The sequence below is a fragment of the Aplidium turbinatum genome, chromosome 10, assembly GCF_918807975.1.
Source record: "Aplidium turbinatum chromosome 10, kaAplTurb1.1, whole genome shotgun sequence".
Taxonomy (NCBI): Eukaryota; Metazoa; Chordata; class Ascidiacea; order Aplousobranchia; family Polyclinidae; genus Aplidium; species Aplidium turbinatum.
Genome location: NC_137481.1, coordinates 24,029,324 through 24,173,502, shown reverse-complemented (window position 1 = coordinate 24,173,502; position 144,179 = coordinate 24,029,324). Strand labels below are relative to the sequence as shown.

The 144,179-nt window shown below is 38.5% G+C and overlaps 3 protein-coding genes across 3 annotated transcripts; 1 reads left to right on the top strand and 2 right to left on the bottom strand.

Annotated features, from left to right (window-relative positions):
• Positions 1–28,215: 28,215 nt before the first annotated feature.
• Positions 28,216–31,725, bottom strand: LOC145778630 (uncharacterized). Its single transcript, XM_082590161.1, has 4 exons — positions 30,634–31,725; positions 30,202–30,325; positions 29,928–30,075; positions 28,216–29,618 (listed from the first exon to the last, which is right to left on the bottom strand). Exons 1-4 carry the CDS (start codon positions 30,710–30,712, stop codon positions 29,304–29,306), a joined length of 666 nt encoding a protein of 221 aa, XP_082446287.1. The 5' UTR covers positions 30,713–31,725; the 3' UTR covers positions 28,216–29,303.
• A 3,588-nt stretch (positions 31,726–35,313) lies between these two features.
• Positions 35,314–54,505, top strand: LOC145778641 (TLC domain-containing protein 4-A-like). Its single transcript, XM_082590175.1, has 6 exons — positions 35,314–35,414; positions 35,969–36,058; positions 41,507–41,607; positions 47,016–47,089; positions 47,676–47,828; positions 53,308–54,505. The coding sequence occupies exons 2-6, from the start codon at positions 36,037–36,039 to the stop codon at positions 53,438–53,440; spliced, it is 483 nt and encodes a 160-aa protein (XP_082446301.1). The 5' UTR covers positions 35,314–35,414; positions 35,969–36,036; the 3' UTR covers positions 53,441–54,505.
• Positions 54,506–59,404: 4,899 nt separating this feature from the next.
• LOC145777911 (DNA excision repair protein ERCC-8-like) lies at positions 59,405–92,078 on the bottom strand. The gene is made up of 11 exons (XM_082589269.1): positions 91,883–92,078; positions 91,219–91,302; positions 90,232–90,321; positions 89,565–89,688; positions 88,875–88,956; positions 82,372–82,437; positions 74,238–74,304; positions 61,578–61,681; positions 61,083–61,193; positions 59,923–60,140; positions 59,405–59,796 (listed from the first exon to the last, which is right to left on the bottom strand). The coding sequence occupies exons 1-11, from the start codon at positions 91,966–91,968 to the stop codon at positions 59,653–59,655; spliced, it is 1,176 nt and encodes a 391-aa protein (XP_082445395.1). The 5' UTR covers positions 91,969–92,078; the 3' UTR covers positions 59,405–59,652.
• Between the last annotated feature and the right edge of the window lie 52,101 nt (positions 92,079–144,179).

Genomic DNA, 144,179 nt, shown 5'->3' with positions numbered 1-144,179 from the left:
TTGATCTACTTGATTTAAATAAGTTATTCTTTATTAACAAGACCTGCTACTTTAAAAAACAACCATTATATAGGCTTTCGTAGGCCTTCACGCTATCTGCTGTCAAAAAATGAGAAAAGCGCAAAACACCCCCCTTGAATAAGAACTCCAGCCAATGATCTTTCCCATGTCCATCCCGCTGCAGAAGCTTCGCCGCACACAAGAGCCTCAATAGTCATCCTTGCACCCAAGCACGCCAACCACATATTAAATTTTCATTTATTGCTTTGCTGTCAAAGGGGATTTCTGTATTAGTTTTTCTGTATCAAATTACCTTCCGGGTCAGGCGCGGATTTATGGGGGGGGCCCAGGGGGCCCGGGCCCCCCCCGAAATTTTGTGAGGAATTGTTGAAATTGTATGTTTCCGCATCAAATGGTTTGATATGCTTCTAAACAGCTGATGTTAGTCCCACGGCGGACTTAACTTACCACGGGGGGGACAGGTTTTTTTTTATTATGGTTGAAATTACCCATCGATCAGACTCCGTTATTTTATTTCATACAACTTCAAATACATTTTAATAGTAACATTTGTTGGAGCTGAAACCAACGCTGAACCAAATGGCGTCAGTTGCAACAATCTGAAACCCCTGAATGGCTCAGTGGCGTAGCCAGGGGGGGGGTTGAGGGTTTCAACCCCCCCCCCCTTTGGCACGCGTGTGACGTCACGATATTGAGAATGATGCTTTCTGTCTCTTTATGTCTCTAAAACAAAGTTTACTTAACTTTAAATGAAACTGCATTAAATGAGCGAGTTTTGCCAATACCAAACATTCAAATATCTCAGCCAGGAATTAGCAACAAGAAAACATAGAGACTTAGCTTTATTTCCGAAAAATGCCGAAGAAAACATGATCTTATCCTTTTGTTATGCCACCGGACAGCACCATTTTATAGGAATATTCATACCTACATTTTTGTTGAAAATGCTCTCAGAATGCACAAAATTTAAAGTAAATTTTCAAAATTTTCAGGGGGAGGCCCCCCAGACCTCCGCTGCGGGGTGTCGTCTTAGGCGAACACGCAGGCGGGCTTTGCCCGCCCGACGTCATAAAAAAAAAACTTTCAAAATTTCTAGCCACGCCACTGGAATGCCTGTTTTATAGTTTTTAGTCTTCTTTATAATTTCCATCAATTACGTATATGCCTGCAAACATAAAATATATCCAATTGGTCATGGATACTCCATGCAGGGTTTTAAACCAGATTTCAAGTTTACTTTGCATGCTTAGCAATTTTTATTGAAGCAACATTTATTTTTTAAACATTCACAATTGATGAAAATGGTTGTTTTAATGTCTATTTTATATCATATCTAGGCTATATGTCGTAGTATCATTATTGTTCATATGTGCTTTATCTTTTTCTTTCTTTTTAATTGATTTTCAAATTTTCTGGCCCCCCCCGAAAAAAACTCCTAGATCCGCGCCTGTTCCGGGTGTATCAATTTATCTTCCGTGAAAGGTAAATTGATACATTTGAGTGACGTTTTTAAAATTTCAATTAAAAAAAAAATAACAAAATAGAAAAGTGAAAATGTTTTTAAAAAGTGTGTAAGTGTGTATCAGACTTTCATTTCAGTTTAAAATCAATAGTTTGTGTCACGTAATTTTCAGTTAACAGGCAAAATTTTTAAAAGTGTATCAAATTACCTTCCCTTCTCCTACGGAGGGTAGGCTACGGCGTAACATCATCTATAAAACAACATTGTCAACAACCTCATCTATAAAACAACATTGTTAATTGCTTTGACAGTGCAATCCAAAGCATATTAAAGGCCTTCATCTACGTCGTTTACTACTAAAACATTTTTAGGGGGGGGGGGGGCATGGCCCAATGCCCCCTCCCCCTACGTACACTAGTGCCTACACGTCAACATAGCAAAGGTCGAGAAAAAGGTATAAGCGACAAAACGCAAACCATAAAACGTGCTTGTGACCGAAATAAGTTATTAAATTGAAAGAAATTTGGCACGGTCGCAGCACCTTCAAAAAAATTTAAGATAGAAAGGGAAATAAAAAAAGAAAAGTTACAAACAAAAATAAAAAGCAATAACAAAAAGTACCGTAGCTTATTCAGGCAATAGCTCTATTAGCCCATACAGTTTTAGCTGATATTTTTAAGATTTGTATAAATAGACACTTGCTATAAAGATCGGCCATGGTGCCTTATCAAAAGTGCTGATGGTCGTGAGGGGAACACATCTTTATACGTTCAGCTCATAGCAAAGAAGAGCAAGGCAGGCAAACCCAACAAAGAAATCCTACTTATTATAAAAAAAAGAAGAAAAAAAAAAGAAGAAAGGGGCGATTACTTTAAACCCGTATCAACGTAATAGTCAATCGGGGATCCGCGTAAAGCAGATACAAAAGCAGCAATAAAGTTGAGAAAAATGTGAATACTGTACTATAATATTAACGACGACCTTTTAGAGTACATGTTAATTCAAAAAGAAAACGATTGGTAGTGGCTTTTAAGCCAGGACCTTTGAAATTCTTCTGTTGCATATCACGAATATTCTTCTGTCGCGATATGCAACAGAAGAATTTCAAAGGTTTCAAAAGTCCTGACTTAACACTAACAGCCACTACTAATCATTCAGTATTCACATTTTTCTCAAAAGAAATCCTACCACCCGCAAAGTCAAAAATAAGAAAATAGGAAAAAAATTTGTGAAACTCTTGGCTATAATTCAGATAATATGATCAGATATGGCTATAAGTTGTGCAAAATAGTTGCATAATGCATATTCTAAGCATTAAGGTGGTACTTCATATTGTGAGTATCAAGCTATGTTATCATGTACCGTAAAATAGTTCAAGTTTGCTCAGTCAAAACTTATGAATTTAAAGACGAACCACAATATGGTCTTTATGTTTTATTGGATTGGTCTAAAGGTCTAATGCATAATATTCAACAATAATATATAGCCTATAGTTCGCGGCTTTATGTTGAAATATTTGCACTGGTGAGTCATGAAATTATAAACAGCGTCACTGTCTACAATTTATCTACAGCAGATACATACAAAAAGCAGTGGCAGTAGAAGTGTCTTTTCTTTTTGATGATGCAAATATGGCAGCTCTAATCAGACTTGTGCATTGTGCAACCTGCGGCGGCCAGCCACGAGTGCAACCTAGTTCGTACCCTGAACAGTTCGTACCCTGAACAGTTCGTACCCTCAGTTCGTACCCTGAAAATATCAAGAGAAAAAATTCAAAAAAGCCGAAGTTGCTTCTTCGTCGTATGAGCTGTTCTTCTGGACTATATGTTTGGGCATGATGTCATCAGCCACTCGACAGTCTCGTCATCCAGGGCCTTCAGTCCAAGCGTTCCATGTGGTGGTTGATGGATTGGGCAGTCATGGACGACATGATCTACTGTCTGGTCTGTGGCGCCACACTCGCATCCCGGTGAGGGAGCCAGGCCCCATTTGCACATGTCTGAACGAAAGCGACCGACGCCGGTTCGTAGGCGGTTAAGCCGGACCCACGCAAGTCTTGCGAGGGACATTCCCGGAGGGTGGGGATCGACGTCGGGTAGGAAATCACGGAGTCGGGAGGTGTTGTTTTGCCACTCCATGTTCCATGTGTAGTTCGTTCAGTGTGCCGCACTTATTCCAAGATCTTCAACGTTGTTCAGAAGCTGTCGTGCGGCAGGCACAAATGGGCGTCTTGATTTCAGTCGCTGCTGTCCTCCAGGTAGGCGCTGGAATGTACTGTGGAGGAGGTGGTCGGGGTCCAGTGCGCGGCGAGCAAGGGAAATCATGGCTCCTTTACGGTGAAGCTCAGCAGGTTGGATGCCTGCAAGGATGGGAAGGCAGTCCGTTGGAGTGGGACGCAGGCATCCAGTCACAGTGCGTAGTGCGTCATTGATGGCGGTGTCAATGTGGCGGGTGTGAGAGCTGCGGCACCACACTGGTGCGCAGTACTCAGCAGTAGTATGGACGAGGGCCAAGATAGCTGTGCGAAGGGTTTTCGCATCAGCTCCCCAGCCGGAATCCGCCAGCCGCCTTAAAAGTGCAACGCGCGCAGATAGTTTTTTGCGCAGTGACTCCAGGTGTCGTCAGTACGTGAGTGACCTGTCCAGGGTTACGCCGAGGTAGGTGGGTTCGGCGCAGTAGGGGAGGTGCTCGTCATCGGTGGAAATGTTGATCTCACGTTTTGCTTCCTTGTTGTTTAGGTGGAAGGCCGCCGACACTGTCTTTGCCTTGCTGAGCTGTAGCTTCCATTTCTGAAGATATGTTGATATAGTTGACATGTCCTGGCTTAGGTTCCTCTCCATTGACTGCCAATCTCCGGCTGGATGCAGAAGAGCCAGATCGTCTGCGTAAGCATACTTCCTGGAGATGGTGTCAGGCAGGTCATAGATGTAAGTGTTAAAGAGGAGGGGAGCCAGGACAGAGCCCTGTGTGACGCCGTTCCTGAGTCGACGTAGTCTACTTCGTCGACCGCTACCGGTGGAAAGGGTAAAGCTGCGGTTTTGCACAAGTTCCATAATCATATGGACCATGTGCCTGTCAGGAAGGAGACGGAGTAGTTTGCAGGTAAGGCCGCTGTGCCATACAGTGTCGTAGGCAGCCGTAAGATCGACAAACACGGCGCCAGCCTTCTTTTTTGCCGAGAAGTTGTCCTCAATGTCTTGGGTCATCAGAGTGACCTGGTCTACAGTTGATCTTCCGTGGCGAAAGCCGGCTTGTTCCGAAGTTGCTGTTTGGAGTTTTCAGTTTTGTGAATTTCTTATAGGGGTTTCCAAAATATTTGTGTTTGCACACCCCTTGAACATTGCAATTGATAGGCCTATTACAATGGTTCCCAACGCATAGGTCGCGGCCCAAATGTGGGTCGCTTGTTTTTCAGGCATATTGTATCTTGGGCGAACAAATAACAATAAAAAAATTTAAAACATAAAGAAATCCATCACAAAACTGGAAAATATTAACACAAGTCATGAAGTGTTTCATATCGAGACATCGGAAAGCTTTGTAGCACGTTCCAAGAACTTTTAACAGTTTTCATTTTTATTATTGTTATTATTTATATTAGTATTTTTAAGTGTAAACCCAACAAAAATTTCAGTCTCAGATTATTAACTTTTAGATTATTATTGAAATCAATAAAATTTTGAGTGTGATGTTAGTTTGGAACTTTTCGGAAAAAATCTGATGCTTTGGAGACTCGAGTCAATGGGAACACTGGGCTTGAGTGGTGGCACTCAATACTGAAAGTGTGTACTGTACTGTAAACTAGCCATCACACAATATATGTACCTGTATCTCATTGTCTCTAGTCTTGATGATAGAATCGGATTGAGGGAGACGAGCAATGAATCATAACAACCTTATAATAATAATAATATTGTATTCTGGTCCAGTACACATGGTACTACAGAGAAAAACATTAACATACTCGCAAATAACAATTGATAAGAAAACATAAATAAATAAAAATAAGAAATTTTTAAAGAGAAAACAAAAATCACAAGGAACAGAAAAGATAAGACACAATCATAAATAGTTTTCGACACGTCGCTTAAATATCGCAATAGACATACTATTGACTACAGCATATGGTAAATTATTCCAAGTGTCGACTACTCTATTAGCAAAGGAAAATTTACGGCAGTTCAGTGGAGCAAACTGTTTATGCAATTTAAAATTATGACCTCTGGTTGAATTAGAGTTAAAAAGGAAATATTTGGAAGATGGTGAATGGTGATACCGAAACATTGTGTACTAATTTAAAAACTTCTGTCAAATCAAAAATTAATCTCTGTTTTTCCAACGAGAGAAGGTCTAGTTCAAACAGTCTTTGTTCATAAGTTAGGTTTTTCAGTCCATGAATGCATTTTGTTGCTCGTTGTTGCACCCTCTCCAGCAAATCAATGTCCCGAACAGAACTGGGGATTCCAAGCCGCCACTGCAAATTCCAAGTGGGGCCTGATCAACTGTTTATATAATCTTAAAAAGACATGCTTGTCCCTGCTGACCAGTGTCCGTTTTAAAACACCCAGGACCATCTCCGCCTTTTTAACTGCATATGAGACATGGGTGGATGTTTTAAGATCAGTCGTTATCATGACGCCCAAGTCTTTTTCACTCTTTTTAGGGGCGATTGGCATGTCACCTAGAACATACTGATGCTCTAAGTTGCCATGACCAAAGTGCAGAGTGGAGCACTTGTCAACATTAAACTGTAGTTGCCAGGATTCAGACCAGTCCATTAACAATTTCAAGTCTGTTTGTAGCAGGGATGAGGCAAGATCGGGATCATCCCTGCTCAATTCTGTGTAGATTTTCATGTCATTCGCGTATTTCAACAAGGTGCTGTGACTAATGTAGTCATCAGCGTCATTGACATAGGCAATAAACAGCAAAGGCCCAAGGCAACTTCCCTGAGGCACACCGGATATCATGGGTTTCGGATCACTTTTCTCTCCATCCACCACAACGACTTCACTCCTACCAGAAAGGAAGGAACGTATCCACGAATAAACATTGCCTTCTATACACAAAGCCGACAGTTTCCTCATTAGTCTTTCGTGTGGAACCGAATTAAAGGCTTTGGAAAAGTCCAAATACACAACATCAACGCATTGACCTTTATCAACAATAGATGTGATATTCTCCAGAAATTCAAGAAGTTGGGTTGTGCATGAGGATTGTGGGATAAATCCAAATTGAGATGATTTAATAAGGTCACGCTCATCCCAGAAGTGCCAGATGACTTCTCTTAGGCATGACTCCATTAACTTACAGACACAACTTGTAAGGCTCACTGGACGATAGTTTGCAGGAGTTCTTCGGTTTCCCTTTTTAAAGATTGGGGTTACATGGGCAACCTTCCACTGTGCTGGAGTGTCACCATAATCGAGACACAGCTGAAAAAGTCGACACAACTGACATAAAAGAGTAAAATCACCAGCTTTAAGTGCAATGAATGGAATACCATCAGGCCCAGTTGAGGCGAAATTTCTTGTCTTGGTCAGGTTCCTCGATACTAGCTCAGTCGTGAAGGACTAGTTCTTCTTTGGTTTTTGGTGGAGCAAAAGGTATGTGGTTGGTATTCTCATAGGTAAAGCAGTCTTCGAAATTAGCATATTTTTACTTCGGCAAAAACGTTGCCGAGGCCAAACGGCAAAAGTTGAAATTGCCTCGACAATTGCTGTGAACGTTTATTACGAAAAAATTGTAGGCTACCACAACATGTAAAACGAGAAGCGAAAAATATAATAAAGTAGTCAATCAAGACCGCTTTGTTTGATTTGTTGTGATGTAAAAATACCAAAAGTAGCGATAAAGCGAGCAACGCGATACGCACGCTGTTACGATAATTCATGTTAAATAACTCACGGGGGGGGGGGGGGGAGAAGTATGTTAGTTTAATTCAACGTTCGAGTCAGCACAAATCGATTTAATTTTCCCGACTGGTTGTATTGCGTAACAACAATGCCCAATACAAAATTTACATTTGTTTTACATTAATTCGACATCTAGCGACGTTGAATTATCATAAAATAGCGTTAATTGCTCAACCAGGTACCGGTAACAAATTAATAGGTCCCTGCGAAAAGATTGCCACGATTTAGGTTTACACTAACATAATTTCGGCACAATTGGAATACTGCGAGCAACACAAATATTATACTGTTTGATAAAGAACTAGTCAGAATCGGAATCATCAGATGCTGCATCGGAGGATGAGGTTGTCTCGTCATCACTGGAATCAGACACATCAAGAGGCTCAACGGTTGGCTGTAAATCTACACTGTCTTCGTCATTTGAAATGAAGCGTCCACGTTTTGCGGCTTTTGTGCTTTGATACCCATCAACACGCCTCTTTCTCTTTCGCAAAACTCCATTAGGGTGTTGACTAAGGAACAAATCTATGGCTGTAGCATATCGACTGGGAGGAATGTCTCTTCCTGCACATCGCACTCGCATTAGTGCTCTTTGGCTATCATTGTTGAGACGTATTATAGAGAAAAGAATAACACAGTTTCAACAACACAGCCTAACTATTTTTTATACATTTATTCTTGATTTAATACAGTGTAAACCAAAAAGTAATAAATAAATTACATTTCATTGGTAAATCTTTATACATATAGATTATCAATTTATCATACGTAATTTTATTACTCCATATACCTGTCTTCGCTGAGCATTCTTGCAAATGAAGAAAACACACGCTCAACTTCCGCATTGGAAAGAGGCAAAACGACGCATATCTCAATTAATTGCAGAACTTTGTGGAGTCGCAGCTTGTCTCGTAGCATAAACAGTTGCTTCCATACTTTCATTGGCTCGGAAGAAGGGAAGAAACGTGTTTCCGTCATAAAATTCTTTACCAATTTTGCAAAATACAACTCTAACTTTTCCTTCTGTCCCCTCTGTTTCATAACCTATAGCAGGTAAATTCCACTTTTTAACTGTATCTTCCTTTACCATGATTTACATTGGCAATGACATTGGTAAAGAACAAGTATTCGATGAAAGAATAACTTTTGCGTAACAAGCCAGAAGCCAGTATTTATAAGGTTGCAAACTTTTTTATAGTTCACATGAGCATTGTCAGCGCATAAAATTGCACCTGTTGTTGTTACGCAACCAGACATCTATCACAAACCGCAATTAACAAAGCTCACTCTAAAGGTTAACGCGTTAACCTATTACTTACATGTATTCGACGTCTGTTGATGTTGTGTGGTTCGTTGTGAAAGCGGCGCGATCGTTTCTGATACAGCTGGACGAGATAACGGAAGGCGAAGCGCGATACGGAGTAAATGCTTACAATAATTTGACGTCTACTGGCGTTGAATCAATGCAAATAGGGTGATATTTCTATAAAAGATTCAATTCTCCCAGCTGGGCACACGTGTCTAAGCGCCGGCGAAGTAGAAAGTAACCCAAATAAAAACATCAAGCAATAGTAAGATTGAATCAACCTCCTAGTCTGGTGTGGTCTTAGAAAACTAAGGTTATTTTTGTAATCTTGTGGTCCTTACAAGCGCTCGTGTGGCCTCGGCATTTTTATTGCCGAGGCTAATGTGCCATTCATGCATCTGCCGCGGCAATCACCTCGGCAATTGCCGAGGCTAATTTCGAAGACTGGTTAGTGGTAAAGACAGTGGAGTAAAAGTTACTCAGGGCTTGTGCACACTCAGTTGCATTGTTTGTTAAATCACCATCGCTGTTCTTGACCAAAGAACCAATGAAAACTTTTGATTTTTGCTGAGAACGCACATAGTGCCAGAACGGTTTGGCATCAGTACTTTCAACTAGTCTGCATTAAAAGTTTTTGATGGCATACCGAACTTCTGATTTAAGGTTCTTTGCCGTAATATTTCGCATTCTCCTGTTTTCAATAGTCTTATTTGCGAGAAACTGTCTTTCTGCTTTGTTGCGTTGTTTTCGAGCATTACGGACCTTTTGAGTTTCCCACAAAGGAGATGTCGTAGTTATTTGTGTTGTTGATGGGACTGTAACTTCCAAGATACAATCCAGGGTTGATACAAAATTTTCCCAGATTGAATTGACCTCTACGGTGGAAAAAACATTTTCCCGGTTAGCAGCATTCACAAGATCTTGAAACAGAACCCAGTCTGCCCTCCTAAAATTACGACGCAATCTAGAGCTTTTATTGCTGCGAATGCTTAACAGCGCAACTTCTGCTAAGACCATGTTATGGTCTGAGTTAGCTAAGGGTTCCAAAATATTGACGTTGGTAATAAGCTCTGGATTAGAGGTGAACAGCAGATCCAAAGTTGCTTCTTCTCTTGTTGGGCTTAATACACACTGCACTAAGTTATTGTCCAGAATTACCTCCATAAAATCATCATTGCTTGGCTTGTAACAGAGGTTAGCCCAATCAATTGAAGGAAAATTGAAATCACCAGCAATAAGTCGAAAAGTTGATTTTTCCTGGCAGGCTTTGCACAGAAGCTCATTGAGATGTTCGTTGTCCAATGAGGAATTATTCGGAGGGCGGTAGACAATGCCGATCAGCACTGTTACATCTGATGGAAAGTTGGCTTTGCACCACATAGTTTCTTCATACACATCACAAGTTAATACAATTTTGGTAAAGAGGTCACTTTCTTCAACCACAGACATATACAACCAAGCAACCACACGGCATTTAACATAATCCATTAAAATTGAACATAAACTATAAGCTACAAACGTTTTCGGCCATACACACGTTAGCCCGTTGTCTACGCGGCATTTGGCCACGAGAGTGAGGGAGCACTTGGATTTAACTAATTTGAACAAGCAAAGTGCCATTAAAGATCACATATTCGATTGTCAAACATGTTCTAATAACAAACCATCCTTGGAGTCGTTTGGAATTATGCGTAAATGTTCCACCGAATTCGACACTAAAATCCACGAGGCTTTGCTAATAAAATCATACAATCCTCGCCTCAATACACAGTTGTTTGCCTCAGGTGCTTCTTATTTACTCAACGTCTTTTCTTGATAGCCTACGTCATATGATGCGTCTTTGCCTCGTGTAATTTAAACGTCATGTGATGTGCCTTTCTCCTATGCTATGCCGTTTCATTTTGCATTTCGTTTTTTCAATTCAGTGTTTAGATCAGTTATTCATTTTCAGTGTAAATATGATAAGCAGTTATTTTTTTTTGTTACTTGATAAGGGCTAACGTGTGTATGGCCGAAAACGTTTGTAGCTTATAGTTTATGTTCAATTTTAATGGATTATGTTAAATCACAAGTTAGGATTTCAACAAGTGTACATTCGATCTGTTTATCTACATACAACAAAACTCCCCCCCCCCAGCACGATTCCTCCTGTCATTTCTGAACCTGTTGTACCCACTTAGTTGAAAAACGGCATTTGATATATCTTTGTTTGCCCATGTTTCTGTTATGCCAATAAACAGGGTCTGCTACTATTCGGTGAGTCCGATTCGATGAGTTCCTAACCTCTAACCCCTAATAACCCCTAACCTCAAAACGGCAATGATAATTAGGCTACGGTACCCGATAATTTAAAAAAAAAATTGAAAAAATCCCCCATTAAGGGATCGGACTCACTGAATCGGACTCACCGAAACGGGCCATTCCGCAATAAACATGGGTGTATATTGAGCAGCATATAGTTGCACCATGTGAATTTTGTTAGGTAAACTCCTCGCATTGATTATAAGGAAGTAAGGGATGGTCCTTACTTTTACTCGTCGTTTTTTTGCCTCCTTGTTAGACTCGTTCCAAGTGTTGTCCCTCTTCCAGCTGCCATCAGTTTGCTTTACATACTTCCATATTTTACCATTGTCCCTTAGGCTGTAGCTGACTGTGCTGACACCACTTTCCATGGCAGCCTTGTTCATATTGAAAACAGATTTCTTGTTGTAAATTTGCCGAGACTCTAGATCCATGTTCGGGCATACTTTAACGTGTTGGAAATTAGTGCCCCTCTTGTGCTGAGTAAACTTCATTCTAAAGTTTCTTGCATCAAGCTTAGTGGGAAAGCTCACCTTTACAAGTCGAGTTGAGGTTGAGTCACCGGATTTTAGGCCTAGCCTTTGGACATTTAGTGGTTCCACTTGCACACCAATCTTCTTTCCAATTTCTTTGATTTGCTGTTGATCAGTTTTGGAAGAGGACTCCTCCATGCGTGATATGATAAGTTCGGACTTTATTTTTTCACACTGCAGCACTGACTTGACAGCGTTTCGGACAACTTTATCTAGACCACCAGTAACTCCGTTAGCAACTCTCTCTGCCCATGTTTTTTGTTGTTGAGGTTCGGCCATGTTGGGTGTTGACACTGTTGATTGCTGCTCTAAAGAGGCCACCTTGCTGGATAAGTCGGTAACTACCTCGGTTAGCTTCTGTAGCTGGGACTGAATTTGGTGTGGGTTGTTGCTTTGTTCTTGCACTTTGGACAGATGCACCATGAGCTTCTTAGCTCCACGGTTGCAACCGGGACAGATCCAAAGAAGAGATCCGCATTTTGCACAATCCTTGTCATCACCATTGGCCAGCATAGTTAGGGTGCCCTCTGGCATGTTTACACACCTTGCATGGTACCAATATTCACATAAGTCACATGCAACTGCTTTGTTAGCCACTGCTTTAGTACATGTAGGACATTTTTCTTTTGCTTTGTCCAGCATAGTTGCTCTTTTCAACAGGTCAAATTGGATCAATATCAGCACAAATTACTTTTTCATTTATCAACTATTCAACTTATTCAATTCACTTATTATTCAAATAGAATCCTTATTCAAATAGAATAGTCTTTCACTGCTTCCTGTCTTGTTCAAATAGAAATGTCTTATTCAAATATTCAAACCTTGTGAATAGTTATTAGTTAGGAAGTGGCTACATTTACGACGCCGTAAATACAGCCTTTCCATGCCTTTTTTTTAATCTTTACGTCGCTTTTACTGCGCATGCGCGCTGGTGCGTATTTTTTCTTCTTTCTCGAAAGAACAAATGAAAAAAAGTGCATATATATAACAATACAAAGTGCATATATATATATAACAATATATATATAACATAGCTCACAAGGGTTAACGTGTTTGTGGTCCGTGGGTCGCTGCAGCGGATGGAGTGTTATGACCACAGACACTTTGAAAATTAGGCTTTTTTTTCTTGTAAACCAGTTGACTGCAGGTCAACCAGTTGACTGCAAATGACTCTTCTGGCATTTGGCCATAGAGTTGATTCTTACTTTAAACTTAGATAATTCAAAAAGAGAAAAAGTGGTGATGAGAGTGAATTGATCTCACGTTGTCGAGGTTGCTGCCTCCTTAACTCTGGACCGCTGGGCTACACTAACGACGACTAAACGTTCTCTTAATTTAGTTTCTGTCTGATGTTTCAAGAGCGCTACAATATTACATGCATGTAGCACTCCATCTCCTGCAGCGGCCTACGGGTTGCATAGCCTATAACTTACGATTACGACTAAGCGGGACGCAATTAACTGACTACCAGTAGGCTATTATCTACGTGACTTTAAAAAAAAAAAAAAAAACCTTCAACAAATTGTTTATATTTCTATGCTGTTTCAATATTATCTACTGTATCGTTTTTTTGTTAGTCTTACGAGGCCTGGTGCGTTGCGTTCTGAAATGGCTTTGCCCGTGGTAGGATTTCTTTCAGGGGTTTTCTTTGCCTACCTTGCTTTACGTGATGAGCTAACGCATCAAGAGTGTTCCCCTTAAGACCATCAACACTTTTGATAACCCACCAAGGTCGATCAACATAGCAACTGTCTTTTTGTTTTTCCTTTTACATATTTTTTTTTTTACTTATAAATCGTTAAAAAAAAAAAAATTATTAGCCTTTTTCTCTTTCTTTTTTCTAAATCTACAAAATAAAAAGTTATTAAGGTGTTGCGACCGTGCCATATTTCAAACTGATTGTCCTGCTTTGGTATCATGCACGTTTTAACGTCCGCGTTTTGTCGCTTCTACCTTTTTCTAGACCTCTGCTATGTTTGTCATATATTGTTTTTTCGTTGTGATGGTCAGAAATAAAAACAAACTGAACTGATATATATTATAACTTCTAAATTCAACCGCTTTTGACAAGTGAATCTGTGGCGCGTGCGATCTTTGTCTGGCTCGTACTCCCAAGGATATGAGTTCGATACCACCGAGAGGTGTTTCTTTTTTTAAACTAAATTCGAACCCGAAGTGACTCAATCGTTAGGCTACGCATTTTTGTGGCCGTTCAGTTTAGTTTGTTTATAGTTCTGACCATCACAACGAAAAAACAGTATATGACAAACATAGCAGAGGTCTAGAAAAAAGTAGAAGCGACAAAACGCGGACGTTATAACGTGCATGATAACAAAACTGGACAATCAGTTTAAAATATGGCACGGTCGCAACACCTTTAATAAAAATTGAGAACAAAGAGAAAAAAAGGCTAGTGAGTTTTTTTCTTTAACAATTAATATAAGTAAAAAAAAAATTCTAAATTCATAAAATTTCCTGTGGAGATGTACTAATATCAAGAGCAGTAGAGCGTTGTCTCGCACCTCATCTCCACACGCGCATTAACAAAACATGTTTTTCTGTTCAATATAACATTTTGTGTGAAAAGAATTGCTCTACCTGCCAAGCTGATACAGTCTGCAGACTTTACTAGAAATAGCACCTAAATGCATGGGTGCCACAGTGCTCCGCACCTAAATATCCAGACGCCACAGTGTGCGTGCCTATTTGACCGGCGCCTAACTGTCTGCGCCTAAAAGACGTGGACCCGAAAATAGTAGCGTTAGTGTAGAATTTTTTCGACTCATGCCCAGAGCATTGTGACGCATGAAGCTACACGACCTCGTTCGGTGGAAGTTAATCAGATATGGGGCATATCAAGCAGCTACACGGCGCTTTGACTCTTCAAGCGTGTTTATTATGTCTCTAGCTTTATTGCGAACGTTGTTGATACAAAGCACTTCATTAACAGAATGAATGTGTGTCACAATCATGGCGGTAACGGATTAGCTCACGTGGTCATAGAATAGAAAAAGGCGAAGGGACTGATCTCTGGACAGGTATTGTGTTGCGTAATGATATGACGTCATCAACATCCCCCTTTCAATGAAAGGCGTTATGCATAGGATCGCAGGTTTACTATAGTATGAAGGAGAGATCATTTGGGGGTTAGGTTACATAATGTAAAACGTATGGCAACACATATGATTACGACATGGCTACACAATGCAAAACGTATGGCAACACATATGATTACGATATGGCTACACAATGCAAACCGTATGGCAACACATATGATTACGATATGGTTACACAATGCAAAACGTATGGTAACACATGTGAATACGATATGGTAATTATATTTACAGCGAAAGGGTAAATGCTCAAGAGGTGAAGATGCAAACATAATGCTAGAAGTTTTCAGTGATATCTGGGCTAATGCAGTTAAAATATATCACATATAACTCCATACACACATGCAGAATGTCATCAGGCTGTAGGTTGTTGAGGAAATTACGTAGTATGGTAATCACTCAACCACACAGGGGCTCTACGCATCCGTCTTGGTCGTTCTGAAGAGCTACTTCTGGGGTAGCTTTCAGAGGGTGCGTCATGGTTGTCAAGTGGGGTTATACTGTTTGGTATATCTAAGAGCAGGTCGCTTTTGTCGATACGAAGGTGGACCCTGTTCCTTTTATACCTTGTGCCAGAAGCGGACTCGATTATGTAGGTGCGCGAAGAAGGTATTGCGGTCACTCTCCCTCGTTCCCAGCTTGTACTGGGTGGGCTTTGAAAATAAATTCGTTGTCCAATTGGAAATGGACTCATATCACGAGCGTTTTTATCATAATTCCTTTTTGTGGCATTTCTGCGATTAAGCCTTTTTTCGGTGTGCATGGTGTTGCTAGGTTTGGTGATTATAGGTATCACTGATCTAAGTTTTCTGCCAAAGAGGATCTCTGCCGGGCTGATGTTTACGTCTTGGCGCGGCGTGTTCCTGATTTCAAGCAGGGCTTGGTATTGGTCGGTTTGGTTGAGAAATGTACGCTTAAGCATGGTTTTTACACATTTAACCGCTGACTCTGCTTTCCCGTTTTCTCGTTGATGGCCTGGGCTGGAAGTTATATGGATGACCTGCCATTTTTTGCAAAATGCGTTAAAGCCATCAGACATAAACTGTGGACCGCAGTCTGATACCACACATTTGGGAATGCCGTATCGTGCAAAATGCTTTTTTAAGCAGCTTATAACTTGTCTGGTGGTGGTTGACGTCATCACGTCGATTTCAATGAAATTAGAGTAGTAGTCGACCGTTATTAAATAACTCTTTCCTTGAAACTCACACAGATCAATACCAATTTTCTCCCATGGCGCCGTTCCTTCGTTGTGTTGTTTGAGTGTCTCTTTCTGGTTGCTTGGTTTTGTTTGTTGACAGATTATACAATTTTCTGTCATTTGTTTTAGTTCTTTTGGTAATCCTATCCAAAACACGGTCTCGCGTGCTCGCCGCATCATGCTGTCATAACCTAAATGCGCAAGGTGTAAATTGTCTTTGATCTCGCGGCGCAAATTTTTTGGGATAAATATGCGCTCTCCCTTTAGTATTAAATTCTTTTCTTGCGTCAGGCATTCTCGAAGCGAAAAATAAGGTTTGATGTTTTCAGGAAGATCATTTTTGGTAGCTGGCCAACCTTCTGTTATGATCCTCAACAGTGTTTTTGCTTCGTCATCGCTTTGCATGGCCTGTTTTACTGCAATTAGACGTTCGTCTGGTATGTCCTCTAAGACGTTTAGGTTCATTATGTGATTCGGTTGATTCTCTGAGTCGTTAAGTTCAGGGAAGGCTCTACTTAGAGCGTCGGCAATGACAAGGCTGGCTCCAGGCATGTATTTGAAATCAACATCGTATCTATTCATGCGCATCAGCAGGCTCTGTATCCGTTTGGGGGCCTGGCTTAGTGGTTTTTTAAGTATGGTTTCGATAGGTTTGTGGTCGTTGTGTATTGTGATTTGTCGGCCATAGGTGTATTGGTCAAATCGCTCCAGACCAAATACGACTGCTAATGTCTCTTTCTCTATTTGTGCCCAATTTCGCTCAGATTTTGTGAGGGCGCGAGATGCATATTCGACAGGTTGATCGTCCTGCAAGAGAACAGCACCAAGTCCATCCTTGCTGCTGTCCACCTGTAGAATCACTGGCTTTTGCGCGTCAAAATAGGCCAGTATTGGGGGTTGCTCGATTTTCTTTTTAACCTTTTGTATTGCCTGCTCACACTCCTCACTCCATTCCCACTCTACGTTTTTTCGGGTCAGTCTTCGTACGGGCTCGAGGTCGTTTGCCAGATTTGGCATGAACCTCGATAGATACTGAATCATGCCGCAGAATCGTTTTACGCCAGATATATCTGTGGGTGAGGGCATGTTTCTTATTGCTTCTATCTTTGATGGATCGGCTTGGATCCCGTTTTTCGTTACCTTGTGGCCCATAAACGTGATTTCCGTTTTCTTAATGATCGCCTTTTGATCATTGAGCAAAATTGGTATATTTTTGCAGCGCTGTCGCAAAGCTCTCAGGTTATCGTCATGGTTATTGATGGCCTGGTTTTCATTTGACCCACAACCAACAACAATGATGTCATCTGCGACAGCGAAGACACCGTTTAGGTTTTGCAACGCCTCTATTAGTCTTTTTTGAAAAATTTCGCTGCTTACTTTGAGACCGAATGGAAGTCTATTCCACCGATAGCGACCATGCGGCGTGATCATTGTTGTTAGTTTGCTCGCTTCTTCATCTAGTTCGATATGCCAATAGGCGTGTTTTACATCGACCTTTGAGAATATTTTGGCATTTGTTAAGGAAGGTAAGATGTCGTCAAGCGTTGGCAATTTGTAGTGTTCTCTTTTTAATGCTGTGTTTAGTGGCTGGGGATCGATGCAAATACGTAAATCTCCATTCGGTTTTTTTACTATTGCCATTTGACTAACCCAGTCTGTTGGTTCATCAACGGGGGATAGTACGCCTTGCTCTACCAGCGATTCGAGTTCGAGTTTGACTTTCTCTTTGAGCGCGACTGGCACATTGCGACAGGGTAGGGTTCTAGGTTTTACCCTTGGGTCTACTGTTAAAGATGCACAACCGATGTAACCCAGTTTTGTGTTATTTACATTGGCGATAAAAGCATCATCATTAATCGAAATCAAATTCAAGTTTTTAACTGTGGATAATCCTAGAAGACAGTTCAAGTTATTATCTACAACAGTGAATTTAACACAGTAGGTTTCCTTAGTTCTCGGATTGATAACATCGAGTAGGGCCGTACCTGCTGGTTTGACTGTCGTTCTATTCCACATCGTCAATGTTTGTGTAGTCGGAGTTATCTGACTTCTTTTTACAAAGCGCTTGCATATGGTGTTGACGTCAGCTCCGGTGTCTAGTTGGAAACGGACTTCCTGTTCATTTATATTGAGTAGTGCGGTTAGTCCTCGTTTCTCACTTCCTTGTATAGCACACAAATATGCGTCTTCTTCTTCAGAGTGCACGCTTGGTTCCATGTTGTGGACCTGGTGTAGGCGGCTTCGGCATTTTGCTGAAAAATGATTTCTTTTCCCGCAAGTGGAACACGTTTTTCCATACGCTGGGCACATGCTTCTGTTGCGGGGATGGCTTTGGCCACAAAACTCACATTCAGCGCTTTTCTCATAGCGTGAAAAGCGTCTCGGTGTTGCCTTGTTGGAATGGTGTTGTACAACTTTGTGTATGGACTCAGCAGGCTTTGTTTGCAATTCTTGCAATTGTTTGTGCGATGCTTCACGGGCTCGGCAGATTTGTATTGTTTTGTCAAGCGTGAGTGTCGCTTCGCATGAAAGCTTCTCTTGCAGCGCCGTCGGGACAGACAGTATGATTTTGTCTCGCAAAGCCCTGTTTCTGTCTGGAAACTTGCAGTGTTCGGCTTTTGCTTTCAATTCCGTCAAGAATGCGTCGAAGGGTTCTTTATATTCTACTTTGTAAAACCTCAATGTGGAGATAACATCGTTCTGTTTTGGGCTGCAATATTTTTCAAGTTTTTCCAGCAATATTTTCGGATCGTCTTTGCTCTCTTCTGCGGTATATTCAAAATGTCTCATTTCCTGGATCATGCTCCAGCCTGCGCATTCTTTAATGATTGCTGTCTGCACCTTGTTGTCATCGTTATATGCTTTGGTCGTCAGCAAATAGATATCCACCATTTCACGCCATTGGTGATAGGACTCGGCAAGGTTGCTGTCCAGTGGATCAAGTGGTGGGGGCAGTCTATGTTGGCGATCTGACATCTTGTCTGTCTATGACGCTGGTTCAATTTAACCTTAGTGCCACTTCTATCTGTATGTCTTCGATTTGCTGACGCTACGGCTGAGTTCAAGAATCTTACGCTGCCACCATGTTTATTATGTCTCTAGCTTTATTGCGAACGTTGTTGATACAAAGCACTTCATTAACAGAATGAATGTGTGTCACAATCATGGCGGTAACGGATTAGCTCACGTGGTCATAGAATAGAAAAAGGCGAAGGGACTGATCTCTGGACAGGTATTGTGTTGCGTAATGATATGACGTCATCAACAAAGCGCACGTCGTTGGTTTTCTCAAATGGCAAAGAATTATCAAGACAAACTGATTAAGCATGACGATCGACACTAAAACTAGTGTGTCCGCGGTGAGACCAGGGATATCTAGAGAAGGGGATATGAAGGCTTTTATTACGTCTGACAATAGAAGGGCTTCTATTCATCTTAAATAATCTCTGTTTATGGTAAAATAACAACTGGCACCTATAGTAATTTAATAAACTTTGTTATGACAATCTGCATTGCACTATTATCACCAGGTATGGATATTCAATGAATGCTCATAATTACTTGTTAATTCAACTACCCGTATACTTGCTTTACACCTAGCCAACTGCAAAGGTTTTGTCAAAAAAACAGCTAAACTGGTAACCTTTCAACTGTCTTTTCAAACAAGTATTCTTTGAATATGTTCTACATAACACTTGCTAACAGTCTTGTGTAGCTGAGTGTACCAGCTGCACAAAAAACTTTCTGCAATTTTAAAAAGAAACGCATGTTTAACGCAGTACCAACTACCGCCCTTCTAGTGTCATGAGAATAAAGCAATTACTTTGAGCCTTCGTATCCCCTTCTTTAGATATCCCTGGGTGAGACTTAATTTGTCCTCCGAAATAGCTGCTCAGACCGGACACGTTTGTCTGCCGTCAACAAAAACGAATTTCAAGGCCTGTAACCCTAAGTCCCTAACCCTTGCTGATCGCAGTTTCCGCAAACATTTTTTTTGCACTTTTCGCCCGGCTTTCCGCAAACCCTAACTCTAACCATAGACTAATCTATGCTCTAGCCCTAACCCTCGCTGATCGCAGTTTTTGCAAACATTTTTCCATAGTTTCCGCTAACCGAAACCGCAGTTTCCGCTAACCCTTACCCTAACCTTAGAGTAATCTATGCTCTAACCCTAACCCTCGCTGATCGCAGTTTCCACAAACATTTTCCCGCAGTTTCCGCTAACCCTTACCTAAAGCTACTAACCATAGAGTAATCTATGCTCTAACTAGGGATTGTAGATCATAGGGATGCGAAACTTCATCCGCTTTTGGCTTATCCGCAACACTAGAAGGGTTACGTTTTTTTGTAATTTACAAAATATTTTACTTTTTATGGATTATATAAGAAGAGTAAAGTTGGTTTTAAAGTAATTTAAGGTTTTTAGTTGAAAGCAAGCCAGCAGTAAAGCGTAAAAAAATTGTCAAATGACCCTTCTAATGTTGAAGGAACAACGGAGTTGCGCGTCCCGTAATGTACCGTCCCTACTCTAACCCTAACCCTCGCTGATTGCAATTTCCGCAAACATTTTTCCGCAGTTTCCGCTTACCCTAACTCTAACCATCGAGTAATCTATGCTCTCTAACCCTAATAGTCTAAGCGTAAAACGTATTGACCTGGAATAAATTGCGACCCTAACAAATTAGGTATCGTTGAAAAGCTTAACTCCTCTAGATTAAGATTTTCACTCTCCTCCAATCAGAGACCCTTGGCAAAAAAAGTTATGGCCGTTTTTGAAGCAGCACCTTGCGCCGCTAGTGGCGAAACTGTATTTTTCCTTTTACACAAGTTTTTAGGCTCATTTTTAACTTTTTTTCCTATGTGTATAAGAAAGAGACAACTCACATTTGATAAAATATTATTTATATTTAAATGACGTCACTCTGACGTCATCAAATTAAAATTGCTTACCTAGGGGAGACCGGGGTTAGTTGGAAAGCGGGGTTAGTTGAAAAATCAGCATTTTTGCAACTCCCGAAAACTTTTTTAAATATTTACTGCCACCATGTGATGTAGTTTGTCAAAACACACAATCCATGTTAGTTTCGATTTGCTGAGTCCAGGTATGCCTGCTTGAGTGAACATTTTTTATTTTTTTAGCTATGAAGTAAAATTTTTGGCTCTTTGGGAAACATCTTATGCGTCCATGTCGTTAAAGATAGACACACGTTTTTTGGTGTGTGTTAGCTGTAGTTATTCCACAATACTGAGAAATAAATAAATTTTGGTCAAATGAACCATGCTTGAATATTTTAGGAAAATTGTTAGTCATGTCCTGATGGGGCTAGTTGGAAAATTGTAGATGGGGTTAGTTGGAAAATGTTTTGAATACTTTTGAAGTTTTAAATTGTTATGCTCTAATATACTTGTTTTTAGCACATTGTAAGGTTTTAGTTTGAACTTTGAATAGCTTGGAAAGTGCTGTACTATTAGGGGGGTAGGGGAAGTTCGGGGCCTATGAGCATATTGGGTCCTATGATCCACCCCTCTATTTTTTTAAATAAAAAGTTTTGCCACTCCGTTTCAGCCGAGATCTTTTCTTCATGCTTGAATGCATTTCCCACAATTGCCAGGACAATCTCCTGTGAGAATTCGAAGCGAAAGGAGGGTTTCTTTATTTTTATGTTGAAAAAGTAAATTTTGAGGGGTTCGAAAATTTTACTATAACTTCCTAGTTTTTGAACAGATATTCAAATGGTTTAATTTGGTGACAAGTAGTGTCCTTTTTAAAGGAATAATGAAAGAAGTGCAGTATTGAAGTTAATAGTTTAGCGTCAATACATGTGAATTTGTCAATATGGAGAGTCGGTACCTATGAGCCACCTTGTGTGCTGATCCTATGAGGCCGGCTCATAGGATCCTACTTGGTTGAAATTCAGATCACAATTAGTTTATTGTTAGAAAGTTGTTTATTTATTTTTTATGTTTAAGCTAGTTAAGATTATAGTAAATTGTTTATGTGTACTTTTCAATTTTTGTTTAACAGTTTAAGATACAAATGTAGGCTATATCTGTACATAAGCGATTTCAAAAATTAGTTCACAAAACTGACCATAATGCCTCGAACAACTGCTAAAAAAACTCATCGTGGTAAATCGCTGTTCCAGTTTCCTCTGTAGTCATAGTTCTTCCTCCACCCATCACTACTGGGTCAACAAAAAGAGTGAAGAGAATTAGAAAAATTTTGATTGACTTTTCTGCTTTTGATCTTGTGTGAATAGCCTGTTAGTAGCCTATAGGCTATTCGATGGATCGATTTTGTAAGCTTGTAATCATAAAAATGATGGCACGGTTGTGGCATGCTTAATTTGTTTCATACTTTCTAGCCTTCTTGGCCTATATAAATCTGTCACTTATAAAAAAAATGTAGGCCTAATGTGATTATTAGAAATTACTATCTTTTTATTTAAAAATTATGGAAATCTTCCAGTTTCATGATCACTTAAGCCTCTATATTCAACTTATCACGTCCCATTATCTTGCAAATGTGTTGTTGTGTATTCATGTAAATGTATTCATCGATGTATTCATGTAAATACGTTTATTCTTTTGATTGTACTGGTGGCTCATAGGACCCCACGCGTTGGATCCTATGAGCCACTTCAACAAATTTACATTTTTTGCTCCACATTAAAAATCTGACAAGATACGAATTTTCTCTTTGGTGATTCAACAGGTTATATCACAAGTTATGCTAACATGAAATATGAGGTGAAAATATTCAGAAATAAAAGAGTTATGGGACTAAATCAAAAAGGGGGATCATAGGCCCCGACCTTCCCCTATGTTAAAATTAAAAAAATCTCAGTACCCCCCAAAATTGTGCCACTGGGTGTTAAAAATATATTATGAAAAAATTTTTGGGTTGCCCCTCCGGGAACTCCCCGCTACCGGGAGGTCTAACGAGCGATTTCGAAAATGCATGGGATTTGACACCTAACTTTTGAACCGGTGGTCATAGAAAGCTCGGACTAGTCTCAAAAGTTTCGTCTTGAAAAGTTAAGATAGGAATGTAACAGTTTCGGAAGTGTCAGGTGTATAGTTTGGCCCGTACAAGCCCAGTTTGGCCCAAAATGACCCATTTAGCCTACGCAATGGTACAAAATCGAAAATTTGGCAATAATTGGCCTTAATGAGTTGGTAATGGGCCTAAAATTTTTGATTAATAAGCTATGATAGGGTTGTAATATTTTTTCATGAGTCATATATGCCCGACTTGACTATGCTTCAGGCACATCATTTCCTGCAAACATCAGAGTGTGTTACTTCTTTTTTGTCAATTGATATGTTCAAATCGACATTGCCTAAACCAATAATTCTCAGCTCAATCGATGTTTGCTTGCAAGAACACTGTAACGAAGTTAAGAGCTTGCTTGCTCTATTCCTTCAATCTTTTGCAAAAGGCTTGGCAACTCAAAAAGGGTCTCTGTTTGGTTTTGGTCCTGCTGCAAATGAGGACACAGGATCGCTGTTGAAAATTGGATCGGCAAGTGATGACTGATGATGTCCTACAGAAACTGGATAATCTGCCAGTCCACAACCTGGGTGAAGAACGTAGTGTCGGATTAGCAAACTACAAGACAAATATTTATGGTAAAAGAAATCTTGATACAGTCTCCAGAAGCGTAGTTCTCAATAAAAGCACGGATTTACATGAAAATATTCAGAAGATTGACAAAAAGAAATGGGAAAAACCAGTACAGAAATAAGACAGCAAAGAAATTAGACTGCAATGGAATGAAAAGATGAAAGCTTATGAAGAAAAAGGTTACTCTAAAAAAGAAGCTTTTAATATCAGAGCAGAGCAAAGTAAACTTGCTGATTTAGATTTCCTGAAAGCGCAAAATCCACCAGGGCCTTTTACCACTTCTGAGGAAGTGAGTGCTTACCTTCAAAGTGATGCTGTAACAGATCACATAAAGAACAAAAGACTTTGCACTGAAGTTCGCTATGCAAAGAAGACATGCCTCTCCCTAAAATCAAGTGCTTCAATATTCCGACTGAAACGAGACTATAAAAATTCCAGATTTGAAGACTATGCCAACAACCTTATCAGCTAGTTAGATAATTCACGTTCATGTGCAACTATAGCAATGTCAGACCTCCAAAGTGTGCTTTCTGCTATGCATTTGCTTACAGAGGCAAATTCAAGCTCCACATCAAATGAACAGGAATCTGATTTTGCAGCACTAGCCTATCAAGTTGGTGAGTTTATAGCTGCCATCTGGATTGAAGGAAGCTAATAACACTGGTACTTTGCTAACATTGTTGAAGTTGTGAATGATGATGCTGTACTACTTACATACTTCAAGAAGGTTGGCAACAGTAGAGATGGAGAAATATGGATTTCCCTGAAAATCCTGAACTTCTTGTTACTGTGTCATATGTCAGATCTGCCCGAATCAAATGCTGTGTTTCAAATGAAACAGTTCAACTATTGAATGAAGCTCTTAATGAAAAGATAAAAAAACACTAATTTGATATCTGGAACTACACAATACTTCCATAACATTGGACCTTTGAAACATAACTATTATTATTACTTATTTGCGACAGACAAAGCTGTCCATATCCAAAACAAAACAACAAAATAATACACAAACTGCAAATGCACAAACTATCATTTATAATTACATAGCATCCTGTTCTTATTATTTTATCAGTATATATACAGTATACATATAATACCGTACTGAATATATAGAATATGTCGCATTGGTAACTGACACGTACATATTATATTTATATTCCAAAAGAGCAAACATGGGCAAGAAAATTGAAAATGCTTTATAATGACTGGCTGTATGCCTATACAGTACGGTACTACAATTTTTACGACATTACCCAAAACATCTCTGATTTTAAACGTAATGACGACATATAATCAATCAATTTTCTACAACTAGACAAGTAGACATGCATATGATTCATTTGAAAGTACTAATTCGAATCATAATGTTTTAAACAAAAAATTACTCCGATTTCAAACTTATTAAGGTAAAATTTTGAATTTCATACAATCGCGATAGGCCAAATACGCCGTTTTGGCCCAAAGTGGGCCTGTCCATACACCTGACACTTCTGAAACTGCTACATTCCTATCTTAACTTTTCAAAACAAAACTTTTGAGACTGGTCCCAGCCTTCTATGACAACCGGTTCAAATTTTAGGTATTAAATCCCATGTATTTTGACAATCGCTCATAAAACCCCCCGGTAGCGGGGAGTTCCCGGAGGGGCAATCCAAAATTTTTTTCATAATATGTTTTTTTACTCCCAGTGGCATAATTTTGGGGGGTACTCAGAGTTTGTACTCAAAATTCGTCTTTTAACATACCCCCCTAGTACTATACCTATTCTACAATATGCGTGAATACAAAAGAAAGACTGAGCGAGGAACCACCCCTAAACATGTTATGGAAAAAGCTGTCAAAGAGGTAATTGTGAAAAAGAGGGCTTGCTACGCAGTCGGTACAGAATTTGGAATTCCGCATGTCACTCTGAGGAGGTATTGCACAAAATATAGCAGTGAAAATGCTGATAAAGTAATCACATCGAATATTGAAAGCAGTGAAATAAGTTTGTCAAGGTATGGCTATTTCAACAACAGAGCTGTGTTTACTGACGAAGAAGAAATTTTACTTGTTCAATATGCATTAAAAGCAGCATCGCTGTATTATGGCTTAAGCTCCGAGGACATAACAAAATTAGCCTATGACTATGCCAAAAAAGCAAAATCAAAAATACCAAAGTCATGGATTGAAGCAGGAAAGGCCGGTTATGACTGGTTTTTGGGTTTTATGAAACGGCACCCTGAGCTTACTTTAAGATCCCCCGAAGCTACATCCCTTAGTCGTGCCACAAGTTTTAACAGGCATAACGTTAACACATTTTATGATAACTATGCTACTGTGTTGGAAAGAGATGGATTCTCTCCAGATAGAATTTGGAATCTGGATGAAACTGGCTGCACCACAGTGCAAAAGCCAAGAAAAATCATAGCGGCATGTGGTGTGAAGCAGGTTGGTGCCATAGTGTCCCAAGAAAGAGGCCAACTTGTCACACTTTGTTGTGCTGTTAGTGCAACTGGGAACACTATTCCACCAATGTTTGTGTTTCCCAGGGTGCATTACAGGCATCATTTTGTTAAAGGTGGGCCAACAGGTTGTATTGGTGCAACCCATCCAAGCGGGTGGATGACGTCAGAAAATTTTCTTGCTTTTATGAAGCATTTTGTAGCACAGATTCGACCAAGCAAAAGCAACAAGGTTCTGCTGATGCTTGACAATCATAACAGCCATGTCAACTGGGATGTTATTCAGTATGCTCGAGAACAAGGAGTGGTTTTGCTCTCCTTTCCTCCTCACTGTTCTCATAAGCTGCAGCCCCTTGATCGAACTGTTTATGGGCCTTTCAAGCGTTTTTATAATAATGCATGTGATGCGTGGCTGAAAGAAAATCCTGGAAGGACTTTGACAATCTACGAAATACCTGGTTTGGTAGGTCGAGCTTTTCCCAGAGCAATGACACCTGCCAATATCCAAGCTGGATTTAGAGTCTCAGGGATTTACCCATTTGACCGCGATATATTTTGTGATGAAGAGTTCATGCCTGCAGATGTCACTGATAAACCTCTAGAAGCTGTTGACATGAATGCTGATTCTTTTGATGACAATAGTGAGTCTGTCCCTTCCACTTCAACAGCAAGTATTGATGGAACAATTGCACCTGAAGATGACAATAGTGAGTCTGTCCCTTCCACTTCAACGGCAAGTATTGATGGAACAATTGCACCTGAAGATGTTCGACCATTTAAGAAAGCCCCACCACGAAAGAGAAAGAGTGGAGTAAAACGAGGTAGAACACGAATTCTCACAGACACCCCTGAAAAGTCAGAACTCCCAGCTCCACCTGTAAAAGGCAGAAAAGTGAGAAAAGTTTGTCGCCATATACTTTCTGCCACAGTAAACACACCTACTTCAACAGAATTATCTACATCATCAGAAGACAAAGATTTCTGTCATGCATCTACTGCCCAAACTGAAGCTCTTTCATGCAATGTTCTTCTTGAAGATTTGAAAGAAGGAGACTTTGTTTTAGTGCAGTTTCACAATGCAAAAACTGTGCAACATTTTGTTGGTACTGTGATTGAAATTTTTGCTGATGGAGATATTACTTTAAAATTTCTGAAACTGTATAGAAAATGTTTTGATGAACGCTTTACGTTCATATTTCCTGATGATGCAGATGAGTCTGAATTTACCCATAACATTACTGACGTGGTTGTTAAACTGCCAGCTCCTTTAAACAGGAAGGGCACTAAACGTTGCCAAGAAAGGGTTCAATTTGAAATGGATTTGTCTAGCTACAACTTACAGTAAATTGTTGTGGACATGTGTGCAATTCAAAACATTGTCACTTTTCACAACACTTTATTGTAAATTCTCTTCAGTAAATCCTGTAGTTATGTTAAAAAATGAATGAGTTTATTCTTCAAAAAATGCGTTTAAGGCAGGAGTTCCCAACCTTTTTTACACCGTGGCCCCCTTTGAAAATTTTGAAAAATCAATGTCCCCCTTATTTATTTTTTTCACACATATTGTGTGGTTTTTTCTTTTGAGCTATCAAGTATGAAACTTCGAACGATGCTTCAAGACTAGAAACTATGTCTTAGTATTTTTATTAAATTTTAATGTAGTTCTTTTGTTATACATATAGTGTTGGAGTGGACTTAGAGATGATAAATAAAAAAAATTAATATTTTTTAATGGCCCCCTTGAAAAAGGCTCATGGCCTACTAGGGTCTGTGACCCCCAGGATGGGAACCCCTGGTTTAAGGTAATTGGTTGTTGAATTTATTGCTTTTTTACTTAAAGAAAGTAAACTTATTTGCTTACAACCACATGTAAATGTTAACCTCATGATGTTTTCCAACTAACCCCATGATGTTTTCCAACTAACCCCAGACATGGGGTTAGTTGGAAAATCAATTGTATGTTTGTTTATTTTAAATTTCCATTAAAAGCTGAATTGACTCAATGCTTGTTTTTGGTTGTAAGATACAGGATATCATAGGTGATAATTTAAGCTGCTTCAAGTTGTCAGGTTATGCACCAGTTGTTTTAAATTTCACTTTAAAAGAAAAACTTTCCAACTAACCCCGGTCTCCCCTATTACTCTCAGCCCATTGATAATTGCAGATCCAATACATTTGTTCTAAAAAATCGTTTTTAGACATAACGGAGCTTCATATAATGATTCAAGGGGGGCATTTTGACCCCAGGTCCGGTTTAATGACGAAACTAAACGCTACAAGTGGCGAGAGTATATTATGGGCATTATACAAAAAATGCGAAATTTTTTAAAACTTTGCTTCAATAATTATGCCGTGGAGTGTTTTATTATCTTTATCCTGCATTGCGGGAAAGCGGACTTGAGCGCTATGCATCGGTGTACGCCTTCCGACGTACACCTGACCCACGCTGCAAGGTCTGTTTCCGGTTGTCTACTCTACTTATGACTTAAATTTGGTACTACCCATTACTCGAAATCGATCACTGGGTAGAGGCAATTATCGTAAAGTTTCTTGCCCAGAGAAACAACAGCAAGTGCGGGTGGCTAGAGTCGAACATGCAGGCTCTCGACTGCGAGCTCAACGCGCTAACCACTCGGCCACTGCCCAAGGCGTGTAACTATTGTTCTTGTCGACGGTGAAAATTCGACTCACACTGCTAGTGGATATGCCATGTCTGAGGAGTACAGCTCAACTATCCAGTGGAATCTTTCGGGTAGCCCAAATTTGGGCAATAGGCTACACAAATAATAATATTTATTTGCATCAGACAAAGCTGTCAATATACAAAACAAAGAAATAATACACAAACTGCAAATGCACAAAATCTCACTAAATAGGCTATCTAATGTTACAAGTTTACAGACAATGGTACGGTAGTGTTGCAAGTTAGAAGAACTGAAAGTATTCAGAACGATAAAAATAATCAGATGACATGGCAGCCATCAAAACTAGATATCAGCATACATAGAATTATTATAATGAAGACGATAATTTGATATACGATGGCAATCGGACCTCATCAGGGAGGCAACAATAGAGTTAGACGATACTTCGCATCTTCCAACAAAAGAAAAAACATATTTCCGAAGTAATGCATCAAATGTTATAATGTTGCACAAGACTTGATGTTCACGTACGCTATAATGTTTAGGCAAATTGTGTATAATTCTAAATGCATTATTGAAGGCAACACGCAGGCGATTAATGTTACGTTGAAGATAATTTTCCCACAGATGACATGCATACATTGGAGTACAATATGAACGGAATAGAACATTTTTAATATCACTGGAGCACTTGTAAAATTTTGATTTTAATTTATTGGCAGAACAGATCATTTATTGAAACATGATCAAAATGTCGCAATCCTCAGGGCAGTCGTCTTGTACACAACTGAGATTGCAACAAGTTTCCCCACGACACTCTCCACATGCTGTTACGCACTTTAAGCCATGTTTTCTGCAGCTGCAAGACATTGTACCACATTGATTTTTTGTTCCTTCTTTGCATTTGCATCGTACAACGTTCAATAGCCATTCTGGTGCCGGATCTAAATTGGCCTTTATTGGCATAACTGCACCTGCTGCGTCAGCTTTCCATCCCCATTGTGCGAGATCCAAGATTTCAGTGTCAAGATGCTTCCACTGACATACCTGAAGCAACAGTTTTATATCAACTTAGATAAATCAAGTCTTGCTGCCATAAAATTTTTGATTTGTAGTACACCACATGTTTATGCTAGTCCTATTACAATGCAAGTTGTTTTGCTATAACTTGCATCTTTTCCTTACAGCAGTTTAATAGCGCAATTTGCTGTAATATTTTGAAGTTACCGACAATAAACAATTCTTGAAAAATATCTTCAAGTGGTACAGTATAATCTATAGAGCAAAGACGCTTTTATACTAAATGATTACCGGTATTGTGTTACAATACCATTAGGCTACGCACTATTATTTCACCTGCAAATGTACTCTGAAGGAATGAAAACGAATTGCAGCTTCGGTGGGTGGCAATCTTTCAGGATGAACAGTGGAAGCTGTTGCAACCATCTGCATGTAATTGACGTACCGTAGTTGGCCAAGTGAATCGGCAGGTTTTGCACTAAAGCTTGATGGATCAACAAAATATAGCATTACTATCGGTGAATCTCATTCAGACTGGTAGGCTACTCAGCAACATTTTCATTTCTTCTTATTTAATTAACTGTGCACCAATACAGTCCCAGTAACTAACCTTTTCAATAACAAATCTCTTCCAGCATCAGCTATTTGCTCACGTGTAGAATCTAATCTCCCAAATACATCAGCAGATTGTTGAAATTCTTCCTTCTTCAGGTAATTGAACATCTTTAGCTTTCCTAAGCAACAAGACAGATGACATAATTAATCATTGTCACCAAATAATGTGTGCATACACTCCATACATTGGCATTCCAAATAAAAGTATTACAATATTAGAATAATATTGAGTGGATTGGGTAATGACTGCCATCTGAATTCTTGCATATCTTTTAAAAGCTGATCAGAAAATGGTAAAAATGTACTTTCAGACAAGCATGGTAAGCAGTTCAGGAATATATAAAACACTGTAACAAACACTATATATAAAATACTGAAAGCAAGATTAAAATGTACTGCTACCAAAGCTGATTAATTATACTGGTACCTTGTTGATATATTGCAGAAGTTGTATCACATCCACTCCAAGCATGAGCAAACAGCAAGTAATTTTTGACACACCTCATGCACCTTACAACTACTTTCGCTCTCTTCTTTTTCTTTTAGATATTGATAAAGATGACTGTCACCAATGTTTTGTGCATAGCTGATTAATGTCTTCAGTCCACCTCGTTTCACTTCTTGTAGCTTCGATAAATTATGAGATTGGCATTTGATGCATAAACTTTCATTATAAAAAGCTTGATTCTGATTTTCCATTATTCAATTATCTCCATAACATCTGAAAACTAGTCTATCAATTCTAACTGTTTAATAAACTAAGCTATACAACTTAGAAATCATTACCGGTATTTCATAAAAATCTTTAAAGCTGTAAAGAGAGAAAACTAACATCAGACCTGGGAAAAAAATGGCCACACAGAACATTTGCTCTTTCAAACTTAATCTATATCTGAATATGTTATAGCCTTTACAGGTGGTCTCAGAAGTAACAAGAACCATAGCTCTTACTGGTAGGCTGGCCTCCTTATTTAACTGATAGTGTGTGCAATTACCAGAAAACGTATTGTTGCATGGATATCAGTAGAAGCTACCAGGTCTCAATAAACACCCTTCCTTTGTCAGTTTGTGCACCAGTGCACTGGTAACAGTGGCCTACTACTACTACCATACTGCATACATTGGTACAAATACTTCACACCTGCATGCAATGCCATTTAAAATCCAAGATGTTAAATGAAAGAGAACTCAACTAAAAGAACAACAGAAAACTCAAAAATTTAACATAAGCTAGAGATTGAATGAGGCTGTTCACCAGGCATTAAATTAAATAATAGGAGATGTTCTACTGGTGCAAATTGAGCTAAACTATCACAAGATGTATACAGTGACAATTTGCTTTTATTCCGACGTTTCGTCAATCAGACACGACTGACTTCTTCAGGGGCTAGACCAGGTAGTGACTACCTGTCTAGCATGGCAAAACACAGGACCATGTTGTTGAAACCAACTAAACACGCAAAATGAAAATTCAACTCTAGACAAAATTATCGCGCGCAAAGTTTGAATTAAGTTAGAAAAAAGGAAAGATTTAAATTTTAACAATTAACAACCCAGACAAAAAATCTGTCATTTTTACATCTACAAAAAACTATTGTAAGTGGTTATTTTACGTTTTTTAAATTGGTTTCACGCTGATTGTAAAACTGTGCAGTAGTGCGTTTTTAAACTCGTTTCATCATGACTCATGCCGTTCATCCTCCTCTCTTGTCAGTATTTCAGTTTCTTCCCTGACAGCAGAATCCGTCATTTTTTACATTGATTCAACGTCTGCGGACGTTGGGTAGATGTAAAAATGACAGATTTTTTGTCTGGGTTGTTAATTGTTAAAATTTAAATCTTTCCTTTTTTCTAACTTAATTCAAACTTTGCGCGCGATAATTTTGTCTAGAGTTGAATTTTCATTTTGCGTGTTTAGTTGGTTTCAACAACATGGTCCTGTGTTTTGCCATGCTAGACAGGTAGTCACTACCTGGTCTAGCCCCTGAAGAAGTCAGTCGTGTCTGATTGACGAAACGTCGGAATAAAAGCAAATTGTCACTGTATACATCTTGTGATAGTTTAGCTCAATTTGCACCAGTAGAACATCTCCTATTATTTAATAAGCTAGAGATGATAAGACATGCTGCATGTAAAGAACATTTAGACCTGTTTCCTCTAACTTTCATCATAGCCCAGCATACCGTACTGTACACTGTTATAGGCCTAGTGCATCTGTGTATCGCCTGCTGCCAGGTACCATATCTAACGTTTTGACTTCTGTTGCAAACCAAATTAAATGAATAACCTGACATAACTTACAGTACCGATAATGATGTTCTTGCAAACAGTTCCCAAAACATATTAAACTACGGTAGGCCTGCCTGGTACGGTACTCAGTTCTGTGATATTTAGGCTAGTACTGCAGCCAGTGCAGAGTGGTAGATCAAGAATCTTTGCTGTCCCAAACCTACTCAGTACTGCCTAGTTACTTTCAAACCTCATGGCTATTTTTTTTTTCTTTTTGCGCAACGCTCAGAGTTCAAGATGGATACCACTACATGGCTAATAAGCTGGTCAGTGGTCACCGGAGCAACTTCGACTGCCAGAATTTTACACGGCTTGCTGTTTCTGCTGAAAACATAGCTAGATTAGCTGCGCCACTAGCGGCGCAAGGTGTTGCTTAAAAAACGGCCACAACTTTTTTTGCCAAGGGTCCCTGGTTGGAGGAGAGTGATAATCCTAAACTAGAGGAATTAAGCTTTCCAACGATACCAAATTTGTTAAGGTCGCAATTTATTCCAGGCGGCCCTATATTTTCGCATTTTACGCTCAGACTATAACCCTCGCTGATCGCAGTTTCTGCAAATATTTTTCCGCAGTTTCCGCTAACCCTAACCCTTGAGTTGTTTGCGGAAACTCCGATCAGCGACTTCGGCTTTTTTTATTTTTTTCTCTCGATCTTTTCAGGGTACGAACTGAGGGTACGAACTAGGTTGCACCCAAAGCTTCAGCTGTTGGAGTGAAATCAACTAAAAATTGCTGTTTTCAAAACTGCAAATAAAGTCGCTTTGCTAAACCAATGTACCGTCAACCGGGGCTACTTTGATACCCGGGGTAACTTTGATCACTTGGGGCTACTTTGATCATTGCTCAAAATCGCCTGAAATTTTTTTTGTACGTGGATAGACTCTTCATGGATATATAAATCATATTTTTGTGGTGGTGGATCCCATGAGGGTTCTGCAAGAGAGGTCGGAACAGGAACAAAATATTCAACTATAGTATACAATACATGTATATTGTATAGGCTATACTAAAGTATAATAGACTTAATGGTGATCCTGACGGATTACGGGCTTTGATTATTATGTAGTAATTAATTATTGTTTAAAAATTCCAATTTTTTGTATTTCTGAGGGGCTACATACCGGTAGTTATTTAACCCCATGGGCTACATAGTTATTTTACTTGGTTTGGGCCTATGATCAAAGTAGCCCCAACCCGGGGCTACTTTGATCAAATTTTGATTTAAAAAAAACACAGGTAACATAGCTAGTGATTTCGAAAATCACTATGTATACATCCATAGCCAGGATACATAATGTTATGATAAAACACTAATCCATCAAATTCTCTTTGGTTATGGCCCTGATATGATCCGAAAACGCTGAAAATTGATCAAAGTAGCCCCGGTTGACGGTAGTTAGGTACATACTGGTGTACAATTTTCATTGTGTTCTAACATTGCCAATTGTGTTTTTGAGCATAACAGAGATTGTGCACCTAAGCTGAACAGCTATTGAGCTAACTGCTAACCTAGTATGTGTTTAAACTTAAAGCTTGCTGAAAAAAGTGAACACCCAAAAAAATGATCACCGTATGCCACTGATGTGCATTGTACACCATGCATGAGTTTTCATGAAGCAAAATTTAGTGAAATTATATTTAGAGAAATGAAATTGCAGTAGGCTACCGGTACCTGTAACACAAGAATTCTTCAGGCCAGGCCTCGAAATATCCGGCGGTTATGCTGGCGGACATGACCTCCGGAATGACCTCAAATGTCTGCCGAAGCCGACTCATTGGTCGGTCATAAATGACCACCGCAAAATTCTTTTCAAAAATAGAGCTAATGCAGCAAAAATACATTTTAAAGTTGAATTGTTACAATTGTTTGTTTAACGCGAACAAATACGAAGCTGAAACAATAATAGTACAGGCAATTGCTTTAACATTAGAGAAACGTGGTTGTGAGATCACATTAGAGTGGTGTGGTTAACGAGTTGATGGCGAAAGTAGCCATTTTTACATCATTTCAACGCCTTGCAATGTTGCCTTGAAATAAAGTTGTCTGAACTTTTCGGCAGGATTATGTATTCTAATTTTAACAATGAGGATTATTGCGTTGCATTGATCGTTTGTTAAAAAGAAACGTTACAGAGAAACAAGTTTCAACTGGGTTCCGCACGTGCTTAGGCGAATGTGGCGACCTTATTCACGCTGATACTCATAGAAATAGAATTTTTGTGCAGAAGGGAGGTTGTTAGACACGATAACGACTTAGACACATTAGTCTGACACCATTAGATAGAAATAGAATTTGTGCAGTAATCGCTTGGCACAGCGATTCTATAACGCGAAAACCACGGAATAAGTGATCGTGGTTGCTTTTGTAATAAGGAAATTTGGATTGTTGTTTTCAATTGTGTTTGTTGCGTCATTACGCGACTGTCATTAACGCACTGATTTCTTTGCAAGCAATCTGCTCCAGTATACTTCAGGGTCGGTTAATTAAGCCATCAACCATTGCAGAGTTATTCTGTTGTAGAAAATCTTCTTCTACAAACACGATTACACAATACTGTAGTGTGATTTTGTTCAAAATCTACATGCAAAAACTAAGTCCGGTTGAGATATTAAATGTCCACTGAAAGGGCCAGTCCGGTAAGACATGCATGCATGACCGCCGAAAAAAAGTACAAATTTCGAGGCCTGCTTCAGGCACCTGTTTTCAACATGTTGTGCAATATCTGCAGGCCTAATTGTATTGTTTTGAATGTCAGCTATTTTGAAAATGAAAGCTGATTTGAATGTATACTTATGGGTTTTTAGTGGAAGTTTCATAGTTTTTTTGTATTTTTTTCGAAAGCTGAGTTCTATATCCTCATCTCAATTTCCAAAGTTTTGCAAGTTATCTCAAATGAAACAAATGGAATGGAATGACAGGTAAAAATTTAGTTTCTTTGTAAATTCAGTAAATTGCATCTTATAATTGAGTGAAAAAACATTTTACTCTTAGAGTACGGTACAGTGCACTTGACCTGTCATTTCCAAAAGGTCAGAGAGTTATAAATTTTAAAAACAGAGGAATAATTTGTAACAACTTGTATTATACACATGGTTGAGTGGAGTAGTGTAACCTTTGGGTTGGCAGTAGGCTGTGTATCATTGGTTGTGCACAGGCATAATTAAAATTGACGACCCCAATCAGCAATCATCTGGCCTTTAGCCAAAGTGTTTTAATTGAATCATTATCCTCAGACTGGGAAAGCTTCTTGTAGAGCTTAATCTTGTCAGTTTCGCACTCTTGTAAAGGCTTTGAATCACTGACACAGGCCTATTATCGAGATTGACAGAGTGAAGTTTTCGATTGTTGAAGTGTTGCTAGGGAATTATTCCATCCATGTGTTACTTCAGTAGGCCTACACTACATGGATGTAATTGTACTAATTGTTTTGATGGGTATGAGAAATAATGCATCAATGGTCTCGTCACTTCAGAAACAACTCAACTGTGCATGCCTTGGTTTCATCTGCAATTTCTCTGTACTTCCTCTTGACTGATAAAGATGGTTACAGTGAGCCGCTATGGTAAGAATATATTTCAATCAGAACATTGATTGGTCATGTTATTAATCTACTTTGTGTTTATAAGTCTTTTTGTTCTTAACTAGGATAACAGTTTGCGTATTACTTCTAAAGACATATTTATAAATACAGTATATTTTCTGAATGATTAATTAGTGCATTCACAAGTACCAGTAGCCTACTTTGTTCATGCATCTTTTTCTATGTACCGGTACATCTATTCCATTGACTAACTAAACTTCATAAAGTCATTATAATACTGATTGTCAAATTCATACTTATTGATTGTCGAAAACCTAATTTTATGGTTGATTCATGATTTTTTTGTAGAAATGTACCGATATATTGGTATCGACAAAACTTGGCTGATATATCTTAAAAATATTAAAAAAAACGCATTTGCTGCAGATTTTTTTTGAAGTAGGCCTACCTTTAACTAACATTGATGAAGAATAATAACCTGCTCAAATATTTGATACCTCACACTCCCATGGCATCTTACGCGCGCCTTTTGGCATCGTTTGCTTGCAGTGATTCTTTCACTCAAACAAAACATTTTGTTTAGCAGTTTTGCATTGCTCGATTCTTAAATTGTGGAGGAGACTCAATTTCTCCAATGTTTATCATTTATAGTAAAAACAGAGAGAGACTGTTCACCAGGCATTTGGTAATAAAATTAATTTGCGTTCTTCTGGTGACTATTTACTAGGTTACCTCGTGATGTTAAAGATGATAACTAGCTTTTTCGTCGTCGGAAACGTCGGAAAAAAAAAAGCTAGTTATCATCTTTAACATCACGAGGTAACCTAGTAAATAGTCACCAGAAGAACGCAAATTAATTTGTTTATCATTTATGTTTCTTTTTTACTCTCAACACAGCATAAAACTTTTTTTGTCCATGCAACATCGTGAAATTTCATCTCAAAGAGACGTAATGACGTAACATCATCTCAACATTTTATCGAATAACAAATCCACAAATTCGATCATCACAGGTGGTTTGGTATGTGAAAATTAAATACATTTTGACTTTGAAGTTCAGGCATTTACGGCCTCAGATAAATATAATATATAATTAGATCACATATTCCTATTATATTATGTTGCATGGATGATTCTTTCTGTCTTGTCGTTGTTCTTGTCTTGATATTAACATTACAATTCATCAAAGCAACATTTCATGGACTTGATTTTGAAGTTTTTTGCAGGCCAACATTTCATCACATCAACGCAAACCAAGTAACACAACTGGCTTATAGCGAAGAGCAATTATCACTAGGGCAATATGAAACTAAAGATATGACACAAATAGGGATGGGCATTTTCAAATAGTTGACAATTCGAATCTATTCTAGAATAAGTATAACGAATCCAGAATTATATATTCGCTAAAGAAAATGAACCAAACACAAAACAAAGTTAAGAATTAAGATGTTTTAAATGTGTGGCGATGTAGAAACAATGCAAAATTATACGTTTTTGATGCCTGGGTAATCTTATCAAGCCTGGAAAAAGCAATCAACCAAACAACAAGCGTTCTTAGGTTGAACATTAGTCGTCAAATAGTTTTGCATGACTACACAAAGGACTTGGTTTAAATTTTATATGTTATTTCAAATTATGATAGTTTATTTAGAGAGTTTGCGCAAACCCTTTATTTATTTTTCAAAAACCGCAATTATGATTGTTCCCTAATGCCCCAGTCCTCAATCATGGCAGCCTTTTATTACTAAACACTACTATTATTGCACAACAATACAGAGAAATTGGATTGATTGAATCTTTACAACTAAATTATAATGCCAATTCAAAGATTTTTTTTAATAGTCATATGCAAATAAGGTCAAACTTAGCATTTGATCTAACTCCTTGCAAATACCAAAACTGCTTTTTGCAACACTAAAGTATCGGCAAAATAAAGGTATCTGCCTAAAAAAGTGATATCAGTATCGGCGAAAATATTGGTATCGGTACATCTCTAAGTTTTTGTTTTATTTAACTTGGTGTTGCTGACTGTGGTGGACTACTTACTTTCCTAGTTTGCAATTTATTCATGACACGAAATTTAAAAAGGAAATGATCTGGTAAAAACATGCTTGACTGTGAGAGCAAGTGGCCTAGACCATGATCATCTTTGTGGAAGATCAATAAGGCTAATAACGATAAAATTGTCCATAAACGTGGCATCTTGGAAAGTTTGGTTTGCTTCAATCATTCTAGCATTGATATTGATTGATTGAATCTTTATTCTGGGACTGAAAAGGCTTCTTTGAAAGCTTAATCCTGGTATTTTCACATACTTGTAGTTGCAGAGGCTTTGAATCACTGTCGCGGGCCCGGCCATGGGATTGTATCAGGCACAAATATTTTTCTGCTGTTGGAGAAAAACAAGCAGTCAATAATAGTTATAATATATTTATAATGCACCATATTTACCATATTTTTAATGCAAATGTGTTTTCCTATGGTTTGATGCGTTACTTTCATATAGAATAGAAGTTATACTGTGATACTACAACCCACAGACTGGATCTATCAATTTAAGTTTGTAAGCCTTTGTTGAAGAATCAATCACTCATGTTTGATGAATTTTGACCCAGTTTTTCTGCATTATTTGAAAGTTTTGCTCGCAGATTTTGGTTAAAATATTGTACATTATAGAAATGTCAACTTGTCTGAGTTTATTAAAGTGATAATTAACATATCGTCATCGCCAAGTTAACACCTAGACTAACTTGATGCATGACAAGTTCTAGTTCATACATCGACAATAACGCTTTTGAAATTGCTTTTGCAACTAACATATGCACAAGATGACAATCGCCTTTGCTGGTTCATTTACGCATTTTTTTTTATTCTGTTAAACAAAATTTCTGAAAACTTGAACCACTTTTTCTTTGTATCTTCTTTCACTAATCCAAAGGTCGAATGACTTTGACGTTCACCACCCTTGCACATTGGAAATGACTTAGATTAGATGTCAAGACAACTGTGAAGCGGAGGTATTGAATAATTTGATTGGGCTTCTGCTTCGCAAACCAGCTGTTGATATCGTTGTTGCTTTCTACTTAAAGCTGAATGTTCTTGGGATTGTCATTTTAGTCATCATCTGCATTCATTCTGCTTTCACACCAAGCATCAAATTTATTCATTCATTGTAAAATTTACACAATCAGATTCATTGGTTTTATAGAAACCTGGGATTTTGTTCAAGATTTTACTTCATAAGTTCACTTCATAAGATATCGTGGTTTTGAAATGGTTATCCAGATGGTTAAAAAAATAGTTTCATTGGCATCCTTAATTAATCAACATTTTCCTTGTATGTTAATGAAATGATTTGGTTTGGTAGGGGAGCATCGTGGCTTACAGAGGCTGGTCTTTGCGTATCCATAGGTTACTCTGTTGCAGGTATTATGGAGTACGTACATGATGTGTTATTGTTTTTCGTTTTACTGAAAATCTAACCTGAGCAACCTGCATGTGTATGATAAGGGAGCCTTGTGTATGGTTTCATGTTTTTACTTATAGATTTCAAGTCGTTAATTTTTTTTGTATATTTTCTATAACCCTATTGTTATTTGGACTAAAAGTTAAGACCGTTTTCTTATTTTTTTTAGTTCATTTCTTAAATTGCTTTTTCTTTTGAAAGTGAGTGTGTTCAGTATTAACAAGATGAAACCAATCACTATAGCCTACCGGTACCTTCTTAAACTTTGCAAGATGCTTATTTTCTATTTCCGTTATATTTACGAGTATTTTGCCGGTAGTTATGCTGCCAAACAGTAGTTTGTGAATTTAAGTTTATCGCTCACACAAACAACATGGAAAAGTAAAAAGTAGAGGCATATCGTGCGCACAATGCAACACTGGGTTAGTTATCTCTCCTTGCCTTTAAGTATTGTGTATTTATGTTGACCAAACCCCCATACACCATATAACCCAATAAATTTTTTTGAATTGCTTTTTATGAACGACGATGCGGACTGTCAAGTAAAAAAAGTCTTTAAAGACCTGGACTTGCCAGTCCGCTTCTTTCGATGTTCACAAACCCTCCGAAACGCCCTTCAAAAATCCGAACCTTTGCCGGCTACAAAATCGCCCACTACGGAACGACGACACGTGTACCACCAAGAGCTGTGTTTACAAGATCATATTCAAGAAATGCAGCACGATTCGCCCACTCCACTCCCGCTTGAAAGAACATCTCAGCTCAGATAAAAGTTTGGTCTTTGATCATCAACAACAGTGCCTCGCCGACTTTGAATCTACAATCATTGCAAGAGAAAACGACGCGGTACAATTGCGCTTCAAAGAGGCCATTTTCATAAGTAGACAGAGTCTAAAGATCAAAAAGCGTGAGGAACGAGAAGAACTACGTCACCTATTCTACTGTAATAATCAAGTGATTCAACAAAATTTCACAGTGATTTTTTGGCCACGCAACTTATTCCATTTATTGCACGTGTCCATTCCAACGCAGTCTTCTTCACCTCATGACATCTCCAAGCTGATGGATGCCAAACCTGGATATCAGCTCTTCCATTGTCATCCTGTCAGAAAGGCACAATTTGGAACAGATCCATCGTTCATGGATTTTGCTCGTTTGTGGTGATGGGCTAGATGTCAATTGCATGCAGTGGAACACTCCTCCCACAAATATTTGTTCGTTTTTGTTCTTCTGATTGTACTTTGTGTGTTGTATTGCGTTGCTGCTTTTGCCAATTTACTACAATTTGGTTTGACTTGGTGTGGCTGCAGATAAACGACTAAATATATATAAAGTTTCTTTGCCTGAGACAACAACTCAACACGATGTACTTCTTTTTGCATGTCTTCAGTCATTTTTTAAGGTGTAAATATTAATCATTAAATTCTTTTCTGTAACTTATCTTTGACTAATCTTTTCATGTCCAGTTTGTATGGTCCTAATCTCTTTGGGATGTTGCTGCTTTTATTTCTCTTGATATCTACGTGGCTGTAGTTGTTGCATCCATTTGTCATGTCCGCAATGATTCTTGATGTCACAACGTAGACAGAAGTATCCTTGCTATGTTCTTCATACAGTTTCATACATATATATGCAAAATTCCTGTATGTCCTCAACCTTGGCTGCTTGGTACTGACAATACTTTGATTTTAAACCAAAAAATGTTTTGATTAATCGATTGAAGATTTGAATAATTTAAGCTGAACTAATTAGCAATTGCTTTTTAGTTAAGTCAGTTAACCGCTTCATGTAGAGTGTTATCTGGCTCAAGCTTCCAACACCAAAACAAAGATTATAAAATGTATATATGCATGAACAACAAATACGGTAATTGTAAATTGAATAAACAAAAAACACGTATACCGGTACCTAATACTTCTTGTTTGATGATAATGTTCCATGTATATGTGAAGTTAACTGCATTCCATGAAACAACTTGATCAAGTTTGATGATTTTACAGACACCTTATGGTTTGTGGCCACGTATCCAACCACGTACGATGGCTACTGGGAAGTTATAATCCATCACCTGTGCATGTCTGCGCAGTATGCCATAAGCATCGTAAGTTATTGATTTCATAGTAAATTGTAATTTCACATCTCCGCTACAGTTGAAAGTGTTTGAGAACAATTTCTTTTTGTTATTTAGATATTCAGTAAAACTTTTAAATTCTAAAAATAAATTATATATATATATGAAAACTTTTAAGTGGAAAATTTGTAGGTTTCTGCTTTTTTTTCGTTATTATATATTGTTTCATATAAAGCCTTTTTGTAGACCCCTACATCTGTTTACTGTCGTTTTAATGACAATGTTAAATTTTAAATAAAAAAAACTGCAAATCTTGATGCTTATTACGTGATTTGTCTTTGCAATGCCAATAAGCTTGTCGATTAGGCCAGTCCTTCTAACGTAAACCACTATTTAATTTCAAACTCAGCGTCACCAGAGATTTTTTTTATTCAATAGCACTGAATGTAAAAACAGTTTATTTCACCATGCGTTCCAATCATTTTGGTCCTACAGTATTGATTTGAAATTCAGTTTTTGACTTTCATTCTATGTTATTGTTTTCTATTTTGCAGTTAGTAACGTTTATTTTGCGTTATGGTCATTGCACCGGGTCACGTGCACTTGATTACGTCGTGCCGCCCTGTGGCTGTGAGTAGTTTGTAATCACGGCAGCAGGACTTCTTGGTAGCTACACAATGATTTGTCCTTAGTTTATTCTAGCTCTACTCGTGTTGAGACCTCTTTTCAATTCCTTTACGTTTACCTACAAGCGTAACAGTGGTGTCAGAAGTAAAATTGAATCTACGTGGCAGTTTTCTGAAGTGAGAAGATTATTACATTGTCGCAGTGGTTTCTGCACAAATTAGTCATGGAAGAAACAGTCAAAGCAATGCTAGCCACAATGGAGAAACAGCAGGAACAGTTTTTATCAACGTTAAATGACATTAGTCGAATGCAAACCAACGAATCAGCGCCAAAGTTTGAAAGTTTCAACCAGGATAAAGAAAAATGGAAACAGTATATGCAAAGGTTCTTGCATCACATGGACATTTACAATGTTGCAACTGATGACAAGAAAAAGGCATGTTTGTTATCCTGGGTTGGACCCGAGACGTATAGCTTGATTGAGAATCTTTTTGGTGACAAAAACGTACATGATAAATCGTTCAACCAAATTTCAGATAAGTTAGCATCGCACTTTAAAGAAACCATCCATGTTCAAGCAGCGCGCCATAGTTTTTACAACTGTAAATTACAAGTGGGTCAGTCTTATAAAGATTGGACAGCAACTTTACGAGGGCTTGCTCAAAATTGTGAGTTTATATGCAAAAGTGAGCAGTGTAATCATCTCAGCTATGTCGACGAGCAGATTAGAGATGTTGTTGTATTAAACACCCCACACCCTGAAGTCAGGCGTCAATGTTTAACGAATTTAAATTTTTCACTTGATGATGTTCTCAACAAAGCTGAAGTTTATATCAGAACTGTGCAAACTGATAACATCCTAAGAGGGGAAGGAACATCAGATGAAGTTGTCGTTAATAAGATGTCCGCAACCTACATTAAGAAGAGAAAGACGCCTTCAGTTGGTTCCACGAATCAAGGTCGCAAGGCGTGGAAGTCATGTCAGGATTGTTTTTCTAAACATTCTAAGGGTGAATGTCCGTTTAAAAGTTACGTGTGTTACAAGTGCGGAAAAAAGGGCACATCAAATCTGTGTGCCAGGCAAAGGGGTTACAACGCCAGCAGAAAGACTGAGTAGAAGCTATAGGCCATGTAAGCAGTTGCAACCAAATTCGAAAGACACCTCCATGGAAGGAAAAGCGGAGCTCAAAAGCTTACCAACGCATCGGAAAGCAAATTTGGATCCGTGCCGAAGTTACGGCAAACCGTTCACGTGCCAGTGGGACACTGGCTCAACATGTTCCATGGTTGGATTAGATGGATACCACGAGTTAGGTTCTCCCACGTGCTAAGAAACCTCACTACATGCTTATGGTGGTTGGTAGGCCTTTGCATGTTAAAGGTCAATGCTTCGTAAATGTTAAAATAGGTTGTCAACTAAAGTCAGGGATGAAGTTAATCGTACTAAATGAAAACAAAGGCACAAACCTAATGGGTCTAGACTGGAGTGACAGTTTTGGCTTGACCAGTCAGGGTATTTCGGTGTTAGATCAAGTTTCAGACAAGAAAAAACATCTCGTATCTTCACAAGTTCAGCAGACAGAAGAATCCTTACTAAAGCAGAGGGAAAGGCAAGTTTCAGCTTTAACTTGCAAATTTTCCAGAGTTTTTTCGTCTGATCTTGGGAAATGTGTTAAGACAAAAGTTTCTATACACTTAAAACCGGAAGCAAAGCCCGTTTTTTCCAAACCAAGACCAATTCCATTTTCCAAAAAGCAAGAATTGGACAGACTTATAGAGCGCAACGTTTTGCAGCCAATAAATTATAGCGACTGGGCAGCTCCGATCGTAGCGGTGTCGAAAGCAAATGGAAGTATACGAATTTGCGGCGATTTCAAGGGACTGAACCAGCAAATACAAGTGGATCAACATCCGTTGCCGACGTTGCCCGTTGCTGGAATCGCTGGGAAAAGGTCAGTACTTTTCTAAAATTGACTTGTCGGATGCTTACTTGCAATTAGAGCTTGATGACGAAGCAAAAAAACTTTGTGTCATAAACACACCTTTTGGTCTTTTCCAATACAATCGTATGTGTTTCGGTGTGGCGTCAAGCCCAGCCCAATTTCAACGTTGCATGGATAAAATGATTTCGGGAATCCCTGGTGTAGCAGCATATCTAGATGATATCTTAATTACGGGACCGACAGAAAAAGATCATTGGAATAACTTAGAGAAGCTTATGGATCGTTTAAGCGAGTATGGGTTTTGTGTTAAAGTACAAAAATGTGAATTTTTCAAGGATTCGGTTGAATATCTTGGTCATATAATCGACAAAGACGGCAAGCGACCGTCGAGCACATCAGTCGAAGCAATAAAACAATTACCCCAGCCGCAAAACCTTCAAGAACTTCAAGCTTTTTTAGGGAAAATTAACTATTATAGTCGTTTTATAGCAGATCTTCCAGACAAGGTAAAACCTTTAAATTCTTTGTTGAAGAAAGGAGCAATGTTCAGGTGGACACAACATTGCAAACTCGCTTTTCAACAACTGAAGGAGGACGTGATCAATGCAACCACGCTAAGTCACTACGATGAGAGCAAACCACTCATACTAGCCACCGATGCATCCCAGTACGGAATGGAGCAGTTTTGATGCAGAAGCACGATGGTGTGGAACGTCCACTCGCCCATGCATCGAAAACTTTGAGTGAAACGCAGAAGAGGTACTCACAAATTGAACGAGAAGCGCTCTCTACCATCTATGGAGTAACGAAGTTTCACCAATACCTGTACGGTAGGAAGTTTACTTTAATTACGGATCATAAGCCACTAGTTTCGATTTTCTCACCAAAAAAGAATCTACCAGTCCTAACAGCTCAGCGTCTTCAACGATGGGCTATTACCTTAATAGCATATCAATATGATATTCAGTACAAACCAACTAATCTACATGGTAATGCAGATGGACTGTCTAGATTGCCTGTGGGGTTAGACAAAACGTTTGACGAAAACGAGGAGAGAGAGAATGCAGAGGTTTCTCATTCTGTAGAGGAAACCATGGACGGTTTACCTTTAACTTCGAACGAGCTTAAAACAAAAACGGTTCACGATCCGGTCTTAAAATTAGTTCTGTCGTATATCCAGGACGGTTGGCCTAGAAGATTACCTGACAATGATAAGCTGCGCTGCTATGCTTCGTATAAAGACGATGTGGGTAGAAAACGATGTAATACTTTTACAACGTGACGGTTTTCCACGAGCAGTAATTCCGCAATGTTTGCAGGCACAAGTTTTAAAACTCTTGCATAAAGGTCACTGGGGAATCACCCGAACGAAGCAGATGGCACGCAGATACGTATGGTGGCCGGAGTTGAACAAAATCATCGAAGAGATGGTGAAGTCGTGCGGACCTTGCAGGCTTGTCGCAAAAGCTCCGGACAAAGAGTACCAAGCATGGCCGAAAACTACAAAGCCGTGGCAGCGGATTCATCTCGACTATGCTGGACCTTTTTTAGGAAAGATGTGGCTGATTTGCGTTGATGCACACTCAAAATATCCTTATGTTTCTATGCAGAACATCGGACAGGCAACTTCTAAAGCAACGATCAGCGCACTTCAACAAATCTTTGCGATAGAAGGCTCTCCGGACACGATTGTCTCAGACAACGGAAGCCAGTTTACGTCCGGAGAGTTCAAGACATTTTGCATGAAGTTAGGAATACATCACATCACCTCGCCAGTGTTCCATCCTGCATCAAATGGCGAAGCGGAACGCTACGTCCAAACCTTTAAAAGGGCGATGGAAAAAAACTATAAGGGAGAAGTGAGCAAGCAAAATGCTCATCTCGTAGTAGTCACAACGTACAGAAGCACACCTCGACTGGAAGACTTCAGCCGAAGTTCTTCATTGGCGCCAGCCGAAAACGCTATTGTCCTTGTTCTCGCCAAAGGAAAAGAGTAATTCAAAACAAGAACCTGCATCTCATAAGCGAAGCTATGAAAAAGGTTCGTTAGTTTATGCTCGAAACTATGCATCTGGTTCGAAGTGGCTCCCGGGTACGGTAATTAAAAGACGGGGACGTGTCCTGTACAACGTACGAACGGAATGAGGCGTTTGGAAGAGACACATAAATCAACTTCAGCCCAGGTTTCAAAACGTTCATACTGAAAGTAAAAGTGATTTTTCTGATTCAAGTAAAGTTAAGGTTGCACCAAGTCCAAAGAAAGATTTCGAACCGACCGATACCAATGAACACTCTGGGCATAGTAAAGCTGTCCCACAGAGACGCTATCCAGTTCGAAACAGACGCAAACCTGATTTTTATCAGGCTTAGTCGATACGTTTGTTAGTCGTATGTGCTTCTGACCCTAATTGTAATACGACCATTATTGCAGTGATCTGTCAGAAGCACTATACATATTGTGTATGTTAAGTCGTGAATACTTGGTTAGTATCACCCTCCCTTAGCTGTAATGTTTTATTTCTACTGCTAAGTGGGGAATGAGGGAGGAATGATAGAGTTAGTAACGTTTATTTTGCGTTATGGTCATTGCCTAGTGCATTGCACCGGGTCACGTGCACTTGATTACGTCGTGCCGCCCTGTGGCTGTGAGTAGTTTGTAATCACGGCAGCAGGACTTCTTGGTAGCTACACAATGATTTGTCCTTAGTTCATTCTAGCTCTACTCGTGTTGAGACCTCTTTTCAATTCCTTTACGTTTACCTACAAGCGTAGCAGTTCACCATGCGTTCCAATCATTTTGGTCCTACAGTATTAATTTGAAATTCAGTTTTTGACTTTCATTCTATGTTATTGTTTTCTATTTTGCAGAAGTACAGTGTCTACTGTTATTTGGTCGTGTTTCGAACTCTAGCGGAAATGTCAACACCTTTCGTCAATTTCAGGTGAATTATTCTTCACAGTCATTAACAGCAAGCTGAGCCTGACGTCTCTAATGTATTGTTTTCTTGGTGTTAAGATTATTACAGACAATCGATTGAAGTTAAGAAGATCCATCCATCGTACGATGCGACAAGCGGATAAAACTCCAGTTAATAAACACAACTAAGCTTAGTAGCTGAAAAAATTGTTTACAAAGGTTCTGTCGCGATGTAGGAGGCTTCTTTGATATTCTGGAAAAGTACAACTGAAAAGCGTAAAAATCAGCAACTAAGAAATAGCAAAGATTACCACACCAAAAACCAAACTCAAAATTGTGAACATTTAAGTATCTGATTGAAATTGAATGAAAACATGTTGCTGATAAAAAATGAATTTTTAAAGCTGACTAAAAACTATAAATTCGTAAAATTCCTGAAATAATACTCTCATTCGCTAGAATTCAACTGTAATTCCACTTAAACGATGACGCTACGATAAAACTGTTCTAGTTTGTAGTTGGCTACCTTTTCTGTATTTGGTTTATTGTTTGTACAGTAGAAACGTTTCCTTCAGGAAATATATGAACCTGCCTTTATTACTTACCACTAGGTGGATGCTTGCTGAGTGTGACATGCAGAAGACCAAGATCTATGTGTATAATGGCTTTCTTCTCGCCTTGGTTTTCTTTCTATGCAGAATTGCTGTCATGCCGTATGCGTATATCCGAATATTGGCCTCGTCTAATCCTGAGGGATATAAAAGGTATTGTGCCTTCACTGTACAAGATTATTCAGTCAGCTTGACCCATGCAGCATACATGCAAAACTACCACTATTTCAATTTTTTCCACTTACGCTGCTTATGAACAAGTTAAAAGTTTTTGTATAATAAATTTAGTTGTAGCCATAGTTTCAATGTCATTTGTATTTAGTGATTTTTTATATTGCTCGTTGCATGATAGCAAGAAATGACGCTTTCCGGCGCTAAATGTTGTCCCCACCGTTTAGTAATACAGCAGCACAGATGACTAGTTTTCTTAAAACAACGCCAGTAATTCAATTTCGATAAACGTAGTAGAATCCGTCCACCGCGACACCATCCCCCTGGTCCCGGCAGAGCGCCTATGGTTTTGTAACTTCCCCCGCCCGGATGATCAGACGTTTTGTCTAACAACATCGTTTTTGTGGCCACATAAACTTCGTATAAGTTGACGATTTCGTTGCCTTATAGGTGGAGAAATACCATGGAAGATTGTGAAACTGGAAAGAACCATAAGTTAAAAGAAAAAGACTTTTCGTCTTACTGATAACTTTTAAACTCCGTGAATAACTAAAAGAATCAACTTGCAACACAAAGCAAAAGACAAACAATGAGCAAAACACGTAATTCAAAAAACATTAATCCTTTCTTGTTATTAAAGGGCGGGGAAACCTAAATTAACTTTGCGAGTTTTTTGTTTCAGCGTGATGTCATTGTGTACAACATGCGTTTTAGCAATAAAAAAATCCAAATTTTGTTGCCCTCGTCTCGCTATAAGGCCGCTTTTGTTTGATACCCGTTTGCGAGGTCTCGTTGTGCATCAAGCTGTGATGCTGTTCGCTGTGACGTCACAAGGTACATATAGTTGTGGCCAAAAGTTTAAGATCAGACTTGATTTATGACGATTTTTGCATTACTTCAAAATACTGCATCAGATATAAGATGATGCATAAAGATGATGCAACTGAAACAATATATGATGCAGTATTTTGAAGTAATGCAAAAATGGTCATAAATCAAGTCTGGTCTTAAACTTTTGGCAACAACTATATGTACCTTGTGACGTCACAGCGAACAGCATCACAGCTTGATGCGCGCGAGACCTCGCAAACGGGTATCAAACAAAAGCGGCCTTAGCGAGACGAGGGCAACAAAATTTGGATTTTTTTTTGCTAAAACGCATGTTGTACACAATGACATCACGCTGAAACAAAAAACTTGCAAAAAGTTAATTTGGGTTTCCCCGCCCTTTAAAAGCCTGACTTCTGCCAAGCTTTTTCTTAGAACTGTGAACTGACTTACGTAAGTAAGCTACTGGCACAATTAACTCAACACTTTCATGAATCTGTGCAATTCATCTTATTCAGAGGAAGTGGGTTTTTCACACCGATTACTTTTGCTCGCTTTTATGGTATTTTAGCATTTGCGTTTGTTTCGATATTTCCACAATATTGATTCGACACAAAATAGAACGCATGAGTATTATTGAGTAAGCATTAGTTTTCTCGATCAAAAAAAAAATATGAAAACAAATGTGGTTTTGCAAGTCATCATCACTCATATGTCTGTCTGGTTGAGGTGAGTTTATATCCATTTTTAAACATTGCAACAGTCGAACAAATTTCAACCTGCATTTTTTCATTTTTTTAAAAGTATTTTTGGCTTCTTACAGGAAGGTAGAAGCAGCGGTGGATCAAGCTAATTGCCTTTTGAGAGGGGGTGTGGCAATTACAACTGATTGATTGATTGAATCTTTATCCTCGGACTGGGAAAGCTTCTTGCAGAGCTTAATCCTGGCAATTTCGCATACTTGTAGAGGCTTTGAATCACTGACGCAGGTCTGGTCACCGAGATTGACAGAGTGAAGTTTCTGATTATTGAAGTGTTGTTGCCAGGAAATTATTCTATCCATTAGGTGCCGCTGAAAAGAGGGCAGTCCTTAACGTGCGTTGCTTAAGCGCACACCCCGAGAGTCGAACCAGCGCCGCTTGATCTTGAAGCTTCTTCGTTCGAGAAGTCACGTGCTAACCAACTGAGCCATCGGGGCGGTTTGCTTGCTTGTTTATATTAGACTGCTTTACAATATATTTCTCATGTTAGAATACATTCGCCAATCGTGATTCAACGTCAAACGACTCTTGTTTCAATTAGTCTGTTGCTTTATTGGGATTCAATCGCACAAAATTACGTCTTTTGCTCATTCTTTGTTTTTGCTTTGTGCAGCAAGTTGATTCTTTTCGTTATTTACGGAGTTTCTTGCGGAGTTTTTGATTGTCTAGTCATTGTAATGTTTTACTCATACAGCTGTTGTCTTCATGAACATAAATAATCTGCTTTTAAACCAAAAACGAAACAATCATTAACCGCGTTCCAGACGAAATATTCCAAACATATGTTTTATTAAAACGAGATATCTGTGCAACTATGCACGTTAGAGCGTCTAGTCTAGTTTCACCACCGGCAGGGCTGCGATTTTTTCTTTCTTGTCGAACGACCAAAAATTCTACGCTTGTTTGTCGAATAGTAATATGACGTCACAAGAGTCAGATTATAAGCGTTTGGCCGCGAGTTACCGCACAAGTTGTGTGGTATCAGAGTCACTTACTGTTTTTAATCGCACGCTGGTTGAGTGATTCCATCTACGACGGCAAAAACATTGCCGTCGCCAAATCAACACACCTTAGATTGCTGCGACAATTGCCGTATGCTTTAATGTTTAATCAAACGAAATTGTATGCGCTTCTTCATCGCGTGTCACACGGCGGTAGCCCAGAGCATCACGCAAGCTATTTTATGCGCTGACAATGCTCTTGTGAACTGTAAAAAGTTTGCCACCTTATGAATACTGGCTTAATTATAATAAAAGTAATTTGCGTTCTTCTGGTGACTATTTACTAGGTTACCTCCTGATGTTAAAGATGATAACTAGCTTTTGTATTTCCGACGTTTCGTCAGTCAGCACGACTGACTTTATCAAGGTGGCTAAAACAGGTTAACACAACCTGTTCAGCAACGATGGCACAACACAAAAACGTACTGATAAAATGAATAAAGTAAGCAGCAAGAATCAGAATTAATCTTTAACATCAGGAGGTAATCATCTAGTTATCATCTTTAACATCAGGAGGTAACCTAGTAAATAGTCACCAGAAGAACGCAAATTACTTTTATTATAAAATGCCTGGTGAACAGTCTCTCTCTGTTTTTACTGGCTTAATTGTTACGCAAATGTTATTCTTTCATCGAATGGTTATTGTTTACCGGTGTCGTTGTGAATATAAATCATCGTGAAAGAAGATACAGTTAAAAAGTGGAATTTACCTGCTATAGATTATCAAACAGAAGGAAAAGTTAGTGTGGTATTTTGCAAAATTTGTAAAGAATTTTATGACGGAAACAAATCGGAATTAGAAAAGCTACGGGGTCAAGTTAAAAAAGTAATACGAAATTAGATAAACGGTTCTTTGGCAGAAAAGAAAAATAATGATTCTGATCATATGGCATTGCGCGTTCATGAACGGGCAGTTTTGCGTCTTCAAGTATTTCAGTGATGACGCGACAACCTCATCCTCCCATACAGCGTCTTAGATTCCGATTCTGACAGCCGGTTCTTTATCAAACAGACTCGTGTTTGCTCGCGGCATCTCAATTGTGCCGAAATTATGTTAGTGTAAACGTAAATCGAGGCAATCATCTCGCAGTGAGATATTAATTTGTTACTGGTACCTGGTTGAACAATTAACGTTATTTTATGATAATTCAAAGTCGCTAGATGTCGAATTAATGTAAAACAAACGTAAATTTCTTCTTGGGCATTGTTACGCAGGCAGCAAAATTCGTTATTTTTGCATTGACTTCACGTCTGTAGACGTTGAATCAATGCAAAAATGATGATTTTTGCTGTCTGGGTACGCAATGTAACCCGCCAGGAAAATTAAATAGATTTGTGCTGACTCGAACGTTGAATCAACTCAAAATTAACTTACTTTTCCCCCTGAGTTATTTAACGTAACAGCGTGCGTATCGCTACTTTTGGTACATCACTACAAATCAAACAGTGCGGTCGTGACTCGTGATAGACTACTCTAGTGTATTTTTCGCTTCTCGTTTTTTCGATTCAACGTCTGCAGACGTTGAATCAATGTAAAAACGACGGGTTTTGCCAGCTGGGTTGTGTGCTTTTGTGAATGCAAATGCAAAATCGCCCATTACGTAATCACAGAAACTCTTTTAGTGGATGGAAGTCAAGTTGCAACCGTGTTTATCTGTCTACTATTCCTTATTCACATTGCAAAACATTTCTGCAAGCTTGGAACAACAAGTGCATAAGTCAGACATAAATACAAACTTGCAAACACGTTGACAATTAAAGTAGCCTACTTCGGTTATTTTATCTATAAAAGAAACCCGTTGTGTCGAATAGCACAAAACGTGTGTGGCGAAATGTTTGATGCCAGGCGTTGGAACTTCGATCAAAGCATTCTCTCGCAGTGTTCAATATGGCGGCGCTGACGCCTTGGGAGTTTCTCGTGTGAAGCGTCACATTTAGACCTTGCTTTGAAGTAGCCCACCTGGCGCAAGAAAGTTTACGTAAGTCAGCACTCTTATGATTGCATCACGTGATACCCCCCCCCCCCCGATTGTTCCTCGACCTGACGACGTTTACTCCTCTCTCAGTTTTTTTTACCTTTTTATTTTCGTTTTTTTTTCGTTTTTTTTTTGTAAGGCACGGCGTTTGTCGAATAGTGATGGCGCGTGTCGAGTGACCTCGTCACCGAAAAAGGCAAAAATCGCAGCCCTGACCACCGGTATGTTTTTCACCACACGTTTTTTCTGTGATTGCATCCAAATCTCTTCCCAAATTCCAAGCGTAAACGGCTGGCAACTGCGTCTTCGTTCTTTTTGCACTTACAGTTCAGTTTATTTGTTTGTGTTGACGAGAAACAGAATATACAAACACAAATTTTACATACTTCGCATAGCAACGAAGTCAGCTGGCACCTAAACATTTAAAGTAAATATTGTGGAAAGATTGAACGCCAAGCAGTCAAGACTTTGGATAGCTGCTATGCAAAAAGGAGCTTTATGCGTCTTTTAAACTCTGAGAGACGCTAGGATGCTCCCTGAGAAGGTTGGAAAATGCTTAGGTCAAAGGTTACTTGAAGACAAATGATCGGCTATACTTGCAAATGGAACTTAATCAAAATCAACATACAGTACATCTAAGGACAAACTGCTTATCAACAAAACTAGATACGGTTTGCCTTGTTCGGGTAAGAAATTCACAAGATTTCTCACGTCGATGGTTTTTTTAATTTCCACTCAGATGTCGAGTTAGGCGGATTATGCTTTAATAAAGCAGATGCTCAACACTCTGTAATGGTACATTGTCGTTCGTTGTTGGCAGTTGAACTCATCAAACGCTCTTATCGTTTGTTAGACATGACATTACCTCATTAAGTACAAATTGTATCTCCAACAGGTTGGGAAACTTTCGTTATTGTATTCTGTTGGGAGTTGTTCTTGACGTCTTGAACATCGTTTGGTTCCACAAGATCTTCCGTGGATTTATGAAGTACTTCGGATTGTCGAGCTGGAAAACGAAGTCTCAGTGATGCTGCACTTGATCGAACGCTATGCTGTGCAATATATTTGCATTTATATAAGTCTTTGGTTTTGGTTAAGTAGTTGGACTCTTTTACCTGTGATATGGAGAAAAACATATTCAGATCTTTGTGTTCCAACAGTGCTAGTAATGCTATTTTTATCAATTTTTTTTTGTTTGATTGAGTCATTAGTCTGCCTTGTGATTCCCCTGTGCTATATTGCGTCAAAACATTGTGGTTTTGTGTAGATAATGACATAATGTTACCTTTCATTCAAATGTGGTTATGTGGCAGTTTTTCCTATGTGCAAAGCCATTGAATTGGCGTAAGCTTGTTTTTATTCCATACCTCAAAGTGTTATAGAATCCTAGCCTTGTAATGCATTGGCGGTCCCAGCAAATGATTGTTGAGATGCGTCACCACCACACACTGCCTGTATCACGGTCACCTACCATACTGCCGATAGCCCTTGTGCAATATTTTCCATTGTGTATCGTACTGTGTAAAGTTTTGTGCTTCAGATTGTGTAGCTTACATCTTATTCCTTGCATCAAGTTATACCATGTTCATTTTAGATTTCACACCCTTTTGTCTGCCCCGATAGCTTAGTCGGTTAAACGAATGAATAGATCAATCAACAACGGTTCGACTCTCGAGGTGTGCGCTTGAGCAACTCACTGCAAGAGCAGGTTTGCCTTCAGCCGCACCTAGTGAATGGAGTAATACACGAATCATGACACTTGAAGGACCGAAACTTCATTTTGTCAACCTCAATAATTGGATTTGCGTCAGTGATACTGCAACTGTGAACTGACTTACGTAAGTAAGCTACTGGCACAATTAACTCAAAACACTTTCAATACGTGCAATTTATCTTATCCAGAGGAAGTGGGTTTTTCACAAAGATTACCTTTGTTCGCTTTTGTGGTATTTTAACATTTGCATGCGTTTCGATATTTCCGCAATATGAGAGAGATCGCTTGTTTAGATTAGACTGCTCTACCCCGCAGGTATTTGAAAAGTTTTCCGGTGAATGTTTCTCATGTTAAAATATATTCGCCAGTCTTGATTCAACGTCAAACGACTCCTGTTTCAATTAGTCTGTAACAGAATGGCGATTCGTGAGATATTTATAGCAAAGGACAACATCAGCGTTATTTTGAGGTGCATAGCAGCAACGCGAATAAAAGCTTCACTGGAATTGCAGAAATAGATTTCGTTTCAGCAGAATCGATTTCGTTACCGGTAAGTATTTTTACCCATCTCTTCAGGATAACAGTACATTTCCAAACGAATTGTTTGGCTATAGTATATAAGTAGGATACATTAACAATGGTAGGTCACTTGAGTGGTAAACAAGCACACATTTGCATTCCATGTCATCGCCGCGTTACCAGCATCAACTGTTAAGACCAGGGCTGTAGCAACGAAGAACGTGGCCCCCTCCGAACATAAGTCCGGGGCCCCTTCCAACGCAGCAACTGATTGATTGATTGAATCTTTATCCTCGGACTGGGAAAGCTTTTTGCGGAGCTTAATCCTGGCAGTTTCGCATACTTGTAGAGGCTCTGAATCACTGACGCAGGCCGGTCGCGAAATTTTTTTTCCCACGAGATTTCTGTCTCATTTGCATATTTTGGTAAAAGTTTGTATTAAAACCGTGTGAATGCAACATTTTGTCGTTGGCACGGTTGGTTCAGTGGTTTCATCCTCTGCCTAGTGATCGAGGGTTCGACGCCCGTTGAAGTCAAACTTTTTTTTTTCTTAAAATTAATTTTTGTGGTGCACAAGAGCTTTTCAAAAAAAGTAGGGTTAGGGAAAGCTTATATTTTATTATCATTGCAGAATTTCATTGGCAAATAGTTATTTTGCAATCTGAATCAACCAATCTCTCAAAACACGTTCGGAAAATCTTACTTTTAGAGTGATTAGAATCAATGAGACAGAAATCTCGTGGGAAAAAAAATTTCGCGGCCCGGTCACCGGCAGAGCGAAGTTTCCGATTGTTGAAGTCTTGTTACCAGGAAATTATCCCATCCATTAGATGCCGCTGAATGGAGAGCATTCCTTAACGTGCGTTGCTCAATCGCACACCCCGAGAGTCGAACCAGCGCCGCTTGATCTTAAAAGCTTTTTCGTTCCAGAAGTGACGCGCTAAACAATTGAGCTATCGGGGCCGGCGGCCGGCCATCAATGTCTACCACATTCCAGACATACATTCCATAATTACGCAAAGCTCTTCTTTCGAGCCTTGTTCTGCGCAAATTGTATTTGGGTCATTGTCCAGGGATTTGGCAATCTTGTTTTCGATGGTAATTGCAAGAGCAGAAAGCCTGTCATCTGCCACGGTAAAGCGCAGGATATTTTTCATCAGTTTCATTCTGCTGATGGTCCTTTCAGCACTGGTGAGTGGTGACAGTAACTGGTGTGGTCGGTCAGAAGAATTCTGGTGCAAATGCAAATATTTGGATATGTTGATGTGTATTGTTTTGATATGATGGTCAGAAATAAAAAAACAACTGAACTGAACTGAACTGATCTCCTGAAGACTGTTTTTGTACGTTAAAAAAATGCTTGCCGTGATAAGTCTTCTCTCTTTCTCGATGACATAAATAAAACGATTCAGTTCAGTTGTTTTTATTTCTGACCATCATATCAAAACAATACACGTCAACATAGCAAAGGTCGAGAAAAGGGTAAAAGCGACAAAACGCGAACATTAAAACGTGCTTGAGACCGAAGTAGCCTAAGTTATTGAGTTGAAAGAAATTTGGCACGGTCGCAACACCTTCAGAAAAATTTAAGATACTGTATAAATGGAAAATAAAAAAAGAAAATGTTACAAAAAAAACAAACAAATAAACAACATATATTTAGGCTATAGTAGCTTTATTAGCCCACATAGTTTTGGCTGATATATTTAAGATTTGTATGGACAGTTGTTATGAAGATCGGCCATGGTGCGTTATCAAGAGTGCTGATGGTCGTAAGGGGAACACGTCTTGATGCGTTTAGCTCATAGCAAAGAAGAGCAAGGCAGGCAAAGAAAACCCCACAAAGAAATCCTACCACGAGCAAAGCCATTTCAAGCGCAACGCACCATAGGCCTTGCACGCCTCACAAAATAGATAGGCTATAACTTGACGACATAAAAACAAGGACAAAAACAAATAAAACAAACTAGCAAAAACAACATCATCATCTTGCGGAAATTCAATTATACCCAGAGAAGTTATATCTTGAAGATATCAAGCGTGCTTTGATAAAAGTTGCGTTGATAAAGCGATAATTTTAGACCCCAGTCAGCTAAACTCGTCACCTCCACACTGATCCAACGTTAGCAAACGTTGAATCAATGCAAAAACGACAGGCATCGCCAGCTGGGATGTAGTAGTGGCATGTCACAATAATATGATAAATTTGGGTTACCGTATGTTTTACACGTTAAACCATAACAAAAGTGAGAAAAAAAAAATCCAATTCGGCATGTTAGAAAAATAGACAAACAATCAGACAATAGCATGACGATCCAGTCCAAGATATTGATATAAAACAACTGGTTGGAGCACATGGCCACCGCTTCACCGAAAGATGGCGATTGGTCGAAGAGGATGGAAAAACTTCTGCAGACTCTGTAGAACTTCTGTGGACAAAAAAACACAAAAACTCAATTTCAATTCCAACTCAATCAATTTCAATTCAATTCCAACTCAATTCAAAACTCAATTTCGATTCAATTCCATTACCGGTATTTAGTTCGTTGGCATCAATGTCTTCCATTTTTCTTTTACTTTTTTTGCAGTGATTGTCCAGTTCCATTGTCGCCCTGTTAGCTCAGTGGTTAGGCCTACGTGTCCGCTCAAAACCACGCGGCGCAAGTTCGACTCTCGGGGTGTGCGCTTGAGCAACGCATTTCAGGACTGCTCTCCATTCAGCGACACCTAGTGAATGGAATAATTGCCTGGCAACATCACTTCAATAATCGGAAAACTTCACTCTGCCAATCTCGGTTGCCGGCCCTGCGTCAAGAGCCTCTACAAGTATGCGAAACTACCAGGAATAACCATTAACCAATCAAGGCTTTGTCAGTCCGAGGACAAAGATTCAAAACCAACCAACCATTTTCTCTGAGACACTTCCTCAGGCTGATAGCGTTGTAGGCCTACAGAAATTCAAACAACTTGTAGGCCTGCCTACCACACCACGAAGTCGGTCAAAGCGCAAAGAAACAGAAGACATGGCCTGATTAGTGAGAACAAGAAAAAATTGCGGTTTGAATTTTTCTTTAGCAGAAAGACGACTCGAATCATCAGCATACTGGTAACCGAACATTCTCTTCCTACGTCGCACCGTGTTTTTGAAAACACCTGCTCAATACCAATAAGCTCTGCTACTTTGCGTGCGTTTGTGACCACGTGCGGTTAGCCTATATCCTGTATTTCGATAGTCTTCCAAAAACTTCGGCGAAGGGGCCCCCATTCCTTGCGGGGCCCCCTCCGATCGGAGGGTTTGGAGGGCGGTTGCTACGCCTCTGGTCAAGACTGAGAGGTCTTTTACTGCAAGAAACGAGTCAAAACACGCCTCAGCGACGCCTTCTGATCTCCTTCCAGACTAGTATGTGCTTCATTGCCATCGTGAAAGATCAATGAGAAAAAATAAATTGAGTTGGTAGGCTACTGGCCTGATTGGTGGAAGCAACAAGTGGACTGTTAATAATCTGGTGGTAGGCTTATTTAGCCTACTGATGGTGTTGTAAATATTGATTATCTTTTGACCACTAATATCTAAACAAATTTATTAACACCATATTTTAAACTGATTGTAATGCTTCTACCTTTTTTCTGAACCTCTGCAATGTTTGGCATATTTTTTTTTATTCATTGTGATGGTCAGAAATAAAAACAAACTGAACTGAGTTAAGAAAAAAGGTGTGGAAAAGTGAATTTTTGATAAAATCTAGCGACTTATCTATTAAATGACTATATTAGTTTGTCAATTTAGCATTTTTTGTTGAAATATGCAAAATATTTAGTCAAAAATTGATGGCTCCCCTCAACATTTTGGGCTGGCTACGCCACTGTTGGGGAATGGCCTCTTGTGAATGTAGTGCTGAAGAACAAACCGCATTAACAATTTTCGCCATCATACGAAGGCGATATTCTACTGCACGCCAACAACCAAAACCTAGTGCTAAGTCAGCGAGATTGTCAGACCTTTGCTAATTCATGCTTCTGTAGGCTGAACTGCCTGTAACGTAGCGCCCGAGTCCATTGTCCGCTCTTTCTGATGATTGCTAACCTTGCACGTCATCGCTTGTTGGTCCTTCTGCCACTCCCATCATCATCAGCAAACAATTTAGTTCACATTGTAATCTTGTATTGTGTTTTTTTCACACGTGCTGATGATGCGGAATAAAAGAACTTGAACTTGTTGACTGGCCTGGTACTCCTGCTTTCAGGAAACTAAACTTTTCTTAAATACTGTAGGCCTACGTAAACAAGACAACGCCTTATTTTTACTCAAGGTCAGAGGTCGTTACGTTATATTGGAGGAATCAAGTGAAAACTAATTTTAATCTCAATCAGGTGGATTTCATTTCGAAATGCAAGCGATATTGTTCCGTAACAAAACATGGTGAAATGTAGTTTACATGAAACGGGTTCAAATTAAATTGCGAGATCCTCGAGCCAGACGGAAACTTGCACCTGTCGCAAGAAATAAATTGTTTGAGTGAGGGACGCTCTATTAAGTGATTTTCAAAGATTGCTCCAATCTCCAGCAAGAGTAGGTCAGGTTCTTCTGACATCGAGATTTGAACCAGCAAAGATGTCGAAAGTCAGTTCGGATTTGTGCAACAACGTCGTAGGTATATTGAATAATGCGGGACCGAAATGTAGCTCGATCACGAGGAGCGATTTGATTCGAGGCGATGAACTGTTGCCGCAGCTTCACATTGGAAACGAATCTACAATATACCCATAGAAACATTCCCGTTTATCAGAAACACGTTCGCAAGTGTAGACCAATACTTTTGGCCAACAGTCTAACCACAATCAAATAATTTGTCAGAAGATAGTGCGGGTAAGCGCATGAACATGAGCGGACCTCGCCAGCACACGCTCAACAACATTGTTGTCCTGCTTTCCTTCAGCTTTCTTTTGTGCGCTCACAGGAGAATTTCGGCTCCGCAGCTGCCACTGGATCCATCCAAACATACATTGTCAATCACTGTCGCTCCAAGAGTCCTGGAAGAGCCGGTTAACAACCGCAGATCTCCTACTTTCTTCTCCATGTGATCCCGCCAATCTATCATCATCAGGAGTCCAAAAGTAAATATTCGATTTCGATTCGGTTGAATAAAGTTCCTGAAAACAAAAACATTAAGTAAAAAAAATCATAAAGATGAGTTTCAGTAAACTTGATCAGAGTTAGTAAAATTTCTATTTCAAGATTTCACGCAAGATGGCTCAATGATCCAATGACGAACTAACCTGATTGGTTGGGTTGTACTCGCAACATGCCACTTTGCCGAAGTGCTCGCTCAACCTTCGCAAGAACGAACCAGAGAAGAGATCAAAGAGCAAAATGAACCTCTCAGATGGAACGATCACCACAGAGGAAGAATGTCCTCCTCGATGAAGACACATACGGATCGTGCGAAGAGTGGAGGAGTTAGCGACGGGACCATAGTTCACTAAAGTATTTTCGCCTGAAACACAAACTTTGACTTGAACGCACTGGCAGTTAGCATACATGAAAAGCCTGATTGCACCCAGCAAAAGGCGCAATTTCATATCCAAAACAAACATTTCGACTTTCAACAAGTCAAGGTGGAATGCGATGGAAATACAAAACTGTTGGTATTTCTAGTTCTCAGCCTCTTATTAAAGCAGTCGTCAGAAGCTTCTAGAAACAACCAATTGTGATAAGTTTGCGTTCGACAATACGTTTTTAAACGAAACTACGTCACCCAACGATACAATGCTGCTTCTGCCACAATAATACTTCGACGCGAAACTCTATTGTCAATTAATAATGACACGCGTAGGTGTCTTACAGGCCTGTGATTATATTTACTTCTGTAAAAGTAATCCAAGGTCTACAGTGCTGAAAAAGCACGGAAAAAAGGTTTGTGAATTAACCATTGTTTCGTTGTCCGTTCTTCAGCGTTTTACTCAGATTCCCTTTGAAAGTTGTGCAGTGAGATTGAGGTGATTCAACGACTGTGCAGCGTAAAGTTGGAAATCCCAGGCTAGAACAATTATTATCGACTTCCTTGAGATGAGTCTGCCAGTTTGAACAATTGCAACTCGGCCTTTCTTCGAATATGCAAGCGCAGCAAATCGTTAAGCCAGGAAATGAATACCATGTTGGCCCGGGAACAAAATTTGGAAAAAATTAAACAGTATGAACACTAAAGCAGCTTCTGACAATTAAGAATTGAAGGTGCACTGAAGGAAGTAACTCCTCTTGAAAGAGGCATGAGTGTAATTGTTAAAAACCATGTTAGGCTTTGAAATTAAAGGCTTAATAAACTTTACAATCAGTAAGAGATGAGTCAAAGGTTGGTGCTGCTGCTGTGATGATTACAAGACGACGCCCAGACAACATAACTCAGCACTTGGCAATGTTGGAGCATTCAAATTTTTACCTGTGTCTGCGTTCCAGAGTCGCATCCGTTCATCAGTGCCGAAAGAGAGCAAGAACCTTCCATCCTCATTGAACAACAAACCATTGACGCTCCCTCCGTGAGCTGTGACACCTGGGGGGCACTTCACCTTAAGTTAAGGAATGAAACACCACTCGCATGAACACAGCTTCCGATGAGATCTCAGGCAAAAGAACGTGGCTCGCTGCCTTGGCAAGGTTATCGTGCATAATGTGACCAAAGCAACATTACCTGCCTTGCCGTCTACTAAAATTATATCTTCACTTTATATAACAGTATTGCGTGTTTAATGGCAAGTGGAATATAACGAGTCGGCTTTGACAAGGGTGAGCAATTGTTTTCACCAGAGGACCACAGTCATTTCGCTTGTTATGTGATAAAAATCAAGCGTCAGTTCACCAGGCGCAAAGCAATTTAACAAAGAATGTGGCACAAATATTGATTTCTACATGCAGCGAAAACTTTTAACATTTTCACCTGTTCTTTTCCTTGAACTTCCATCACCGCCATTATGTTGGTCTAGATTGCGTAATATTGCCTTCGAGTGGCGCACATCCCACATCAGCACTTTGTTGTCTTCGCTGCAACGTAAAATATGCGGTTGCTATCATGTCTTCCAACAGCTGCTCCCCCCACTGATAGTGACAATATCGTTATCATTCTGTTCAAACTGAGCTCTCCGTCGTTCGACTCTCGTCAGCATTTAGGCAAAAGTCACAGCTTCTGACATTTCAACAGCCGTTAGACGGCGCATTGCGACAAGCTGAAAGATTTACCTGAGAGCTGACGTGAAATGTGATCGCGCTATTTACTTTTGATTTGTCATAAGTTCGCTTTATGACGTAACGTTCACATTGAATCGGCGCCAGTTTCATTTGTATAAAGTGAATTCAAAATAAAACCAGTGCTTTTGAGATTAAAATGAACCTGACGTACGGTAAGAAGAAAGTAACAACATTAAATGCTAAAAATAGAGCGATGGTGGCATAAGGAAGTTCTGTGGGAGGAGAAAAAGTGGATCAAAAAGCGGTACCAAGTACACGGTGGAAGATCGTGATCGATAGAGGAGATATAGAGTCACTTCGGCCAACATCCGCGCCAGTGGGAAAACCACAGTAAACACTTTCCAATGCTATCAGTACTTCATTGATGACTAACTGTACATTACTCTGCTATCCCAGTTCATACGGAAAAACGTTGAAACGATGTAAAAAAATATTTTCTCAGTTACAGCTACGTCTTCTTCGTTCTCAAGGCAACAGCATCTAAGAATTGCGTAGAATGCTTAGCGGCAAACCTCTTGATTTCACATTTTATGATTGTCGTAAAAACAAGGAGAGATATTTTCAAAACTTGATTCAATTCACATAAGCTACAATTATAACGTTCTTCTTTCTCGTGCGTAAATTACTAACAAGGCACTGGGAAAGGCATATTTCCTCATAAAATCAGCCACAGCAAACAATTGCGTCTGATGCTGCACATAGTTGATAGAAAACAAATAGTTTTTAGATCGTTTCGACGTCTTCAAAACGTCAACAAGCTAAAGTTGTTTGCAAACTTTGTTCTATCATAAATTAACGTTTGAACAACCAGAGTTGACGACTAGACCTAAATGAGGTCATTTCAATTTATGACCATGCCTAACCATCATCATGCAGCGTTGTTTGCATAATTCAAATTCAAACTAACCAATCAGATGACCTACAACATACGTTACAATCTAGAACACACAATCGCGAAGATTGTTTTACGACAAAATCGGGGTGGTCGACTTTCCAGTGGGAATGAGATAAGTTTTTTTCCGCAGCTCCCAAGAAAAATTAAGTCGAAAGTGGTTTTTTTCCGGGTTAGTTTTGATGTAATAGTATTAGGTTGTGTTATCTGAAATTAGACCAAATTTACAAACATCGCTTGGATGAGTTAAAAAGCTTTTTTTTACATCAATTTTATTTTGTACAGTTAAAATTAATTGTACAGTACAAAATGTACGTGGAAGGCAAAGTTAGCGGAAAGAGAAAAAGAGGCAGACCACTAAGATGATGGCATGACAACATCCAGGCATGGACCGAACTCAATTTGACGACACTGGGCGAGCTAACAAAAAAACGTGACTCATGGAAACAGATAATTAAATCCATGTTGATGCGCAATCTACTGCAAGCGGAGATGGCGATTAAACATGACACACAAAGACTGTACTAATTTCAAAGACTATTCGGCTGCAATTTTGAAAAATATCTGGTATCAGTAGACAAACTGGTATTGGGTGATGAGAAGAGATTTCCGCAACACGGGACACACTTTCAGACGGACAACAGAACTAGTAAAGTGAGTAACATTTTGAAACACCAGCATTATGTTCTTCAACTGGCTCTGCTACAATATTGGTATTTTAAGGGGCTTTAAAAATGTCAAGATTTTTATTGTTTCCAATAATAAAGTAAAAATTTGGCTCAAAGTGCTAGAAGTTGTAGCCACATGGGAGTGGCAAGCAGACCGTACAAGAAACATGTACAAAATGTCAGTTATCATGCATTACCGATAAAATGAGTACATGTTGAGGCTGCTTAAAGCAAAGCTTCCATTCAAACGATCAATCAACTTTTCAGGACAGACGGGATTGTTTTATCGTGCGATTGCTCGGTGGAAGTGAAGCGCTAATTCCCGGCCACCAGTAAGCGCAATCGGACTTCTCACTCAAACGCCCTCAAAGCCACACAACCACTGACCATCCGATGCAATTTAATAAACAATCACAACTTTACATGGGTGTGAGTGAATTTAAGCTCTAGGATTGGCTCGGGCACGTCACAGTAAATGTGAACAATGAAAACAAGGCTGATAGTGATATAGGGCCATGTCACAGTGAAAATATTCTGCAGTTTCATTTTCATGCATCAATCTTGTTGGTATTTCTTCTATGGAAAGTTGGTTGCAATCCCAGTTCAAACCAGGATCAAGAAAAGTTTAAGGTGGAAGTCACACGTCCTCGCCTTCCATCGAAACAAGAACAACTCAAAGCAAACGTTATATTGAAGTGAAAAAGACGAAGCCAACAAAGAGGCGACCTCCAGCAAGTCAAGTGATAGTTTCGATCACGAATCCCATCTAGTCACGTGACATTTAAAAATGCAATTACTTCACTGTGGAAGTGCGCAAAGGCCATATGTGAAGTTGCGTACAGCCGTACACTGCAGTAAAATTGCGCAAGACCATAGCCTACCTATCACAAATAGCATCAAACAAATCACACGAAGAATGCAAGTGAGATATGTCACAAATTGTCTTTGTTTTTAGACACAAAACCAATAGCGCGTGGTTCTTAAAACCAAAACCTCAAGTTTATGAAAAAACAAAAGTAAAAGTTCGAAACGGCTAAACAATCCATGGTATGTCGTTTTTCCAGAAACTAACTTTCGTTGCATCGTTCTTTCAGCAAAAAGATTCTTCGAGTACTTTGCCTCCAAGAGCCAACACATCCACAGATAAAAAAAAAACTTAAGTGCATCACTAAAGATTGTTCAAAACGGCCCGAATCATGATAAGAATCCAGTTAATTTTATCCCTTTCTTTGGAGATACAAAAGGCGCATACTTTAGAAATTTTGTGCAAGCGAATCGATGATGGTTTTATAGGAGACCTATTCTGTCACATTATTCAACTTCTATAAGGAAGGCACACAAAAACCGGGCTCGTGTCTTGGCAGTGTTGAGAAAGACAAAACCATCTGTAGGCACAAAATCAAGCTGTTACATCATCACAACAGCCTGAAATTTGATTTACCTAACGTTGGCATGCCAAGTTCAAACCACAACAAATCATTGAAGTGATGATACGTTTCTATGCAACACACAAATTCTATGTGAGTATTTCTCAAGCACCTACAGAAAATCAATTCAAGATCACAGCTAACCTAAATCAAAACAAATTATACAATCTTTTTTTAATTAATAATAATGCTTGTTTTAGACGTCTTATTAATAATGTAAAACAAATTAAAGCTTAGACTTAGGAATCCCTGGCTCAAAGCTTTCACAAACCTCAGGGTTCTATGTGTGAACATAAGCCAGTTTCACCATTGTACTTCCTCAAATCCACATGCCCCTGTATGAGCCTTAGCGCTAAGTAAGCAACATAGCTTGGCAAGCAGAGGGTTATATAGATGATTGCCATCACGTCACAATGTTGACTCTAATACACGATTGCTATAGAATGTCGTAAAGCGCCTTTTTCTAATCTGCACCTACGCCCAGCCACAGCAAACAGGAAATTCAAGCAACCACTAAGTCATTCTTACGCTAGTTTTCAGTAAATTAACGTTAGATTAGCGTCAAAGATCGTGGTTTGACTGATTTGCTGATGCCATGTCAGTGCTGACAGCATGAAAGACTGCAGACAAAGTTGGGTAAAACTAAGAAAATGTACTTCCTTGACAATACGCAATTTGAGCAAAATATATCATAACATTCATAGCGCAAACTACCATCCACAAGTGATAGGCCATGAGAAACGCGATATCGAAAAATAATCATGGATAAAAATGCCATCGCAGCAATAGTCAAAGCTCGACTAACAGACAAACTTTAATACAGTTTTAACCCAACAGCGAACGACATTTTAAGCATGATACCGCCACAGCCAAGCGAGCGTCCACAAAGTGCAGCTTTAATGCAAATAAATATTCTTCTAGAACAAAATAACAAATGAAATAAAAATGGCGTTACGAAAGGTCAAGTCAATCGAGTTTCAACTTGTTACCGTATGTTTTGTTTGTTTGACATGAGCTGTTGACTTTTTAAACTTATTAAATCCCTACTGGAGATGTTTAAACAACGTAAAGTTGTAGACGTAGTCAGTTGTCATTAAAGTTAGAGGCTATCGCAAACACCTAAAGGATGTCAAACACAGAATTCCTCTTCCCAGCCACCACGCAGTCACATTGTTAATAAGAAAATTTGTTTTTCACATAAACACTTCTTGGAGACATTCTTAAACTTTAAAGAATTGGTGCGTCGACAAATCAGCGCTCACGCCAGACGAGTCTTGAACCCGGGCCCTTCGTATATATTGAGTGGCTGTTGATCCCCACAAATAACATAACAGGAATAAACCAACAACATGTCTTTAGTTGTTTTTGCGTTTTCACACGTTTTATAAACGGTAAGAAAATAACTGGGAGAATCTTCAAAACTAAAGTAAGGGCCAACTATTAACTTGACCTCGCATGGACGTTCCAATCCTACAAGGTTGTTCAAACGCACTCGGGCAAGCTGTCTGAAACATCGACTTGCCTTGCGCATCAACAGTAGCTTCTTTCTTGGTTATATGCAATATCGTCCAAAGATCTCCAAAATGCTACTTTTTCGAGCTGAACAGCTTTTCCACTATAAATAATCAAAAGTACTTTCACTAAACTGTATGATTTGGCATTGGTATATAAACATTGTGTAACGAATTGAGGTGGCCGATTACCAACTAATACTTTCCTATTGATCGATTTATGGTTTATCTGTGCCGTATGCTTCAATCGGTCAACACAGCATCACAAATTAAGACCGCTGTTTTTAATAACGTTTTTCTGTCTCGTCCTTGGCGTCCATTTTTTCAATCTTTATTAGCAAGATGATTTCGTGTTCACATGGAAGAGGTGTAGCGTCTCTTCAGTTTAATATTCAACAAAATCTCGTTAATGATTAGGCAATTTATAAAGTCGTTAAATTTTATTCCTTTTTGCGAACTTTAATTGGCCGTTTCGAATACATTGAACAGCTTGATCTAACGTTTTTTTAAAACGCGCGAAGGTTTAACATAGTTAGGGTATGGCAACGTTCAGCAGAGATTACGCGTTTCAGAGACTTCTTCAGTTTGTTTCACAACAATCTGCTGTCTCAAAAGCATTAAGTTAAACATACACAGCCTTATGAAAGATTTCACTCTTTTGTATGAATTTTGTTTTGGTTAGAAAACCGAACCTTTGTGCGACGACCTTTAAAATTTTAAACGACGCACCAGGGCGTCGCGATGCACAGTTTGAAAATCACTGTAATACACAAATGAACAACAACAGATTTTTAAACGTCGTAGTTCATCAATCATGCTGCATATAGGGGTCCACGAATCCCCGGCTGAGAACTGCTGATCCACCACCTTCTAACCAGGCTGAGGGAGGGTGTGCATTAGATTATCAAAATACACAATTGTGGCTGGATGTTCTTTCGAAGGTTCTCGCCCTCGTGTTTCGGGTTGAAACAAAATTGATATCATCTCGAAACGAAACATAAGGAATTGTTGGCCAGGAAACTCACGGAAAGTAGGGAAATCAGTTACTTTTACTCACGTAAAAGTAGGGAAAACACACATCTCTGTGACTTACAAGACTAAACTGACACCCGCAAGCTGCAAGGCCATCTCTACCCATGTTGCATTCCTTCGTGGATAAGACATCAGAGAAAACACAATCCACACCTCAATGTACAACTTTCGCGTTGATTTGCCATCAACAGACAACAAAGTAACGTAGTAACTAATCTCGTGATAACAATAAAAAAACGATCAGAGATTCTAGAAACGATTCAGCACTTCCTTGTTCCAAGAATAGGAAAGTTAACGCTGCGAGAATGAAAGGAATAACAATTTATGTAATATCAACGTTTTTTAATGGAAGATAGATGCTGCCTGACATTGCAACAAGCAGAGAAAGTGGTGGAAGATTATTAGTATCACTCCAAAATGGACTTTATGATGAATAGCCATTCAATTATTCCTGTTTGATAGCAAGGAATTTCCTGTCCCAACTCAAACACACGGAAGGACCATGATTATTGCAAAGTTGGTCCTAGGCATCATACGCAACCCAGTGCTAATGCGATGATTTACATTGTCACTCTATCGCACCCATAAGATTGTTTGGGAAATAGCAATAATTCCCTTCAAAATTCTGTCATTGCGCCACCAAACATACTCTTTTGCCGATAATACGCGTAAGTGAGATATCCATTCTGCTTTATGTAAAGAAGCAATCAGGACAATTATAAAATAAATGAGTGACAAGCACAACAGTCAAACAGAATCAACGATTTTATCCGAACGCGACAGAAAAGTTTGCAAGACAATGATCGTCAATGTCTGAAAATCGTAACCATCATCAGCATAACCTCTGGTCAACGAATGGCAAAAGCAACAGCGGATACTAACCGAACATGCATGCAGTTTTATTCGCTCGATCCCGTTTTGTTGGTGTTAGTTGTGATCCTGAGTTTTAGCTTTGAAATTCTTGTAACGCCAAAGACCGGGTTGGAATATCGTGTCCAAGGTGTTCCCGCCTTCCCCAATAACAAGCTCCACACAACGTGCGTTTTACCTCATAACTAGTTTGAGCACTGGAATGGGTTAATTTAGTTGTTTGCTAGTTGAGTTAACAATGCGTTTACTTCGAAATATTTCATTGTTGTCTTGGTTTTTGAGGAGAACATTAATTTCCTAATTAGCTTAAATCCACTGCCGCAAATTATAGAAACAGGGGTAAGCGAGCGCAAATGGAAAAAAATTTGCATGTTTTTTTTCGGATTTGAAGCACGCAAGTGACGAAATGCCCTTTCTCCTGGATTCGCTACTGCTACTGGGGAGAGCAGACCTACCGAGAGTCGGAAAATATTTCAGTCGGCCACCTGGTTGGGGGGTGGCTACCAGTCGTCACCAGAATAATCTCGTTTATTTACACTCATTACCATGAGATCAAACTTGGTTTGTCCAATACCAGGGCTTCCCAAACTGGGGGTCGCGACCCCCCCAGGGGGTCGCGTAACCAACTTAAGGGGTCGCAGAAAGTATACCAATTTGCACAAGGTACTGCATATTAACACTTCTGTGCGAGATGCTGTGACAGTTATTAACTTTATTAAGAGTCGCGCACTCAATAGGCTACCCGTATTTTTGAAAATTTATGAGGTGAAATAGAATCGGAGTTAAAGCTCTTTTACTGCATCGTGAAGTGAGGTGGTTTTCAAAAGTCAGAGCTTTGAAATGGCTATAGTCAATTAACGTTGAAAGCCGAAATCGTGATTTTTCCAACAGAATAAAATTCCGTCTTGGTCCACCATTTTCGCAATAACATCTAGCTTTTGAAATTATGTCAAATGTCAGATTTGCTTGAAAAACTCAACGAACTTAGTTTGTCCCTCCTAGGAGAAAACATCCATATTTTGCATTGAAATCTAAAGTTGATGCGTTCATCAATAAATTGAACATCTGGAAAGCAAAATTTCAAAATGATTTATCAGAAGTGTTTTCACTTCGCCTACCGTTCCAACCTAAACAACATTGAAACCTGCAAATACTGAGCCACGGCTGGACTTGCCTTGTTCACACTGAATAAATGTGTTTGTTTTTTTTGTTTTGCTTCCATTAGGCTGCCCAATGCCCATAGTCTTCGTTGTTATGGTCAGAAATAAATAAAAACAAACTGAACTGAAAACGGTAAATTGTTTTTGGTTTTCGTTAGATTTAAGCTTTTCAATAATTATCACAAAAGACACAAATGTACATTTCGCACTGTTCGTCGTTTTAATCGTATAAGGGGCCGCGAAACATTTTAGGAGATTAAAAGGGGTCGCGAGAAAAAAAGTTTGGGAAGCCCTGTCCTATACGATTGCATGTCTAAGCCTTTATGTAAATGAATTTATGATCTGCACCAACTAAATCAAGACACAAGACAACTGGAGCACCTTATTTCACAAGTGTGGATACAAACGACCTGTTTCAGCCAGGTGCTGCGAGTTCACTGTGGCAATAGCGGATTGTACTAGCTTTCGGAGCTAGTTACGTGCAATGACAGTGAGGCTTATTAGCTTAACCTACAGATGACCCGGAAGAACAGTTTGACTAAAAGCAAAATGTTTCAGCGATAGGGTACTGCAATTCCAGCCGGATACAATATCTACTCACTCCACTTCATATAATTAATCAATGTTTCTCAACCGACTGGCGAATGAATACGTGCACCAACAAAGCAGTGAGGGGTTAGCAAAGCACAAAAATAGAAAATTTTTCAAGGCAACGTTCAATATCATTTAGTGGCAAACTCTCTTAGGTTTAAACTTGACAGTGTCTGACCGGTTAGTGGCACAGAGACAAATTGCTATCATAATCATCTAAATTCGGCTTTGTCCCTACTCGTGGGGGTGGCCGATTCTTCCCTTGCAGCAATTGGTCAAGATATCATAATCGTGTTAAACTTCTGAGTTTATCAGTGCAGGGATAAAAACACTCTCAATAAAGAGGTGTGGATGTGAAAAGTATCTTTTTCGTTTTTCAAATGATTGGAGATGTTTCCTTCCAAGCAAATGCAATAAATATTTAAGCTCAGTGAGCAAATAGTTGAAGTTTATAACACAAAACAACGTTTTGAAGTTTTCTTGATTAAAACTACAAGCTAGGGTGATTGGCTCAAGAGCATGCGGCTGTATCTGTGGCAGGACGCTTAAGGCATGCCTGAAGGTGGACACGAAGATTGGCTTCCTTGCCTTCCCGTCCACTTAATCTAAATCTTCAACCACCGGGCGTAAGCCTGGATACGACAAACAAAATTGATGCTATGATTAGCGAATCATTGCAATAGGGTGCCACAGTGCCAGGAATAAATTAGTTCGAGTTTGTTTGATCAATTAATCACGAAGCGTTTCGAAGGAATATAGAAAAAAAAAACGTTTCGAACTCTCTAGTTGTCTCAAATTTCAGTGGGTAGCTGTTGCGGACGTCGAAAAGGGTGAAGAATCACAGTAAATTACTTTTAAACGTTTTAGTCTAATGCCTTATGCTGCTAATATAACGAGCATGGCAGCTCGGTTAGACTCAGTGATAGCAAGGTCGTCTGAGTGGTGAGAACACTGGTGCGAACAGGCTTGCCAGATTTTTTTTACAAAAAGTAGCAAAAAAGTAGCAAAATGGATTTGAAAGTAGCCCAATTTCTGCGCGATGTTTTTCTTTCAAGTAAAACTGTATTTTGTATGTTGCATAATTTTCCAACATGTCTCAATTGTAAGATATTGCATTGTATATCAGTTCCTACTGTACAATTAAACTTTACAACCTTAAATTACCTAAACAGAAAAAAGATTATAGGCTACAGTATTGACAGTCAGTAATCGGAAAGATCACAAGAACTATTATTATAATACAAGAGCAGAAATATATGCAAAATAATGCTTACACCAACAGACCAAGAAATGAACACCACTACCGTTAATTGTTTTAATGAAACCTATACGAGTACTAAAAAAAAAAGTCTATTGATTGTTTTACAATACCACTAAGTGATGTATACAACACAAAAATGTCAGCATAAATCTTACAATACCCACATGGCAATGACAAACCTCACGGAGTTAAGAGTTATTTATGCATTCATATCTAGGTAGTACTGCATAATTGTGCTCATTGAAATATTCATTACTATCAAATATCTCTATGAATACCAGTATATGTGATCTAGACAGTTTTGTTCATGGCAAGTTGAAAATGGATATATATTGTAAGGTTTAAAACACAGAAGAAAGTGAGCAATGATGGTAGCACAACAAAGATTAACGAGAAGAGTTTAGTTGGTAGCGCTAACCAGAGGAAAACTGGTCACAAAATTGGTTTTAACGTCACTCAATTAGCTTTATTGTGCTACCATTGTTACTGACTTAAAATATTAAAAGACTGTCACAGCTAGCCTCCATTGGGCTAATAAGATTTGCTACATTACTAGTTACTACCCACTACACCTCTAGTCTTTGTCTAATTAAACAATACCGTACATATCTTGTTTAAAGTTTACTAATTCAAACTTAAACCCAAATCTTAACCACAAAAAATAAGTCTATCACAAAATTCACACTCTAAGTCTAATCAATCAATAGCAACTACTTACAAAACCCCCTGGGAAACTTCTGCCTTAGGCCTATAACAACAAACGCATAGATCTAGATGCTGATAGTGAGGCGACAATAGCCAATAGGCTACTCGAGTTCGACTCGGCCAAGGCCAACTGGGTAAAACTCAGCAAGACGCTACTCGCTCATTGGCTAGGAAAAGTACACGTGGTCACGTGGAAGGGGTCATCACGCCATTTTTACCAAAATAAGAGAGAAGAGAAAAAACGTAAAAACGCTCCAAAGTGAGAGATGTGATGCAAGTCGATTATTCTGTGATTCTTTCCACTTTCATCTTTGTTAGGCATTGGGAAGTAAAAAGTAGCCCAAAAAGTCGCAAATTTCAAAAAATCGCAAACCTTCAAATTCAAGTCGCGAAGCGAATTAAAAGTAGCCCAATTCGCGATAAGTAGCCCAATCTGGCAACTCTGGGTGCGAAGTTAAAAAGCACATCGCACGCCTCTGGGCTCCTTTATTTTTCGGGCGACCAAGCATGGCGCCGACCAGAGCTTCTTCCCGGCTGCCAAATTCTCGCGCCGGCAGCCAAAATAAAAAGTCCGTTAAAAATCCTTTAATTGATATCGTGTTTTTACGTTCACTCAGGTAAGAACAACGCAAACAAGGTCTTGGAACATACAGTGCCGGCAAAACAAATCTTTACATTCATTATCATCAACCAATTTTGATTATACAGGCCATGAATTAATCCTCATGTCGAGGGTATGGCCTGTCTGTCTGTCGAGAACGAAGTCTTCCCCTCCACACCTCGCGATTTATTGGGTTGGCGGAGTCCATGTTCAGGGCTACAAGGTCACGTTTTACAAGTTCAGCAGTCGGCAAAAAAAAAATTTACATTCAGTCGGCAAAAAAAAAAACTTTACATGTAAAATCTGCACAAGTTCTTAGCTTACTGTTCCCGCCAAAAGCATTGCGTCACAAAAACGCTTATAGTTACATCATTAGCTACTCTCTGGCAACACTTCACGGTAAAGCCATTGCTCTGCGTGCCTAGTGTTGCTTTCCAGCTTTGTGAGTAGTAAGGGGGGTGAAATCGCACAATATTTTTCATTTTCTCAAAGTTTCAAGGTATTGCAATTTTTTTTTCAAAAACTAAAATGGGTCGAAAGAAGAAGAAAATGGAAGAGAAACTTCGTGCCTTGACTTTTTGAGAGAAGGGAGATTCTGTGATTGCTGTAGCAAGAGATATTGGGGTCTCAAAAGAGGCAATTTATCAACTAAAAAAGTAAAATATTCACTCATTGTTAAGATTTTAGTTGATACATTGCCTCTCTAGAGACCCCAATATCTCTGCTTACAAGAATCACAGAATCTCCCTTCTCTCAAAAAGTCAAGGCACGAAATTTTTCTTCCATTTGCTTCTTCTTTCGACCCATTTTAGTCTTTGAAATTTTTTTTGCAAGACTTCGAAACATTGAGAAAATGAAAAATATTGTGCGATTTCACCCCCCTTAGTTACTACTCACGAAGCTGGAAAGCAACATCAGGCACGCAGAGCAATGGCTTTACGGTGAAGTGTTGCCAGAGAGTAGCTAATGATGTAAGTATAAGCGTTTTTGTGACGCAATGCTTTTGGCGGGAACAGTAAGCTAAGAACTTGTGCAGATTTTACATGTAAAGTTGTTTTTTTTTGCCGACTGAATGTAAAGATTTTTTTTGCCGGCACTGTATTTGCAGTTATATTTAAATGCACTGCTTCTCAAGTAGATGTAGAGTGCTCAAGTTTTTCACTTTTTATAGGTCGACGGTCAGACTTTTTGCCAAATTTGTTAGCAATATTACTTTGCCTTGCATGTAAAAAAAATTAAAAAAGAAAAAAGTTTCACGTGCGAACGCAAATGGAAAAAAAAGTTAGTAATACGAACGCAAGTGAAGAAAAAAGTTTCAAATACCAACCCACACAGCAAAATCCGTCATTTTTACATCGCTTCAACGTATGCAGACGTTGAAATCAATGTAAAAATGACGGACTTTGCTGTCTGGGAACGGAGTGAAGAAATGTTGGCTTGTGGAAGTCGGCGACCAAACATGGCCTACCGGCGCGGTAGTTTCGGAGGCTATGGCCGTCGGGAGCTTAGAGGTCTGACATAGGTTCGATGAATTTGACAAAAAAAAACTCTGAGTTCATCAGGTTCTAAACAAGTTGCGCTATGGTTTGGCTTCATGAACGACTTGTCATTGCAATTATTTGAAGCTTAGTTACCTCCCAGATGTGAGAAGATATTCATCTTTTGGGGACCACTTGACACACAAGACGTTCCCACGATGACCTGGAAACAAAAATAAAACGTTTTAGAACAATGATCGATGCGTCTGTGGACAAACTGAAGAGCTTGGGCAACCTGGATGTGTTGTACCAGAGTTGCCAAAAGTTAGCGCACAATTTTATTTAAGCAAGCAGATGATAACTTAATGAACTTATTCCGTCAGAGAAAAATACACCGATATATTGAAAATCAGAAGTCTTTGTAAAAATCAATCAATAAGCAAATTGACTGCTTAATGTACAATTGTACATGCAATTAGTCCTGCTGGTTTTGAATAAACTTTCTTGACAGACCCGTCTACTCCCATCAGGCAGCATGGAAAGACGAACCCGGTTCAAACGCTCACAACCAGGTAGCCAAAAGCTGACACGAAACTTTAAATTTGAGTGCAAACCAGTTGCAATGACGAGAACTCGCGACGTACATTATCAGTACAGTGGGAAGGTTGGCTTCCTCCGTATGAGTACAAGCTCGTATTAACAATGAATCGTTAACAAAAGTAAATGCAAAAAATAAAAAGTAAAGAGTCGAGCTTTGCACCATATTAGTTCATTGCTTTCTATAATCAGATGTGAGTTTTCATATTTTATACCTTGCTTGGCTGGTAGCTCTTCAACCAGCAGTTTGTTCTTACGTCACTACATAGCTGGTTTCAAGTTTACCAGGTAAAGACAAGATATAGCAGGACACAAAACCAGTTACCCTGCTAATTATGTAGTATGGCGTAGTTTCAAATTCAGAGCCTTTGCAATTTCTGCGTTACAGGGATCTTTGATCTCACCTTCACCTAAGGTTTGTCTAGGAAGTGTAAGTTCATGCAGCAAGAAACAACCAATAAAATCACGCATGGATATAAAATGTATCTTTTTGGTAACTTCTCGAAACGATGACCTGCTGAGTTACCGTCGCTATTTTGACAAGTGCTTCAACATGCGGAAGCAAGCCCGCAGAACTTTGAAACCACTGTGCAGGCATCAGCACTTCTTCATTCTTGCAAGCCCATTTAAGGTATTTTTCAAAAGCATCTTACGAATGTTATTTCAATGTTACAAACCGCAAATCCGATGGTGCAGAGCAGTGTAAAGTCATCTGCAAATGTGCGTTCACCATGGAAATGCAACGGTGTACGACCAACAAACGACACGTCACATCCGTTCTTTCAAAAACAACAAATTCCATAGATGAAAGATCAAAAAGTGAATACTTCCGCATTCGCTTATGTGGCTTGGCAGTACATCACAACACCGTATCGGTCTTTGAGTGATCAAGATTATGAATAGAGAGAAGCGAATATACTACCTTGACTGCACTGTGCTCTGTGCATCAAGTAGAATCCGTCTATAGCGCATTTCTACACGAAGGAAAAAGGTGATTGGAACCATTCTAGGTCCATGGAAGGAGTGGTATGTGTACACTGTACAGTGTGTACAGTACACGATATAATCAAAACGCTACTTCATATGTTTTTGAGCACATTAGGATAATGCAAAATAGACAAAAATGCATCAATTGTTCAACCTGTGCACGCCGTATAAACGCAGACCATGGGCGGTCATTCGCAGACGATACACTACAATGTAAGGTTGCCCTGTTATTTCGCATGACAACGCTACTGCCAATAGCTACTTTAAAAACTTTCCAATTTCATTGCAAACTGGCGCTGTTGGATTTCTATTAGCTAATGCAACACTTCCTGGCTCTCGCTGCTGCTTCAAGGAAGCGATTAGCTGCCTGATTGCTGCCAGGCATTCCATCGTCACAAGAGAAACTTATTATAAACAAAGACTATCTACTGTACACAGGCCTGGATTAACCATTGTGCTAGGGTGTGCTAAAGCACAGGGGCCCCGCAGACAGAGGGCCCCACTTTTCCTAAAAATGAAATAAATAAAATAACAAATTTTTCCTGAAAAAAATTTTTAAGAAAAAAAATTAAGAAAAGTGGGGCCCCTCTGTCTAAAAAAGTAACACATTTATCAATAGCCAGAAAAAAGTCGTTCGACTGAATTTCATGTTAGTTTTCTAAATCCTATTTACGTAGTTAGAAGTGAATGAAAGAGCAGTTTAGAATAAAAATTCAGAATAACCTTTCATTTTGATTTGCAGTGTAGTGTGCAGTACTAACAGTGGTCCCTTGCTACAATGTTTTCCCTTGCACGGTTTCGTTGATTTAATGTGTGTGATTTTGCATCCATTATAACGTAAACATTGTTGACTTAATTTGCACATGCTTATTTAATCATCGATCACGTGCTATTTCAAAGTTATCTAACTTACCTAAGCAAGGCTCGGTTTCCTCTGCAAGCAAAACCAGCTTACTTCCATTACGCTCCACGTAAGCTGGTAAGTGCCCCCATAAAATTCATTAGCACAGGGGCCCCATTTGACCTTAATCCGGGCCTGACTGTACAGTTACAGGAACTGCTATCGTAAAAAGTATCACGTCGCCGAGCAAAAAATATCAATTGCAAATCCAAATACACCAACAAAATATTTTGCATAAACAAAAAAGAATTTCTACTGACAAACCTAACTGCCATAAAAGGAATTTAACCCGACCAACAAAACGTGGGATATGATAGCAATGAAATGTTGGATATAGATGACAGATATATACGACTTTCACCGTACTACCACAATAACTACACTTTGTCCCTTCTATAATTTATGTTGCTCTGATAGCTAGGATTCTCGTGAAGTTACGCCACAGCAGCAAAACGTAACTTTACTTCGATCCTTCAAGAACCACAACCTGTGACATAAAAAAAACTTTTTTATTATTAGAGTATATCATTTAATATGGGTGTTTCATTTCATCATATCATCAACGATTGTGCCATTTTTGGTTCATCAAAATAGAGAAGATATTGCAGATGATAACACAAAGGCGGCTTGCTCTCCAGTAGCTTCTTTTGTGGTCATGGCAACCATTACCAACCTGAGATGGTAAAAGGATGGGCCCTCAGAAAGAGACCTAGTGATGTAAAGAAAGGGTTCGTGTGGACCATGTCCCTGAACTGCTGTCAACCACGACCAAACTAACCAACAACTTATGGTAGAACTTGGCCCAACTGGTAGTTTAATAAGAACATGGAACAAGTCATCAAGGCATGAAGTTTTGTTCACTTAAACAATTTTGTATTGTAAGAACAGTGTAAATCCTTCGTGGCCAATAATAAAAATTGAGGCAACGAAACAAAAATACAAGCACTACGATTGCAGTGCTGTAGTATAGAGCAGTACCAATCAAAAATGAGCTCTCTGTGAACAGTAACATTAACTTGTTGGTGGACAATCATGCTACCAGTTCAATCTTTTATTCTCCCCAACAGAATTTTTTACAATAGCATCAGCAAATGCAAAGATTCCAAACACCGTAAAATCTCCATAGACTGCGAAACCACCAAAACAAAAGTTGTCCTGATGTAAAATTAGAAAATAAAATGCAGCCAAACATAGCTTTTCCAAAAACGACCAGTCTGGACTTCAAGCAATCAAGATCGAAAACTGTTACCAGTCATTCTCTAAAGTCACTTTCACTTAAGGTTTTCACAGCAAATGGAGACTTAGCATTACCAGATTTTGTAGGGCAAGTAGGAAAAACCGTAAGATTCGAAGAAATTAGCTTGTAGAACGTGAAAAAGCACATACAGCAAATAGCATCACGTCAGTTTACGATGTGTGTTAACGTGAACTGAACTGTTTGATCGTTTTTTTTCTGAGCTGGATGATAACTTTTCACAAGGGCCACACCTATGTGTGCATTAGGATGCGCAAGACATGACCAAGCGGAATTTGTCTTGAGCTAAACTTTGCCAAATTAGATTTAAGAAACATAACTTTACATCGAATGGAGGCAATGTGATGACGTCTTGTAGCAGGAACGATATAAGTTGCGCTCTTGTGAAGACAAACTAAATATTCCTTAGCATATATAAAAAGACTAGAAACTGTTTACATTGTAACAACCTCTCTGTAATGGCAACCTCAGACAATTCAAGAACCAAGGTAGAAAGAATGGGCCGATAGTTAATCGTGTTTGCAGAGAAGGATGTATTTCTATGTACTTACGGCGAACCATTTTTTGTCAATTTAATGAGAGTCGTCAACTCGGACTATCTTGTCTTAGTATAACCGTTAATGATTAGCCGCGTCTTGGTCAAACATAGTTGAAAGCAGTAAATAGTTCCATAGAATTTGTTCTGCTTGAACAGCGACATTTTGACCAATCGGTGATAAAGCTTTGAAAGGATTTCTAAGCCCAACTGACCTGTAGATCGCGTAGTTTGAACGCTGCATGGTGGGGAGATACTGTAGATTAATTTAGGGTTTTAGAGGTTGGTAGAAGAAACCGTCAAAATTATATGATTTTTACGAACACCGCTTTTTCATTTAAAATATCCTAAAAAAAGGACACTTTTAATCTGATTCACTTAAAACATTTCTGAAACGACACAACCTCCATTGCTGTCAAGTTTGCTCAGTAACGTTGCGCCTCATCATCATCCAACTCGGTTTTGTCCCCACTAGTGGGGTTAGCCGATTCTTTCCTTGCAGTGATTGCCTTCACTCCTGTTCTCAATCTTATTCTATCCGTTGCATCTTCTTCCTTTAGTTCGAAGTTTTCTACTTCATTCTTCACCTGTTCTTTCCATGTTCTTTTTCGACGTTCCTGTTTCCTCTTCCGTCTATCTTCAAAGTCAATGCCTTTCGAAGAAAACTTCCTCACCAGCTCGGTGAATAGTGGCCCTGCACCAGAAATACTGACGTACACAAGAACTCTTGAAGCAACAGCATCGATAATGGCAATAGCCTTGCCTACAAACACCGCTCAATGATGTCAAAACAGGAAGATTTTATGGGGATGCTCGGTGGCGTGACAAAGAAGCTGAATAACTTGTGAAATTCGCAGTGAAGTCAGAATTCTCAAGCACACAACATAAATGCCCAGGAGTTTTAACAACTTCCACCTTAATTAAGGCATGTATATATCTGAACGTAATTTAAACGTTCATTTGTCCTCTTAATTTCGTAAAACCCACAGTTGCAATACTTTTCCATAACAGCATGTAGCAAGCCACAAAAGTTTGCGCCAAGTATTGATTTACAAAATCGATATACGATTTGTACAAGAAACCCAGCAGGCTACCAAATGCGAACCCCATTGCTTTGCATACAAATGATTTTTGTCACTTCCACCTACCTATCAATATACAAAAACACGACTAATACTTGGTGTGGTAAACAGCCGCGAGTGATGTCAGGGTTACAACTGAAATAGAAAACTACTTTGTCAGCAACTTATTTTTTATTCATTTAATATAATATTTTCAGGGCACCCTTATCAGTGGCGTAACCAGATCAATTTTACTGGGGGGCAAGGCTTTTCCAGGAGGGGCAACATTTTCAGTGACGTTATAAACGAAGGCGATATAAATTGCTTTAAAATTTAGGTTAACATTATATTTTAATTGAGGCTAAAAGCTTAACTTTGGAAGGCTTTTTTGTACTGGTACTGCGCAGGTAACCAACACAAAATCTTGGGAAGACCAATTGAGTAGCTGCAAGGGGAATCTGGGGGGCCTCCCCAAAACATTTTTAAAAAAATTGCCTTAAACTTGCTCATTTTAAGAGTAATTTCAGCCTAAATCAATAGAAAATTCTGTCAAATAATGCTTTTATAGAGGGTGAACGCTTTATTTAAGTTATATGAAACCAAAACAGTAGGAAGAATAAATAGACTGGATTAGGCCTAATTGGTTGGTTCAATGGTAGGCTTCAGTACGTCAATAAATGCCTTTCGTACAAAATGCAACTCAGTAGTCTACTTATCTAATGTTCATATTCAAGCCTTAAAGCAGCCGGCGGCCATCGCCGCCATGGCCGCTAAGTAGTGCTTGAATGACCGCCGGTGCTACCTCCTCCGTCGGCCAAGTTTGGCCGCCGGTGTCTTCTAGCCAATTATTTAATTTCGAAATAGAATGATCGTGGATTAAATGTCGAAAATATGTAGTATCAAAGAGTGACGCAGAATTAGGTCAGCGCATCATAGTCACTACTGTTGTATTGAATATATCCAGCTGCGATCACCAGCGCTGTAAGTCTTGTTTGCAATTCCCGATGTTTATTTTAACGAAGTGTTAATCTGAAGTGCTAATTTACATCGGCTGGCAATATTGTCGTTTTTATATCGATTCAATGTTGTCGGACATTGAATCGTTGTTAAAAAGGAGAACTAGTTTGGTTGACATCCGAGGGGAAAACACGTGTCTTCATAGTTGAGAACGCTGTGGGTTAGTGACTTCACACCCGCAATGTTGACATCATAACGGAATAAATGGTCAGGTTTTATGAAAGGCGGTATGCAGTTGAAACAATTTACTGAGCTGCGAGCAGTTAAAACAATTTAGGGTCGTTAGATGGTCCCGCAATACCGGATTACAATCCCGATAAAGCATTTAATGCGTGGTACAACGATTCTATTGCAGGACGTCGCCCAGACTTCAACAACACTAAGTGATCATTTTAACATTGTTGCAAGTTTAATACTATTTACTTGTGCTATCGTTATTGTATTTTGGCCTCCAAGCACGCAGATTTGGCCGCCGAGAAGGAGCTCTAGGTAGGCCACGATGGCTGCCGGAAAAAAACACGAGTTTTAAGGCCTGATATTGGATTTGAAGTGTGCCTAGAAACAAGTATTCGAAATTATAGTCGACTGCTGGAGTGCTGGTAAGCAAAACGTAAACCACAAAATTGCATATCTGCACTGCCTCCGACTACTGATTTGTCGGCTGCATAGCCGAGTGGTGAGAGCGCTGGAACGGCAGTCGAAAAGGCGCCGGTTCGAAACTGCTCATGAGCATGCAGCTGCGTCTTTGGCAGGACACTTAAAGGCACGCCTGAAGGTGGACACGAACGAAGATTGGCTTCCTTGCCTTCCCGTCCACTTAATCTAAATCTTCAACCACCAGGTGTAAGCCTGGATACGACAAACAAACAAAACAGACTACTGATGCTGCACAAATTTAATCAAAGAAATACATCTTTTTAACAAACTTTTCTACAGCTTTTCAATAGCTTACAAGTTTGCTGGTCGATCGCATGTACAAAATACTTCAGGAGTGCAATGCCAATTACCGCCATGACTACGCAAATCCCCATAACTACGCAATGCCTATTACCGCACCTGGTTATACAGACTGCACTTGCTGATTCTGGTTTGGTTATAAGTTATAACTGAAGGAAAAATGCTATAAATGACAGTTCCTAAAAATCGCATATGCTGAATCAAGATGTCACATCATCAATTGTGACATATAGGCTGGATTTAGTTTTCAGCTGGATCAAGGAAAACGAATGTGTTTAAACGTATCTGGGTAAATTAGGCGAGCTACTGTACTGCACTATAGATACAGAAGTCCAATCAAAAAGTGTTTTCCCTGATTAACGTTTTATTAGCTGCATTTTCACAGGGAGGGGGCGATTGCCTCCCCTCCTTAGTTACGCCACTGACTTTTATTAATGTACGATACGCTACAATTCTACATTAAACTTCTACAACGGATCGACGCGAAACCTAGTGTTCTAATTTGGCACATTCAATTGCCACGCAAGGGCGATAGAGCGCGTCTTTTTTGCGTATTGATATTCCAATTCCACAGTAGACTGCTGAAGAAAATACCAACAACAAAATGTTTTCACTCGATGCCAACAAAAGAAACACTGGGATAGACAAGTTGAAACAAGTTGAGAGGAATAGTAAGTTATGAAGAAAGATGAGTCATATAGAGTGAAAGAGAGTGGAAAGCGAATGAGTGAATGAACAGATAGGCACTTATAATCAACTACAGTAGTGGTAGTAAGTTATTAGTAGTAGTCCAGTTTTAATCCGGTGATGTCCCCGTTACCGAGAGTGGCCGGATTCACTAGCGAAACTAGCGAAATCTACAAAACTAGCGAAAACACATACAACAAGCTTGTCAATGACAAGGTTAAATTTGAATTATTTTTTAACTTAAATTTGACAAGCATGTTAATCAGGCTTATGCAGATTACAGTCGTAATTACCTTTAAGAACATGCGCAGTAGAACCATTCCTCATGTCAGCTAGCCTCACGTAACATGAAGAGGTGGCTGTAACACAAAGAGCAATCATGTGCCTCACTGATTGGTGAAGTCATTACGCTTTTCATGTAACAAGTGCCACCAGAGATGAAATACCGCTCGATAACATTACTGTAAAATATACTTGGTTGATAAAGCTTTGGAAGAGAGTTTGCTTTGTTGAACCATAGAAAAATAAAACAAAGTAACTTCAGCGGGTTTACCATGATGTATTACATAGACAAATATAACATAAGGATAATTCCATTTATAATCAAACACCCCTTGTAACCACTAGTCACAGATTTTGCTTATTTTGACATATCTTATACATACGGTACTAAAAAATGATGAAAATAGCAAAAAAAAATTTTGAAATATCTTTATTGTGGGCCGAGATAGAGCGCTTTGAATTTTCGACCACTAGTAGGATTTTGGGAGCTGAGCACAGCCATTTTTTCATTTCGCACCTTCATTTTTTGGCAATAACTCTTTACCTTGAACGATTTTCATAATGAAAACATGCATTTTACCAATTTAAGACCCAAGGAATTCATTTTTGCACTTTAAATTATGCTAAGATGAACATTTCAAACGGTAATTTAGGTATAAAGTTTTTCTTATTTTATTTTTGATACGCTAACTTTGGGGGAATATTTTGGAGCGTTGGGAAAAACGTGCAAAAAAATTTTTTTTTTTTTCTTTAAACAAAGCAATTGAAGTATAATACTTTTACCAAATTTGGTTGATGTAAGTTTTGCATAAACCAAAATAATCAACTTAGAAAACACCAGTAATTTAACTTAAATTGTTATGAAAAAATGGCTATAAAGTTAAAACATAGGACTTAGAGCACATCAAATGCTCTTTGAACATCTTTTGCAAGTGTATTTGTGGACAGTGTATCCCTATTGCCTTAGTTCTGCTTTATTTTATTCCTTTGTCTTAAACTAGAACAGAATGACAAACTCAGTAAACTTATATGTACCGTACCATAAACATTGCAAGAGATCTCAATACAAACAACACAAACAGAAATCACTTCATTAACTTTTAAGGTTGGATGCATCAATAGCAGTTTTTTAAGTGGTTGATTAAGCCAATTTTCTGATTGGGTAATTAAGAATCAGTTTTCACGGGTCTGCTACTATTCGGCGAGTCCGATTCGGAGAGTTCCCTATTTGGAGACAGTCTTTTTCGGAGAGTTCCCTATTCGAAGATTTTTTGAATTTTTTTTTTTAAATTATTATTATTATTAATTTTAAAAATTAATTATTTAAAAATTATAAGTTTACTCTAAACTGCCACTTAGGTTTTAACTTCATCTTTTATGGCAAACGCTATTTGGCAACTGTGTTTTTTAGTTGACACGTTTTCGCTGAGACTTTATCTCATTAACCCCTATTGTTAATCATGAAAACTGTTGTTTTGATGTAAAACACATATTTTGAACTAACCCAGACAACAAAATTGGTCATTTTTACATTGATTTGAACGTCTGCAGACGTTGAATCAATGTAAACATGACGGATTTTGTCGTCTGGGAAGGCACTCAAAGGTAAACACTGGATAAAATGCAAGAATGCAAAAGAAACGATATTGTGGAATAAAATACAAAATTCTCTAAATAAACAGAAGAATCGGACATACATCTCTCTGTTATCATTTTTAATGTAAAAATTCCTTTTGTGGTCCCTTTGTCTGGAACAAATAAACACTGTGCTGTTGAAATTTCCGATTGTAGTTTTGGTCTCAATCTCATCATCATGATTCGGAGTAAGATGTTTGTTAGGTGATTCACAAGGCTAATTGTTCTGTGGAGTGAGCATTCTGTTGCTCCGGTTTTCTTTGGTAAAGTTATGAATATGGAACGTACCATATCACTAGGGTCTTTCCGGTGTCATAAATATGATTTAAGATGTCAGTGGTTAGGTCTAAACCCCACTCATCTAAAGCTTCGAGAATTTCAACTATAAAAGAAACGATTTTGTGGAATAAAATACAAAATTCTCTACTGTAAATAAACAGAAAGCGTCGTTGGATTTAGAATTTTGTAATAGTTGAGGATTCTAATATATATATTCTAAGTTTGCATGCAGAAGGCGACGCAGGATACATGTCAATTTTATCTGAGCAAACATTAATAGTTCAAAAATAAATTTAATTCGCTTTTTAGTTTTAAGATCTCAATGGTTAGGTCTAAACCCCACTCATCTACAGCTTCGATAATTTCAACTATAAAAGAAACGATGTTGTGGAATATCCTAGTATGCGTATCCTAGTCAGATAAAGTTCTCTTTTCTACACGATTTCAACGTTTAGCGACGTTAAAACGATGTAGAAACGGCAATTTCTGCTGGTCGGGATAGCTAGGCTACGGTATTTCAACGTTGACATCTTTTTTTTATTCCCTTCATATCTTAAATTTTTCTGAAGGTGTTGCGGCCGTGCCAAATTTCTTTTAACTCAATCACTTATTCGGTCACAAGCACGTTTTAACGTTCGCGTTTTGTCGCTTCTACCTTTTTCTCGATCTTTGCTATGTTGACGTGTATTGTTTTTGATATGATGGTCACAAATAAAAACAACTCAACTGAACTGACATGACGAATTTTCATTTAATTGTTCAAACATTTTATTTCTATTTTCTCTGCACGATTTCAACGTGTGTAAAAACGGCAATGGTAAATAGGCTACGATACCCGATAATTAGAGCTCGACCGATATCACTTTTTCAGACCGATACCGATATTTATGAAATTTTTAGGCCGATACCGATATATATCGGCCGATATATATCAGCTACGAAAAGTTTGTTACCAACAAAGTTATTAAGCAACAAACCAGTCCAAGAAAGTTTATGCATTAGCTGCTGTAATGAAAAAATCATTCTTAACACTAATCACAAAAAAACACCGAACAAAAAAGAAACAACTCAGGCCTCGAAATTCGTTTTTGCTGACGGCGGACAAACGTGTCCGGTCGGAATTCTTCGCCATTTAAGAGGTATGGCTACGGTTTGTAAGGCTTTTTAAAATTTCAGCGAAGGCTTTCATCAGACCAACGAGGTGCGCTTGGAGAGTCAAAGCGCCGTGTAGCTGCAATACGCTGCATAACTGATTAACTTCCACCGAACAAGGTCGTGTGGCTTCTTGCGTCACAATGCTCTGGGCACGGGTCGGAAAACTTCTACAAAGTTTCACTAGGCTTTTTTTTTGGGGTTTATTTTTGCAACTTCTACAATGACGCTGCTATTTTCTTCTGTGCAAAGTTTCACTAGGATTTTTTCTTTGGGTTTATTTTTGCATGTCATATGAGCAAAAGTTAATTTTCCCTGGGCCTTTTCTTTCTTACTGTAATACCAAAACTTGACAAATTTTGCTGCATCTTGCTATGATAGCCTACTCGTATGATCTAATTTTGTAACGAATCTTGCCTTAACAATATCACTCGGAGATCAAAGCCAAACATTGTGACGTAAGACTTGAAATAAGTTGCGCGTGGTTAGTGTAGAAGTGCACCGGTACTTCCACCGATTCTTAGCGAAGAGTTCACCTTAGTTACGCTGATGCAATGTCACCAATCGTTGAAGCAACGTAACAATCGAACGTTTTCCTGCTTGAATGGAAGCTAAGGGATACAGTATTAAGATTTTCTAGATGCGCGCACTAGAATGGGCTGGAAATTATATTCTCGCAACAATTGTTCGTGCTATGCAAGCGCGTTTGAGCAACTTGTGTTTCTTCTAAAGGCACGTATGGCTGGTTTTGAATTTGCTTTTGCTGGCCGATGTTTATCGGCGAAAAATAGCCGATACAATATATCGGCTACACCTGATATCGGCCGATATATCGGTCGAGCTCTACCGATAATTTTCTATTTTGTTTTGCACGATTTCAACGTTTAGCGACGTTAAAACGATGTAAAAACGGCAATGATAATTAGGCTACGGCACCCGATAATTTTCAAAAAAAATTTCAAAAAATCTCCGAATAGGGAACTCTCCGAAAAAGGCTGTCTCCGAATAGGAAACTCTCCGAATCGGACTCGCCGAAACGGGCCATTTCGAGTTTTCACAGTACACAAGTATCTACATTCTACAAAAGGTCATAGAAGGTTTGTTCAATTTTCTTCAAGTCTTCTTTGATTACATAGTTGCGTCCAGATATTGTTACAGGGCTAGGAGGTGAAACAACACATAAAATATGCTCAGAAGGAACACAGCAGAAATCATCCCTCGGCCAATAGAAATATTGAGATGGTCCATGAGGTGCCATGTACTTGATGTTGACATCTCCTGCGTCCCTAAAAACTTCTTGCACCATGCCAAACCACCAATATAAATCGTATGTGAATGCAACATAGTCAAAGAGAGGCAGTAGTTTCAAAGAATTTGTGTATTCCAGTAAATTCTTTATCATCACTAATCCTATTACATGCAATACTGTGAGAAGATTTTGGTTCAAAATAATAAAAAGATCGTGTGCCATGTACAGTGGAGCCTTGAACCTACCTTTCTATTGTGTCGAATTCTTTCAAGTTCATTGCTTTGAATGTCAAAAACCTGTATGCCTTTTATGTACTCTTTACAGAATTTCATTAATGCATCAAAATCGAGAATTTGGTTTGAGTAAGGTCATTAAAAACTTGCTCTAATGGCCAATCATTTCACTGTGCCTCCTATTCCATCACAAGAAGACTTACCATGACTGGTGGCAAAAAAAAGTCCAGGAGCAATCCATTCCAAAATCAGTTTTATGATACCGTAACAGAGGTTAAGCAGGTTTTTGTAGTTTTGTACTGAGCTGTACATCCATCAGCAAAATATTCGATTTTTTTTATTTTTTCGTTTAGTTAAAGGCGTACAAAAGTTGTAATTTGTTAAAAATTTTGTAGACAAATCTAAATGCTGTATCATGGCACAAATCATCTGAAATAAAACACATAGATTGTTGGATCCGACCACCCTCGGGGACATCACCGGATTAAAACTGGACTACTACTACTACTGTTGGACAAATTTATCTTCAGAATTCTTGTAATAAAATGCCACTGGATGTATTGAGCATTGACATTCCAGTGGAATGATTGCACTTCATCTTGAACAACAAACTTGTAATTTTCTGCAATATCTAAAATAGCAATACAGCTTTCAAAGTTTAGTGTTTGTTTGCGTTCTGACAGATACTTAGCTATAAAAGAGTGTGCTGTAAGCTTGTCCACTGCTTGTGTTAGAATGTCTATGAAAGATGATGAAGAAACTAAGGTTTTTAGAGTTGATCGATCAGTGGACTGCCATTGTGTAGGCTATAAACAATGTCATCCTCAGATTCCCCTGCTAGCTTTTCTGTTAAAAATTGGTGTAAAACTTCTCTTCCAGGACAACTTTCACATCTATGCACCATGCACATTGCGCACATCTTATTTTCTGTGTTACATACAATCATGGACATAAAATCTTTGTAATTTTGAGTCATATTAGTAGCATTACAATAGTAAGATAGTGTTCTGGTGTTGTGTACACACACAGACTAAGTGTGTACCACTATGTGAGACGTTAATACACCACTTAGGGCACAAGTGTCACAAACTTTTGATCAGACTAGCTGTGTGATATCAGCTGAATAATAAAACATTGGTAATTTGACAGTGCATCAAAAATTCATAAAGAAACACACGATAATATGGCGGAACCCTACAAACATTGTGACAAAGCATCAGTTATGTTTCAATAATATTCATTTTTTTGATCATATGGGTTGATATTTTCTAAGTTGAATATTTTGGTTTATGCAAAACTTACATCAACCAAATTTGGTAAAAGTATTATACTTCAATTGCTTTGTCTAAAGAAAAAAAAAATTTTTGCACGTTTTTCCCAACGCTCCGAAATATTCCCCCAAAGTTAGCGTATCAAAAATAAAATAAGAAAAACTTTATACCTAAATTACCATTTTAAATATTCATCTTAGCATATTTTAAAGTGCAAAAATGAATTCCTTGGGTCTTAAATTGGTAAAATGCATGTTTTCATTATGAAAATCGTTCAAGGTAAAGAGTTATTGCCAAAAAATGAAGGTGCGAAATGAAAAAATGGCTGTGCTCAGCTTTCAAAATCCTACTAGTGGCCGAAAATTCAAAGCGCTCTATCTCGGCCCCCAATAAAGATAATTCAAAATTTTTTTTTGCTATTTTCATCATTTTTTAGTATGTATATATAAAATATGTCAAAATAAGCAAAATCTGTGACTAGTGGTTACAAAATTTGAAAAAATCTGATGATTATATATGGAATGCCCCATAATTAAAATAAACTCTAACGTTTTCGACACGTACGTGTGTCCTCATCAGGAATTACATATCTGCAATATACATAAAATGAAATTGTAAGGTAAATTTGACTTTGCACTATAACTGTATACTAACGACACTCCAGACTGAAAATCAGTCGTTCAAACAATGCCCACCTGCAATCAGGGAATGATTAGTAGCCAATGACGACAGGTGGTGATCGCATACAGGATGAGTGATCAGCATGGTCTCAGCAGGCTGGTTACATTTAAAAAGAAAATTAAAAGCTACACCATTACATTGCCGAACATGAACAACAATGGCTTTGATAAGACAAAATAATTGCCAATGTATACAGTTGAACTTAATGTATATAATAATATATTAGTAATTGTATCCTGTTTTCTCATTGATAGACATATAATTATAAATATAGACATATAAATACAAAATTAATTGTAAAAGAGACTGTTATAATAAATTGTACTCATGTACTGTAATTGTAATCCACAAAACCAAGCTCTTCTGTGTTACAGTTTACTGGTATATGGCAAAAAAGAAAATACGAGGAACAATGTTCCTTTATGCATTTTCATACCATGCAACATTATTTTTGAAAAGTAAGATTTTTGGCAAGGAGGATTATATGGTTATTTGACCAATAAAATCATAAAACAAACTGCACTGCTTCCTATCTGTATGTACTATGTAATGTATATACTACGTACATTTGTACAACGTACATAGGTCTTTCCAAAGAAAAATCTTTGTTCATGAGAGTGAGCTTTCTTTTACAAAATAGCTCAACAATCATGTTTGGTAGAATATAGATGCAAATGTGAAATACAAAGCAGTTTATTTCTTACCTTAAATTTGTTGGTATCCCAAACTTTAACTGTGCCATCATATGAACTTGTAACAAACATACCAGTGTCATGTGGATACCACTGTATGTTACTAATTGCAAGTGTGTGATTGTAGTTATTTTCCCTGAAACAAACAGGAAATATATATATAAGACAAATTAAAAGATATCCTATAAAACTTTCTATAGAAACAATAAACATAGAATCCAATTCAATAGTAGTCAAAGGACTGGTTCAATGCTTTGACAATAATTTAGAAAGTACTGGTGCATATCAGAAACTTGCATTCACCAGAGTTAAATTTTTTTTTTGCATTTGAAGAATTAATTTTCTTGTGACACCAGAGAGTTATAAGAGTCATTTAAAATTTTTTTGCTTTTTGCTAAACATTATGTCTCGTGATCTCCAGGGGTGATAATTGACTCTCAATCTTCTCACACCTCTTCTGAAAGGTTTAAACTTACCCAGATTTTACAAAACTTGATAATTCATGCAACTGTCTATATTCTGTTCAAAATGCTTAAATGCATTCGACTAGATCAGCTGTGTGGTAAGCAAACAGTCACTTGGCAATGCTGTGAGTCTTCAGACACCTGGTTTAGAGCAAAGGTTTAATCATTATGTATGGGAAGTTGGAACATGAATTACAAAACTTTAAAACACCAACCTTCGTACACTGGAAACTTTTGGCAAATTTCCACCAGAAGTCCACGCATTATAAATAGAAATGTTTCGATCAGTTCCAGCAGTCAATAAGCTGTATCATATAACAAAAAACAGAGATATGTGATTGTTATATCGCATCTGTGATCGCAGTGTACAGTGCACACTGTACAGTATGTTCTCACTATGAGCACCAAATAAAAAAGCATGAAAGAGAAAAAAATCAAAGAGGTATCAGTAACACATCTGTACATATTAAAGAAATATTCCTAATGTGTTTTCAAACGCTTTGGGTTTTTAAGATACCGTATCTCATTTTTCAAACACTTTTTAAATCTTTAATTTTCATGGAATAGCTTTAGCTTCAATTCTTCACATTGGCCACTGTCTGCCAAGGCTTGAAACTAGTTTTTTTTATCTTAACAGTGGCAAAACTGAGCATTACAAATTAGAACTCCATTTAACTGAAGAATATCAACCAGTGTAATGAAACACAGGTGCCCGAACTTGTGGGTGAGCTTCAAAAACATGATACAAAATATGACTTTACATATTTTGTACGTGGTTGTGGGTAAAGCTATAGGCGTAGTCTAAGGTTACCGTAACAAAATAATTTGGTTAAAACCTTGGTCTTTGTAAATGTCAACAAAGCATTTAAAAGCTGCAGTTGTGTTTGTTATTTCCATGTTATCAGATGATCATTGCTATAAAACTAAACAATCATGATTAAGAAGTTCACACTGCCGAATTAAAAGCATGTGCTGAACTTAAACTAAGTTTCAATACAATATGCATTTTGTTAAACAAAAAGTTAAACCTAGTTACACAAGAATAACTTTTTATATATACAAGGATAAACAGTCTAGAACAATAGCAAGCTACTAAAAGAAAACTTCAAAGATTATATATACAAAAAATTTGAACTGTCTTTTCAAAATTTAATTCAACAGCTTGAAAAAGATTATTAGATCCAAAATGATGTGACTCTCACTAATGGCACTCCACAGGGTCAAGTTGCATCGATGAAACATTAACAGAGTGTCCATATGGTCGCTTCTTCTTTGAAACCATTAATCTGTAATAATTATAATCTTTTAACAAATTACATAACATTTGTACAGCTACCGCAAAATGACTTCGGACCTTTTTACCAAAATTTACGCCAGGTTTGTAGCTGTGCGTTTTACATCAGATCATACCACTAACAATAAGCATTGTGACTAACAATGCAAAGATTGTGAAAAATGTGAACAAGGTTATAATAATGCAATATGACAAATTATTAAAAAAGGTCAATAGTTTTTATTAAAAAACTGCTTGTTTTTCTTGAAAATTTAGAAAGGTTTGAAGTCATTTTGCGGTAGCTGTACGAAATGAACATAAATGTAAAATATCAATGATTTGATGAATCAGAAGAAGGAATGACATAGGCCTACCTAGCAATAAGCAGCAATTTGTTAAAAGCAAAAAGTTATGATAAACTAGTGTTTAGTTTCTTAACTAATGTAATGAAGATACAATTTAGGAATTTTTCCAATTGAGAATCAACGAACTCAACAAGAGAGCTAAAAAAATGAGAATCTTTACACACTTTTAAAAATATTTAAAAGTGTGCAAAAAAACAATTTTTAAAAACAACTTTTCAAACCTCTAACCTCAACAACCTTTTGTGTTCAATTGTGGAGCGAAAAAACATGGGATGGCATTCCCCAGTTTGCATTGGATAAAGCAAACCTTGCATAGTGTGACACCATTTGTTGAGAGAATTGAGCTTACTCTAACTTACAACTCCTCTTAAATAAATATATACCAGTAGTTATAATCTATTGTATTTTTTTTAAATGCCTACCACCTACATTATAGGCTGGAAAAAAACAAAGGTGATGAGCTGTTTTATTTTGATAGACAACGTACAAGTGCAAAATAATTGACATGGCGAGAAGAACACAATAAACATAGCCAGGTCAGAGACTTTAAAGAACTGGCCTGCCAGACCCGTGGCGGCAGAGAGCGGAGTGATTTTGGAGTGGTGATGCACTCAAGAAGGAGGTCCACCAGCTTAGGTCTTGAGGACCAGGCTAGGTAGGCTATATACCTGTGGAAAGAATGTGTGGATCAAAAATTCTATGCGACTCATCGGCAAAATTTAGAATGGCAGAGCGGGCCAGGGAGACAGGCTTAGTTTTCTGCAAAACGAAAGAAGGTCGGCTCATGACGAGCCAGGCAGTCCGTCATGTGGGGAGGCTGATACCAACCGTTGTTTGATAGCAGGGCAAATCTCACGTCTCCATCACATGACCGTAACACTGTTACGTTTGACTCTTATACCCGGTTTGCCCATAGGCAGAGCAGATAAACTTTGGGGTCTCCCACAATGAAGAAAAGCTGAGCTACCGTCAACCGGGGCTACTTTGATCAATTTTCAGCGTTTTCGGATCATATCAGGGCCATAACCAAAGAGAATTTGATGGATTAGTGTTTTATCATAACATTATGTATTCTGGCTATGGATGTATGCATAGTGATTTTCGAAATCACTAGCTATGTTACCTGTGTTTTTTTTAAATCAAAATTTGATCAAAGTAGCCCCGGGTTGGGGCTACTTTGATCATAGGCCCAAACCAAGTAAAATAACTATGTAGCCCATGGGGTTAAATAACTATGTAGCCCCTCAGAAATACAAAAAATTGGAATTTTTAAACAATAATTAATTACTACATAATAATCAAAGCCCGTAATCCGTCAGGATCACCATTAAGTCTATTATACTTTAGTATAGCCTATACAATATACATGTATTGTATACTATAGTTGAATATTTTGTTCCTGTTCCGACCTCTCTTGCAGAACCCTCATGGGATCCACCACCACAAAAATATGATTTATATATCCATGAAGAGTCTATCCACGTACAAAAAAAATTTCAGGCGATTTTGAGCAATGATCAAAGTAGCCCCAAGTGATCAAAGTTACCCCGGGTATCAAAGTAGCCCCGGTTGACGGTATTCAAAGAAAATTTAAATCCTTGTGGGAGACAAAATTTAAATAGAATCTGGAGCAAAGGGTCAATTAATTGGTGTAAAAAAAGCTAGATGGGAATATATTGTATATATACTTTACCTACCTGGGACAGTGGAATGCCGGGACGACTCACTTTATTTTTCTTAGGGTGAACACCTGGAAGGTCACTGCACAAATCAAAATTGGCAGAATTGCAAAATTTTCTTTACTTAAACAGTACGTAAATTCATTCTCATCAAATAATAAGGTGCTCTTCCACAAGACGCCCTGTTGGTCAACCAGACAAAATGATGACGTCACACACATTGGAATAGACTATTATGAAGAAAGAAAAGCGGGGTGAAATTGCAATAAAACACACCAGGAGGAAATTGTCTCCCATTTATTGATTTGTTGTTCAATTTAAAGAAATTTGCGATCGTTGAAAAGCACAAGCATGGATCTAACCAACTAAGTTAATACAAAGTCCCAAAATACTACTAGCTCCATCTGGTGGCCACCTAAACTTGACCAAATTCAAACCATTATCAAAAGTTTATTTGCAATGATAAACACATTAAACGACAACCAAATAAAAGAACATGTTACTGTTTATTGAAGTGCTAACTTTTATTTTTATATCTTATTCAATATGCGCGCAATCGTTGTTCGAAGACAGCCCCCCAACGAAGCTTTTGACCAATGCATTTCAATAGCGAATCGATCGTCTTCCAGTTCACGCCTTGCGTGTTCACGATAATTAATTGTCTCCTATTTATTCATTTCTTGCTCAATTTCAACAGATTTGCTATCGTTGAAAAGCACAAGCATAGATCTAACCAACTAAGTTAATACCAAGTCCCAAAATACTACTAGCTCCATCTGGTGGCCACCTAAACTTGACCAAAATCAAACCATTATCAAAAGTTTATTTGCAATGATAAAAACATTAAACGACAACCAATTAAAAGAACATGTTACTGTTTACTGAAGGGCTAACTTTCATTTTTATACCTTATTTACTAAATGAGCAATCGTTGTTCGAAGACAGCCCCCCAACGAAGCTTTTGCCCAATGCATTTCAATGGCGAAACGATCGTCTTCCAGTTCACGCCCTGCGTGATCAATTGCGAATCGATCGTATTCCAGTTCACGCCCTGCATGTTCACGATAATTAATTGTCTCCCATTTAATCATTTCTTACTCAATTTCAACAGATTTGCTATCGTTGAAAAGCACAAGCATAGATCTAACCAACTAAGTTAATACCAAGTCCCAAAATACTACTAGCTCCATCTGGTGGCCACCTAAACTTGACCAAATTAAAACCATTATCAAAAGTTTATTTGCAATGATAAAAACATTAAACGACAACCAATTAAAAGAACATGTTACTGTTTATTGAAGGGCTAACTTTCATTTTTATACCTTATTTAATATATGAGCAATCGGTGTTCGAAGACAGCCCCCCAACGAAGCTTTTGCCCAATGCATTTCAATGGCGAATCGATCGTCTTCCAGTTCACGCCTTGCGTGATTAATGGCGAATCGATCGTCTTCCAGTTCACGCCCTGCATGTTTACGATCAATAATTGTCTCCCATTTATTCATTTCTTGCTCAATTTCAACAGATTTGCTATCGTTGAAAAGCACAAGCATAGATCTAACCAACTAAGTTAATACCTAGTCCCAAAATACTACTGGCTCTAACTGGTGGCCACCTAAACTTGACCAAATTTAAGCCATTATCAAAAGTTTATTTGCAATGATAAAAACATTAAACGACAACCAAATAAAAGAACATGTTACTGTTTATTGAAGTGCTAACTTTCATTTTTATATCTTATTCAATATGCGCGCAATCGTTGTTCGAAGACAGCCCCCCAACGAAGCTTTTGACCAATGCATTTCAATAGCGAATCGATCGTCTTCCAGTTCACGCCCTGCATGTTCACGATAATTAATTGTCTCCTATTTATTCATTTCTTGCTCAATTTCAACAGATTTGCTATCGTTGAAAAGCACAAGCATAGATCTAACCAACTAAGTTAATACCAAGTCCCAAAATACTACTAGCTCCATCTGGTGGCCACCTAAACTTGACCAAAATCAAACCATTATCAAAAGTTTATTTGTCATGATAAAAACATTAAACGACAACCAATTAAAAGAACATGTTAATGTTTACTGAAGTGCTAACTTTCATTTTTATACCTTATTTACTAAATGAGCAATCGATGTTCGAAGACAGCCCCCCAACGAAGCTTTTGCCCAATGCATTTCAATGGCGAATCGATCGTCTTCCAGTTCACGCACTGCGTGATCAATGGCGAATCGATCGTCTTCCAGTTCACGCCCTGCATGTTCACGATCATTAATTGTCTCCCATTTATTCATTTCTTGCTCAATTTCAACAGATTTGCTATCGTTGAAAAGCACAAGCATAGATCTAACCAACTAAGTTAATACCTAGTCCCAAAATACTACTGGCTCTAACTGGTGGCCACCTAAACTTGACCAAATTTAAGCCATTATCAAAAGTTTATTTGCAATGATAAAAACATTAAACGACAACCAAATAAAAGAACATGTTACTGTTTATTGAAGTGCTAACTTTCATTTTTATATCTTATTCAATATGCGCGCAATCGTTGTTCGAAGACAGCCCCCCAACGAAGCTTTTGACCAATGCATTTCAATAGCGAATCGATCGTCTTCCAGTTCACGCCCTGCATGTTCACGATAATTAATTGTCTCCCATTTATTCATTTCTTGCTCAATTTCAACAGATTTGCTATCGTTGAAAAGCACAAGCATAGATCTAACCAACTAAGTTAATACCAAGTCCCAAAATACTACTAGCTCCATCTGGTGGCCACCTAAACTTGACCAAATTAAAACCATTATCAAAAGTTTATTTGCAATGATAAAAACATTAAACGACAACCAATTAAATGATTGCTTGCACAGTCCCATTGGTCATTCAACCACCAGTTTGTGTTTAGCTTGTCTGAAGACATATCACAGTACAACGTGTACTTTTCTGTTGTGATAGCATCAGACCCAACCATATGGCTTAAACTGTCATGCCAGGTCCCACTTGATACAACTTATTCATAGTGTAGAAACTGTTAACAACAGTTACTTTGGGAGCAGAAAAAAGAATCAACTGACCTCGCCACTAAATTGCACAGCTCCTTTTCAAAAAGCACGATGGCTCATGTCAAAAGAATTATGCATCCATTAAAAATAAATTTACCAATTCAACATGTTTTTGTTATTTCTATTTGGAAACCGTTGCAGCAAGCATTTTACGCTGAAATTTATTTAAAGTTGCTTTCGTATTTTTTTAGATCTTGGATATCGCCACCAAACGGTCAACCATCACCATCATTATGTTTCGGCCACAGGGGTTCATACGAACCACATTGAAAACCTGTGGCTGAATTGTAAACGGAAATTTAAAAGAATGGGTGGCACCACAAGGCACATGATACCTGGGTATCTTGATGAATTTATGTGGCGACATCAGTTTCCACGGGGACGACATTTTCCGGAAGTTCTCCGCGCCATAAGGGAGTCCTACCCCTTACTGTAGCCGCCACATCGTCCATTTGCCAAAAAAACAGCCCTTTTCAGGGCTACCTAATGATAAAAAAGGGTTGCTGCCCACATACTTTGTAATATTTATTCTATAACAAACAAACTATAGGCTAACAAAAGTGCAATGTCAGATGAAACAAAATAATTTTTTTAACTTACGTTTGTAACATGATTTTTGTGTGTCAACGTTTAAGGTTTGGACCTATGAATCATTTTGTTTACACACACGGATGCCTTTAGGAAAAAGACTTCGAGTGGTAATGAAAGAACACGAGAATGCAAGCCCAAGTCATTTCATTACGGTTTCGTTACTTACCTTTGATCCATATTTAAGCCTAGGTTTATTAGGCTTAGACTAAGTGTTGTGAAAAAAATTCTTGGCTAAGCATTGAACAAAACATAAGTATCCGCACCCACTGTCTCGCTGGTTGTTGTTGCTTTTTATTATTTGCAGAGGATTCTCCATCCAAATAGGAACAATTTTCTGTCTCCTGCACTTAGAGCTGACATCACTTGCTTCCTCAACCGAGCTTTTCCAGTTGATGTCGACTGAGGGCCGAGTGACAACAATTCTTCCACGACCTCCCAAAGGATCAAAGTTCTACACCGCTCTAGAGCACACATCGCTTTCCTATTGATCAGTGTTTGTTACATTACTTGATTCGGACAAGCCATTACACCACAAATTAGGCTATTTGTGTGCCTGATCCTCATCCTTTCTATAACTTTAGCATTTTTTCTATAAAAATAGGAGACAATTAATTATCGCAATCACGCAATGTGAATCCAGAAAGACGATCGATTCGCCATTGAAATGCATTGGGCAAAAGCTTCGTTGGGAGGCTGTCTTCGAACAACGATTGCGCGCATATTGAATAAGATATAAAAATGAAAGTTAGCACTTCAATAAACAGTAACATGTTCTTTTAATTGGTTGTTGTTTAATGTTTTTATCACTGCAAATAAACTTTTGATAATGGTTTGATTTTGGTCAAGTTTAGGTGGCAACCAGATAGAGCTAGTAGTATTTTGGGACTTGGTATTAACTTAGTTAGTTAGATCTATGCTTGTGCTTTTCAACGATAGCAAATCTGTTGAAATTGAGCAAGAAATGAATAAATGGGAGACAATTAATTATCGTAAACATGCAGGGCGTGAACTGGAAGATGATCGATTCGCCATTGAAATGCATTGGCCAAAAGCTTCGTTGGGGGGCTGTCTTCGAACAACGATTGCTCATATATTAAATAAGGTGTAAAAATGAAAGTTAGCACTTCAATAAACAGTAACATGTTCTTTTAATTAATTATCGTTTAATGTTTTTATCATTGCAAATAAACTTTTGATAATGGTTTGAATTTGGTCAAGTTTAGGTGGCCATCAGATAAAGCTAGTAGTATTTTGGGACTTGGTATTAACTTAGTTGGTTAGATCTATGCTTGTGCTTTTCAACGATAGCAAATTTGTTGAAATTGAGCGAGAAATGAATAAATGGGAGACAATTAATTATCGTGAACACGCAGGGCGTGAACTGGAAGACGATCGATTTGCCATTGAAATGCATTGGGCAAAAGCTTCGTTGAGGGGCTGTCTTCGAACAACGATTGCGCGCATATTCAATAAGATATAAAAATGAAAGTTAGCACTTCAATAAACAGTAACATGTTCTTTTAATTGGTTGTCATTTAATGTTTTTATCATTGTAAATAAACTTTTGATAATAATTTGAATTTGGTCAAGTTTAGGTGGCCACCGGATGGAGCTAGTAGTATTTTGGGACTTGGTATTAACTTAGTTGGTTAGATCTATGCTTGTGCTTTTCAACGATAGCAAATCTGTTGAAATTGAGCAAGAAATGAATAATTGGGAGACAATTAATTATCGTGAACACGCAGGGCGTGAACTGGAAGACGATCGATTTGCCATTGAAATGCATTGGGCAAAAGCTTCGTTGAGGGGCTGTCTTCGAACAACGATTGCGCGCATATTGAATAAGATATAAAAATGAAAGTTAGCACTTCAATAAACAGTAACATGTTCTTTTAATTGGTTGTTGTTTAATGTTTTTATCACTGCAAATAAACTTTTGATAATGGTTTGATTTTGGTCAAGTTTAGGTGGCAACCAGATAGAGCTAGTAGTATTTTGGGACTTGGTATTAACTTAGTTAGTTAGATCTATGCTTGTGCTTTTCAACGATAGCAAATCTGTTGAAATTGAGCAAGAAATGAATAAATGGGAGACAATTAATTATAGTGATCTCAAACGCAAAAAGAAAAATCGTGATCACGCAAGGCGTGAACTGGAAGACGATCGATTCGCCATTGAAATGCATTGGCCAAAAGCTTCGTTGGGGGGCTGTCTTTGAACAACGATTCCGCGCATATTGAATAAGATATAAAAATGAAAGTTAGCCCTTCAATAAACAGTAACATGTTCTTTTAATTGGTTTTCGTTTAATGTTTTTATCATTGCAAATAAACTTTTGATAATAGTTTGAATTTGGTCAAGTTTAGGTGGCCACCAGATGAAGCTAGTAGTATTTTGGGACTTGGTATTAACTTAGTTGGTTAGATCTATGCTTGTGCTTTTCAACGATAGCAAATCTGTTGAAATTGAGCAAGAAATGAATAAATGGGAGACAATTAATTATCGTGATCTCAAACGCAAGAAGAAAAATCGTGATCACGCAAAGCGTGAACTGGAAAACGATCGATTCGCCATTGAAATGCATTGGCCAAAAGCTTCGTTGGGGGGCTGTCTTCGAACAACGATTGCGCGCATATTGAATAAGATATAAAAATGATAGTTAGCACTTCAATAAACAGTAACATGTTCTTTTAATTGGTTGTCGTTTAATGTTTTTATCATTGCAAATAAACTTTTGATAATGGTTTGATTTTGGTCAAGTTTAAGTAGCCACCAAATGGAGCTAGTAGTATTTTGGGACTTGATATTAACTTAGTTGGTTAGATCTATGCTTGTGCTTTTCAACGATAGCAAATCTGTTGAAATTGAGCAAGAAATGAATAAATGGGAGACAATTAATTATCGTAAACATGCAGGGCGTGAACTGCAAGACGATCGATTCGCCATTGAAATGCATTGGCCAAAAGCTTCGTTGGGGGGCTGTCTTCGAACAACGATTGCGCGCATATTGAATAAGATATAAAAATGAAAGTTAGCACTTCAATAAACAGTAACATGTTCTTTTAATTGGTTGTCGTTTAATGTGTTTATCGTTGCAAATAAACTTTTGATAATGGTTTGAATTTGGTCAAGTTTAGGTGGCCACCAGATGGAGCTAGTAGTATTGTGGGACTTGTTATTAACTTAGTTGGTTAGATCTATGCTTGTGCTTTTCAACAATAGCAAATCTGTTGAAATTGAGCAAGAAATGAATAAATGGGAGACAATTAATTATCGTGAACACGCAGGGCGTGAACTGGAAGACGATCGATTTGCCATTGAAATGCATTGGGCAAAAGCTTCGTTGAGGGGCTGTCTTCGAACAACGATTGCGCGCATATTCAATAAGATATAAAAATGAAAGTTAGCACTTCAATAAACAGTAACATGTTCTTTTAATTGGTTGTCATTTAATGTTTTTATCATTGTAAATAAACTTTTGATAATAATTTGAATTTGGTCAAGTTTAGGTGGCCACCAGATGGAGCTAGTAGTATTTTGGGACTTGGTATTAACTTAGTTGGTTAGATCTATGCTTGTGCTTTTCAACGATAGCAAATCTGTTGAAATTGAGCAAGAAATGAATAAATGGGAGACAATTAATTATCGTGATCTCAAACGCAAGAAGAAAAATCGTGATCACGCAGGGCGTGAACTGGAAGAGGATCGATTCGCCATTGAAATGCATTGGGCAAAAGCTTCGTTGGGGGGCTGTCTTTGAACAACGATTCCGCGCATATTGAATAAGATATAAAAATGAAAGTTAGCCCTTCAATAAACAGTAACATGTTCTTTTAATTGGTTTTCGTTTAATGTTTTTATCATTGCAAATAAACTTTTGATAATGGTTTGAATTTGGTCAAGTTTAGGTGGCCACCAGATGGAGCTAGTAGTATTTTGGGACTTGTTATTAACTTAGTTGGTTAGATTTATGCTTGTGCTTTTCAACAATAGCAAATCTGTTGAAATTGAACAACAAATCAATAAATGGGAGACAATTTCCTTCTGGTGTGTTTCATTGCATTTCCACCCCGCACTTCCTCCTTCATAATAGTCCATTCTAATGTGTCTGACGTCATCATTTTTTCCGGTTGACCAACAGGGCGTCTTGTGGAAGAGCACCAATAATAATATTTGCATCAGACAAAGCTGTCCATATCCAAATAAAATGCTATATTTTGCTTCAAATTTGGAGTGCTAGAACATGGGCAGAACCTTATTGCAGCAGTGTGCGACCAGGGTTGCCAGATTGATAAAACAAAAAAGGCCAAATACATCCCCAAAAAAGGCCAAATTATAGAAAAAAAGGACAAACCTAAGGTTTTGTTCTCTTTGTTGAAATCAGTGGTGTTTTTGCACTTACTTTCAACAACAAATTAGATAATATTTACCCAGTTTCTATTGTTCTACATGTTATCTGTTAAAGAAGAATCGCTTAGTAAAATTCCTGAAAAAATGCAATCCATAAAATACAAACAAATAGGTATAAAAACAATTACAATACAACTGAAATATGCATACAACATTAGGCTAAGCGTCATCCTGTGGACTAAAAAGCTATTAACGTCCACCAGTAAGACCCAGGTGACTAGTGAGAAGGAGTTAATATTGGCATTTCACTTGATGCAATATGCAATAGTATATATATACAATATTTATACCCAATATAATTATTTGTAGGCTACATTAAACATCCAACACTGCAAAATCAGAGAAATCAGTTGCATTTATGTCCAACATTTTTCCACAATGAACACTCCTTATTATAGGAAAGCTAGCGCCTCTGCCATTTCAGTACTGCTAGTTTCACCATAAACAATATCAGATGTGAAACGCCTTATCATTATGGCACTGCCATCAAAGTTTGTGCAACATTTTCTATTCAGCAGCCTGTCTGTTTGTATTCGCAAAATCGTTTCCAAAAGCTCAGTCTGCAATTTTGTTTCGTGTTTATTTTCACTGCAGTAAGTAATGAAAAAATCCTCTCTACTACTGCATTACTGACAGGGATGCAGAGACATGTTAAAGCATAGCTAGCAAGGTCTTTGAAATGGGCATGATGTAAAACGCTACACCAAAACTTTTCACTGTTGCTAGGGATAACCAAAAGAACTATGAAAACCAAAAGAAAAAAAAAGGCCAAAAAAATGCCAATCGGGAAACTAAAAAAGGCCAAAAAAGGCCAAGCGGCCAAACAAAAATTGTCCAGCCAAACACTTTTCAAAAAGGCCAAATTTCTGACATTTGGCCGAAAAAAGGCCAATCTGGCAACCCTGTGTGCGACTATCAACTAGGGTTGCCAGAGGTTAATTATTATTTATTTGCGTCAGACAAGTTGTCTGACGCACCATGTCTGACCATAAACAGCGCCCTGCGCAGTGCGCACAGTGACCGGATGCCTGCGTCCCACACCATTGGACAATCTCCCCATTCTCGCTGGCATCCAACCCGCTGAGCTTCGTCGCGAAGAAGCCATTCTGTCCCTCGGTCGACGGGCACTGGAGCCTAACCACCTTCTCCATCACAAGATCTCTGCTCTCCCAAACGAACACCCCCGTCGACTGAAATCAAGACACCCATTCGTGCCAGCCGCTCAACTTCTTATCAACGAAGCTGATGTACAAGACATCTCTGCGGCTGCTTGGGCGGTCGGGCGGACCATAAATGGAGTTCTGAATGGAAGTCAACCGACACCACACTCTATTCGTTCATCCCCGACGCCGACACATGCCCCATCGGTCTAACCATGGGCTCCGTTAGAGGGGGGCCACGGGGGTGATTACCCCCACCAATTGGAGTGGGGGTAACTAATGCAAAATTACCCCCCCCCCCACTAATCATCATCATCATCAACCAATTTGATTATAGGCTACAGGCCATGAATTAATCCTCATGTCGAGGGTGTGGCCTGTCTGTTTGTCGAGAACGAATTAGTCTTCTCCTCCACACCTCGTGATTTATTGGGTTGACAAATAAAAATTTCATTTTTATATTTTTTCTACTTTTGTGTTTTATTTATTATTTTTTTTGTTGCACAACTTTTTAGTTGTTTGCTTGGAAACTCCGACTCGCAAGACCACGCAAATAGGCTAGGTAGCCACTTTAACAAGTCGAAATTCTGCCACTGAAATTGACTAGAATGAAACCACCAACCAATCATAAGCTCAGGTTTAAGTGACGTAAAAAATGGCGAAAAGAAGATCATAGAAAGCAAATTAAGTGATGGATTTTTGTCAGCTGGTTGGCTTAGGGGATAGGGTTAGGGCTAGAAAGTAGTCATTTCATTGACGCGTGTTCGATTCTCACCACTGCTATTGCTCTTTTTCTTCTGTAATTACCAAATAAAGTTCAAAACAAGCATTAACTCTCTGGATGAGTGCTAGAAGGGTCACAATTGGACGATAGCCTCTTATAACACGTTCTGATTGGTTGGCGGCTGCATTGTAGTCAATTTCAGTGGCAGAATTTCGACTTGTTATAAAGTGGCTACCGCGCAAATATGCAATAGAGACCTGCATATTGCTATGGGAATTGTTCAGGAGCTAAATAGTTTGCAAAATCAGTCTGGCAAGTTCAAAATCGCCCTGCAGGAAGAAGTTCTTTTATTTTTGCATCATCAGCACACAGCACATGTGAAACAAAAACAAAACAATACAAGATTATAATGGGAGCTAGGTCGTTTGCTGATGATGATGGGAGTTATAGCTTATTTGACATGGAACGGTGACGGAGTTGAAATATACAACATAAAAGACAATATAGCCTACATACGACATTTAACAGTAGGCTACAATATGAAAACAGGAATACAGAAATGATGCAGAAATACAAAATGGCATAGTTTGTTTTGTTTGTTTGTGTATCTTTATCTTGCATTGCGGGAAAGCGGACTTGAGCGCTATGCATCGGTGTTCGCCTTCCGACGTACACCTGATCACCCACGCTGCAGCCGACTGCAATGTCTGTTTCCGCTTGTCTACTCTACTTATGACTTAAATTTGGTACTACCCATTACTCGAAATCGATCACTGGGTAGAGGCAATTATCGTAAAGTTTCTTGCCCAGAGAAACAACAGCAAGTGCGGGTGGCTGGAGTCGAACGTGCAGGCTCTCGACTGCGAGCCCAACGCGCTAACCACTCGGCCACGGCTGCCGACTAGCCTATACATAGGCCTACAACACAAAACACAGCATAGGCTACTGGTAAGACAAAAACGAACATACAGTAAAACGAAGATACGGTGAGAATACGTAGAAACAGTTTGATGGTACGGTATTAAGCCATATACTAGTTGCTTATAGCCAGACATTAAGTGCAGTTTCAATTTTAATACTAATTGACTAATTGTTTGAACTTTTCTTAACTGTTCCGGTAAATTGTTCCAAGTGTTTGTTCCAAGAAATTTAATTGAACGTTGGCCGTATGCATTCTTGGTTTAAAAAGTAAATCTTTCTTAGCACCTCTGGTATTATAGTTATGAGTTTCATTAGGCCTACTAGGACGAAAGTACTAAAAAAAAATTGCTGGTAGATGTCCTTTATTGCTTTTATAAACAAACTTATATTAAAAATATGTCTTCGACTTGTAGCAAGTTGCTTTTATTGAAAAGAGATTAGGTATCCCACCAGGAGGTATCCCACCATGGCTTGCACACTTTGTGCCGAACAAGATGGCTGACACGCGTAGGCCTACCGGCCATTTCTTCAGTGTTGTCAAACTACGAAGCCTTGCTAAACACACTTCAAAATTTCAACAATGCGAAATCATTAGGCCTTTATTCCCAATTATTGCAAGGTAACACATAGCCTACTTTGCATTGCAGTTTTGCCAAGTTTTTTCAAACCACTTGAAAACATAACTGGCCTGTTGCAGATCAAGTCTTATACCATCAGCGACATGATGGAGCTGGTTGACAACGCAAAAGTTAATTACCAAAATCTTAGAAATGAAGAACAATTTATGCAGTTATACAAGGAATCTCAGCAGCAAGTAGAAAGCTTAGGCTTAGCTAAAGTCCAAATTTCAAGAAAGCGCTGTGAGCAAAGTGCTTCCCATGACCTTGCTTCTCATTACAGAAGGAAGTTCTATGCGTCTATTGACAGCATAGTGCAAGGTCCAGGGTTGGAAATCGTTAGTCAAAAAGCAATGACTATTTCATTATTCGATAGTGCTCAAAAAGCAATGACTTTCCGCTATCGATACTTAAAAAAAGCAATGAATAGCAATTACTGGAAATATTGTATTTTATTGTATTTGTGTATTTACGAGTTAACGACTCTCAGTCTCACTGGCATGGTTTTTTTGAACTGTGTTGCCGCAAAATTTTCCTTAATCCTTTAAAGTTCGAAAACCGGAGGGGGACTAGGTCGGATAGTAATCCGAAAACTGAATCTCGTAAATTCGTTTGGACGACGAAGTAAGTGAACAACAAAAAGTGATTCAGCAGTTCTCCTAAATATCGATTAGTGAAAAACGAATAATGATTTTGTTGCTTGCATAAAAAAGCAGTGAATAACATGCATTCGATATTTATTTTTAAAAGGAATGGCTATAAGCATTCGATATTCAGAAAGCAACGAATAACGCTATCAAATAGTGACATCAACTAGTTGTTGCTTGATTGCTTCCAACCCTGGCAAGGCCTCACCCAGCTAGAAAGCTACGTATATTACGCGTTGATTTTTGGTTGATTTTAGGTAGTATGGTATCTTAGGTAGAATTCAAGTGTTATTAAGGAGTTTGTGTACACCAACAAAAATTCACTTGTTTAAAAAACATTTTTTTAGAAACATATTTTAGCTATCATTTAGTATGACTAGTGTGTAAATATGATTCTAGAAGTTTTATAAGGGATTATTTTGTGAATATAACTCTTGCAAAAATAACACGTGTTTTCCACGTATATTACACGTGTTCAAAATCCTATGATTATTTGACTAATTTTTAAGGTATATAAGGTAAAATCACACCCAGAAGAGGGCATACAAAAGAGAAAAAATGTTTACCCGAGCAGAAGGATGTTTTACCGGAATTTTTTGTATGTTGATTATATGTTGTTTCCACGTGTATTGCACGTTTCCATCTGTTGAAAAGTAACACGTGTTTTCCACGTATATTAAACGTGTTGAAGTTCTTTCGTTCATTTGGGCAATTTTTAATCTGTGTTAGGTAAAACTACCTCCCAAGGACGGTATAAACAGAAAGAATTCTCCACTCAAGTGGATTGGTGTCAACCACGCTCCTCCGCATTTTTTAGGATATAAGTTAGATTATGTGTTTTTGTAGGTGTCTTTACACGTTTTTATTACGTTATGTAAAAAGGAAACTTCATGACATTTTTTAGTCGCAAATTAATGTGATCTTTTACCGATAGTTCTTAGTGTAAATTTAAGTGGTCTCGCTTACTGATATTAAACAATTACTTTCTAAGGTTTGGTACGGTAGCCACTTTAACAAGTCGAAATTCTGCCACTAAAAATGACTAGAATGAAACCGCCAACCAATCATAAGCTCAGGTTTAAGTGACGTAAAAATGGCGAAAAGAAGATGATAGAAAGCAAATTAAGTGATGGATTTTTTGTCAGCTGGTTGGCTTAGGGGTTAAGGTTAGGGCTAGAAAGTAGTCATTTCATTGACGCGTGTTCGATTCCCACCACTGCTATTGCTCTTTTTCTTCTCTAATTCCAAATAAAGTTCAAAACAAGCATTAACTCTCCGAATGAGTGCTAGAAGGGTCACGATTGGACAGTAGGGTGGAGTGAATTTCACTTAATGTTTTGGATTTTGATTTAAGGTGTTGTAATGTTGTCTTTTGGCCTAAAAAACAACCCCAAACATAATTTTGGTTCTCTTACCCCTAAATTGACCCTCCTACCTGAGGTCAAAGGTCACGCGAGGTCAAAATTGCTCTATCTCCACTTCTACTGGAGCTACAAATCTGTTTAATGGCTGAAAAGATTCAGAAGACCCATATTTCTATTTGTTCTAAGAGAAATTTTTCTTCTATTGCTAGTAGAATTTGACTAAACAGCAAAAATATAGTTTTTGAGGTATTTTTGCATATACAACATTATAGTCAACGAACTTCAACAGCTAAAATAGTAAATTTCAGCAATTGGTTGGATTGTTATTTAAGCATCACAAAGCAATTCGCAAAGCACTGGAAAATACCGACCTGCAAAACAATTTGTCGATTAAAGGCTCAGATGGAACAACAATTATGACAGGTAAACACTATTGCAGCATTGCCACATTAGAAGAGTTGCTGCAAAGACCTTCGCAATCTGTCTCCTGCATACCAACGAACTACCTCTCAGGCTCTCAGGCATGTCTGTAAGCACTTGGATGGAGTCTCTTTTAACTTCGACTCGTTTTTAGGCCCAATTGGCAAAGAGCTAAATCGTTTAATGTCTGATTGGCATGTGGTTAGGTTTAAGCCATTATCTTTTGAATTTTCTCAATTGCCAAAAGAAGTTATGAAAAGTTTGCGTTCAGATCAATTTTATGCATACCAAATTTGTTTGGCTGTCATATCTGGAAAACTTGAGAATGACTTAGCACAGTTTGAAGTAGGTGGCTTGTTACATGCAAGATGGTTGACACTTGCAAGTCGCATTTTAAGATGCTACACTTCCCAAATAAAGCCGAGCAAAAATTTGAGAATTCTGGTAGAATTTTGTTTAAAACTCTACTTCCTAAGTTGGTTTGATGTCAAGCTAAACTCTAAAATAAATAAAGTAGCTGTCAACTATTTTCGCATGCTCAAACGAATCAACCAATTTCCCTAGAAGCAAGCAAGAGACATTGCATCAAAAACTTTGATACGTAGTGGCTTCTCAGCTCACCCCGAAAACATTCTTCTTCGATGATGGCTGACGATGATGATACAATTCGATCGCAAGCTGTCAATATTTGTGCTATCGCTACGCAGAAGCAAAGATGTTGAAATGACCCCAGATGACGAAAGTGCAAAGGCGAAATCTATTGCAGAGAGCACAGTAACTGTTCGAAAATTTATCACACAGGAGATCAATATCAACGCCGAGTTCTACCTAAACATGGTAAATTTTAATGAAATTCATGTTATAGAACTACCCACAACCAAAGTCATAAATGATGATGCACTACAAAATTTCAAAACAAACAAGCTTGAACTTGATCACCCATGCCACAATCAATCTGTAGAGCGTCATGTGAAGCTCGTAACAAAAGCTTCCATGCATGTGGCTAGGTTCGATAGACGGGATAGTGTGATCCGGAAAAAGATCAAATCACGGAAGTTGATGTCCTCTTTCAACACCAAAAAGCAATTTTACTGCTGAATACGATTGCATAAAAACCACTTGTTTTTTTCATTATAGTTACCAGGGGCATAGCCGGTACCTAAATATGAGGGAGGCAAAATGTTTTGTGACATTTTTTGAGTGTTTAAAAGCGCAATGGGATTTTCATTAGGTGCTGCTTGACTTGAAGACCTGTCGGTGGTCCCTTCGCAGCCTTCCCGTTGTTGCTGGTTAGTTCATGCTCAATTTAAATTTTGATTGTTTGTGTAATAATATTATTGTACGCAGTGTGACTTGTTGGCAAAAACTGTATTTTTCTCTCAATAATTTCATGCCTTTCAACCATTGAAATGTCATTTTAAATGCATCAAAACATTAATTTCATATTTAGTTCAAACTTCAGTTCCTCATCAATGCTACAGATAAGAATATTTCGATGTTCAATGCACTTATTCTCAAACAACAATCCAACCAATTGCTGAAATTTAAGATTTTGGCTGTTGAAGTTCGTTAACTATAATGTTGTATAATGTATATGCAAAAATACCACAAAAACAACATTTTGGCTGTTTAGTCAAATTCTACTAGCAATAGAAGAAAACGTTCTCTTAGAACAAATAGAAATATGGATCTTCTGAATCTTTTAAGCCATTAAACAGATTTGTAGCTCCAGTAGAAGTGGAGATAGAGCAATTTTGACCTCGCGTGACATTTGACTTCATGTAGGAGGGTCAATTTAGGGGTAGAAGAACCAAAATTATGTTTGGGGTTGTTTTTTAGGCCCAAAGACAACATTACAACACCTTAAACCAAAATCCAAAATATTAAGTAAAATTCACTCCACCCTATTGGACAGTAGCCTCTTATAACAATATGTGTTATACAAATGTGTTAAATAAATACAAATGTGTTAAATTGTTGATTTCAGATACGGTACGCGGAAATTAGGTAGAATGTGGGTGTAAAAACACGTAAAATCTACCACCAAATTCACGTGTAATACACGTGAAATAGTGTCGACACTTATACGTGAAAATTAACCTATAATACACGACCCAAGGAACGTAGAATCCACGTGTCAGATACGAGGAAATTAGGTGTAATGCGGGTGTAAAACACGTAAAATCCACCACCAAATATACGTGAAATAGTGTCGACACATATGCGTGTATTATACGGGAAAATTAACGTATAATACACGACCCAAGGAACGTAGAATCTACGTGTCAGATACGAGGAAATTAGGTGTAATGAGGGTGTAAAACACGTAAAATCCACCACCAAATATACGTGTAATACACGTGAAATAGTGTCGACACATATGCGTGTATTATACGTAAAAATTAACGTATCATACACAACCCAAGGAACGTAGAATCTACGTGTCAGATACGAGGAAATTAGGTGTAATGCGGGTGTAAAACACGTAAAATCCACCACCAAATATACGTGTAATACACGTGAAATAGTGTCGACACATATGCGTGTATTATACGTGAAAATTAACGTATAATACACAACCCAAGGAACGTAGAATCTACGTGTCAGATACGAGGAAATTAAGTGTAATGCGGGTGTAAAACACGTAAAATCCACCACCAAATATACGTGTAATACACGTGAATAGTGTCGACACATATGCGTGTATTATACGTGAAAATTAACGTATAATACACGACCCAAGGTACATAGAATCTACGTGTCAGATACGAGGAAATTAGGTGTAATGCGGGCGTAAAACACGTAAAATCCACCACCAAATATACGTGTAATACACGTGAAATAGTGTCGACACATATGCGTGTATTATACGTGAAAATTAACGTATAATACACAACCCAAGGTACGTAGAATCTACGTGTAATACACGTGAAATTTCTAGCTGGGCACCCACCGCTTCAATGGTGAAGAAATTAAAACTCATCAAATGCTTGAAGTTTTAGTATCTGGCACAGTCAACGACAGTGCTGTTACAGCGTTGAAACGATATGGCCTCGACGTGAAAATTTTAGCCCAAGATTTAAGCCACTTCCATCAGAAATTTGGGCCGACCAAGTATGTGTGTGATGTTCGAAACAAGTTAATGGGACTTAGGCCTATTATTGTCAAAGAGTTTTATGCCAGTGTGGAAAAACTTGTAAAATTGCTATTGGTCAATGACCCTTCTTCTGCAGAAGCTGAAAGATCGTTTAGCTCGCTACGCCGCTTAAAAACATGGCTCCGAAGCACAATGACTTCTTCAAGACTCAATTTCATTGCCATGCTCATTAAGTGTATTTAGATGAAGTAAGTGTAGATGAAATCTGCAAAGAATTTTTTTCAACAATGCACAAAGATTTAAAGTCTTTGGCGACTTCTGACTGTTCTGCTTAGAGTAGAAGCAGAGTGCACACAGTGTTTTGTTTGAGTTGAGGTCGTTTATAATGTTATTTCTTTGTAGTTTTTGTGAGATTTTGGCTGAAGGTATTACCTGGGTGTTATGGCATTTTTTGTGTAGTGTTATTTCTTATACGGCGCAGATGGTAGGCCTTCTTCCTGTAGTATCGATCAATATGTCTCCTTATTTTTAGATCTTGTAAAAGTTGATGCATTTTAACCATTTTTGTTTTCTGAGTTCAATCAATCAATCAATCAATCAATGTTTTATTTGTCAGTAACAGGAACATAGGTACATGTTTGAAATATGCAATATACACAGTACAAAAGTTACACAAGTTCCCATACCGACAGGGAGACAACGAGACGACCATACGGTCTACTAGTCAATTGCCACCCTACGGAAATTACGATTTTGCCATTTAAAATAAGCTTACAAGAGAAAAATAATAATTGAAACGTTCCCGCGCTTCAACAACAGCATACGCACAAAAAAAAAAACATATTGATGATAACGTAGGCCAAAACACAAAATTCCATGAAGCAAGCAGAGAATAATAAAGTTTCCGAAGCAACTGACAAGTTGGTTTCCATAACATATCACTTACGATGCACTGTAGCTTTGTAAAATTAACGTTTTGATCTCTTTTTTGAAACAATGAAATGATAAGTTTTTTAGCCTACTTGGAACCTCTGACCAGAGCATTGGTCCCAATACCTGCATGGATTTCTTGCCAAATTCTGTGTTTGATCTGTTTATAAAATAATTGTTGCCTGTTTGATATCTTGTGTTATGCTGATGAATAGAGGAAGCATTTGTAAATAAATCACAATACGTAGACGGATACTCATTCATATGAACTTTGTACATATGTTTTTTTATTTCAATGTTATGTATGTCTTTTAGTTTCAAGATGTTCATTTTGAAAAATAAAAAATTAGTGTGAGCATAGTAATTTTGTTTCGTAATTATTCTTATAACCTTTTTTTGTAATTTTATTAATGGATCCAGTGCACTGTTACAGGCCTTTCCCCAGCTTGAAATACAGTATTGCAAATGACAGTAAATCAAAGCGTGATACACATCTTTTAAAGTGTCTGTGTTGACATAATTTCTGAGTTTAAGCAACGCCCATGAACCTTTTGCCACTTTTCCGCAAATTTTATCTATGTGATATTTCCATGTTAATTTGTTATCTATGTAAACGCCAAGGTATTTTATTTGATCTTTTTGTTGAATGCTTGTGTTACCAATGTTAATGTTAAAATTTTTTATGTGTTTTTTATTTGTTATTAGCATGTATTCAGTTTTTGAGAAATTTAATGATAATCTATTAAGCTTCAACCAGTTGTAAACTTTTTGCATTTCGGCATTCACATTGTTCTGCAAATTTATTTCACATTTGTCGCTCATCGTAAGATTGGTGTCGTCAGCAAATAGTTTAACATTCATGTTTGTTGAATTTGGTAAGTCATTTATATAGAGTAAGAAAAGAAGGGGTCCCAATGTCGATCCTTGGGGCACACCGCAGGTAACCTGTCTTGAGTTTGAAGAGATTCCATTGACGACCGTGTGCTGTAGACGATTGCTGATATAGCTTTTTAACAATTGTAATGGAAGGCCCCGAAAACCGTATGTTTGCAGTTTCTGTATGAGAATAGTGTGATCAACTGTGTCGAAGGCTTTAGCTAAATCAAGAAATACAGAGCAAGTTGTATCTTTATTATCTAGGTTAGTTAAGATGTTATCACAAACGTTTGACACAGCTAACGAAGTGGAATATTGTGGTCTAAATCCATACTGATGTGGTGTGATCAGGTCTTTTTTTGTTAGATAATTGTACATTTGTTCATACAGGCATTTTTCGAATATTTTGGTGAAGGGGGACAATAGTGATATGGGCCTATAGTTGGAACAATTTTTCCTGGAGCCACTTTTGAAGATTGGGGTAACTTGAGCGACCTTTAGTACATCAGGATATACACCTTTATCGATACACTCATTGAATAAGTTGGTGAGGAAAGGGGCGATTATTGGTGAGGATAGTTTGACAAATCTTATAGGTATTCCATCATGTCCCGTACTTTTAGAGACAGAAAGATTATTAAGATGTTTTAATACTTCTTCTTGATTGACAGGTTTTAGGAAAAAGGAGAATGGGACACTTTGCAATTTCAATAATGAGCCAGGAGACGGTAGAGGGATTTTAGATGCCATAGAAGGACCAATTTCTGTGAAATAATCATTAAAACAGTTACTTATTTGTGCAGGGTCAGATATTTTTTCATTGTCAGTGCTAATTATTTCTTCTGGTATGTGAGCTGTGTGCTTATGTTTGTACTTGATGATGTCATTTATGGTTTTCCATATTTTTCCAGTGTTGTGCTTGCTTTGCGTAATAAGAAAACTGTAATGCATTTTTTAATGTAGGCCTAACCCTAGATGCTGAAACGTTTCATTTCACTGTGGATGTTATGGCACAGGTTGTTGTGCTGTATTCATGTAGCCTAATTGTAAATTAAGTTTTATAGATTATAGCTTTAACCTTAACGCTTTTGGCCTTTTAAATCTAACCTTTTAGCGTCTAAAGTGCAAAATTTGGAGGACTTGAGCCAATGAAGAATACAGAGAGGAATTTTGCGTACGTCCCCTCTTCCAGTCAAAATTGTCTCAAAACCTCAAAAAAATGTGGCTAATGTTAAAAAGCTTTTGCTCGTGATTTCAGATTCTTTGAAAGAATTTTTCGATTTTAAATCGTGCTGAAAGGCAAAAATTTTGCGCCTTCGGCGCAAAACATGCAGCCTAAGGCGCTGTATAAGAAACTGAAGCTTTCAGTAATGCGAAGGAGGGTCTGGGTGGCGACCTCCCAGAAGTATATATGATGCGATAACCCAATAAGCCTCTGTCTATGTCAAAACATGGTTTCCGCCCCTGTTTAAATTACCCCCCTCTCAGGAAGTGTGGGGAGCCCTTGGGTCTAACCAGGGGCTCCGAGAAAAGTCAGCACTGGTCGGGAAACAATACGAAAAATGGGCCCCATAATATTTTTTAGCAAATATACAACTAATTTGTATCTTGCGTTGCATGTTCGTGTTAAGCTGAAATTAGCCTACTTTCCTCAGCATCAAAAGAACTTCGTTCAATGTGAAAATCAATATAATCACTGGATTACACTTGCAGCAAAAATGTGATTGAGGCAAACTATTTCAATATAATCACTGGATTACACTTGCAGCAAAAATGCCATGGAGGCAAACTATTTTGTCTAGAAAGCTTTCTAAACACACAATAGGCCTACAGGCAACGAAAATAGTTCAACCAAGCATTTAATTCAGGAGTGTCCAAACTTTTTCCCACGCGAGCCAGATTTGATAATAAGTGTTCGCGGGCCAACAGCCACAATAATTTTTCTGAAAACTGCAAGTTGAATTTATACGATTTTTGTGTGTCTGCAGGCTTAAAATAACACATTGTAGGCTACAACAACAGGCGCGGACCATACAAAAACGTCTCGTGGGCCAGAGTTGGCCCGCAGGCCGGACTTTGAACATCCCTGATTTAATTCAACCCTTTTTGCAATGCAAAGTTACGGATTACAGCATCAAATGATAAAATTTTGCGACGTCTGAATTGATGCACAACATGTATAGTTAGGCTTTTTAATCGGTTTTGAGTCATGGTCATAGGCCTACTGAAGCGCAAACAATTCTTTACAAATTTCAGTAATTGCTAATTTTGAGGCGACTGGCGGGTTCCGGCTGGGGAGCTGATGCGAAAACCCTTCGCACAGCTACCTTGGCCCTCGTCCATTCTACTGCTGAGTACTGCGCACCAGTGTGGTGCCGCAGCTCTCACACCCGCCACATTGACACCGCCATCAATGACGCACTACGCACTGTGACTGGATGCCTGCATCCCACTCCAACGGACTGCCTTCCCATCCTTGCAGGCATCCAACCTGCTGAGCTTCGCCGTAAAGCAGCCATGATTTCCCTTGCTCGTCGCGCACTGGACCCCGACCACCTCCTCCACAGTACACTTCACCGCCTACCTGGAGGACAGCAGCGACTGAAATCAAGACGCCCATTTGTGCCCGCCGCACGACAGCTTCTGAACAACGTTGAAGATCTTGGAATAAGTGCGGCACACTGGACGAACTACACATGGAACATGGAGTGGCAAAACAACACCTCCCGACTCCATGATTTCCTACCCGACGTCGATCCCCACCCTCCGGGAATGTCCCTCGCAAGACTTGCATGGGTCCGGCTTAACCGCCTACGAACCGGCGTCGGTCGCTTTCGTTCAGACATGTGCAGATGGGGCCTGGCTCCCTCACCGGGATGCCAGTGTGGCGCCACAGACCAGACAGTAGATCATGTCGTCCATGACTGCCCAATCCATCAACCACCACATGGAACGCTTGGACTGAAGGCCCTGGATGACGAGACTGTCGAGTGGCTGATGACATCATGCCCAAACATATAGTCCGGAAGAACAGCTTATACGACGAAGAAAAAGTAATTGCTAAAATCACGTTCTCAAAGCGCAACCGTTGGAGGTACATGTAGCTACCGGAACACAAAAAAAAATCATAACAAAACTATTTGAAAAAAACCTTTCGAAAGTTGAAATCAATGGTTCCTTGTGTAGAGATTATGGGGTGGTTCGTTTTGGTTTGCAGCTGAAGTTTGCTGTGTGGCTTTCTGTTAAAAGTACCAACTCATCCAAAATGTCTTGAAAAATGTCATTGTTGTAGCCTACAAATGGTTTAAATTTGTCCCACATGCCCGAAAACTGCACAACAGACATACGATAAAATTTTCATGGAACTTCAAACTCATCGACGATATGTTTGAGTTTGTTGATACATTTGTCAATTCCAACAACTATCTAATCCTTTGATATGTACGGTAAAACACATTTCCTTCGAATGATTCAGCTAGTTAAGTGGACTTATAAAAGCGTTCTGTACTCAGGAAAAGAAAATCATTTTCTTTTTAATTGCCACTGCAACTTTAGCTTGCGAGTAGTAGCCTATACTCTTCTCAGCTTTTTCTTACTTAAAATACATCTTCCTTTAATTTCATTAATTTCATCAGTGAATCTTGTTTAGGACCGTAATCCACATAATGCAAAGCAGTCACAAATTTAAAACGGCTAGTTGTAGTAGGGGGGTGTGTTATTTGACGAATTTCACGATAGCAACGTGGTACGGTGCTTAAAATATGTGGAGTAGTATCCAAATCCGGAATATGAAAACAATTATCATATTGGACCACCCTAACCCCCATGTACATGCCCCCTGAAAAGGGGGTATCCATAAATTCATCAAAATATGAGTTTTTAAGCCTTTTCACCAAACGACGTGTATTTTTGCGGTATTTATGGTGCTCCTATAGGGGTTTTCGGGGTCTGTGAGTTCAAATATGGCATTAGAAATTACCTCCAAAAATCCGATATAATGGTAATTCAATATGGCGGCCAAAATGGCGCTTAGAATGGGTACTTTCGTAAAGTTTAACCAAACATAGTCATGTAATGTGTCGAATTATAGGTTTTCGGGGGCGTAGAATACGAATTCATGATTATTTCAAACGAAAAATAAGCTGATAACAACATATTTTCAAACTTACGACGTATATGTAATTTAGTATAAAACACAGTATTCAGCTCTTTGTTAGATTCATGCCGTCAAGAACAGAATTTAAATCAGTCATCGTAACATCCGCTTAGCAACTCAAATTACTCAGGTAAGCTTTCAGATTGGCTCCATAAACAGAAGATGGCAACTTTTTATGGTCTTTCAATAAACGAAAAATGTCACTTTGTTTTGGAACTGAGAGTGCAGTGTCACGGGCGTATCTGATCTCGAGGTATAACCGCTTCTGTTTCTCAATCTCTGTTGTATTACTATTTAGAATCTCATCCACATAAGAGTCTTTTGTAAAAGGATCGCCTTGTTTTTTCAGTACCATGAGTATCATAAACAATTAACTGTAGCAAGCCAGCCATCTTCAGTCTAGTGCATTGGATAACGCTAGACTTGTAACAAAGGACTTGCAGGACTGGTGAGCAAATACTGGTATTACCCTTAAATCGTGGCAAGCGATAGAACAGATGATCCTAACAGTTATTGAAGAATACAAACTAAGGAAGAGTAAGAGGAATAGGTCGACAGATACAGAGCCAAAAAAGGGGAGTTTTTGGCAAACACGAGGCAGACATTTTGGACTGGAGACAGAGCTTGGTAGAAGTTTTCTGCAACTGGCATGTAGACACCATATCCATGATTTGATTGGGGGGCATCTTGCTCAATTGTGTTTAGCCCAACCACATGATCCAATGAACAGCTGTTCAAGCAACTGGTGAACAATTGGAGCGAATTGAACCACAACTACACATTGATCGAGGTAACTGCTTCCTTCAGACATCACCTTCCTTCAGACATGGATCGAGAACAGCACCAAGGAGACTCTTCAACATGACTACCTGGAGGTGACAGAACTAACACTGCTGTTTCTTGGAGGGATCGTCCCTGCCAGGTGGAGATCCATCACCATCAAAGCGCCTGGGGCATTCCACCATGCCCGTTGGATTAGCAAAACTTTGTACACGTTTAAGGTGGCACTCTTCCGATGCCAGCTTGGGAATGTATATGCACCCGAAGAATTGGAAGACATCACCACTCACCAGTCTTGCTGTATTCTTGGCAATCTTTTACACAAAAGCGTAGTTAACGAGCAGGAGTGCTGCTGATGCACCATCGAATGACCTGGTACTAATGAAGAACCCCCTCAAGGCAGAGGCCAGTATCAGCAAGGACCCAATGATGTGGCCTGCCAAATTTCTCTCCTTTGTTTTTCTGGCCAGACAGAAGCTACAAAATCATATATGGTATCTCTCAGAGAGATTGGTCTCTTTGGCACTCTTCTCAGAACGAACATCATCTGACAGACAGACGATGAGAAATGCTATGCTGATTGCTGAGGTACCATAACGCGTCAGACAGTACACAGACAAGAAAACAGGAGATGCCAGCCTCATCAATTGGACACAAAAGCCCTCAAAGACTTCATTGGACATGACTCTTGGACCATGTTTGAGCTCTTGAATATTGACTCCAGCTTTGTCAAGTTGCCCGTTGCACAATGGACCACCTCAGATAACTACCGTCATGGCAAGAAAGTTGTGGCCAACCTCCATGTTGTCAATGACGCAGCAAAGCGGGCACTAGGACTCGCCACAGATTTGAACACAAATAAAGCGTCAAAATGTGAAAAGCAGTTCGGCTCCGGGCACTATACATAGTTGTGAAGGGTGTCCGAGAGAAGCTGCATGGACTGGCAACGTCATCTGAGGTTGTGACAAAAAAGTCACTGGCCTCCATTTTGTACAGTTGGGACTAATATGAATGTTTATTGTATGAGTTTGTATTGTGTACTGAAGTTACTTGGAAGTAATTGACTTCCATTGGTCAACAGAGGCATGTAGATTTAGCAAGCACCGTCAAGCGCCTACAACGTAATGACAGAGCGATCGTAAGATGGACCTGCCTACTCAAACCTGAAGACAACATCCAGTTTGAGACTCTGTTATCAAAGCTCAAATTAAAAGATATCAGTGAAGTCCTCCAATCAGGCAGACTGAGGTGGCTTGGTCACGTTGAGCGCAGCTCAAGCTGGATCTCACAGGTCAGATGTGTCAACACCGCAGCACAGCGGGGTCAAGGTAGACCAAAACTTTTTTGGGAAGAACTTGTAAAACGTGACCTCGTAGCCCTGAACATGGACTCTGCCAACCCAATAAATCGCGAGGTGTGGAGGGGAAGACTTCGTTCTCGACAGACAGACAGACCACACCCTCGACATGAGGATTAATTCATGGCCTGTATAATCAAAATTGGTTGATGATGATGATGATGGTACATTTCGGGATAATTAATTTTTATTTTGTTCAATAATTGACCATAAATGTGAGGAAAATATGTTTTTTTTATTTAAAAGTGGAATTAATTGTTTCATAGACATCGTGTATAATATGTTCCATGCTCTTTGGCTGTCTTTTTTGCATATTTTGGTACCAAAATGAGCCCTAACAGTCATTCACAGCCTGAAAAATCACCACTTTAGTCAAGTCGTTGTCTTGCCGGAAACGGTTGCTATGGTAACGGACTGTCTGACCGTAAGATGTCATTGAAAAATAAAAATTTTATCATGGGTTTGCTCCTGATACCCATTCACAACTTTTAGGTGACTTACAACTTCGTAGTATAAATTCTTAAAAATACCCCCTTTTTTGGCCCAGCCTAATAAGAGGATATTGCAAAACACAATGTAAAATAACAAGCATAATTTATCAGTATGAACATATATAAATACTCAGGTATATTCATTGCGCATGCCAGGAAAGAATAAGCCTACTTTTGGGATCAAATCCGTATTCTACGCCCTCGAAAACTTATAATTCGACATATCACACAACTATGTTTAGTCAAAATTTACAAAAGTACCCATTCCAAGCCTCATTTTGGCCGCCATATTGAAATACCGCCATATTGAAAATTCTTAGGAAGTTTCTAATGTTATAGTTGAACACACAGACCCCGAAAAGCCACATATGAGTAAGACAAATACCACCAAAACGCAAGTATAGTGGGTGAAAAGGCCAACAATCTCATATGTTTCTGAAAATAGGGGTAACTTTTATTCAGGGGGCATGTACATGGGGGTTAGGGGGATCGTATATCGAATTTTCATAAATATTCTAGATTTTGATACTGCTCCACAAATTTTTAGCAGCGTACGGTATGAATCGACAATTAACACACCCCCCTAGTTGTAGCCTACTTCAGCATTGACTCAGCTTCCGATCAAGCTCTTATTGGTTTCAACTTGATGCATTTAAGAAACGTCTTTAGAGCTTCAATTGCAAAAGGGTAATGTAAAGCGTTGGGTTTGACTGCACCACGCCTTGATTACCCTCTTGAAGTCAATTTTCTTTGCAAGATGATAGGACAGCGTTCTTTAGATTTTTCAGAATTTTTCCTCTGACTGGGCTACAACTTTAAAGATGCCACAAGCTTACAGATAATCAATTACTCCAAAAATGATAAGACATTTGAACAACGCTGTCTGTAGGCAGCATTATGAATTCCAACTAGATTTAAGCAACAACATCCATAAACAAAAAACTCAAATAAAGAAAACACTCACTACCTTCCAAAATCACATAATGAGAAGCATGACCAATAAAATACTACTTGACCACACGAAAACAGAAGATCTTTTAACTATGACAAAATTACATCCAATTGCAGCAATAATAAAATCAAAAGTTTTAAAACTGTTCGGCCACACTAAAAGATCATCATTCGGAATCAGCAAAGTTTGCAGAGAAGGAAAAGTAGAAGGAAAAAGAAAACGTGGCAGACAACCAAAACGATGGCAAGACAACATCCAATCATGGACCGGACTCAACTTGGCGACACTGGGCGAGCTGGCTCAAAATCGCCACTCTTGGAAGCAAATAACTCATGTTGATACGCAACCTGCTGCAGGAGGAGATGATGACTGATGATGATGATGATCCATAAACAAAAAATATACAGGATTTACTTTCTTTAATCCTGCTTGGACTGATACCTTTAACTTTCCCAGATAACTTATGTTGGATACAACATCCTATGCCTGGCCAACGCATATTTTGAAGTTAAGGTTCAGTTGTCAAGCAAAAATAGTTCCCGCTTAGCTAAAACAGCACCAGTTTTCAAGTTGAAACTATCAATACAATCGAAACCGTTCAGTGATACAGAAATCATTTCAGCTTCAGATTTTACGTCTTGAAGCTGTTCAACATCGCCTACCTTAACCCTTTGAGGACCATAAACTTTTGAGACATGTTTTATTGAAATATTGATGATTTTTACTACAAGTTTATCACTTTAAAGAGGTATTTGAAAAAAAATTAAATTTTTTTTGTTTCAAATAGAAGTTACGCTGTGGTACATATGTGTACCATTGGTCCTTAAGGGTAATGTGTTTAGTATCATTGCTGGTATGGTTTTACACAGTGGCGGCTGGTGCGGTTTGTGAGCAGTGGGGCTGCAATGAATAGTGGGGGGAGGGGCGAAGCCTGCTGCTGAGTTCGCCGAAGGCAAACGACTTCGCGGAGGGTTTGGGAGGTCTCCTCCCAGAAAAATTTGAAAAATCACATTAAATTTGGTGCGTTCTGAGTATGGTTTTACCCCAAATTTTGAAAAAATGCATTCAAACTTTATTGAAAAGTTGATATTTCTAAGCTGTATTTAAAAAAAACCTAATAGTATTGCTTTGGAGACAAACTTTACTAGTATTGAGCTTAGTCTTGACTAGCCTAGCCGTTGCATACAAGGTTCAAGTGATTTTGAGATGTCCTAGGCTGGACTAGCACTTCCTATAACCTGTTGAAAACCCTAACTCTACAGCTAACACTTCTACATTCATGGCTCATCGCTACTCTGCGAAATAAAAACTAGCTTCAATAAGTCTGTAAAGTTATTCGGTTAGGTGGAGCTGTTTTCAGAGGCTCACACGGCGACGACGACAAAATCATAATTGCTTGTACAGTAGGCCTATTGACATAATTCGAGCCAAACTATTGAAAAATTTTCAACCGGAAGTAATGCTATCAGTTAAATTTACCTTTGCATGTAGATCTAAAATACATTCCTAAAATATTACGTGTTATTTATATAAAAATTTCACAACAACAGTCTTAATTTTTATGTTTTTCCCACATCACTATATCCCTCCATTAGACTAATAGAATTTACCCTTCAGGTCCTTTGGTACATATGTGTACCACAAAAGTTTAGCATTGTCTTGCAACATGTTTTTTAATTTTTTTATGGTTTTACTGATGGGATAAGTCAGATTAATCACTAAATATTGATGTAGAATAAAAATTGTATAATTTTTTAATTTTTTACTTGTCTTGTTGATCTTTCAAAGTTTTCCGCTTCAAACCCTGACCAATTCACCAAACAAAACCAGTTAAAGCAAAGCTATAAAAAAATACAATTTCCAAATGTTTTTTATTTATAAATAGATTATCTATTTAAGAAACCTTTAGAGACAAATACTTTTTGATAACTACAAAAAAATGATTAGACATCGTGGAAAAAGTTCATGGTACACATATGTACCAACGGTCCTCAAAGGGTTAACACGAAAATGATTTGTTCTTGATGAGAAGCATCGAGAGTGACATTTACAATGATTGAGAAATACTTGGAACTACGCACTTCATTTAAGAATTTGTTGATTATTTAGTTGGTACATTTTTACTTTAGTACTAAAAATGGACCCCCTTCAAAAGTGTAAAAACAAAAAACTACCCGTTTTTCCTTTACAATGTTGTGCTAGGGAAACTGGCCCGACTTCCCCCACCCTTTTGTAGCCACTGGGTCTAACACTATTAAGACAGGCACGGGTGCGCCTCAACCGTCTCCGTACGGGCGTCGAGCTTTTCCGTTCAACCATGCACCAATGGGGAATGCCCTCTTCCTCCTCCTGTGAATGTGGCGCCGAGGAACAGACCGCAGACCACATCATCAATGACTGCTCCATCTTCAAGCCACCTGACGGAGTGGAAGGTCTGCTCGTCATGGATGATGAAACCAAAGACTGGCTGCTCTGTAGTAGCCTTCCAGTGTAGTCCGGGAACATCGTGAATCTGGGGTGCTAAAAGGATAGACCCTCGGCCCCAGACGCTCACACGACGACGACAAGACAAGTTGTCCATATCCAAAACAAAACAACGAAATAATACACAAACTGCAAATGCACAAAGGGCACAGAGAGCCACTTTGGATGCCGTCGGTTTAAAAGCTCACTAAATTAGGTCTACCATATTTTCATTGCCTAAAAAGAGGACACGTTCCCCAGCAGGTAGAATTTTACGCTTGAAGAATCGTTTACATCATTTCAGATCAGGGGTGGAAACCTTTTTAGTATTGCGGGCCACATGAAATGAGAAATAACACAGGCGGGCCAATAAAAATGTCGAAATTTTATTTATAGATAAAAAATGCAGCGAAGTAGACAATGATTTATTTCACTTTCACAGCTAGTGGGATGGCTGAAAGTTTATATTTTTGGTGAGTCGTGTGATGTCTGCTGACACGGAAGATGTTGCAAGTCTTAACTGCATCTTCACGTTTTTATCAGTTAGTTCCAATCTTTCTGGAACATTCCGTCTTCATCACCAATCTTTCTTTTCTTTCCAGAAGCCATTATACAACGTAAAATTTTGTAAAATTTGAGAAGTAGGCTACTCTGCAAAACACTTTTCACGAATGGCATAACTGACCGATTAACAATAACTGGTCACATTGTGACGGTCATACTGTGACGTACACATTGTTGTTACAAATGGCCTTCTATGATGGATTAACTAGTCATAGAACGCCATTCGCAATATAGGCTTCCGAGAATGCAGAGCCTACTCTTTTTTGAACTGTTGTTTCAATATATTTTGGGTAAAGAAATTTTGACGCGGGCCACATGGAACAGTCACGCTGGCCGCATTTGGCCCGTGGGCCTCAGTTTCTCCACCCCTGTTTTAGATCATTACAGTATAGGCCTACGCAGCAAAAGTTACCAAAAAAAAACAAGAAAGCAAATTGACTGAACGTTTAACTTATTTTTTCTCATTTTTAGTACTTCCTTAAGACAACAAATGATTTTATATTATTAAGAGTCAGCAAAAAGTGAAAACATACCTAATTTTTAGACAGTTTCAGTCAGACAACCATGATCACTTCTCTTTGCTACTTGTCGGTTTGTTGTCATCAGTCGAATCCAGGGCTCACCACGTGGAGGTTGACAACTTGAGCCCTTGGGGGCTTACGGCCCCCAAGTGGAATCATTGGTATTCGCAAACTGGACCCAACTACCGTATCATGGCTGCACGATGAGGCATTGCCAATCTAAGCTACTACAAGTCAAACGAGAGAAGAAGAAGAAGCCATGATCACAAAAATTTGACAAATCAGGCATGATCTCCGGGTAGCCAAGCCTTAACTTTCTTCAACAAGGAATGGTCAGCCCGAAATTGTTAACTTACTTTAGAATAAGAGGACACAGATGGACAAGATGACTAAGATGCTAAAAATGGCGTGAACTAAAAATCTGTCCCTTTCCTTGCAAAGTTGTAGGCCTATCCATGCAACGATTTCTTTTGCTGGAGGTTAGGTGTTATACACATTGCACTTATAGACATTTGTTTCAAGTAACAAACGAACCAAACTGAGTTGGTAATCAACAATGTCTACAAGAGTTGTATCAATATAAAACGTATGTAGGTGGTGAAAGAATAATTTTTTGAGAAAGAATGAGCATTGCCTTTAAAATGTCATTTAATATCTTACAGTGAACCAGGCAATGAACGTTCAACAACAGTTCCACAAAATACGCCAATTTCTTGTAGAATTTATAAATCAGCATGTTACATTGGTAGCCTATACAAAATGTTTAGAAAACAAATAGCCTACAAGCCGTCGCTGAAACGTCATCAAGCAATATAATCCCGTTGAAAATATAAGCATGAAAGCCCAAACTGTCAAAAAAAGAGGACATTTGAGCATTTTTTAGTGTCCTCGGAGGACAATTCATTTTTCTTGAAAAAAGAGGACAAATCCTCTTAAAAGAGGACGTATGGTAGCCCTAACTAAATGGGCTATCTACTGTTACAAATTTACATACCGTACAATGAGCGTTGGAAGAATTGAAAGTATTCAGAATGATAAAAACAATCAGATGACATCAGGTTTGACATAAAGCGATTTGAGGAGTGAATGCAACGGTTGATAAATGAAAACATGTTTTTCCTCAATAAAGCATCAAACGTTGTTATATTATTCTTTACTTGATATTCACGGGCACTGACATATCGAGGCAAGTTGTGCAATATTCTAAAAGAATCATTGTAAGCAGCACGTAATCGTTTTATACCGGAAGATCTAAACTTGTTCCACAACTGGGATGCGTAAAAGGACATACAATAAGAGCGAAATACAATGTTTTTTACAGAGTGTGAGCATTTAGCGAAATGAGATTTTGCGTTGTTTGCAGCACAGTATACTGAAAGCGTACCTGCCTTGAAATATCATTTTCATCTGAGAGAGAACTCTCAATTAATACACCCAGGTATTTTACAGAGTCTGTGAACACAATTTCAGATTTACCTAGATGTAGCAGAGGAGCACGTGAAAGATAAAAGTTTTTTGGGAAAAATAACATACCAAATGACTTTTTAGAATTGAAAATAATTTCATGTTCAACAGCATACTTGTGGCAAACATCTAACAAAATTTGTAAGCCACACAAACTAGGCGAGATGCAGCAAATGTCATCAGCAAACATAATATGATTTAGACAAGAGTTGCCAACATAGCAACCAACTTTTGTTTTATTGAGCCCATAAGAAAGCTGATCAATATATACTGCAAAAAGATAGGGGCTTAACACCCCACCTTGTCTGACTCCATTGGACACATTGAATGATTAGGACAGGTGACCTCCCCACCTCACTTGCATGGTTTGTTTACTATACCAGTATTCCAATAAGCGAACAAAATACATAGGCCTAGACACGTTGCGTGTGATAAGCGTTTTAAAGAATAATTGATGATTGACTTTGTCGAAGGCTTTCGAAGCATCCAAAAAGACAGAATATACAGGAGTGTCATGACTGATATAATAATAATAATAATAATATTTATTTGCATCAGACAAAGCTGTCCATATCCAAAACAACGAAATAATACACAAACTGCAAATGCACAAATAACGAACAACAACAACGAAATAACAACGAAAAACAACGAAATAATACACAAACTGCAAATGCACAAAATCTCACTAAATAGGCTATCTACTGTTACAAGTTTACAGACAATGGTACGGTAGTGTTACAAGTTAGAAGAACTGAAAGTATTCAGAACGATAAAAACAATCAGATGACATGGCAGCCATCAAAACTAGATAACAGCATACATGGAATTATTATAAAGAAGACGGTAATTTGATATACGATGGCAATCGGACCTCATCAGGGAGGCAACAATAGAGTTAGACGATACTTCGCATCTTCCAACAAAAGAAAAGACATATTTGCAAAGTAATGCATCAAATGTTATGATGTTGCACAAGACTTGATGTTCACGTACGCTATAGTGTTTAGGCAAATTGTGTATAATTCTAAATGCATTATTGAAGGCAACACGCAGGCGATTAATGTCACGTTGATGATAATTTTCCCACAGATGACATGCATACATTGGAGTACAATATGAACGGAATAGAACATTTTTAATATCACTGGAGCACTTGTAAAATTTTGATTTTAATTTGTTGGCAGAACAGTAGATTGATCGCACTGGTCGATTTATATCCTTGTCGTCACACATTGCCGTGTCAAGAAAAACACCCAAATATTTGACTATCTACGAATTTGATCTCACTTCCATTGAGCCGTACAATTGGATTCAAATTTAGCTTTAAGTGATTGGTTTGGAAGTACATAGCAAATGACTTTTTGCAGTTAAAAATGACATCGCTAGAAAGCGCATAATCTTCACACACATTCAAGATACTCTGCAGACCATGAACACTTGGAGAAATACAACAAATATCATCAGCAAACATGAGATGATTGACAAGTGTATTACCTATGTAACAGCCTGCCTTGGTTTTGCTTAACACAGTCGATAGTAGGCTGGCGCAAAATCTCGAAAAAAAAATTTTTTTCTTTTAAACTTTTCGTCAGTTTGGAATATTGTTCCTTTTGGTAAATGTATCTCCTACACCAAATTTCACAAAAAAATATTAACGTTTGACCCTGGTTCACCTGGTTTGAATTTTTTCAAAATATCGAATTTTTGCTTATCCCCGAAACTGCTCACCAGCTACCTTCTAATGCACTCTAGCATCTTAATGGACACAATAAGAGGCAGTAACACAAACTTGTAGCAAGCAAAGTGGTTTAATTAGCAACTCCATGAACACTGACACCTGTATTACTCTCAAAATATCGAATTCTACCACATTTCAGACATGATTTTCTTTGTGCACCCTTCACCGTAGTAAATATATACTGCTTTCAGTTTCTTGAATCATTTGACGATGTTTATCGATTTTCACAGGCCAACAAAACTTTTTTTTATATAAAGGCAGTCATTTTAAGGTCATTTTAAGGTATTTCGAGGCCCCTTATTCTGAAAATGCACTAAGTTTTCTCGAATTGGCTCTAGTTTTTGAGTTACAGCAAAAATATTTTTTTCGTAATTTTGAGGCCCTATAGACTTAACGTCGTGTCGTTTATTACATAGACAAAACTGGAAGTAATCCCAGGCACATTTCTGAGTTGTATAAACGCTATTTGGAACCAATCACGTTGATTACAACCCAAACAAACAGCTATTTAACGTTTACTGGCCTAGTAACAATCAAAATATGATGTGAAGTAAGCCTGAGGATACAAGATGTAGAATATATAACTTTCGTTTTGCATTAATATATTTGTTGACTTCAACAGTATCAGACTTACTAAGTATAAGCTACTAAGTACAAACAAAATGCATACATTGTTTTGCTAACAAACTAGACAAATAAGCAAAACAACGCTATCGATAAACAAACGCAACTCTTTATTATGATTGGCCTACTGAGCAACACCCGTCAAGGTATGAAGGCCATTTATATAATTACAGAATACAAAGTTATGTTATTCAGTAAAGTAGCTGCTTAGAATTTTATCCTTGCTGCGGAAGAACGTAATCCTGGCCTTGGAGTCAAGAATGCCATGTTGATCGAGATGAGGAGCCAAGATTCCAGCTACCACTTTTGATAACTAAATCTTTAACTACTACAGTAGGTGGTAGAAATGGTTTTGAGAAAAAAACTTGACCTTGCTCCAAAACACTACTGAAGGTATTGAGGTTACTCTCAGTCATGCCCGTTTTCCTATTGTTTCAAGCAAATCACCACTTGAAACTAGAGAGGGCAAACAAAAAACAGAAATAGCAGCGTCCATGCAATGACTGCCTTGCACACTCCATGTAAACATGATGTTCCAACTTCATTCGAACATGCTCACCGTACAGAAGTATCAATTTTCATGGTGATTCCACGGCTTTCTTCTGAACTTCTTAGCCTTGAGCCCAGAAACGGGTTTGCGTGCAATGTTTGCATACTTTATAGGAGGAACCCAGGACTTATCTTGATCCCCCAGCTTCATGTCAAAGTAATAATAATGCTTGTTTTTATATAGCGCTGTATCTATCGCAGAATGCGTTGCTCCTCTGCGTTGCCTCATGCAGCAAAATATATCTGGGTTGTTTGTACAGCATCCTACTTGTCAAAGGCATATTTTATTAGCCTATATGCCATTTATTTAGCCTATAGACCAGAAAAAAACTTCTTGCAGCAAAGACTTGGCCTTAGCAAAGGCTTTAGAATAAAATTTCATTTGTACAGTATCCATTTCAGTAGGCCTACCTATTCAATATAAAGCTGCATTCATAAACACATGACTTTCGGGATATTTTTCTTGTGATGTAGGCCTACTGATTCACAACTGTTTTCATTGAATATTTATGTCTCCCTTACGTTAAACACAGTTCATTTCAACCTTTGCTTGCGTTTTGACCTTTCCTGCAATATGAACCAATTGAACTAGACAAGTGGAACTATGACATCATAATGGTAAACAGGGCTGAAAATAAGTGATTTGCTAATTGAACGCTTTTGAGAAACGATTTCAAAAATATTTTCATTGTCGAATATCTCGAAAACTAGAGCCAATTCGAAAAAACTAAGTGCATTTTCGGAATCAGGTGCCCTGAAATACTCTATAATGACTCTCATCTTTTGTGCCAAATTTTTTTTGTTGGTCTGTGTTATAAATTCACTGACTGCGAAAAGGCTGTAAAATCAACTAAAAGGACACTAAAAGCATGCACTATTAGTGACTCTCAGACTTGGAGTAGGGTGAAGATGTTCCATGTGGAAGTTAACAGAGGAAGTGACGTAAAAATCACGTGGTCAAATTTTGAGAAATCCCCTCTTCAGATATTGCTAAACCACTTCGAAATTTACTAATTTTTCAGAAAAATTCAGAATTTCTCCTTGGGTGAACCAGGGTCAAAGGTCAAAACCCAACAAAATTTTTTGGTTTACAAATATCAGTGAGCAAAATGGAACATTATTCCAAACTGACAAAAAATTTAAAGAACATCAAGAAAAATGAGCCACCCTAACTCGATAGATCATCCATATACACGGCAAAAATAATAATAAATAAAAAAGAGCTCAAGCTTATGCAAAAAGTAGCCCAAAAGTAGCCCAATTTTTTGGGGGTTCTAAAATGGAGCCCAAGCAAAGAGATAGGCTATTATACAAAATTCTTCCAGAGCGCTTGATCATCAGTCCCAAATTATAAGTGTTTTTTCAGTTCTTCACATCTTTCAGACAGATTGGCAATCATGCAATCACTCAACTGTTTGTTAAAATAACAAAATAATAGAGATGTACGTATACGCCGCAAATTCTACGCCGCATGCTTGCGGCGTAGACTTTTTGTTTACTCTAACGCTTGCGGCCACATTTTTTTGGATAGATTGCGCTTGAGGCTACGCCGTAAAGTTTTCACGGTTTTTTAGCGCATAGCGTCAACGCATACTTTTTAATGTATTTTTTTCGCTACAACACGCCAATACCTTCCAGCGCTGCAGTTGAAAGAATGTTTTCAATGGGCAAAGATATATTGGAACCAAAACACAGCAAAAGGTCAGATGAACACTTTCAGATGCTTGTGTTTCTTCGTGGAAATTCAAAATAAAACTTGCTTGTTTCGAGTGGTTATACCGTGTGAATGTTTGGCACCTAGCAAACTAAATTAGTTTACGCTAGTGTATGCGCTGACGCTGACGCCGCCAACTTTTTTACAAGTTACGTTGAGGCATACGGCGTATGGTTTTTCGAACGTTTGCGTTTGCGTTGACGGCGTCAATATTTTTTGTATGCGCGTACATCACTGCAAAATAACAAACAAGTACCGGTACCGTACCTAAACACAAAAGTGGTTTAATTGCTTTTCGTGATGAGCTAACGCATCAAGAGTGTTCCCTTCAAGACCATCAACAGTTTTGATAACCCACTAGGCCTAAGGTCGATCAACGTAGAAACTATCTTTTTTGTCTTGTTTTTCTTACTCCTATAAATTGTTTAAAAAAAATTCACTAAAGTTAGCCTTTTTTTTCTCATCTTTCTACACTTGTAAAAACTTTGGAGCTGGTGTACAAGCCCTCGCCCCCCCCCCCCCCCCCCCCCTTGGTAACTCATGACAAAGACAGGACTCGACCAAACATAGCCTATAAGGCAGGGCCGTAGAAACAAAGAACGTGGCCCCCTCCGAATATAAGTCCAGGGCCCCTTCCAACGCAAAAACTGGAATGTGGTATTTATTTTACACAACATGCAGGGTTCATATGATGTATAGGCTACACAGTAGAGGGCACAGTTCCGCTTGTTATGGACAATTTTTAAATCAAACGTCACATAGAACCGTTGTCTACTAAACCTGACGTCTTACGTCATAGACTGTTGCTAAAAATAAGCAAAGATTGCATCACCTTTGTCACACCTGTGAAACATTACATAATCGTTAAATCTTGAATTACGAGATATGGTGTAAGCCAAAGTCAACAGGTGTTTGAATAGCTTCATAATGCTTATCATTATTACGTCACAAAAGCTGCTTACGTGCGTTTGAAATATTGCAATCTATTCTCGTCATTTTAATATTGTTGCTTGAAAAGTTGGTCGCACATTTAACTGTTTTGCTTAGTGCTTGCCAGCTGGACGAAATTTCCGTCTTTATCTCAGTAATTTGTATTGTAGTGACAAGTTTTAGTGGCGTACGGTGTTGCGTTCCAATTTCGACAGCCTTGAGGCTAATTTTACAGAAATACAATTCTTGAATAGACGTTTTCAGAAGAGTGTTTCTTTCGGTCATTACATACAGACGAACGGATCCGGGAACTTTATGTTACAATTTTCCCGCGAAGAGATTATGGTTTACCACTGTGACCATAAATAATAAAGACGGTTTGTTGCTGGTTGGTGGTCTACAGAAGCACATAAATAGGCTAATAAAGACGTGTTGTTGTCAGTTCCGGAATCACAAAAGAAATAATAAAGACGTTTCTTTGTTGGTTACAGGGATATCTAGAACAAAGACTCTGAGTCCTTCGCAAATTTGGCAGCAGCTGCAACAAATGAACCTCGCTGATTGCTGGTAGCAAGCAGCTTTTTCCGAATCAGCTCATCTGCTATTGCTGCGGCATACAGCTGGTTCGCAAAGCTACAGAGAGTAAAACAGTATTCTGTTGGTACCGATAATCCGCCACGATTTGCCATCGCAAGTAGTTCATTTGGATTACTTTTTAAGCATTCGTCGGTTATGGATGGATCAGTGTTTTCTTGAACTAACATATCTTTGCACGGGGTGCATTTCCTTGTCCGTGATACACTTCTGGCAATGTATCCACTCACGTAGTATGTGATGGAAGAATCTGTTTCGGAAATTTCGTCTATGGTTGCAGTTTTATAAAATTTTAAAAGCCAATTGTCTTCCGTAATTTCAACATAGTCCTCATGCAACGGTGTATTTTCACTTTGAAGAGCAAGGTTAGATTTCTTGAAAATGGACTCTTTTTCGATTAGGCTTAAGCAACGGATTTTTTTCTCAGCTTGAAAAAGTTGATTTATGGACATGAAAAAATTGCCACCATTAACTTGGCGGTACCACCCAAATCTTCCCTCAATCGGATCGGAGCAAAACTTTCCAGGGAGAACGTAGAGAAAGTCGTGGTGGAATATTAAATGCTCAGCCAGAGACACCACTGCTTGAATACTTTGAATGCATGCTAAGAAAGTTTCTTTAGTTAGTCCTGCTTTGCCTGATTGCTTCCAAGATATCAAAATATTGGCAGCCGTGTTCAGAAAAGTGAACCTGCTGTCCGACTCGCTTTGCGTCAGTTGAAGAGGCTCGCAAGCGGCATCCCTTTTTCTGTAGCCTGCATACAAAAAACAGCAACATAATATTGTTTACACAATATATAAATATAAAAGTCTTGAAACTCAACTTATAATAAGTATTAACAATAATCAACCACTCCTGATATTTTCCACTTAAACAGACATGTCAAAAGAGGACAAAGAGACAAATGATTGAAGCTTTGAGTTTGCAATAAATTAATACTTTACAGTTAAACTTTATCATTTTGAAATTATTCTTCAAAATTAAGCTAAATTTAGTGGAAGCGGTAGTGCTTAACATTGTGCAGGTCATTACATGAAACAATAACTGCAGAGGTCAAACAAACAGACACACAACATAATGTAAAATCATAACACAGATACGTTTTCTGTCATGCCAGAGCTTTTAGTCTGAGAATTGAACTTTGGGCATTCCATACATGAGGTGGACGTTTTAACTACGGTAATCAACCATTTCCACTGCTGGCAGATTGAACTTTGCAAGCGTAAGATATATGTAGGCTACTAGCAAAAACTAAAACCGTACTGTCACTTACTCACTTTCAAACTCACATTTGCTCGGCGTTTTCAAGGACATTATTTTCCAAATGTGTAGTACAAATTTTAAAAATCGAGCAGTCCCCAAAAAGTCTGGATTGTCTTTCGCATAATACTCCAAGGCAGTGATTGTTGGCTCACTGAATTCACCTGAAAAGTAATAACTTTTAAATTAAAACAAGACTAAACATAAAATTTACAGTCAGTAAAAGTTGCACAAATTCTAGTTCTGCGATCAGCAGCAGGTGTCATCGTATACAAACGCATACAGGTACTTCTTACATGTTACTTGTAGTTGTAACCAATAAGAGTTAGGCTAATCAATAGAAAATTAGCATATGTTTGACTGTTTCATGAAACACATGCACCATCTTCTCTACGGAAAACAAATAGTTAAACGGAATTGAATGCTGTACGTTAGGTATTCTATTGCAAATTAAAACTGTTTTAAAAGCGACTTACACAAAGCATGTTGCGGAGATGTTCGTGACACAATGCTGGGATTTAGCGAAACTTTCTTCAAGGTGTGGGCAACTTTTAAACATTTGTGTTCTTCAATTGCGTAAAGACGTTTAATGTGGTTGAAGTTGGCATGGCACGACTCTCCAAGTACACGAAAAGGCCGAAACAGTCAGGTTGTCAAATACAAGCACTGAAGCAAGCAATTTTGGGGCTTCTTTCAACTTAGCATTGTCAATCAGGTGAAAAGAAATTTGGTTTTCTTCAGTTTTGAAAACATATCCAAAAGGCAGTATTACTTTTTGAAGTTCATTCTTAAGTGCAAAAAAGTCTTTGATTTCATCGACTGCTAAAAACTCCATATTTTCTTTTTCTATTTTTGCGTTTTGTTTCTCGGCTCTTCCGGCTGCAGTGGACGCAGACGATCGTTTGATAGTTTGAGCTGATGATAAATATTTAGGAAGTCCTGGAAACACTTTTGGAATTACAGTAGGTTTTAGCCGTTTTCGAACTAATTCGGTGGTTTCTCGTTTTACTTTTTGTCTTTTCTTTTTATCAAAGGAAACTGTTTGAAAGTCATTAGCATGAAAATGCTTATCGCATACTCTATGATTTTTACTTAAAGTCCAGTTTTTGCGTGGAATAGCTGCAACCCCTTTTCTTCGAATATCAGGATCTGCAGGGAATTTAAATAAAGCAGGCTTGTCTTCTTCTTTGCCCGACTTGTAGCCACTGCTACATCCCGGTACACAGCACGTGTTCACCATCGCGACAAGATTTTAAAAATGAGCGATGAACGGAATAAATTTACAGATAATTTAATTAACTTAAAATCAACTTACACTGTGACAGATTATAGAAACTTTTAGCATTTCTAAATTATAAAATCCGACAATATTTACAGACTAGTAGGTAGGCTACGACGTACGAGAACCTATAGCCTAATAGTCCCATGCAGTTGTTGTAGCTATTTTAGATTTAAGCGTTAAAATCTTACACCTCTTTTAACAACGCTTTTTACAGTTTAAAATGTTGACTCCAAGCTTGCCTCTTGTTTATTCAATTCAAACTGTGACCTACCAGAACCGATGCCGTACTAAAATGTATCAACAGTAGTCCAGCAATCGTGTAAAGTACAAAATGTACATTTAAAGTAACGCCAACTACCGATATTCTTCGAAGTCTGTAACAATACTAAACTTAACTGACCATGTTCTATATAACTAGCCAACTGAATCTTAACTGCCAGTGTACTGGTACTAAAACGCTGAAACTATCACACTATCCTACATCGTTAGATTCTCTACTTTAGCCTACACAGCTGCAAAGCAACGACTGGATTTCTTTTTCTGTCATACAGTCACGAGACTGGCTTCCAGCAGGGATATTGCAGTGTTACGTCATAGAAACCATTGTTATATTTCACTATCGTTTTGTAATACGTGCGACTGTTACGAGACTGGAACCATGAGATAGATTAGCTGAGAGAAAGTACAATAAAGTGGTCTGTGTGTAATCTATTAAAGTGTGGTGTGGTTAATCAAACAGAAATACAACAGATATCTAGAAAAGGCGACTTCTCAACAGCGTAATTGACACGCGCTTTCGCCTTTTTCATTTTCGGGCGTTAACAGCGCTGACCCTTCTAGTGTCCATCGCTTTATTGAAATTTGCTAAGTCAGCAATCCCGGTGTTCTAATATCCCTGGTTGGTTATCAAGAAAAACAACATTGACATTCATTGGCAAGAAAAAAGATTAAGGACAATCGATCTGTGCTTGAAGATTCAAGTGGAAGAATCCAAGCAAGTTTTGTGGAACTTTCAATAGCCTAGATTGGAAGTCTCCGGAAGTGGTACCGTAGGACTTCATATACCCCTACAACTACGGTATTGTGCATTTAAATTCTTTTTGTATTTTTACGGTCATTGCAGTTAAGTTTTTTATAACTACTGTAATATTTTGTGTGTTTGTGTAATTTTCAATTGTTAAATTTAGCCCCAACATTTAACCCTTACGAGGTTGGGCTCCCTGGAGTCTTGCTCAGTTTGGGGGGGGGCTGTCGATTCTTCTTATGCTTTAGGAGTGATATCTCTGTTATTTTTTAAGGTACGGTTTCAAACTTTGGGATTCACTTTGTAAAATTATTTACGCTGAGCATATCCGAAAATTAAACCTATGTGAATTTTAGAACTGCTCATAGACGTTGAAATGTTGAGGTGACTTATGACTTTTGGATTATTTTGCGATTAAAGCGATTGTAGCGTGAGTTTACACATTATTTTTTGATAGAGTAATGAAGAACATGCATTGCAATGTTGTGATTAAATTTTTTTTACATAATCTCAATTTGAATCTATATTTTTCATGCAAAATAATAACTTTTCCCACGCTCAAAATAAACCTCGCTACTTGACTAAAAGAACAATGCTTCATCTATTACATGCAGTAATGAGATTTCTGAACGCGTGTCACACCAATTTGGATTATGATCTTGTGACCTCGGTTCCAAGAACAGCAACTCCTACGCTTTATTAACAAATGTAGACCAGCTGAAGAAGCAGGGTCGCGTTTATCAAATACTATTATGTAATCCACGAAACGAATGGAAGATCATGCAACAAAAAACGTTTAAATGCAATGTATTGTAGTTGCAACAGCGTCTCTCAATGTAAGTTCAATGTGAACTCGGCTACATACAAGGCTAGTACTAGGAGTAAGATTACCCGATAAAGTCGATGATGCTCTACGTAAACAGAAGTCAGAAAGAAATTCAAAATAAAACAGTTACGGTTCATTAATAAACAGAACGTCACAACGCTTTTCACCAAAAGGAAAATCTGTAATGCCTCGGGTCATTTTCTTGTGGATTCAAAAAGCTCTCTAAGATTCATATGCCACACACTAAAATCCAAACAATATTTAGATTTATTCAAAGTAGTATTTATTATGCGTCAAATCATTGTGAACCTGGAGAAATACTTTACAAAGAATTAGCTGCCTAATGGGCGTTTATGCGATAAAAATGTCAGTTTGGCAGCAAAATATTGATAAGTATTTTGATTTGGTTACAGCAATACCGGACTGCAGCAATTGGCACAAGGCTCTTGCAGCAACGTTTTTCAACTTGATTCAATGGTAAAGCAACCTGTGTTCTGTCAGGTTATGTACACACAAGTTCAGAAATATTTAGGAATATGCAATGAGGCACATTGAAATTACAAGTGGCTGCACATTTACAGTTCGATAATACGAGGAATTGAATACAAGCTAATACAATCATTTCGACGTGGATTCAACATTGCAAGACAATGTGAACATGCGCGGGTTTGCAATTAGATTACTTCTCTTCTATCCTTGTTTGTATAAAAGTCATAAAATCAGTCGTTGTATCCGTGCTAAAATTCAGCTATGTTCAAACCGCATTATATTGATATTTTCTAAATAGAAAATGGATTTATAAAATATGAATACAATACTGTTTCAGCATATAAAAATGCTGAATTTTACATCCAGTATTACGATTAGTTTTATGACCCACTTTTTATACAAAGAAGGATAGATGATTTTGATAAGCAATCAAATTGCAAAACCGCGCATGTTTACAAATATTCAACGTCTTGATATGTTGAATCAACCTAAAAATAGCTATCTGTCTAATGAAAGGAAAAACTTTCATTGAGCTCCGCGTTTTATTTAGGCTGTGGTTGAAGCCAATGTTTATAAAACCGCAATCATTCAAATAGTTTATTCTGCCCAAAAGCAAGCTTGACATACTCGTGTGGAATGTGCAGGGCATAAAGGCTTTTCACAGCACTGACATTGGCCACGGTTTTTTGGTAGTTTATTTTTTCTGGCTTTGGCACCTTCTCCCATAATAGCGTGTTTGCATACGTCGCATCTACGTCGTGTCGACGATAGTTGGGGCAGAGTGGCCCTTCTGCCGCTTGGAGTTGTTGTTGAAGGTTGTTTCCCTATTACTGCTTCAATCTTATGTATGGTGTGATAGTTCAGGCCCTGGAGAGATCGCGACTTTATGAATGGCTTCACGAGTTCCATGGCCAGTTCCCAACCGAAGTCGAAGGATTTTCGCTTGCGTGGATCAGTCTTTTCATTTAGTGCTAAAACTGTAGATGCGTTGACGCGGCAAGTATCCAAAAAATAAGCAAACGCAGTAGTTGTCCACCGTGGGGACTTCGCTTTGCACGTGAATGAACCCATCCTTTGGTCGATGATATCGGTGCCACCCTTTGTGAAGTCGTAAAGCTTATACAAGCCTGGCTTCTTTTTGCCGTCATCCTTGGTAATCCCCAATAGAGGTTGCATGGTCGTCAACATCAAAACATTCCGCATGCCAGAACTCTTCGTTTTTACTACATAAGAAAGTAGACTAAGATCAGCCTCACTCGTCTGCCAATAAATTTCGTACGAAAATTTCTCCCTACCACTCACTTGCTTCACTTCCAGGGGTATTCCTCTACGTATAGCGTTGAGGGTTCCCACTGACGTTATACCCCTGTCAAGCAACCACTGCGCGAGTGGTATGGAGGTGTACAAGCGGTCATACGAAATATTCCGACCTTAAAGGTCACCGTGTTGTTCCAGGCTCATCACCATTCCTTTTACCACTTCTTCTGTTCCACGAACGTAAAAATGAAATGGCTCTTCCTTCGGTTTACCTGAATAGACCGATGCCGTAAATGTGTATGGGAATCTGCTGGCGTTTACCGACTTGAACAGAAGGCCATATTTCGCAGGCTTGTTTGGATTATATTGCTTGAAGGCAATTTGTGTCCTCATGGGGTATAGCGTTTCGTTCAACGACAAGTAGTCACCTGGAATGACATGTTTGCCGCAGTTTTCGTTAAACATTTCGAAAATGACTCGAAATGCGGCAAACTGGTCATTCTTCCAACGTTGCGGCTTAGTATTTTGGTCGTCAAACGAAATGATGAGTGTGGCAATTTTTCTATTTGTTTCTTGAACAATAATGTTCAAAATGTTTAAAGAAAAAAATAGTTCCCATGCTTGCCGAGGAATCTTGGCTTCTTTGGCTTCTCCTCTAACACCAGTCGGGCCAGATATAATGTTAGCCCGGCCCCTTCTCCCATTGTGCACCGGTCTCGCATTAGACCAAGTAATGCTGACGCCGCCCTCTTGTCTGTTCTTTGGCTTTTCTACAAAAGTTGTATAAGACTTCAGTGTGTCGGGAAACTCAACAGCATCGTAGTTGTTCATGTCGAGAGAGGAATCTATGCTGTTCACCAGTCTTTTCGATGTTATAATCCGTCGTGGTGGCGCAAACTCCGGTTGAACATCGCCCATAGAAGGTAACTGGTCGTCAATCTCGATCGGAATCGCTGTTGCGGAAGTTGACGGAGAAGAATCCGCTTCTTCATCTGAATCGGAGTGCCATAAATCCTCCAAATCATCCGCCTGGCTTTCGTCGTCAGAATCCAGTAAAACATGTTGCAATATTTCTTCAGCACTGAATCCTTGCCTTGCCATGTTTTATTTAAAAGTGAAAAGGACGTAATTTTTTTAATAATGGCGTTGAAATACTAAAGAAAATGTATAATGAAACAAATTGTTAGTCACGTAGAAACTAGTTAGAAAAAAACTTTTACACAGAATTATAAAAGTCAAGAATAAACCAAAACTTTGCAATATAATAAATTGTCAGACCGTTGTCAAAAATTGTGAAGTGCACTTTACATATTTACTGATGATGAAACTATATGAATGCTATGGTTATCTATGGTGATTCAGATTAGCTTCTTGAGCAATGCTTCACGTTTATGATAAACTACACGTAGAAGGGAAATCCAACAGGCGTTTGCACAATTTCGTCGTTTAGCGACGTAGATTCGACGAAAGCGGCGTAATAATTATTAGGCCTACCTGGTATCAATATTGGCTGTTTCTGCAATGTTGCGTTATGACCATGAACGCCACGTGGCTTGAAAAACAACATTATAACGCTGAATGAAACCATGTGCATGAAACTGATAATCTATCTAATAAAATTATCTCTGATGTAAATTCAACGATTGGGCAATGGTATGTCTCAACAAAATTACCAAATATTCCATCATTTTGACGGCTAGAATGCATTGTTGAACCTAAACCGAAAAATATAGATGCGCTGTTCATCCATAATTTTTGATATTTGTTTATATGTTTAGTGAAAATAAGCTGTCATTCTTGTTATTATATTGAAAATTAAAAAAAAGTTTGCAAAACGTCTATATTACCATGAATGCGGTTTCATCTATTTTGATTGTCCCTTGCTGTAGGCGTACTTAGGCAAGTTGTAATTATCACAATCTAACTTTTCCCAACTATGAGCACTATATCTCGATGCGCATTTGTGTATTGTGTAAAATTTTGATGGTGTCCAAAAATCAAATATTATTTACAAAATAACTCGATCTCTTAGAATATCCTCATATGTCACATCAACAAATACTTTCCTGACTTACAAATAGGCCTAACTAAGTAAGGTAATAAAGAAACATTCTACTAACGGACAATTCAGTGATAAAAAAAATCCAAAAGTTTGATATTTCTTGCAAATGCAAACAATATAAGTTTTTCATAACAAGATGAAGTTCAATAGCATTACAAGAATTCCATCACCATAATTCAAAAAGAACCTTTCCATTACTTGGGTTGACCCTTGCGATTACTCCGCATATGGGTTATGTTATGTACCACTATGGTTCACCGTACTGCCGATTGCATAAAGCATGAAAAAAGTTGCATCTGTCTGCGGTTATAAGTTATATTTTTTTCTAAATTGAACTAAAACAGCTATTCGCATTATGAAACAGTTGGATAAGTGCCATAAATCAAACTATGGAATAAGTTTGTTTCCCTATAAAAACGCCTGCCTGCAAGATGATACCATGTTCATAAAAATTACTCGATGTAGCCTGCATAACGCAATATACTTTATGATATTATATTTTCTGATTATACATTTCCAGTCCTTGTCACAGACTGCATAATGCTCACTCATTCACTTTCAATGTAACTGAAAATAGTTGTTAGATAAAACCTATATATCACACGCGCTATCAAGTAAAAGCGTTCTATTTTACATTGATTCGATTGGCTCAATATGAGATGGCTACTTCTAAACTACACTTATGAAGGCAGAGTCTGCAATTACTTGAATTTTTGCAGTTGTTACCTACAATAAATAATGCGATTAATCGAATACAATTCTCACACAACTCGTGAATATGTCTAGTCAATCAGCGCTGACATAATGCTGGATGATGCATTATTGTTTATTGAATAATTTAGTAAATATGCGTAACTTCATCTGTTTGTTATTGTGAGACGAAACTAGGAAGAATGGAAATAGAAATGGATAAAATAAAGGTATTTTTATTCAATGTAAACGCGCTGCCGCGTGTCATTATCTAACTAAAATATCTCTCGCCGCTAGCCTATCTCGATTCACCGTTTTCTGACGTCACGTCCATTCGACAACAAACGATTTCTTTCATGCATTCTCAGTTCAGGTTGGCAGTTACCCGCCTTTCCGTCGATTCAACATTGCAAGACGTCGCATAAGTTCATATCTTTAGTTTGGTAAACAGAGATAATATTTCATTGTGACATTGCTATGTAAACTTATATTTCACATGAGACAACTTGACAAGTAAATATACAAGTTTTCACAATTTACGACGAGTTATAGCACATGGAAATGTTACGCTACAATTGCTTTGGGAGGTACTGCATTGTGGTTTAGTTTATCAGTGACAGTGAACCTGGTACAAGAAGCCTCGAATATATTGATTCAACTAAGCTGCATCACGTATAAACGTGGTGGAACGATCGTCCTTTTCACAAAAGCGTGATGTTCTGGTTTATCCTACACAAATGAGAAGCGTATTGCATTTCAAATCTTTACATGTCGACTTGGAAATAAATGTTTACAAGTATATGTGAGAAGCTTTGGGAACATCGACGCCTTTTCTGCTTTTGATAGTGTGTCGGACAAAAGGAAAGATTTGAAACCAAAATCATGATATGTTACAGCGCAGCTTCTACAGTAGCTAAATTTCTAATTATTCAAAAAAGCGTTGTGGCCCAAACAGTACAATCTAAAACCAGTCCACAACGTTGAATATGTCACGAGAAAGGAAAATGCAATCAAAAGAAACCAGCCAATCACTTTCAATACTTATCTCACATTTTATATCAAATCTACTCCAAATGACGCTGAGTCATTGCAATAACGTTGTAGCCTATGCTTTGTTTGATTGAAAGGACATCATTTTCTGCGAAAAACAATTGTCGCGCTAGATGTATTGTCACCAAGTCTTATGTTTAATTTTACGCAATTTCAACCGCAAGCGACGGTAAATCATCGTATCAAAGTTGAAGCTTTTCCTGTATCGACGTCGCTTATAAGCCGTGGTGAGAACAAAAGATCCACGCATTCTGCCAATTTCCTTCACGCTGTGAAGCAGTTAGGATTAACGAGACATGGACCAAATTAATTACTTTCATCCAACTGGTGGGAAAGTTTTGAACAATAGAATATGAAATATTTCAGAGGATGTGCTGAGAAATGCCTTATATCTCTCAATTTATAACCTTTATTCGCTCAAAATTTCAGCTCAATAGAGGTGAATGAAAGTTAGGAAAAGTCAAGAAATCTCGTAGTCGCAGCCTCAGTGGTTTTAGAGATACAACTGTTGATGCAAAAAAGTTGAATTGACAGCCCCCCCCAACCTTCAAACAGTTAATATGTCTACACTCGGTGGCGACAAGGATTCGTACGCCGTCGACTCGACTGAGTTTAAGCCTGATGATGTTCTTTGCGGTCGGGCAGGCCATTCTGGGGAGGGACCCAGTAACGATGAGGCTAAGTCAGTTCGAGAGGCCCGGCATCTTAAAAGGGATATTTTAACTCAAATTGGGGAACTTTCTGTAGCCCTAGGTTCTTTGAGTGATAAGCAGAAACTGTTAATTTTTCGATCCAACTTATCTACTTTAGAAGAGAAATTACGGCATTTCCATGCTCTCTTGAGTAAAATTTTCAACTCTGCAATTTTGGCAGAACTTCGTGATAGGGTAGATCTCGAATTTCACTCGTTAAAAAATAACTTCAAACAAAAAGAAAGTGAGTACTCAGATAGGTTGGATGCTGACATGCATCCTGAGGATAGCGTCTCTAATGTAAGCACTAGGATGTCTAGGAGCCTGTCACGGATAGTTGCACAAATTAACCTGCAGCTAAGACGAGAGGAGCTCCAGATACAAGCCGAGGCCGAAGCGAGAGTTGCTGAGGCCGTACGAGCAGAGGCCACCGCGAGAGCTGATGCCATACGAGCTGAGGCCGTCGCGAGAGCTGGGGCCACCGCGAGAGCTGAGGCCATACGAGCTGAGGCCGTACGAGCAGAGGCCGTCGCGAGAGCTGAGACCGAAGTAAGAGCTACTGAGGCCGCCGCGAGAGCTGCTGAGTTCGCATTCAAAGACGCCCAGTTGAGGGCTGAACAACGTAAGGAGGTAGCTTTAGCTGAATATCGATTAGAGGTGGACTCCCGGCGTAGCTCTAAGAAGGGATCTTCCAGGCATTCCAGAAGTGAACATCAATCGCGGTTAAATTTACATAACCTTTTCCAGACGCCTGTTCAATCCGTAAGTGGACCAGTACAATCCACATCTTTTCAAGCTGTTTCAAGAGGTCTCGGGGCCGCAGCTAAGGATCTTCCGAAGGATCTAAAGCCAAGGCCAGCGAATTATAATCGAACTCCTCTCCCAGAGCGTACAGGTCACGGGGCCGCCATCAGCAGTAATGTTTTGCCCCCTTTTACAGTTTTCTGCACCGCTAGCTTTTGATTGCCCAGCTACACGTAATTTGCGTGGTTGTGAGAGGCGTATCGCGTCTTCTGATTTTAACGTGTGTGAGGATCGTGATCGGGTTGTGCATGTGACTGTGCCCCATCAGCCCCTTAAGGGATATAGCTTGTCTTCTCCCTCTAAATCGAGTTCTCAACAACAGGATTGCTTTTTTGAATACCAAAATAGTAGGACGTGTTTTGATAAGGCGGCCTTGATTGGTTACGATGGTAATAATATGCCAATTATCTTCTTTAAAAATCGTATTACGGCCTTGATGGCAGCTTCGCCCATTAAAGGGTCTCGTTTGACTTTGTTACAAGCAGCTTGTGTTAGAACAGCTGCGCAAACGATTGCTAATTTGGTTTCTGACACTCCTGGTTTGTCAGAGGAAGACAGGATAGAAATGTCGTTAGATCGCTTGTCCCAGCGTTTTGGAGTTCGTGGAGGTCTTTTTGCCGAACCGGAAATTAGGAAGTATCGCTATGGTAGCAAATTAACTTCGATCTCTTCCAGTGATTTGAAAGAGTTTAAAGATGAATTGTCGTAGTGTCTGCTTTACGCGCAAGCTTATGGTCAGCGAGATAAATTGGAAGGACGTTTTGTTTTGGATTTGGCTAAGCGACTCCGTTTGACGCTAAGCAGCGTTATCTTGACTTTTTAGGTGATCAGTATGGTAGCACTAATGAGCCTACTTTTCAGAGTTTGTTTAATTTTGTAGTACGAGAAGAAACGCGCAAGTCGACTGATTTTAGCATTATGCTAATGGGCGATTCTGGTGAGTCGCAGCATTTTAAAAAGTTTGGTAAAGGAAAATTGCTTTCATGTCCAGTTAGGCAGACGTCGGTAAAACCCCATGATAATGTGATGTCAGGGAGTTCGCAGTAGGCTACTCGACTGCTGTTAGCGCACCGCGCGGTGGTGTGGCCAGACGTAGAGACATGCCGGCATGTATTTATTGTTCGTCACGTGGTCAAGTTGAATATCATTTTTTGTCTAATTGTAAGAATTTTTCGCGTTTGACAACTAAAGATCGGAGAGATGTTGTTGTGAAAGCTGGAAAATGTTTGAACTGTTTGCGCCAGCATATGGTTAGGGACTGTAATCATGCAAACAACTGTCGTCAATGTGGGCCTAACAACGATAGGAAACACTTTTTTCTTCTGCATGATTTTTACGTGACGTCATGTGATTCTCTGGATTCAGTCGGCAAAGAGGATGCTTCCACCAGAGTTCCTGTGCGTAATGTTAAGATTGGAAATGTTAAAGTAGCCTTTAACCGCGTTACTGCTGCTCGTGTTTTGAATCCAATAACTGGCAAATCGAAGTTGGTGTATTGTCAGCAACATGATCCTGGTTCGCAGTTGACATTTGTTTCGAGTGATTTGGTGTGCGAACTTGGCCTTAAACCGTATGATAAAGCGTCGTTTAAAATGGATACACTGGCTGGTCAGAAAGCTACTTATGCTGACCTTGTTAAACTCAACATCAAGTCGTTAGAGACGGATGAATTGTTTTGTGATATAACTTCGGTGTTT

What these genes read in the sequence shown, in the direction of transcription:
- LOC145778630 (XM_082590161.1), bottom strand. Translation starts at nt 30,712, where the DNA reads ATGAGGTGTGTCAAAAATTACTTGCTGTTTGCTCATGCTTGGAGTGGA. An exon ending in TTCTGCAATATATCAACAAG is followed by an intron (nt 30,326 to 30,633) that starts GTACCAGTATAA and finishes CTTGTTGCTTAG; the next exon opens with GAAAGCTAAAGATGTTCAAT. An exon ending in AGAGATTTGTTATTGAAAAG is followed by an intron (nt 30,076 to 30,201) that starts GTTAGTTACTGG and finishes TGATCCATCAAG; the next exon opens with CTTTAGTGCAAAACCTGCCG.
- LOC145778641 (XM_082590175.1), top strand. Translation starts at nt 36,037, where the DNA reads ATGGTTACAGTGAGCCGCTATG. An exon ending in GGTTACAGTGAGCCGCTATG is followed by an intron (nt 36,059 to 41,506) that starts GTAAGAATATAT and finishes ATGATTTTACAG; the next exon opens with ACACCTTATGGTTTGTGGCC. An exon ending in AATCCTGAGGGATATAAAAG is followed by an intron (nt 47,829 to 53,307) that starts GTATTGTGCCTT and finishes TATCTCCAACAG; the next exon opens with GTTGGGAAACTTTCGTTATT.
- LOC145777911 (XM_082589269.1), bottom strand. Translation starts at nt 91,968, where the DNA reads ATGCAAGGTTTGCTTTATCCAATGCAAACTGGGGAATGCCATCCCATG. An exon ending in TACTGCGCATGTTCTTAAAG is followed by an intron (nt 74,305 to 82,371) that starts GTAATTACGACT and finishes TTTTGTTTCCAG; the next exon opens with GTCATCGTGGGAACGTCTTG. An exon ending in AGTACAACCCAACCAATCAG is followed by an intron (nt 59,797 to 59,922) that starts GTTAGTTCGTCA and finishes TTTTGTTTTCAG; the next exon opens with GAACTTTATTCAACCGAATC.